At 41.0% G+C, this 143,247-nt stretch overlaps 4 protein-coding genes across 12 annotated transcripts; 2 read left to right on the top strand and 2 right to left on the bottom strand.

Annotated features, from left to right (window-relative positions):
- Positions 1–12,692: 12,692 nt before the first annotated feature.
- ilrun (inflammation and lipid regulator with UBA-like and NBR1-like domains) lies at positions 12,693–19,286 on the bottom strand. The gene is made up of 5 exons (XM_088310105.1): positions 18,959–19,286; positions 17,411–17,565; positions 16,547–16,744; positions 15,868–16,127; positions 12,693–13,834 (listed from the first exon to the last, which is right to left on the bottom strand). The coding sequence occupies exons 1-5, from the start codon at positions 19,114–19,116 to the stop codon at positions 13,799–13,801; spliced, it is 807 nt and encodes a 268-aa protein (XP_088166231.1). The 5' UTR covers positions 19,117–19,286; the 3' UTR covers positions 12,693–13,798.
- A 538-nt stretch (positions 19,287–19,824) lies between these two features.
- On the top strand, positions 19,825–22,169 carry snrpc (small nuclear ribonucleoprotein polypeptide C). Its single transcript, XM_088309218.1, has 6 exons — positions 19,825–19,941; positions 20,632–20,674; positions 20,751–20,859; positions 20,944–21,003; positions 21,563–21,667; positions 21,748–22,169. Exons 1-6 carry the CDS (start codon positions 19,934–19,936, stop codon positions 21,864–21,866), a joined length of 444 nt encoding a protein of 147 aa, XP_088165344.1. The 5' UTR covers positions 19,825–19,933; the 3' UTR covers positions 21,867–22,169.
- A 12,715-nt stretch (positions 22,170–34,884) lies between these two features.
- On the top strand, positions 34,885–84,378 carry anks1ab (ankyrin repeat and sterile alpha motif domain containing 1Ab). 9 transcript variants are annotated; one of them, XM_088308861.1, is made up of 16 exons: positions 34,885–34,903; positions 34,989–35,325; positions 42,819–42,885; positions 51,909–52,024; positions 62,879–62,977; positions 63,492–63,638; positions 67,090–67,197; positions 67,675–67,848; positions 69,437–69,574; positions 72,464–72,535; positions 72,615–72,698; positions 72,818–72,955; positions 74,166–74,342; positions 76,847–76,945; positions 78,715–78,812; positions 84,115–84,378. In XM_088308861.1, exons 2-16 carry the CDS (start codon positions 35,059–35,061, stop codon positions 84,230–84,232), a joined length of 1,902 nt encoding a protein of 633 aa, XP_088164987.1. In that variant the 5' UTR covers positions 34,885–34,903; positions 34,989–35,058; the 3' UTR covers positions 84,233–84,378. The 9 variants fall into 9 exon arrangements, with proteins under 9 accessions (XP_088164987.1, XP_088164989.1, XP_088164990.1 ...); XM_088308863.1 differs by lacking the exon at positions 84,115–84,378 and adding an exon at positions 79,168–81,359; XM_088308864.1 differs by lacking the exon at positions 76,847–76,945.
- A 1,891-nt stretch (positions 84,379–86,269) lies between these two features.
- Positions 86,270–120,426, bottom strand: phc2b (polyhomeotic homolog 2b (Drosophila)). The gene is made up of 17 exons (XM_088309990.1): positions 120,366–120,426; positions 120,136–120,319; positions 105,139–105,487; positions 103,544–103,705; positions 103,382–103,459; positions 101,693–101,854; positions 101,224–101,370; positions 100,209–100,503; positions 96,233–96,307; positions 95,748–96,079; positions 94,485–94,731; positions 91,777–91,994; positions 90,405–90,534; positions 89,959–90,064; positions 89,686–89,800; positions 88,578–88,923; positions 86,270–87,586 (listed from the first exon to the last, which is right to left on the bottom strand). Exons 1-17 carry the CDS (start codon positions 120,424–120,426, stop codon positions 87,432–87,434), a joined length of 3,162 nt encoding a protein of 1,053 aa, XP_088166116.1. The 3' UTR covers positions 86,270–87,431.
- Between the last annotated feature and the right edge of the window lie 22,821 nt (positions 120,427–143,247).

Here is a 143,247-nt window from a genome sequence, read left to right as displayed (position 1 = left end):
CTCCCATTGAGTGTGAAGACGGCTACGGCGTGAGGCCAGCTTTTTGTCGCTGTGCAGGATTAGATTTCTCCTTACAGCGTTTACCTGCTTGATTCAAAATTTATTTGAAGAAAAAAAATGCCCGTGTATGTCCCTGGAAGTGAGAGAGACCGCAGTAGGATAGGCAATCAATGACCAAGCAATGTCACTGCTTTAGAGAATCCTCAGAGGCCTCTTACTGTTGCTGACTCGGAGGGGGCCTCGAGGAACATCTGATATTGTTCATGAGACACAATTAGAACCATAGACGTTGCAATGACATGGGAACATGGGACGGGAATCTCGCCCTAACACCAGGCTTGTGAGTATCCCAGCTAAATTGTCAAGCAGCGAGTTAGCCGGTTCATTCAGTGAATATGGCCAAGGCAGCCTCGCAAAATATCAACCCTAGCTCTCCTTTATTCTTGCCCACTACCTCTCCACTTCTTTCTTAACCATCACGCGATGCTTTTATGTTTTCATAAAAGTGATATAGTAGCATATACCTTAAGTGGAGCCTAGAAACTCAATACAGGGTTGCAGTTTTCCGTCGCAGAGTTTCGGTAGATGCAGTGTGCAGGTGTGAATTGCCAACTGTCATTTTTTTTTTTCTTTTTGCGACGGTCCATTCAAGTCGAGTAAAACTTTGTGAATAAATAGAGAGAGTAAAAGTCAACCGTGATTGTGATCGTGATTATTCACATCTATGGCCTTATTTTAAATAATTGTTTGAGGTGGCATTTAAAAAACTGAGCAGAAAAAAAACATATAGGACATGCAAAGGTATTTTTACAGCTGTTGCGAACGTATTCTGGTAGTGGAGCGGTAGATACTGCCAAGATTTATGCAGACAGCACGGGCTTAATGGCTGGTTAGTACAAAAATACTCATCCATTGCTGGTCCCATATGCCTGAATTTGAAAAAATGGTGGGTTGCATCACGAAGCGTTAAATGTTTGCCAGACAAATCATGCATCAGTGGTGAGCCATGACCGGACAAGTCGGAGGTCGCAGCAACAACATTCAACATCATTAGCTGAGTTAGCTTCTTTTTTTAATAATAATAATATTCCCTTTATTCGTCCCACAATGGGGAAATTCAAGACTCGAACCCAGGCCTCCTGGGGAGACTGGGTGCTGAACGCGGCACCTTAGACCACTCGGCCATCCTGGCAGCCTTTTGTAGTCACCTCACAAATTTAGTGAAGCTATGTAACACGCGTATATAACAGAGAGAAACCACTCTGGGTGTGAGACTTTGTTTTTGCTTTTGCAACTGATCAAAAGGGGCACTGTGTGTTCTTTTACACAAGTATCTGTACATATACTGAAGCCGAGTGTGAGGTTTTTTTTTTGCCACCCTTGGTCACCAGAGGGGGGCCGTGCTGTCGAGAGACTCAATTCATCGAGCTTAAAATTAACCCATTTGGTCATCGTTCATCATCACCGCAAGAGTGCGACAGCCCAGTGTTTAGATGCGAGTTAATGAGTAGGAAATGGCCAAAGAGGAAAGAGGGGACATCTTCCCCAAAGTGACCCAAAAGGCCAACAAACAGTATGTGTGTGTGGACAGCCAGGCGTGGGTGTTTGCTATGTGTGTGTCTTTTTGTCCTGGCATGGAAAGCCATTGACATATGGGTGGTGCTATTGTATTTGGGGCTCACTACATTTGGGCTCAATTGCTTGTAGATGAAATTCGTAGAACCAACTAATCAATTGTTATCATATTTGAAAATATTTTTAATCTCTGAAAGTTAAACATTATGAAGTTGAAAATGCCATTTTAATCATATTTTTATTCATAAAAATACATATCAAATAAAGAAAACAAATATCACTTCATCCAATGAAATTTGAATCTCTGAAAATGGTGCTTACAAAATGTCATATTGTTTAATAGCATCTGATAAAATGTGAAAATATAATCTAAAGATTAGAAAGTGTTGTCCATTCTTCCATTTTCTGAATCACTTATTTTTGTTAATTTTGCATGTTTATGTGATTTGCATTCTAATGACAATAATTAAAAATAAAACAAAATACATTTTTATTAAAATAATACACCATAAAATTAAAAATATATATATTTTTAGTTGCCTCAAAATCGAGTTGTTTTCTCAGGCCACATTGCAGTTATTGGAGCGCTATTATGACGATGAACCTAAATGTATGATCGGCAAATTGAATGATAACTCATTTTTAAATCAAAAGTCCTTAAAAAATGGTTAGTTCTACTATTTTTCAATTTATTTTAAAAGGGGGTTGGTAACAAAAATGCATGCAGATTTATCTCAATGTTATTAAAATTTAAGATATATTTTTTCTTTTTATTTTTTATTATAGCAAGAAAAATTAAGTTGATCGTTTAAAGCGGGCCACATAAAATTATGTGGCAGGCCGGATTTGGCCCCTAGGCCTTGAGTTTGACACTCGTGTTATAAATTAGTCATGGAACAATAAATAAGTTGAAGTGCAATTCATTCTCGCAAATAGTTTTGAACAGCTAATTATTTTAAGGTTAGAAAATATTTTTTGTAAAACATCCTAAAATGAATTAGAAACTATAAATGAAATTAAATTAGTTTTTCTCATTTTGTCCAAATAGTTTTGAATGCATAAATATTAAGGTCATTTTTATTTATTTTTTGGTGTGACATGAAAAAAAAAAAAAAAAAAGGATTTTCATATTAGAAAACAAGTATTACACCAGGGATGATTCACAAAATGCTCAGATTACGATATCATGCAAATTACGTAACTAAACCAAATATTGCTATAATTTTTTGGCCCAAATATTTAACAATCAACGTGAGCGGGGTACCGCTTACCTTGGTTGGGATTCTCCAGCCGATTCCGGTGATAGTCGCAAGGTGAAGTGATGCTCTTGATGGCTTTAAGATGGAATCAAGTGGAAGCACCTGAGGGGATGGCCGGACGCTGCTTTGGGACCGGGGGGCATTGGGAAAATCAAAAAGGGGCGTGGGGGCAATTGCGGCGGCTTCAAGGTATAAATATGATTATATTAATGATGTGGGTTAAGTTGGGAGTGCCAACCTGAAGGCCGACTGCACGCTGGCCTGGAGTCAAAGCACCTGCTTGGGGCCGACACACTGACAAAGCAAAGGAATTCCACCTCCATTGACAGCTATTTGAATTTATAGGGCCGCCTTGTTTACCTATGCACACAAGCTGTCGTGCGTGTATGCATGTGAGTGTGTGTGCGTGTGTGTATGCGTGAGTGTGTGCAGATCAGATCAAGCCTCATCAAACAGTTAGTTGACCCTACTGGATGAAAGTGAAATGAGAGCATCATCAGTTATATTGCAGCATTGTTATAGTACATACAAACAAAAAATGTACAAAAATAAATTGCATACTATGCAAAGCCAAATTCAAGTGCTGTACCATATTAGCTGTACATCTTTATTACATCATCTCAGAACAATAAACCCTCAAGTTACTACTGGAAAATACAAACCAACACTGCTGGAGTGTGATTATTGTGGGCAGAAGTAAATATGTTTTAAGAATTGTTTTTAAAAAAATGGCTGTAAATATGACTGATCTTTAGAACATATTCAAGGATCAGATAACTATTTGAACAATCATTAAATGAAATATTATATTATAGTGTATTAAATATATTTTTCACATTTGGTGACTTTACATAAATTCCAAGATATTAAGTAAACAGCTGTTACAAGCTTCAGAAAAAAATGGTACTTGAAAATGTGATGAATTTCAATAAATTGCGGAATATTTTTCTGAGTAGTTTAAAAATGTAATCGCTTGACAGCACGAATGCACGTGATGCACGTCATCTCGAGTTGGAGCCAAGGTGATTTTTAAGACGAAGCACTGCGTTTGTTTCTGTGGAAATGCTGGATTTTGCAAGAAAGGAGATTGTCCTTCCAATACAGTTGCTGTGTGTATACTTTGCAAATGCTGTGTGAAATATAATGGGATTATCTCAACCGTCGCCATGGCATCACAAACAGCAGCAAACCTGCCATGAATCAACAGCGGCAGCAGCTGTTCATGGTAGTGGCCCAAACCAAAAAGTTGGGCCTGCCTAACTCACTAGAGAATTACCAATTATTGCAGAGTACGCAGACAAGTGTCTTGTTGCCAGACCATGGAGACCAGCTGATATTTTGTAAAAAGTATAATCAAGCCTTTGACAAAATTGCTAACTGTTCCAAAAAGAGCTTTTTCTGATATCAATGTTGTGTTTTTACATTGTGGAATCAGTAAAGCTGAGTTGCTTTTATAATCAAATCCAAAGAAATATAATTCTATTGTGTTTAATTGGACTTCTTTAATTGACATATATATACTGCTCCTTGAATGCTCGGCCTAAGATAGCTTGGGCCACAGCAACATGGACTTTATTTGTATTGTATCCAAGTACATGCGTAGCAGCAGCGATGAGCTTTGTGACGGGATCCTCTCCTCCTTGGTGAAAAATAAACGACCCCTCCAAGAAGTAGTGTTTACACAGAGGAGGCGAACGAGGAGTCGCTAAGTGTGCTAATCGCTAAAATGAAATACAGTGTCAGGAAAGGCCCAAAAAAAGTGCTTCAATTGACTTGACTTTTGACAGACCTTTGACTGGAATCGTGTTTGGGCAAAGAGCCAACAGCTATGAACACAAATGTATTACAATCGATACATATCTTGACATAAAATAGTCATTAATAAATAACATTTGCAGCTTATCAGGGGCTCTAAGACCGGAACACGTAAACGGCTGATGTCAACCATGACGAAGAGCTCCATGTTAAAACGTGTATTAAATATTTATAATCTCATCAATGTCATTTGCAATATTTTGCACAACAAAGTTCTGAGTTTTCAGATCTATATCATAATATGTCTCAAAACTCATTTTTTAATCAATTTAGCTTTGCTAAAGCACAGTTTTTTTATTGACAGCTAAGTTTAATGCGCAAAGAAAATATACACTACCACAAAATGTAAAACATTTTTGGGTTTAAAAAATGTTCATATACACAATTATATGTAAATGTCACTTGAGAAGAAATTCACAAATAAAATCACAATCGCAATACCTGCAAGAAAAATCGCAATACAATTTGCTCCTAAAATCTTTCAACCCCAGGGGACCCATGCATGTGTAAATGTAAACATGAATGCAGGTTGGCCCTCTGTGTAGGGAATTCAAATGAAAAAAGATTGAACAATAAATAGGCAGGTTGTGATTTGCAATCATGGCGAGAAGGAATTCCAGTTCCACCGCATCTATTCAAGTTTAAATTACTATCGCAACGCAAAGCATGCATTTGTTGGATAAATGTTTGTATAAAATATGGCATATTTTGAAGAGAGTTCCAATTGCAATTCATTATGATTAATTAATTTTTAAGATGTGATTAACTCAATTGAAAATTTTATTCTTTTGACAGGCCTTTTTTTTCCATTTTAAATATTATTTTTTATTTTTTTTTTACTTTGTAATTTTTAATAATCTTCAATGAATACTTCCATCTATTAACGATTTCTGATGACAAATTGTGCAAAGTGTGAAATACCGTTGGTCTAATAGCATAGTTTGAATGTTTTGGAAAATAGGAAAAAGAGGAAAAAACAGACTTTTACCAATTATATTTCTACTTTTTACTGACTTGGTAACCGTAAGTTAAAAGTCACGCACCTAGTTATGCTATTAGGCTAACAATGTTTGTTATTCAAGCATGCAGAAAAAAATTAACCATCAAATGCATAATTTTTCCCATTAAACAATAGGTATGAAAGGAAACTGCCACTCATTTGTATTTTTTTAATTCTGCAATTTGTGATGCGTCCAGTAAAAAAAATTAATAATTTTTTTTAAAAAGTTGATTGTTAAGAAATTACATTGAATTGAAATTATGTTTACCGTGTTGTACATTGCTGCGCTTATTTTTCTAAATTGCCGTTTAGGCGCATCTGATTTACAAATTCTGCCTAAAACAGGTAGCTGTGCAGCAACAGATGAGAATTCTGTCTAGAAACAAACACAATTATTATAGCAGGTCTTACATACTAGCTAAAATACCAAAATATATTTCCATGTCGATGTCACCATATTGTGTCACAAAATCGTGGACTTGAATCAAGACGCCAAACTGAGTAAAAAGGCCACGGGATTGGCAAGATAACATATTAGCTTTTGGCTGTAGTCATTTGCATGGCAGTTTCTTCGAGTGGCATGTGAACTTTCCTTTGGACGAGGAACAACATCGTCACGCTTGAGCACCGGTGAGCTAATAGAAGCTAACAGACACGCATGAGTCATGAGCATGAGCAGGTGTACCCTGTGTCAACAAGGGGACGTGACCTCCCGCAAACCCCCCAGCCCAGGGCCGCCCCATCGTAGTCAACAAACAACTCTTTGGCTGGCTGCAATGGTTATTTTGTGAGAGGTCAAAGGTGACGTGATGCTACATTCCACAGCGTTTTTGTTTCCCAATCACAACATCACGGTATCACATGCAGCACCTTACAGGATCACCGTGTGAACATCTTTTGTAAATATGTTGAATATTTGCTAGAAACAAAATAATCAGATTTTATTGAGTATAGATGGAGTTTATTGAGTGGGGGAAAGCAAGGAGAAAGTGGAATATCAGTATTTTAGAAAAAAGAGATGTTTGTTTTTGTAAATTCAAAAAATATTTTTTAGGTAAATACATGAAAAAAGTCATATATTTTCGGGAGAAAATGTCGTGGGTTAAATGTAAAAAGATGTACACTTTCAAGAAAAGCCCCGATCCCTTGCATATTCCGGGGTTCCACAGTATAATTTTTATCACAAAAATATAAAGAACTCTAAAATAAGCCAAACGTTTCCCTCTTTAATTAATGTAAAAATCTGGGTATAATTGATGCCCACTGAAACCCATCAGGAGAAGAAAAAAACTTTTATTAAACAATTTTCCATGAAGAAAATGCAGGCCATGTGCTGTATCGAGGACCCAAAAAAATCAAATGTGAAAAATATTTTAAAAAAGCCCTATATGGTCTATCTTCAATAAAAAGTTGCAGATTTTAAAGAAACAAGCTGTAGAATTTCAAAACAGTTATTTACCTATTTAAAAAAACATTTACGCTAAGCCAAGCAAAAAAAACATGATTTCCATGTTTTCAATTTTAAAAGGTTTACCTTTTTTTTAAGTGAAAGGTCTAATAATATTATGCCAAATGTCATGCTTTTATGACAAAAAGTTATGTTTATTTTTTTTAAATGGAACAAGAGATACAGTAAGTCTCATAATAAGTCTGAGCAGCATTTATTGCTCTCATATTAAAAGGCCTTATAGCTACACGCGTGCGTGTCTCTTGTCGTTTATGATGCCTGTGGCATTCACTTCTTCCTGCATGGTTAATAAAAGCCACATAATCATATTCTTGCGATGCTGCCAGGAGCTCCTCCATCAAGCAGATGGCGCTTCCTTCCTGTCACCTTGACCCCACCGTGCACTCATAGAAATGAATGGCAAACTTTTGATTAAGTTGGCAGAGCAAAAAAAAAAAAAAAAAAAAAACGCACACTGACACAAATGAAATCCAGTACAAGAACTTCATTAATAAAAATAAAATTAATTTCCCATTTTTAGATTTGGCAACACTCATCGGTGTAGATAAGGTAAACTATATACACGTGTGTGTGCGTGTGTGAGCGTGTGTGTCATGTGAGTTGAGATTAATATCAGAGATTTTTAAATAACACATTTCAGTTGGCAGTTCGTGTCCCCCCCAAAACCTCCCTCAGGAGAAACCCGTTTTTCGTGATACTGTCACCACAACACCCCCCACTCCCTTTGTGCCTGCTTGGATATGATCATTTATTGTCAATTGTGATATTTTTGTGTGATGTGCTTTGTGGCGTCTGTTTGACTTGACAGCGGTTGTCAAACAAAACCAGCGTGTTGACTGAGCACCAATGAAAGGTGTGAGGCAGATGAGATATCTCAGAATCTTCTTCTGGTTGAGAAAAAAAAAAGATGTCAATATTTGGACACGCACAAGCACACCTTGAGGGTTGAACACTTTATGAATGGATTGTTTTCCACCGAATACTGTACACACTCATTAGCAACAACCTGTAGAATTAAATGGCATTTGAAGTGCTGTATTCTACGATCATTGTCATTAAGGTGCTAATCATATATTGATTAATGTTGGATTTCAAAAATATATTGTATATGTCAGTGCTCTATGGAATTTGGAATTTAATCGAGAATGACCCACGGCAACTGAAATTTGAATTGCAGGAAATTCATGATGCATAATTAAAAGTGTATTTAACAATAATGACAATAACAATCACAATGACAATGTACAGTACATAAAAAGCATGCATTTCATACAAATATCGTTTATACACAATACTAAATTATTGTAAAGTGTAGTAATTGGGGCACACTCGTGACATACACTCATTCTGACTGATGTGTGATGAAAATGAGTTTATCTGAAATGCAACGAATTCAACCCCACTTCCTAGAATTCAAATGGAAGTCAACATTTTTCAATTCAAATGCAAATGCATGCATTGAAAAGAATTTTGTACAGCCAAGTGTATATGAATAAAAAGTTGTGCAGTTCAGAGAAAAAATGTCATACATTTACAAGAGAAAGTAGTTTCTTTCTGAAATCTTATAGTTTGAAGTCGTCATATTTTTCACAAAAAACAAATACATTGGTGAATTAGAAAATATTAAATTATTTGTATTAAAAGGAACAATTGGAAATTTTGAACATCAGAATAAAAATGTTGTATACAACCTCTGGCAAGAATCATATTACATTTTCAGGATGTTCATCCAGTTATTTATTTATGGGGAAAAACAGCAAATTATGACAAGAAACTGAAGTCATTTAAAATGGCTAATGTTGGACATCAGTAACGAAAACGTGAAATTTCCTTCCATTGCTATGCGGATGACAGTCAGATCTATGTGCTGCTGAGCAAAAAAGATGTCTTCTACTTGAGACCACTTTTGTCCCGTCTGGAGGAAATCAAAATCTGGATGTCACTTTATTTCTTGAATTTCAATAAAAAGAAGACAGACGTTCTGGTGTTCGGTCCCAGTGGCCCTTCTACTTTCAACCTTGTTGACCTTGGCCCCTGGCATTTTATCTAAAGGCAACAGTCTTAAACTTGGGTTTTAAACTGGACAGTGATTTAAAATTAGATTGGCAAATCAGTGCTGTTGTTTGCTCCATCTTCTTTCATCTTAGGCAGCCGGCTAAAGTGAAGCCCTTTCTTTCCCAGCAGCACTTAGAAACAGTAATCCATGCCTTTGTTACATCTCGGCTAGATTATTGGAATGCACTTTACTTTGGAGTCAGCCAGTCCTCCCTCAAGCGCCTCCAACTGGTCCAAAAGGCTGCTGCTCGTCTTTTAACTGGAGCTCGGAAGAAGGATCACAAAAGCCCAATCTTGGCCTCTCTTCACTGGCTCCCAGTTCACTTTAGAGTTCGCTTTAAGATTCTGTTTGTGTTCAAAGCTTTAAATGGCCTCACCCCAGCGTACTTCACTGAGCTCTTCCACCCCTACGCACTTGCCTGCTGCCTCAGGTCTGCGGACCAAATGCTGCTGGAGGTGCCGAGGACTAAGCGCAGCCTCAGGGGGGATCGTGTTTTTTCTGTTGCCGGACCTTCCCCACGGAATGACCTCCCATTAAATGTTAGGCAAGCCCGCTCTCTGTCCACTTTTAAAACTCATTTGAAAACATTTTTATTCTTTAGCTTTCGACTCAACATGAGACTGTCGCTGCTCTGCTGTTCTTCTGGTATCTATTAATTATGTCTTTTAAATTGTGTCCTAATTTCCCACTAATTTATATTACACCATAGTGAAAGCACTTTGTTAAAGCACAAGCTGTTGTGAAATGTGCTACATAAATAAAATTATATTGTATTGTATTGTAAAGGCACTGCCCCGCTAAAAAAACAATCAGCATTGATTCTTTGCTGGTGCAGTTTAAAAGCCGGTTAATGCCGGTTTGTGCAGGTTTAATGTTGGTGTTACTGGTGGACCAGCATTGGATGTGGAATAGTTTGGGATACTGGTAAAACTGATCTACCAACACCGTTGTTCCCCGTGTTGTAGAATGTGTCAGTGTGCGTTATTTACGGTCTGTCCGGTCTGGGGCTATCAAACAATACATGTGTTAGGCTCCTTAAAATTAAGTTTATGGCATGAACAGATGCAGGCATTTTACAAAATTTTGCCAGTTCTTTTTTTTTTTGTCATCCGTCAGCGGGCTCAGTACCTGTCCATCATGTGTCAGTTTTTTCAAGCAGAACTAACCCGTAATCATCGATCAGTCAGTCCGTCATTCAGGTAGTTTGTCAAGTATTTTTAGCATTATTATTAATAATATCATTATTATTATTATTATTAGTGTTGCAACATTGTATAAAGTTCACAAGTTGAGTGGTTTCCTATTCTCTGGAGAGGCTTGAAGACAACAGGGGGGTGGATGGTGGAAGGCGGCAAGAAAGAGGAGAGAAAAAGGAGATTTTACTAGACTGGTTAGCGTTGTGTTGGTTGTCTCGGCGTGGTTATGGCCAACAGTAACCGTTCTTGTTAATAAAGAGTTTGCTGCCTGGATCGCCGCGTGGGCTGATTTCTTATACTACATTATTATTATCTGTCAGAGGTCTGTTGGTCTGCCAGTCCCATCACATACACTTATTCGCCAATCTATTGAACTGGTGGCTGCCTGCAGCTCGTTTAACTCCTAAAACGCAAAAAAATAAAATAAGAAATTTAAAGTTTAAAATGGCTATCCTTAACCACAATCCAGTAACATATTGTGGCCATGGGTAAATAAAATCCAACCAAAGTGGCACACGAGAAATACTGTCTATAAATACTGGACTGCTTCTTCTTCTTGTCAGTTCTTGGACGGTTTACAGCTCTTTGGTGCATACTGCCACCTACTGTACAGGAAGTGAAAAGGGTTTCCTTATATAGTCAATGTTCTGCGATCAAACACACAAGACAGAAATCATTTCACCAGGATTTAACAGCAAACCACAACTAATACGCATAAATTATACATACAATATAACGCTCAAACAAACATTGTAGGTTTGCGTTGTCATAGGAAAGTGAAGTGTCGTACTGTTTCCGCCTCATTGGCCAATCACAGCTGGCCCTATACTTAAGTCATTGGTAGAATCTGCACAGCCCGGAAAGTGCACAGCAATGCGCCTTTTATATCATAAGCACACAGCAGAATATGGCCCTACGATGGGGACACTCATCCCATCAACTGAAAGGACGATTGGGGCTGAGGAAATCATTTTTCAAGAAGATAACGCATCTAGCCAAAGAGAAAATAACTAAAAATATTAAATAAATGGACCTCAATCCAATTGAAATTATTTGGTGGCTGTTTAAGGAAATGGTCCATGACAAGGCTCCAACCTGCAAAGCTGATTTGGCGATATCAATTAGAGAAAGTTGGAGCTAGATTGATAAAGAGTACTGTTTATCTCTCATATCCATGCCCAGAGGCTGCAAGCTGGTAAAAAAAAACAGAGTTGGTGCATCAAGGCATTGCTGTTGTCATCAAAACTGCTTATCCTGGACAGGTTCACGAGTGCTGGAGCCTGTCCCAGCTGACTTTGGGTGAAAGGAGAACGACACCATCAACTGGTTGCCAGTCAGTCGCAGGTGACACACACAGAAACCGTCACTGGGCGGGAACTGAGCCCACGGTGCACTACAACATCAGCAACCCAAAGTACTTGAAGTGTTCTTTTGTATATTGTATGTATATGTGTGTATTTGATATGAGCGATTCCACAATTTCCCCCCTGCTTGGTCTAAACAAATAATGTTACCCACTACCACATTTTCCTGATTTCGAAAGTTGCCATTTAAAGTGACTTCCGTTTTGTGTCATGTCTGTGAGTCGCTTTTTTCTACAAAATTAAATAAACGAACATCCTCAAGACTGGTGATGCCATCATTTTTGCCAAGGGTTGAAGAATAAGTCATACAGAGAAAAAATGTAACAGTAATATTTTATAATAAAAATATAAGTCACACACGTCATTTTTTCTATCATAGTCATTAGCAAAAATGTATATTTTGAGAAACAAGTTATATAGTGCATCTGTATCTATATTTTGATAAATAAAAGCACAAATTGCTGTTCTTTAAAGTATATTTTTAGAGTAAAAACTGTTTAAAATTTCAGGGAAAAATATTTTCACATTTTAAAAGCCACACATTTGAGGGGACAATGTCTCTAAGAAGTTTTATTAATCTATTTCACAGAAACAAGAAGTGCAAAAATGGTCATATGCCTTAAAAAGCAATTCCGAGGTTTTTTAAGCACAGTAGTATATTTATTTTGTATTTATTCAGGAAAAAGTAGTAGTTTATTTAGATAAGTTGTATATTTCAGAGGGGACTTAGTTCGTTTTCAATAATAATGAAACACACAAGAATGAACTAATATTGACCTGATTAAAATAAAAATTAGGCTAAATTTCAATAGATGATTTTTTAGGGGGCACATGTTAATTCTAATCCCCCCCCCCAAAAAAATGACACAAAGCTAATCGTAGCAATGTTTTAAAGGATTTATAATATAAAATGAAACTAAGTAAAAAATGAATGAGACATTCTGGGCAGGGGACAAATATCCTGACAACTTTTCCCATTTTATTCTCCATTCAAAAATACACTTTCAAAGCCTCAGACTGACAGAATGACGATAAAACTTACTTTCGTGAGGACCATTTGGTCCGTGTTAAAACTCCTTAAAGCTGTGAACAACACAAACCTTTTTGGGGGCTGGGTGGGAGGTTGGACGACAGAAGATGATGCGTCATGTTCCACGACAAGCCCCCCCAAAATAATAATAAAAAAAATCACCAATAGCCATTGGAAATCATGTTTGTGCAAACAGCATTACCAGAATATCAGTGCTGAATCTCCCTCAAAGCGGAATCAGCGACACCATTTCCTTGAATTCATTCGAACACACGAACGAACGCACTTGAGATTTGAGTTAGATTTTTAGCACCACCTGGTGACCAAGAGTACAAATAAATAAAGTGGATGATTCATGAGCGGGTTTGGAGCATTCTTCAAAGGTACACAAGCACACACGCGCACGCACTTTTCTTTGTCAGTTGAATGCAACACACACCCAAACACACGCATGCACGCACAAATGCACATACTGAGCAAAAACACACAGACGTGGAAAAATACAACCACTCACCAGGCAAAATAGACTTTTCCCCCCCATGGCTTTTTGAAACCTTTCTCAATACTTCTGCACGCTTTTGAAAGCCCACCCTAAAAACAAACACAGACACATTGTCCCCATGACGTCACAATGTGGCCTCCACCCCGTGACGCCAGATGCACTTTTGTCTTTGGGAGAGTTTGTCTACAAGGGAATTTAAGATGCAATCGACGCCCGGAAAGATGACGGAAGGTAAGCCTTGAAGAAATCGGATATGTGAGCGTGAGGGGAATCCAGGTGGACGTGCGGACTTTTTAAGGCCAACATTTTGTCAGGACGTCCGAGCAATGGCCAGAGTGTGGGGTGAGCAGATGACCCGGATGCTTGAGAGAAAAAGGAAAATCAATCTGAAACAAGCGCTGATGCGTGCGGGCGGGACGTTCGGCCACAGTCGCCGTCCGCGGGCGGAGACGGGGGGGCATTTGTGGAGAGTTGTTAGAAAACAACAGTTCCTCCGCGCTCCCCTTTGAGGACTCCCAGAGGTGAGGGCCACTCTAGCTCTGTCCAAACGGATAAGGTCCATGAAAACCCTAGGAAAACAAACAAACAAACGGAAACATGATTACGACGTACAATTTTGAACATTACGATCATTTCACTGGTTTTGACTGAAGTTTTTGATGTGGATTGTCACCTTTTTTGACTGATTTTTAAAGTTCTATACAATAACTGAGCGGTTGTGTCAACCGCTGCTTGTTGCAAACAAAGTTCTTATTACCACAAAAGCGAAATGACGATACTTCAACCAAATGTACCACACCGAAAAAGAATGCGACCATACCGGTGCTGGTGAGACAGACTGGAAAAGGTTTTCGATTATTTGTTATAATCAATCATTTATCAATGAATTGTCCCACCTCAAAAACATTGCTTTGAGAAAAATTATGTAATGATGCAAGTACAAGAAGTCCTCAATTTACGAGTTCCGTTCTTAAGATGGCGATGTAACCTAAATTTCTGTGTAAGTTGGAATTTACCCTTTAATACTCCCTAAATCTCTAAATAAATATCCAAATTCACGTTTTATACTAGGCATGAGTATGAGCGCGGATGGTTGTTCGTCTCTGTGTGCCCTGCAATTGGCTGGCTACTAGTTCACGGTGTCCCCTGCCTACTGCCCCGAAGACAGCTGGGATAGGCTCCAGCACGCCCCGCAACCCTCGTGAGGAGAAGCGGTACAGCAGATGGATGGATGGATTAATAAAATAAAATTAATTTAAAAAATAAGATACTGTATTTAACACTACTGTGAATTGGGGCCAAGTTTTTTGTGTAAACGTTCACAGTACATTATCAATATGATCTGTCAAAACATTTCATTCCCAAAGTAATCCGCATGCGCAGAAGAGACGACCTCATTCCAGACGTAGCGTTTATGGACGTAAATGTGATCAAGCGTGTCGGAGCATTTCTACAGTGGAGCGATTCGATAGGAAGTACAAATACAGTATTTGAAAGTGAGGCTTATTAAAGTCAAACATAAAGTCAATACAGTTACTCAAAACAACTTTGCAGATTTGATTTTCAGGTGTTAGCACTCTTTCTCTGCTCACACAGAGCGCATTTTGGGCTCCGAATGCGGTCAATGACATCCGCATACATGCGACATGGCCGTTCCGCTGCGGTTACATTCCAAAAAATTGCATATGTATCCAATCGAGGACCGCATATGAAAGTGGACCAAGTTGGCTTGGAAAAAAAAAAATCGTAATTGAGCTGTTCATACAGTCATTAAAAAAAAATAAAATAAAAAAAGATACAGGTCGCATAAAGGCAAAAAAAAATCTGATCTGGGTCGCATTTGCCTGCAGTGTGAACCTAAAATGTCAGACGAGAAACAGCCGTCTAAGTCGAAGCGTCATAATTTGAGGACTTCGTGTACTATCTGAGGGAAAAATATATATATATTATTCAGAAAGAGCTTGGTATTGTAAAAAATGTTGCTGCATTTGTTTTTGTTTTTCCAAAGAAACATATTTTATTATGCAGAAGTTATTTTTTCTTTTTTTCAAGATAACATTTTCTAGAATGTATCTTTTTAAGGAAAAAGACTGTACATGTCTGAGAATTGTTTTTGAATAGTTCTCAGTTCAGCAGAAAAAAGTTATTATTTTTCAAGGCAAATGTGATACATCATTAAAAGCTAACATGAAAGTTACAAGAACCATTTTTTTAACATTGGCCTTTTTTACAATAAAACTTTAGATTTTGACAAGTATATTTTAGCAAAATAAATTGGTTAATTCAGGACAGATATTTATGAAATGTTTTATATTTTGACCCAAAAAATTGATGATTAGATGGAGCATTTTTTTTTAAATTAATATTTTTTTTTTTACAAAAAATGTTTAGCTTTCTCCAGAAATGTTGATATTTTTAAGAAGAAATGTTCACTTTTGAGAATAAAATATTTTTGGAGAAAGAGCAGTATAGTTAAGGGACATTTTTATCTAGAATTGAGAAAAGTCATACAATATTGAGAAAATAGTTGTATACAATATAAAAAATAGAATTAAAAAAAGTAATCTAAGTAGAAAAAAAACAAATGGATTTCAAAGCGTACCTGGCCACGCGTAACCGGCGTCAGATTGGCCTGCAGGCCATTGGACGTCCTGTTGGCAACATTTTGAGTCGCCGTGTTCTCTCCGTTGCCTTCGCCACCGTCGGCGTCTCGCTTGTTCTTCTGTGGCGATGCAAAGGGGTTGAAGTCATCCTGCACGTCGCGCTGAGGCTGCGTGTTGAACTCAGTCTCGAAGGAGGAAAGCTGTTGCGTGACGCCCAGAAGGCCACCCACTTCCACGCTCAGGATCACCCAGATCACATCTGAACACAAACAACGGAACGTGTAGTGTGTGACACTTAACGTGTGACACTTACCATGTCACATTGCTCATTATGCCATCTACATGACTTCAGTATCAGCTATGTTATTACTGAGCACATATTTTAAGTTACTGCTCATGTTACATACAAGATAGCTGGGAAATCTGAAAAATTCAACCTTGAGTTACAAAGACATCCCTTAACTGAAACCCTAACCGAGGCTTGAAAGTCTAAACATAGACCACAAATCTTGGTTGAGAACCTAACTCAAGTTTTCAACCCTAATTTAAAATACTCACCCTTGCTTAAAACCCTAATTTGAAACTCCAATTCCAGTTTGAAAGCCCAAATCTCGATTGAGACTGAAGTGAATCAATAACGCATTCTTTATGTCGAAATGTCTCCCCACAGTGCCGTACCTCCGTAGAACAAGCCGGTGGCGGTGCACATCCGCCACTGGCCCTGGTACATGCCGGGCGAGGCGGGACTCCTCATCTGCACGCTGAGGTCGGCCACTTCCCGTGGCTCTAGTGACTTCACCATCACTGTGTTGACGTGACCGAACTGGTCGCCGCCGATGTACTTGAGGCACACGCCCGGCGGCCATGACTCTGCGCCTATAGCAGTAAGAGGACACATTTCATTTTTCGCCTTACGTTTGCAAACATTAGGTGCCAGGTTACTACAGCAAGTGAGTGACCACCACTGACTTGAACTTGACATGATGACAAAAAATGGTTGTGTTAGGGCCTGCGCTGCCAAAAAAACTAATTCAGTGGAACATGGGTAAGAAGAATAAATTGTAAATAACCCCTGAACCTTGTTTGAAACTCAACCCCTTATGTAAAAATCTAATTTGAAAGCACACTTTAAACACTGACCGTGGCTTAAAAGCCCACTTTGAAACCCCCAAGATTGTCCTGAAGCTGAAATTCTATTGTGTTCATTTCCCCAGCCAGTTAAGTTCACTGCCAAACTAAACATAAAACAAAGATTTATTCATTGTGTTTAAACAAACCACCTTTGTAATACCTTACAAATCTGCTAGATAACACACAAAGCAAAACACCAAAGATGGGCTAAGGAAACTAGCTTTGATGTTACTGTGTTATAACCCTTCACGCAACAGATCATGGAAAAAAAAATATTTTTTATAATATTCACAATTATATATTCTTTATCCCTCGCGAAAACAACTAATATGACAGAACCCTCTTCTTTATGTACCTCCATGAAAAAAACAAAACAGCGTGCCTTGTTAGCATCATGGCATCTTAGCATACCTGAGTTCTGTATCCTCCAGGTCTTTGTAAATGGCGTGTCCGGTGGGACCGACTCGCCTTCTCCAATCGTCACATCTTCCACAAATGACATGGATGGTGTGTTGATGCTGGGACTCTCAAAGTCATAATATGCGCCAATGGCAGCCTGGAGGTTCCTGGTGGGAAAATATGTCAAAGATGACGATGGTGCTGATGCCAGGGGTGATTTGATGCTTAAAAAACACATTTGAAAGTTAGTACACCCTTTTAAGGCTGCCGCTATTGAATAATTTGGTATTCGGCTATCCTACAAAAAATTCTATTGGGTAATCAATCAGGTATTAATTATTAAAAATAAAAATTCTATATTTTTGCTCATAAATACAGAAGAAAAAAAAATTGCACTTTACAATGAGCGACCAACTGATTTTCATTTTTAGATAATCAACATTTAATACTTATATTTAGTCGGTTTAAAGATTTACACAAATCTCTCCCTATATTTTGGTTCTACGAGAAGAAGTGATGTCACAAATCCAGTAGCGATTTTACCGGCTAAAACAACACGCTTGAGTAAGCCTGTTTTTTGTTTTGTTTTTTCCAAAAGAGATCAGCAGAGAGTGACACTGCATCAAAGAGTGCAGAGTCATTTACCCCTAACTTGAAACCATAACTCTGGCTTCAAAATCTTTGTTCAAACAACAACTATGAACTATGATCTACTTTGAAAAACTAATCCTGGCTTGATATCCTAGTTTTAATCCCTAACACTGGAATGAAACATTTACTCTAACGCATGCTTGAAACGTTCATTTGAAACCCTAACCTTGCCCAGAAACCCAACTTTGCCCAAACCCGTCTTGAAATGCTATCCCTGGTATTAAATACAAATCTTAACATAAAAAGCATAAACCTATCTTGGAATCCCACACTGAACTGAAAACCTAACCCATACATGACACACTAACACAGGCTTTACACTATCCCCAACCCTGGTTAAAATCTTAATTTCAAACGCAACCCAGGCTTGAAGCCCTACTTTGATAACCCAACCCTGGCAAATGTCGAGTTTTTGTCGCGTCTTTTCTTTTTCAATATACGGGAATAGTATAAATTGTAGAAAACGTTACATTCGGGACGATACAATGGTGGTCGTTTTTTTTAAGTATTTTGTGTGAGAACGAAAGACTTTTTGGTTTCCGCCAACGCATCACGACCGATGACGTCACCACGCGTAGTGGCGTTGCTGACGTAACGTCGAGTGAGTGGTAGCCTGAGCGCGGGCTAGCTCCAGCTGACGGCTAAACGGGGCTTTAATTAACCTCTTCGGCGGGAAACTTGCGTGTTTTTACCTGTCAAACTTTCCGTTTAACGTGCTCAATGAGCCTCTCGAACGGCATGTACGAGCTGTGAAATAAACCGAAACTAACTTCGCGCTGTGTGTCTCGCCTCCATTTTATTAGCACGTCAACGTGAGCTAACAAGCTAATTTATGCGGCTAACTCCACGTCCCGTGACACAACACAGTACCCGCGGGGCCCTCCTCCTCCGCCTCATCCCCGCACTCACCAGTTGGTCATGTCCAGGAAGAAGGCGCAGCCGGCGGGGTTGAGCTGGAAGCCCAGCAGCCTCTGGAACTCCGTGATGAGGACGTCCTTGTCCGTGGTGCCCATGCAGCTGAACTTCTGCATGAGCTCCGCGTCCACGTCCATGTCCGTGCCCTCCATGAGGGTGGCGGGGGAGGAGGGCGGGGAAGGGGTGGGGTGGGGGGAAGCCTCTCTCAGTCGGGTCCGAGGCCTCGTCTAGCCATAACAAGCTGTTCCGCCGCCACAACAACAAGCGTCAATGCGCATGGCACGACAAGGGGGACGAAGTTTGACGTTGCAACAACCCAGCGCGTCACTCGCGCCAATCACGTCGGGGTGATTACGTCATCTGTTGCTATTTGCAGCGTTCCTCCGATTGGCTCATCGCAGGAGTTCACAAAATCCTCATTTTTTCCGCGGAACGCCTGATACGTGTAAACAGATTCATGCGGTTTAACCTAATATTAAAGCGTTGCAACTATCCCTATTGTCGTTTGTTTTGTGTATTGTGTGTGAAGAAGTTAATAAGTTAGTGCTTCGACCCTTCTCCAACAACCACGCCTAATTTTGTTAAGTGTGGACTTCTGTTTAGAGCTAAATCCAAACGGAAATCGTGTTCATTACGCTTTATTTGAACGATTTCGAAATTTCTCTTGGAAATAGATCTGAAAAGCCGGTAAATTGTGTATTTTTATTATGGTACTATCATGTATGGATTTAAAAAAAAATAAAATATCTGTGATATATATATATATATATATATATATTATATATATATATTATATATATATATATATGTATATATGTATATATTATATAGGGAAGGTCGGAACTTTTTATGTTACGTATTTGCCATAGCTTCCTAGCCGGAACAATTTGTTGGACACGACACATTTCTGGTCGGAACATTTATTAAGAACACTGGAGTAGTGCGTTTGGATGCCGTCTCCCTTGAATCATGCCGAAGTAAGTTGTTATGTTCTTTATTTGGGGTGCTCACAAACGTTTAAACAATGAAACAGACGTTAATATATATTACTAGAGTGGGTTAAGGTGAGAGCACGACCAAACGAATAGACTGGCTTTTTTTGAGACAGTGCGAGCTTCGCTCGGGCTCCGTCTATTTTCTGGAGCGAAACTCGATGCGGAGGGAATTTTTCAATGGTTATTTTGTTGATTCTGATATTATTCAAAAAATATCCAATTTTCCTCAATACATTATCAGTAGCATGCTAGTGCGAGCGTATTTCAAAGCAGGTGGTGCTTGTTGCAGTATCGTTAGCGCTGTGGTTAGACGGGACCACACGCTGGTTACCGTCCTGTGCAGGGGCATCGATTAGAGAAAGGATCGTATCTGAAACACGCCTGTCGAACATACTTGTATTCTAATTGAACTCACGTGTAGCTTGTCAGAGTGGAACAGTATTTTATGCTAAGTCATTAAAGCTAAATTGGTTGAATTAGACAAAGTGCTCCACACTGTGTGCAAGAGTTTTTTCCCAATGTCATATTCTAGCCTAAATGTGTATTTAGAAATCAGGGTTTAAACAATATAAATAGGGTATAACATACGAGGAGTAGTATACCACCCAAAGTGGACACTGGTTAAACTGATTAAAAAGTGAATATTTTTTCTTTTGTAATTTCATTCTACAGGTTTTACTGTGACTACTGCGATACCTATCTGACACACGATTCGGTAAGAACAGCATCACAATTTCCCTAACAAATAAAGATGCGTGAGTCTGTTAAATTTCTCTGCTCTGATTTGTCAGCCATCGGTGAGGAAGACCCACTGTAGTGGGAGAAAACACAAAGAAAATGTGAAGGACTATTACCAGAAATGGATGGAGGAGCAGGCCCAGAGCCTCATTGATAAAACCAGTAAGCAAATTGGGGTTTAAACATTTGTAACAAATGCATAATGAGGTGCTGTTTATTAAAATGGTTTCCCCTCTTTTTTAACAGCGGCTGCTTTTCAACAAGGAAAGATCCCACCAACGCCATTTGCAGGTGCCCCCCCTCCTGGTAAGTATGAATGGACTGAAACTTGTAACATGTTAAGTTTGGTTTATTCAAACCTAGTAACTGTGTGGGGCTTTTTTTCTTTAAAACCAAAAATGGAAGAAGTACAGACTTTGGTGGACGGCCATTGTGGCCAATTGAGCAACACAATGTAACGTTGTTGGTGTTGGTTGTTTTTAGCTGTGCCGTGTTTACGCAACATGGCACACTCACTTTCCCACCACTGCTGCTGCTGCTGCTGTTTCAATGAAGACGTGTCACAAATAAGTACTTAATGAACTCTAGATTAAGTTGTTTGGTCATTTGTTTAACAACTTTAATAAACGGTAAAAAGACAAACATGAGCTTCTGTGGCCACACGACGCCCAGGCTCTTAATGCGGAGACTGACAAACAGCCAAATACACACCGATAGGCCTACACACGCGTCACTCACCGTCAGGCCTTTTAACGGCACACAAATTCAAAGTAAAAAATACTACGGTCTAGAATGTGATGATGGAGACCTCCTCTTGGACAAACGCAAGAAGAAAGTCTAATCAAAATATCTGGGTATGACATAGGTGGTCCTCCACGTCCAGGCATGCTGCCCACACCGCCCATGACTGGTCCTCCCATGATGCCTATGATGGGACCCCCGCCTCACGGAATGATGCCCGGCGGACCCGGTATGACTTTGCAGCTTTGTTAAAGTAAACATGTTTAAATTTGAATGTGTAATTCCTATTGCCGGCATGTCCACATGCAGGAATGCGGCCACCGATGGGAGCACCCATGCAGATGATGCCAGGGCCGCCTCACATGATGCGTCACCCTCGACCCATGATGATGCCGGTCAGGCCGGGCATGATGAGGCCGGACAGATAAGACTGGCGTCACTGATATTTGCTGCTCTTTTTAAGCGTCGTTGCCACAAGGAGGCACTGCAGAGTGATGACACCACAGCGTCTGATTTGATTCAAAGTTTCAACACATACTGTCTGTCATGTATTTATTCCTACTTAATACCAGACACTCAACTTTGATCGATGTTGTTCTTGTACTTGTGGTCTCCTCACTCTTCAGACACACCTGCTAGAACTTTGAACATCAATTCTTGTTTTGAACATTTTTATTTTATTTTTTTTCGTACTTCACTGCTTTGAGAAATAAAGCAGTCGTTTAAAACCAGTGTCTTGCCCTTCTCCTTTTTATCTTCTCTGACCTCAGGTATCATTGCAACTTCCACATTCTATTGCAATCCAATACAGGACATATTTCCAAATAAATATATAAACGTATGCTTTTACAAAGATAATTTTTTGGGGGGAATTTGTTCTCGTTTGCAGTGGTATACAGTCCAATTTATATATTCAGTGTGGTTGAACTCAACTGTTGTCAGGCGCCAGTCTGGCATTTTGGTCGTTTGACTGAAAGCATGGAATTTTTAATTCCCTCATCACATATGTACAACATATTAATGGATAATTAGATTTGAAAAGGTGAATAATAAAAATAGTTCAGTTTCATTAAATTGGTTTGGGAACAAAATTATCTCAACGTTATTACAACTTGCAATTTTCACTTTTGGTACAGATTTTATAAGGTCTCATTATATCACTGTAAGGTCAGATAAATACCGCTAAATAAACACTCCTCTGACTCAATCAAAGATGAGTATTATAAGCAATGTAGTACAAGGCAGCATTTATGACACATGCACTCAGGATATAATCCTATTCTTAATCCTTCCAAATGTATTCTGGGAAAATTTTAAACCCTCCCAGCACCTGAGCAGAATGTAAACTGTTGTCACGTTGGTATATGATGCATAAAAATTGTATAAATCTTGTATTCCTTCAATACTGTTCCATATAATCTATTAGTAATGAAAATATGTACCGACAGATGGCGACAGAGAGTCATAATAGCCTGACTCAATTACATGTGACCAATTTTCTTAACCTATCTAAATTAACGCTGTAGTGAAGTCATAATTAATTACAGTAAACATTCGCATGTGACACACTTTGACGCCATAAATATAAAACATTCCGATGAAAAAGCGGTACAACAGCACTAAGTGAGTGTGCGTACATGTAACGAGGACCCCCAGCACCACATCTGTCAATGTACTCTTGGAGACTGACAGCACATGGACACTGTCACGTGATGGTCACCCACACGTTCTCACATTCATGCACATTTTATGCAAAGTGTCTGTCACGTGACATGAAAAAAACTGTCTTTATGAATATTGAATGTGGAGCTTTTCATACTATGAATATATATATATATTGTCGATTAATCCTATGGAGGAATAAAAGAGTAAGTTAATGCTAATTAAAGTGCTATTGTCCAGAACAAGTGATGTATTACAGTGTAAGGTGGCATCCTCCAAGGTTGACTTTACGTTTTTTTTTTTTTTTTGCATTGCAATGAGATTCTTATGAGGAAGAAATTGATGTGAAGAAATGATAACATGTATTACTGTATGTCTCCTCTAAAACTATGACAAGCTATATATATTATGGTCATATTTGTAAAATTTTTGCATAATCTTTGGATGGCCCTTGTAATTTTGGGAAAAGTCAGCTCTCTGCGTTTGCGTACAGATGCTAACAAATGAATATTTAACACGCTTATTTATAAAAGATGAACCTGCAGCAGCAGCAGGTGAGGGAGGAGAATCACAGTCAGTGTCCACAAGGTGCCCTGTGCTGGTGGGCAGCCCATAAGGGGGCCACAAGGGTGGTTTGTGGTGGGTGGGACACAGGCTGCACTTAGTGAGGCAGAAGGTGGAGGAAGTGGAGCTCACAGTCACGTTTAGGTCTTCATGGAAGATAGGAGAATTGCACTAGGCAGACCGTTTTTACCGAGGCATAAATTTTCCCTTCGACGTACCAGATATATATTTTTAATAAGGTAATTTTAACTTCCGACATACAAGATTATTTCTTTAATAAGATACTTTAAAAAGGATTAAATTGTAATTACATAGACAGATGTGAAACATGTGGTGTCCCTCAAGGCTGACTTTTAGGTCCCATCCATCCATCCATCCATCCATCCATCCATCCATCCATCCATCCATCCATCCATCCATCCATCTTCTGTACCGCTTCTCCTCACTAGGGTCGCGGGGGGTGCTGGAGCCTAACCCAGCTATCTTCGGGCAGTAGGCGGGGGACACTCTGAACTAGTCGACTTTTAGGTCCCCTACTTTTTAATTACCACTGAAAAATTGAAAATTGAATTTTACGAAAACAAAGTCACAATGTTACATGGATTACATTTTCAGAAAAATATATAATTTAATGTAATTCTTTAAATAATTTTTTGTTACAGTAGTAAGTCAATCCTATGAGACATAAAGGGCCCTATTATTATACGGAGCTGCGCGTGCCCTTCTCCGGGAAAGTCTAGTTTACCATGTTTGGCAATTTGGCAGAACGCGCTCCGCCTCGCTGGGTGTTCCGGCACACCGAGGCCATTTTGTATTGCATGCCTGACGATTTGATGTAGATTAAACCTGCTAAATGTAGGTTTCAATTGTGACGCAGGTGGTGGAATGCAATTTTGGTGGATTGGATTAAAGCGCAGACAGATTCTGCGCTCCGCTGATATGCGTGGTGGATGTTGTGGTATTTTATTCGCTAATATTACATCAACGTGTATCAAGCCCTCTAAATCATTGCAGAATTCAATTCATTGTATGTATTATTATTATTTTTGTTCTTATCACCTGTTCCATAACACATGCTGGTATGTGTTGGGTTGTTGTTACACACAGTTTGAAGATTGGGGGGAAAAGGCGTCGCCAAGTGCCCCCTTTACAATCTGCAAGTGGAGATCAACTTTCTGTTCCTTATAAATGTACTTTGCGAGCGCCGATCTGCTGGACGTACTCCAAGCGAGTCCATTTTGCCTCTGCCATTGTTCTCATCTGAGCTCAATTTAAACGGAATGAAATTGAAAACTTCAGGAATAAAGTCAGCTGTGTTCACTCCCACAATAGCGCAAACTCCCCTTTATAACTCCACTCATGCGCAGTTGGACTGACTGCACTTTGTACTGGACTTTTGCTGGGAACGAAAATCGGGCCCAATGTGTTATTTTTCAAGTACTGTAAATCAACAATTTCACAAGAATAGATTGTTTTCTGTCATTTTTCGAGAATAATTTAGGACAATGAATAGTAATTTTCTGAGAATATACTTTTTCTGGATGGTGTTGAAACTACTGCGTGTCATTTTTTTCCTCTTGAAATATTGTCACTTAGTTGTTGTATAATAATTGTATGCATTAAAAAAAATGAGAAAAATAATTGATTTTTCTGTAATATTTTGGACTGTGGCCACTCAACAATAACAATTAGACATTGTAAAACCGTTTATACAATACTGACCATACAATACACCTTTATTTATAGCGCATTTCTCAACAGCTGGAGCTGGTACAAAGTGCTTTTCATATGGTGTAATATAAATTAGCATTTATATTCGATCCTATTATCCAGTTCTATTCAATTCCAACCAAATCACCATATGAATATTAACTGGAATAATATGGTTCAAAGTCACCATCAGAAAACCTTTATTACCTCTACTGGATTTTAGCGCAAATTTTTCACATTCCTGCTTGTCTTACGCAAAACAAAAGTCACACCTCTGACTTTCCTTACACTGAGGTCTTGCGCTATTTGGTTACATTTTGGCCAGATTTCAATTTTCACTGAGTGACGCCCTTTTTGGGGTATATTTGTTTGCCGACGAGGAGCTAAAAGTGGAAAAAGCTTCTCCATTTTTCATGTGGCCTCACCTCTGATGAGAGCACTTGAATGTTTTATCATCACCTCTGACATATGCTGCATCTGGTGCCGAGCGCCAAGGGAAAGCGCTTGCCAATTTGTGTCACTACTTAAAGTGTTCCTGCTCCCACCGGCCACATCTTCACATTATACAGTATATATCCTGTATACAAATCTACAACTCGACAGCATCTGCCTTACACATTCTTTTCGCATCAGCAGCACTTCTTAAACTAGAAGTGATTCATGAAAACACATCTTAAGTTGGGTAATGGGTTTTAAAAAAAATATTTGGGAGAAAAAAAGTGATTATGATTATGCAAGAATTTAAAACAGATCTCATGAGAATGAAATGTACTTTCTGAAAGAAAGGTGTAGTTTTAGCAGGATGAAGTCAATTTTCATAATTTGTCACAAATAAGTCGTGATCAATTGAGATATTCTTTAAAAAAATGACTAAAAAGGGATATTAAATTCATGAGAATAGAGTTGCAGTTTTGAAAAACTAATGTAAAAATCAAGTGAAATGAAGTAATAATTTTCCAACAATAATGTAAAAAAAAAAATTTAAAAAAATAGCTGTGTAAATTCAAACTCAACATCAACAACAACAACAACAACAAAAAAAACTCCAGAGAAAATAAAGTAAGTAATGATTTGAAAATAATTTTTTGGGGGAGGAAAAGTCAAAGTCTATGAGAATTAAGACATACTCTTATAAATTAGAGTAAAAAAATTCAAGTAATGTAATTTTTCACAAATAAAGTGTCCCAATTACACAGAATGTAGCATTTAAAATAGTAAAACAGAATTGCTTTCGAGGAGAACATCGGACTTCTTGAGGAAAAGTTCAAATCCAAAAAGAAGCATAACATTTTTTCAGGAAAAAGTGATCATCTTCTGAACAAAGCATTTTATCTAATATAACAATGCAGCAGTCTTCTAAGTTCAAAGTTACATTGTTTTTCTGGAAAACAAATCTCGAAAGATCCCTGTTTGCGTTTGATTGAGGGATGTCAAGGATCTTGCAGTGCAAATCTCATGCAAGGAAATTTGGACTTCTAATAAAATTCCAAGTGGATGCTTGTAAGCTTTTTCTTGAAAAGGTAAGACTTTTTTCTCCTGTCTAACTCTCTATTCTCATAGAGAATAAAAATGAACTACAAGCTAATGAAGGTGCACAATTAGCAGTTTAATTCATGATGATTGCAGCAGAAAGAAGCTAAGGCGAGAAATGTTTTTCCACCAACCTCACAGGCCTCAATTATTGCTCACGTTTGTCCTTATCTCCTGTGAAGACATTTTCTTTTCTTCCCTCCTGTCAGTCAACAAGTGAAAAACTCATTTAGCATTTAATGGAAGCGCGCCGGTCGTTATCGCGCCGCGTGGCAAACTGCTTAGCACTGCTGTATTTTCTTCAAAGTCAGTGCGCCGTCTTTGTCTTACAACATGAGCGCAGGTTTTATTTTATTGAATTCAAATTCTCATGTGAGAGCATTTGGCAAAAAGACATAAAGCGCCACCAACAATGGTGACATGACTCAGTCGTGTTAAAAAAAAAATGAAATCGTTTCAAAGAGAGTCATTCTGCCTGGTCTCAAGGGGGCGTTATGAAATGAGACAACACGATTCACAAAACTAGCACTAGCTTAAAAATGCAGTAGGCCATCTTGCACTTTAATGAATTCTTAAGCACAAATCTTAAAATACAATGAAAGAGAGGATTTTGCGTTAAAAAACGTTCTGAATTCGTATTTTTGAAGGTTAAGTGAGCTTCCTAATTTTACCATAATAAATTCGAGGTTTTACAAAAATAAATAACTAAACCAAAAAATGTTTTTATATATACATATATGAGTGTATCACAGTACAACGATGCAGAGTTCAATTGCGGCTCCAGCTTTTCTGTGTGGAGTTTGATTTTCTCCCCGTGCCAGCGTGGGTTTTCTCCGGGTAACTTCGGTTTCCTCCCACATTCCAAAAACATACATGGCAGATGAACTGAACACTCAAAATTGTCCCTAAAACAAAGCATGATTTTATTTCTGATATTTCTTCTGGGAAATGCATTCAAAATACAAACAGCTCGAGGGTTAAACAGCTTCTCGACACGTATTCGAATCCTCCCATCACATGTTGAAGTGGATACATTTTCCCTTTCATCCTGCAGGTGGCAGTGACATGCATTTCTAGCTGGATGCCAACCGGCCAACAAATGAAGAAGACACTTGTGCCATTTGTAGACTCAAAAGTCAGGATCATACTAATATCAGAGATGGGCATTCCGGCCCATTTTAAGAAGAATTTTTTTAAAAAAGGACAAAGCCCAAACGAAAGTGTTTTTTTTTCAGGAACTTTAATCCTTCCTAAACAGGGTAAGTATTGCGTGTACAGAATTAAAATATTTTTAGTCGGAGCAGAATGAAATCTTAGAATACTTATAGCGCTTTAAAAGGACGAAGATGGATGGTGACGGAGGACAATTATTTTTATGAATAAAGCCAGAGGGATGTTGACGGAAGGGTGCCCAGGTCGTGGACGTCGGACGGACCGTCGAAAAAAGGGTCAAGTGCTATCACTACCGCCTCAACTAGGACAAAACCGAACACTTTTTTTTCCAATTTGTCCAAGATAAAACATAAAATTCTGAATAGTCATCCAAAACGGAAGGCTGTCCACAGCCATGGTAACAAGCACAGTGAATATTCAAGTGCTTTTGAGTTTTCAACAAGTAAAAAAAAAAAAAAATTCTCCATTCAAAAGTCAAGGCCAGACTCTATTTTAAGAGCCGCTCTTTATGTCCTGAAGATTCTAAGAGAGTTAAAGTTAGAAAGGCTAAAAGGCTAAAAGCCTGAGTGCCAGGTGGACACAGACTAAGACTATTATTAAAACAACAAAGTTTGGCATGTCGGCAGAAAAACAACTCTGCAATAATGACCACACGTAACAATTTAGGATCATAAATGTTAAACAGGTTTAACGTTCATGATTGTCAATCCTTTTCAGGGATGAAAATTCACTCTTAACACATCCCACACCGGAGGCTTATGTTGTCCGGGGCGAAATGCTCAAATTTTGTCCAGAAAGTCAATTTGCATGTATCCAGCTTCAACACATCCCACACCAATGGATAATCGCGGAGGATGATCTTCAAGAGACAGACGATAACACATCCGGCCTTTGCTGAATTTCTTTAGAACAGAGGGAAACTGCTCAGCTGGTTTGTGTGTTGCCCACCTTAACTAATGTCTAAGGTTAATCTTCAAGTCAACCGACAATCGGGCCTTTGCTGACATTGATTGGAGAACATCACAATGATTCAAATTCTTGATATGGATCTTCCACACTTTAGAAAACACAATTCGAGAAGACTTTTGACAGTGCTAAAAATATGATACAAAGAAATAACATTGAATCAACTACTGTGGGTGGAGTTCTCGATTATAACATAGATATAACACATAACATTTTCCTTCCTAAAAATCTTCAATTTTTTGGGGGAATTGGGGGGGGGGGTCAATTCTGAGCCAGCGGCATTAAGATCTGTCAGCGGTTGTTGTCATCATCCTCCTTTGCTGATGGCACAATGGGAAACATGGAACAGTGCCCAGTCCTTTCACTGACACATACACTTATCCGACACACACGTACGCACACGCACACGCACACACTCCACATACATGCACTGTTTATCTCGTCTGATTCTCTACAGTGTGCTAAATTAATCTTCTCACAATCTTCACGCTAACGTGTTGATGTTGTGCAATGCGTTCACTCGTCGTATAAAATTACACGTTTATTTATAGACGCTTGTTTTCCGCCGACAAGCACAAGAGAACGTCTTCCTGTCGGGGGTCTGGGAATGTTATTTTGTGGACAAACAGCACGGCCGCTTTCTTGAGGTCAGCATCAGAGCATTCAGACTCTCTGAGGGGGAAATAAACTCAAGCCAAATTGAAGCACTTTCCCATATGAAAAATGGACACTTGATTAGGTACACCATTACAACACCCAAAAAAGAAAAATCAACATCCAGATCAACTGAAGAACATATAGATGGATTTATTTAATTTCCACACTTTTGTGGTTTAAAAAAAAGCCAAAGAAAAAGCCAAATATTTTTGCTCAGAGAGCTGAAGTCTCATTTGATCACATATCTTTGATCGACTCTCAGGAGCTGTTGCAATTTCGGTTTCTGTATGGCTACTCTCATCAGACTCTTCTTTACCACCACTTTTACACTTCTGCGGTGTCATCACTAAAAATCCAAAGTAAAATCTAAAGAAAAAGCCAAACATACTTGCTCGGTGAGCAGAAGTCCGACATAATATGGCTGCTTTGATTGACTGGCAAGATTATGTACAAAATTGAGTTCTTTAAATCACACTTTTCCTCTTTACCATCTGTACCAAGCGCTTGTGGTGTCAGTCAAAAAAAGTCAAAGAAAAAGCTAAACATACTTGGTAATTCTCACAAGGTTTGTGAGTGTTTCTTAAATGGACTGATGGGATAAATGTAATCTTGTGGGTCTATTGTTCAATTTTCCTCTTTGCCATTGTGAGACACTTCTGTCATCCCTGGAAAGAAACACATACTGAGCATACTTGCTCAGTGAGATGAATCTTCTGCCGACATCTCTCTCGCATGAGTATTTTGGCGTTTGACTTTCCAGGCACATATCGGAAGTTTAAGTTGCACCCTGAAAAATTGTTCAACTTTGCAAGTTTTCCCTTGGCTCGCCTCAACTTGCCTCATTGGCCTGCTTGTCGGCTCCACGTGGGAAATGGATGTCGGCGGATCGTCTATGGGAGTGAGGAAGTTGTTCTTCGCCGCGTCAACCACGCACCAGCGGAGACGAGACAGCGAGGGGGAAGAGGACCCAGGATCCTAAAGATGCGTTCGTGCGCCACAGAGCACACAACCCAGCCGTGCCTCCCGTGTGCATTGTTTGTTGCACTTCCTGTGTCTGTGGCGTGTGTGGCGAATGTTCATGAGTCACGGCTGTCTTTTCCCCTCGAGGATGATCGGCCCGCTCCTTCATGTTTGTACTTACAGTATGTCGCTCGTAACAGGCCGTGAAGACGTGATGCTGTGGAACCAGGGGTATCCAAATTACGGCCCGGGGGCCATTTGCAGTGCGTCGTCCATGATTTAGCAACCCGTAGCAAATACTTGAAAAAACTTTTGAGATATTGCTACTTGCTTCTTTCATGAACTGCTTCTTCCATTTGTTGTCAATGTAAGTGGAAGTCAGTGTCACTTTTTGCTCCATATCAAATGTGGTCCTATTCATGAACATCATGAACTTCAAGTACTGGAATTGCTTTTAAAAAAATGTCTGCTTATTACACTAGTCAACACATTTTTACAAAGTCATTTAATCAGAGATGCAAGTAATCTTTTCTAGATGATTTATTTTTCTGCCCTTTTTTTATTTCTCTCTTGCACATCAGGTTTTTATAATAATGATGATTCTTCACAATAATATATTATGTAATTCAATAATATATTTAGTAAAATTCATGACATGACATATTAGGCAACAAGTGGATTTTAAACTTTCAACCTAATCATCATGATGGAGATATATATTTTATATATATATATATCCGCATCATTGTCACTGAGATCATCAGATGTGCTCGCCTTCACTTGGTTTCATTAGATGTGGCGTTCGTTTTTTGCTTGCTCAACACTATTCGCAGCAACGTGAACCCTCCCCCACTTCGCCCCCACCCACCCTAAGGGAGCGTAGGGGGTCATCTTCTCTGTCACGGCCACCACAGACGCGAGGTGAGCAATTCGGAGGAGCTTGGCTGATTGAGGGCACGGGCGCCCAGGCGTACTGTGCATGGAGATGGCGGCCCGTCATAAGAGCATCAGCGCCAAGAAGAAGAAGAGGAGGTTGTCATGGCGACACTGCTCGGATATCAACACTTCATTGTTATGGTATATGACTTCCTCTTAATTAGCCTAAAAAAACAACATGTATATCACGACAAAGCAGGAAACAAATATACTTGGAGAACCAAGCTTGATTGGAAGTCACAACTCAAGCAATGCAAACACCCCCCACCCTTTCTTCCGTTTTCTCTCCGTGTAGGACATGCGATCACGGTTGACAACGGGGTGCTCTACAGCGACCATACCAGCCTGGAGGCCTCGTCCACACACTGGCTTTCAAGTTCATCCATCCATCCATTATCTGATCCGCTTATCCTCACGAGAGTCACGGGCATGCTGGCGCCTATCGCAGCACTCTTCAGACAGTAGTTGAGGTAAACCATGGACTGGTTGCAAGCCAATCGCAATTTAGAGCGTCCAATCAACCTACCACGCATGTTGCTGGAATACGTGAGGAAACCTGAGTACTGGGAGAAAACTAACGCAGGCATGAAAAAAATAAATACATTTTATTTTAATCCCTACATCTTTGCTATTCCCCCCTTCTCTGCATATTGTTTGGGCACTCGTGCGCTCAACAAGGCACTCTGAAGCAGCCATACTAGTGGAATAGCTGACACAATAATCTTTGTTATTTGATGTGTTTATATGTTTACAGTATCAATCAATCTGAAAGAAAATACATATTTGGGGTGTGAGCAAGTATAGCTAGATAGCCAACATGATGCATTTGTGCCGGATAACCGCCGATGCCAACCAAGGCACTCAAGTTCAACCCAGACTCCAAAGTGCATCACCAGGGCGGCATTTTAGCCACGCTGCCCCAAAACAATCATGAAAACTGAAATGAAAACAGTTTAACGCTAGCTCCACAATTCAGTACCACAAAGCTCACAGTCTATACAACTTTGCAGCACTTAAGTTCATATGTGTAGAATGTATTTAGAAACATATCTCTAAATTCACTTGAAGGTTATTATTGTTTAGAGCAGGGGTGGAGAAACTTTTTTATTGGCGGGCCACAATGGGTTCTAAAATTTGACAGAGGGGCCAGACCAGGAGCAGATGGATGTGATGGAAGTGTTTTGCTAACCTCACCTCATCGGAGGAAAAAAAATACATTTAATTTTAAATAAAAGTGAACAAAAGCATTACAAAAATATTTATGTCTTTGAAAAACCAGAGTATTTAGAAAATAAAACTTTAACAGGTTTATTCATTTAATTTTTTTCAAGTTCGGCGGGCCGGATTAAAACGTTTAACGGGCCACATGTGGCCCCCGGGCCGTATGTTGCCCACACCTGGTTTATTGGTTCGGACAAGTCTTTCTAGGATGTTGCGGACCTCTGTCAAGGCCAAAGTGTTGTAAAATGCTAATTAGTGCTCCTCAATCCGGACGCTTACTAAAATTGAATGTGTTCTTCCATGGCTCATGCACCAAACAGACACTTAGTAACAAATTTGACATCATGTCCGTCCTCTGAAAATGAAGGAGCTCGAGTGTGACTTCCATTTCAAGTGTCTTGGCAAATGATTCATAGAAAGCAAAGTAGGCATCCCGTCCTCAATGTGCACTAGTAACCTGATTACCCGGCTGTCACTCCGAATAAGGACCAGGCTTTTGGGATGCTTCTGGGATTCTCAGTCCATGGCAGAAATCTTGGGGCATTCTTGGCAGAGGCTGCTAACTCACAGCAAGAAAACCTAACGAGGTAAGAGGAAGCACTGATTAAGACGTGATTTACAGTCGCCTTTCACAAAGTTTTGAAGCTGCGCCCCCTTTTAATGTCACAGCATATTTGGCGCACTCCCTCGGGACATAACAAAGCCTGTTTGTTGCCAATCAAGGTGAAATGTTGATTTTACCTTGTAGAAGAAGACAAGCCTTTTGGCAGTCTTGTCAGTGTTTTATGGATATCAGAATAGAAAAAAAGAGGGTTACATTTAACCTTTTTTTAATTTGAGAACAAGTCACATTTTATAGGAAAGAACTATGTAAATCTGTCATTATTACACCAGAAGGCTGACAAGCTCTCATGTTAATGTTAGGTTAAAGATTTGCTTGTGCTATCATTTATTATATCCTGGGAAAAAAATCCTTTGGACATATACATTGCGTGTGCATGATTGAAATGTGTGTGTTAAACTAACATATACCGATGAAAAGAAATAAAAATGTCACTTGACACTATTTTAATCATGCGCAACTGAAATTTTTTAACCCTGCGATTTTAGACAAATAGTTTGGATTGTTCGGAGTAGGGTTTGTGTTGGTAATGTTAGTGCGAGTGGGGTATATTAGGGGCACATTTGGGTTGTGTTTTTTTTTTTTTTGTGATTTGGTGTTATGATTGGTTTGGAAACAGGTTGGTTTTGGTTTAGTTTTGTTAAAGTTAAGATTTAAGTTATTAAGGTTACTGCTGGGTTTCGTATAACAGTATGTTATGGTCTTGTAAATAAATACAAGTGAGGGGAACACAACATGACATTAAAGCCGGTGTGGAAAAGTGAGTGAAGAGAAGTGATTTAAAATGTCACCAATTTCACGTGTCTCAGCTCATCCGGCAGGTCGTTTTGAAGATGAGGCACTGATGAAGAATGCGGAATCTTATCAACTTTGGAAAAATCAGAAGGGTGTGGGGCTGTGCGCTGGCTTGGAGACGGGGCTATTCATGCTTGAAAAATAATCATGAATTTGTAAAAATCAATTCTAAAACAAACTGGGAGATAATTTGGTGATGCAAAAATTGGGGCGACATGATGACTGCTTCAGAAAAGTATTCTGCACCATCTGCAAAAAAGGCAGATTTTTTTTTTATACTGGAGAGGCGCGTGTTTCAGTAAATTAAACTGTAGAAAATTTGTGAAGTCGCGTATTTGTTAGGGATAGGGAAGGGAAGGGTTAGGTTTGGAGTTCAGGATTATCGTTTGCATCGTTTAAGATTGAGGTTTTGGTTGAGTACAATGACAATAAAGGGATTTCTATTCTATTCTATTCTATTAGTGGTCGGGTTATGAGTGGTTAGGGCTAGTCAAAATGGGTTAGAGAAAGAAAAAAAGAGAAAGAAAATTAGTCAAATACTATTCCTGTGAATCCTCTGGGCAGTTTCATAAGAAATGTGGAGCGTTGTGACTGTAAGGACAAAAGTCTATCACTAAAAGGAGTGTGTCAGCCTGACGGAATGGAAAAGAGGGCAACAGGATACGATCAGTGGGTGGACCTTGTTGACTCGCACTTCCACTTCCACTCCCTTTCCCTCCACTTTGCTCCACTTGACTTCATCTTTGTCTTTCAGTCTCAGCGCTCACTGACAGATTCTGCATCTCCCTGTGGAGCTGGAGAAGGAACCATCCTGACATAGAACAATGGCTACGTGCACGCCGGATGTGGATCCCGCCAAAGCCATCCAAAGTGAAGGGAAGGAGCCCGGCGAGTCTTCAGCTGGGTTGATGCCGGCCAACGTCAACTTGAGGCTGACCCGAAGTTTGTCCAAGTCGGACTCGGACTTGTTGGCGCCGCCGCTGGGGGAAGACGACGGAGGTCATGGTGCTCGGAGCGGATCCGTGTCCAAGTGCAAGCAAGGCCAGCCCTCCAAGGAGCGAATGCCTTCCTTCGCCTCTGAGTGGGATGAGGTAATCCACGAGCTGGCTGTGAAATTAGGACGAGAGGCCGATAAACGGGGCGACTCGGGATTAGTGCGGGAAGAGGGCGAGGCGGTGCATTTTGAATAGGGGAGGAAGGAAGTCCTGCAGACGTTGCCATGGTAACACCTGCAGGCCGCCGCTTGTGCGTGCAAGCGTCTCGGTGACAGGCAGCATCCTCCGTGTAGCATCCAGGGCTAATTGGGCCTCTGCTGTTATGACACATCGACTCAGTGTTAAACACATTACCCTATCTCACCAACGAGGGCAGTGGCGAGCATCAATGCTGTCCAACACCGAGAGCAAAAGCAGCAGCCAGGAAATCCACATTTTCATTTGGACAGATGTTTGAATCCTCTGACTGCAATTTAAAAAATAGTTTTTGTAAAAATCAAACTCAGTAAATGTTTTGGAAACATTCAAACATGTTATAATTATGTGAAATAAACCGAGTTGTATTTGTAAAATCATAACATTCATAACATGTATTAACAATACAGTAATTGTTACTATTGCAGTTCAGTAATATATATATATATATATATATGAAATTACACAATAGCAACAATAAAATATAATCTATTATTTTTTTTTGTTTTAACTGTTATATTTAATAACACAAATTATGAGAACTATTATGATTTTGTGAAGAGTTATTGTGTTACTACTTTAAAATAATAATGATGATGATTGTGATTGAACCTATATTTTGTAATATAATGTAACTATACATTGTTGTTATCGCAGCAAATGTGCCAAAAAAAGTAATGAATGACAAAGGTTTTAAAGCGTAAAACTATTATTTAGGTAATTATTTAACAAATTAATTAAAATAATGATGCTGTTATTATTCTTAATACTCTTGCCAATATATACATATTCAATATATGATAACATAGCAACATAAATAAGAGTTATCAGAATATATGGCCTACTTAATATTAACTCTAATAATAACAACAATAATAATAATGAAGTAAAAATATATTTTTGGAGAAGTCATAGTTTAATTCATAATAACAATTATTAAATACATCTATTAATACTGTCTTTATTGATTTATTGCTATTATTCTTAGTATCAAGGATCAACCCTGATGATGATTGTTCAAGCATTCTAAGTCAGAATGATGACACCCACAAAACATTTTTGGTTTCCTTCATTTGTTCTTCTATAATTGGCTTGCCATATTCAAGTGGCTAAAAAGGTGTTAATGCACTCGCACAAAAAAGTGTGATTAAAACAATATATACTAGACTAATAGACACTTGGCGATAACAAGGTCACAGCCAACCTTGACCATCCACTTGGAGTTTGTGTTTGTGGACAAGTCGTCATTGTGTCATCACAGACCCTCGCTTATCCCCGACCCCCCCGGCCCCCACTCTACTTGACACTAGTGTTTATTCAGGCCATGCTGGGTGGGGTGTCCTGTTCTCAAGGGCATCCTGTTGTTGCAGCTGCTCCCCGACTGTCTGATCGTGTGCCCAACTCTTTTGGGTTGTTTGTGCACAAAGCAAAATATTTTGTCCATATTATCACGGGAAGCCATAAGTAAACACACACGCACTCACACCAAATACAAAGTATACACAGTTCTATGGAATAACATGGTGGGAGTCAACTGCCTAAATTCAATAAATACGGGTAAAACAACAAGATTCAAGATTAATTTGTTCTGTGACTAGTGACGGCTCTCGTATCCCAAAACACTTATCGCAAATCAACTTTCCCAATTAAATCAAATGGAAATGCAGTTCATCCGTTCCAGCCTCCACCGAAAAATCCAAGAAAAACGTTTGGGATGTTCTTATTTGTATGGAAAATCGCACGCCATAATATTGTACTTTGTAAAAAAGTATAGTAAGAACACAATACAAAACAATGTCAAAAGTAAAAAGTTTGTGCATCATGATTAATTCATTGTGGCACCTTCTGGTGAGTGTGGTCGGGCTGCATGAGATTGGAAAAACATGCGATATGCAATATAGGTGTTGAATATTTCAATATGGATATTATTGCAATATTTAACATGTTTGTAAAGAAATTACATTTTTGTTTTATTTATACATATACATGTATACATATATCTAATGTAAATTGTATCTTAAAATGTAAATTGCTGCAAGCAGTTGTCCAAAATTGACCACACATGAAACTTAGTTGATTGAATCTCCCACATTGCGATGGGCCTTAAAGGTTGATTCAAGGAGTGTTTCTCTTTGTACCACTTGTCCAAAAAAGACCTAATTGGACTGTTCTATTTTTGCACAAAGTGACAAACCATGTGTGTTGTTCTGGCCGCTTTAATAAGACAAGTAATAAGCTGCGGTCGCCTCATATCCACAGTCATCAGTGCAGATTTGGGCAGCCTAAAAAGCTGACGTGTGAGTGTGCTCGTGGCCGTGCACGAGCACCACACTCGCGGCAGGCTCATTTGATGTAATATTTAGTGTTTGAAAGAGCCCCCTGCACTGGCTGGCTGGTGGCATCAACACTGTGCAAGATGAGCCTTGATTCATTTGGAAGGCAGGCGGGCGGGCACGTGGGACGTGCGGCATACTGCGCCCGAAGCAGCGCAAACCTTATATTCACTCCTTGAATTAACCCACTTACATTCTATAGCACACACACACACACGCATATATATATATATATATAAATATATATATATACATATATGTGTGTGTGTGTGTAGATAACATCACATGTAGCCTAAGTGCGCCTTTATTGGAGTCTGTCATCAAAATGTCATTTCAGTGAGAGGGTGTGATGATTTATTTAAGTGCTTGGCTATGTCATTACGAGGTGCACGTATAGTGCTAAATATTTCACATTAAATACATATTTCCAAACATTAGGGCTTCAGCGAACTCACACTTTAAATTGTTTATTATTATTATTCTGATGACTGGAATGCCTTTTTCGAGTCTTAAAATGTCCCAAAATTCACCAAATTTTGCAAGAGCGTGAATCTTTAGTCTCGTTTCTGTTGTACTGGTGTGGTCACTTTTCTATTCCACTTTTTCGAGGCCATTGCTTAGAACCTTTTGCAATCTGGCTCAAGAACGCACACCGAGAAGGGACGACTGTCATGTGATGGGCCAACAGATGGAGTCGTTTCTGTAAGCAATGCGACAAGTAACTCCACTTAACATGCCTTTTTCCTGCTTTAAGCAAACAAGAAAGTTTCACCTGTGGCCAAGACATAAAAATACAGCATACTCAATGCACATATATTGTGTTTACAATTTTAATGTGCCTCTGGATGAAATAAGTAAAGGCGGTGGGAAAAATGTTCACTAGCCATGCGCACATCACCGGATCCACAAGTTGGTGAGCGTGAGACCCATCTTTCAATAATTGCACTTTTCTCTTTAGGGGTGCTCTAACGCACAGTGTGAGTCAAGGAACACAAAGGGTGTTACAGAACTCGGACGTGGTCTAATTAAGGACAAAAATGGAGATTTATTGAAAGACAGGACTCGCGCTCGTTTAATCGGCCACTCATGAAATCTTATAGCAAAACCCCACAAACTGCAAGTGTGCTGCGGAGGCTCGTACAGTTCAGATGATCCTGCGTTATTGATTGGTGCCTGTTGTCATGGAGAAGCAACGGAGACCAGGCCAAGCCAGGCCAGGCTAGAGCGGAGCTGGGTCATAACCAGTCATTGAAAAGTATCTTTGATATCTGTATTTATATACATTCACAAATTAGCATCAGAGGTGGTTATGTAGTGCTCAGTCACCCCCACCCACCAACCCATTTACCTCATGGATGAACAAGCACATCTGGGCAAGTATTATTATTTTCATGTGCTTACTTATCACACTTCTCTCAGACAGCTGTCCACTGTCCACTCTTTTTTTGCACCACGGACCGCTTTTGCAGACATATTTTGACAGACCAATAATCCGCAACACTGTACAGCCCTCCTGTACGCGTTCGGCCACTGTCTCACGGCAAATGTAGCGGAGGGGAGCCAGCCGAGTCAAGCCATCCGCCACATTGTTCATGGGCTACTATGCAGCACACTGGAAGGGTAAACTTCAGAATTTAAAGCAAAACAAGTAATACTGTATATGGATATCTTTGCCTTACTTAGCTTTTATTTTGAAGTTGTCCCTCAGAAGCAACCATTGTGATGGCTAATTTGACTTCAAATTGAGGCTCGCCTGACCCCACTGCGCAAAACTGCAATGACAGACATTGAAATGGAACGCAATATTAAATTTTCAGTGCACATGCGCACCAGCGCACTTCTTATGTGCACCCCTGTTCATTAAAAATTCACTCAATTGCGTTAATTAAAAAAAGATTAATACCCCAAATTAAGTTTATAAATCAACATGGAATTCAGTGGACATGTCTATCATGGGGCGGCACGGTGGACGACTGGTTAGCACGATGGCCTCACAGTGCAGAGGTTGTGGGTTTGATTACGGCTGTGGCCTTCCTGTGTGGAGTCTGTCCTCCCTGTGCTTATGTGGGTTTCCTCTGGGTACTCCAATTTCATCCCACATTCCAAAAACATGCATAGTAGGTTGAGTGGACACCCTGAATTGCCCCTAGTTGTGTTTGTGAGCGCAGATGGTTGTTCGTCTATGTGTGTCCTGTGATTGGCTGACGACCAGTTCAGGGTGTTCCCCGCCTACTGCCCGAAGATAGGTGGGATCGGCTCCGGAATCCAGAATGGTTGGATGTCTATCATGACAGGATGCAATTGGACAGAAAGTCGACCATTTGGTTTGAAGCAGTTATTTCAAACTTGTTGACAAAAATTGTATTGAAAGTTAGAAAAAAGCCCCAGACACCAGTTTCAAGTAGACAAAAAAAAAAAAAGAGATCCATGGCCAAAATGAATCAGGAAGTCAGCCATTTTGTTTTTAAGTAGCCTTTTGGGATGAATTTCAAACATGTATTTTCACAGACTCGAACTAGGGAATTCACCGAAATGAAACCCAATTGAAGATCCTAGACCAGTGTTTTTCAACCACTGTGCCGCGGCACACCAGTGTGATATTGTGAGATATTGTCAGGTGTGCCATAGGAAATTATCCAATTTGTGTACCTGTGCGGTCTAGCGCCTGCAGAGTAAGTAGTACTCTTCCATACCAGTAGGCGGCGGCGGCAGCAGCAGCAGGTAGCGAATTGCCTTGTGCTTGGAGACAAGTGAATTAGTGACGCGCGGATGCAGCGAGAAGTGGATAGCAGAATAAAAAAAGTGGATAACAGAACGACGGTTAAAGTAATGGATACGTTTTTGAAGAGAAAAAATGATGACTCTGAACTGGACCCTGGACAAAACCCAGACCTAGATGAAGGCCCTAGTATGAGTGGAGGTAAAAAAAAGCAAAGACGACCTGCAAAGTTTCTGCCGCGAGGCAATACAGCGAAAGCTATCTTTCATTTGGATTTACTTTTACCGGAGATGCAACGACACCGACTCCGTTGTGCTTGGTATGTGGTGAAAAGCTCTCCAACGGTGCTATGGTCCCAAGTACGCTTAAACGCCATCTGCAAACGAAACGCCCTTTACTTCAAAACAAAAATGTGGCGTATTTTGTTCGCCTGCGTGAACACACGGAGAAACAAGAAACTTTCATGAGAAAAACCGCAAAGGTAAGCGAGAGAGCCCTTAAAGCTAGCTACCACGTCGCTGAACTTGTGGCTAAATCAAAAAAGTCTCACTCGTGGCAGAGGAATTAATACTTCGATTCATGCCAATATATCAGCTCTGTGTTCATCCAAACAGGCCCAGGTTTCACACTGAGTGAGTATAAATGTGAAAGATTATACAATACTTTATTCTTTGTTTATTTGATTCATATTCAAGACTGGCCATTCTTCAATGTTAAAAAACACTTTTTTTTCCATATTTTCAGCTGGTGGTGTGCCGCGGGATTTTTTTCAATGAAAAAAATGTGCCTTGGCTCAAAAAAAGTTGAAAAACACTGTCCTAGACAGACGGGTGATTCTGTGAATTCTGAAACTGTTTTGTCAATGCCAGCTAATGTGTTACATGCTATTAGAGTTTGATAATCAATTTGAGGACGTACAATGAAATGTTTGTAGCTTTAACTGTGTATTATTCCTTAAAATCCTTGGATTATTGAACCTGAAATTAGTGATTTGATCACCTCAATATACCATAACCACAACAGCAAAATGTATTTTCTTCAAAAAAAAAAAAGACGCCCTAGAACATACTCTGCTTTGATTGACATTGTTCAAGAAAGTTTTATATCACACCGTGTATAAAAATAATCATCATATACTGCATCATTGTGCTGGGATCTGTTCCAAGTATTTATTGTTTTTCCCGTAAAACAAACAGCAATTTGCTTTGATGATTTGCAATGAAAAGCTCGGAGCACAAACCCCCAACCTTGATTAACAATGAATGTTGGAAAAGCTAATACAAATAGAATACATCTGTGAGAGTGCACCACACACACACACACACACACACACACACACACATTCACACTGGCAGACAAATAGCTGGAGAGGCTTATTAACGAATTCACACCATCCATCTCAATCTTATGTAAAGTTTCTAAAATTTGGATTAGTAACAGAGACACACATTTATGAAAGCTTTGAAAGCTCAAGTAATGACTTGAAAACTCCTGTTACGAAATACAAAGATGCACTGAGGGCATACATGTGACATGTACAACCTTTGCCCCAGGGGGTTTATATGGTACATGCTATGTGGCTCACTCAATGCTAATATCCTAAGAAATCAGCATGGATGCTAACCGAGCAGCAGTTTTATCGTAAATTTAAAAAATGCTTTTGTTCCTCATGGACGTCAATCTATGTATTATTCGAAAGGGTCAACGCCATTTTCTTAACAGTTTCTATGAGCTTTACCTCCCATTTAGATTATGTACAGTATCAGATTAGCATGGATGCTAACATAGCAGCAACGATTTATCAAAAGGCCTTTCCTTTCTTATTGATGTGATGCAACATAGCTCCCTTAAGTGTTCTTCAAAGGCGACTGCAGATTTCCAGTTTCCATTGTCACACTCCCACGTGGTTTATATGTCAAATAGATTAGCATCAATGCTAATGTAACAGAAGTTTCATATGAAGAATACAGAAGACTTTTTATTCTTCATGGATCTCCAACACAACTTTAGTCCTTTCAAGTTTCTTCCAAAAGTGCCAAACTCTCTGGTTTGCGTTATAAAAGACAGAGTAGTGAGTCACATTTGACATTACTAGCGCATAATTAGTGCCATTATTGGAGTAATTCTCTGAAGGTGTGTTTTTTTTTTTCAATGTTCTTTTCCCATTGGCCACCCCTTTCCTTTTGCTGTTGAGTGGGGCAGAAGACCCTTCTGCCCCTTGTTGCCAGGGAAACAGGTTTTTTGCACATTCCCGTCCTATGCGCAATGTTTAAAAAATGATTTGAAAGTTGCTGACATTTCCATGAAAATGAAATACCACAAATCATTTCATTTCCCAACAGATTGAGAAGATTGTGGACCTGATCGGCGCCGGCATTGAGACGTCAGACAAGAAACAGGCGAGCTCAGGTAAAAAAAATATATAAATAATTCCCCTCTCCCTTTATGGTCTAGTTTCATTCAAGCGGTGCAGTGATTTTTGTTTCTCCGCCTTCCTACCCCCGGAAGAGAAATGAGCATAATTTATTGGTGTGCTAATAGGAAATGACACGTGGGGGCTTGGGGATTAAGTGAGACTTATTCAGGAAGCGTTTACAGAGCTTGTTGTTGCTCATTGCCGCATTGATGATAGCCTGGTCGGGTTTATGTGCTGGGCATGGCACGCAGCGACCTTGTGACTGATGACATCGTCTTGCATTATTAGCACTTTTTTATATGGGCTGTAAAATAATCAATCACATGAACCTGGAGGAGCTACGCTAGGCTAAAAAGACACTCGGGAAAACATAGAATTCCGCCAAGGACGCACCATTCTCATTTGGAGCTCCACCTAATGTTCGCCATCATGGATGCTAATTAATATTCAAGCATTATTCACAAAGAAATGAAGGAAAATTTATGGAAATGTATGTGAGATATGAAATTGGAAGCAATTTTTCTTGACGCTGCATTGTGTATGATTGAGGGTTTCTTCAGAGTGGCACAAAAATAGCACAAAGTGAATTCTCGAGTCAAAATGTGGCCATGCAATGTGCCCCATCTTCCCTTGACATGTAATAAGTGTCCTGCACTGTGGTTATCTTCACTCTTTTCTCAAAATGCCCCATTTCCTACACATTATTGGTTCTAATAACTACCGGAGCGCCCAAGGTTATTCTGTATTACATAAGCGGAAATATGCAATATGTTTGTTCGTCTTTTCCGCCCCACTACACATACACACACATGATATATAACATAGGTGTGTGTGCGCTATTTATAGGCGAGTGTCCCACATTCAGCTGAGTCACGTTGGCTGCTCCGAAGGTTATTGGGATGCGTTTTTGCTGCCATTATTCAAATGCGCGTGACGCACTAAAGAGCAGACGTTTCAGGAAGAATTATGTAAAAGCTGGAATGCAGAATTGTGAGTAACGATACAATGTGTGGATATCAATAGCCCATCTGATACGTCACTTGGAAAGAAAATAAAATCAGCGGGGTGTTCCGAGGACAACTTGGGCGATGTTGTTGCGTGTAAATGAGCTTAAAGGAGAGCAAGTGCGAGACTGTGAGCACCAACAGTGCAGTTTGTGTACACACACGCGCACACACACTGACTCTGATGTTAAAAAAATCAAATAAATAAAATCCTGTCCTCAGTTTCCCTGAATTAATTCAGCTTTGCCGCTCATTTCTTCGCGTGTTGACAAGGAGCCGCCGCTTCTTCTGATAAAAACAGACGCAGGTTTTAGCCACGTCTCCTCTTAAGTGGCGAGCGACCTAGCTAGCATACTCCAGCGTAGCATTAACAAGCTGTCAAACACGGGAATATACTGTACAGCTTGAAAATCACCTACAATACCATAATATGATGGATACAATGATATTGTCCACATACTGGATGACATGTAACTGAATTAAATCCACATTTTTTAAACATGGTGTTTTTGTTTTGTTCGGATGCAATCACAGGTAATTCATTCATTCATAGCTTATCAGCCCATCTTTCCACCCAGCGAAATGGCAGTATCGGTGGCATCTCGTAGGTCTTCTTCTGAGCACCTTGGGCCTGCTGGGCAGTGTCGAAGCAGATGGTCGAGGGTTTGGATGGAAATTAGTTCAGCCTTTGCAAGGGACATGCCCTCCGCGTTGAAGCTGATAATTTTTAGCTTCGACATCTCAGCAGTCGAGGGTCGATCCTTTTACCACCGCTGGATTTTTGGATGGAGTGAGATTGTAGCAATCGGTCTCCGGTTAAGGATTACGGGGGACACCACGGGAAGGTTTGCTACTTGTCCCCCCGACATGTAATAAGTGTCCTGCACTGTGGTTATCTTCACAGGTAATTGTGATACAGCTATTTATTGGACGAAAACATATACACCGTACATCATGAAATCTATGTGACTTAGGTAAAGTAACATACAAGCATCGCAATTGTCCGAAATAGAATGTCCACATATCTATTCGAATTTTTTGTTTTTTTTTATTCTGAAACACAAAATTGACATGACTTAACATAGCTACTGCTGGGAAAATCCACTTGTTCTGTGACAATAGCACCATAGAATTTTTGGTTTAATAAAACAAATAATACCGTCTGGTCCTCGAGAGTCCCCATCCAGCATGTTTTAGATGTTTCCCTCATTTAAATTGTTCTCAGGCTTCTGTAAAACTTGCTGAAGAGCTGATCATTTCAACCAGGTGTGATAGAGGAGGGAGACACTTAAAATAGGCTGAACATAGGGACTCTCTTTGCCCAGATTTGGGCACCACTGGTGTACAGTATGCCTCAAAATGTTGTTTCCGGATACAGATAGAACATCACAGGGTTGTGTTTTTTTCCGTTGCAGCTTGAGTTGGGCATGAGTCTTGAGAAATTTGAACAAGGACTGATCTTTTAAATGATCCGGAATTGTTTTAATTTTAAAAATTCAGTTCTTAGTTTTGATGTCTTGTCTCGAACACCAACAAAGGAGAACCCATAAGTGTGTGTGTCCAAAAACGTACAGCATCGATCAGAAGTCTGTCTTAACTTTTGTCAAAATAAACAATCAACTTTTTGACTCTGCTTCCTAAAAGAAACCGGAATCTGGAATAAAGCCAGGACATGCCCAAACTAAATTGCACCACCTCGGTAGATATAATATAATACACGGCCCATTACGTGCAATTCTACCTGTACAAAGTCTAGTAAAATAGCAAAAGAAAGAAAACTCCAACCAACAGCATTTTTTTCCCCACAAGAACCATTAGCACGTCGTTTGAAATTCATGGGGAGCTAGTTGTGTCCTCCAAAAGCACGGATATATACAAAGTTGTAGTGTTACAAACACGTATAATGGCTTGGAAATGCAGCTGTTGTGACAGATGGCGCTCTCACAATGATGCAGGGGACGAAACAGGAACGAACTTTACTGCGTTTTACTCCATTGTGTTGATTTAGTTGCGGAATGGTAGTAGAATACAGTATTAAAATCTTTGCGTGCGTTGAATTTTGAGAAAGTGTGCACAAAATGAGTCCTTGCAGTTAATGATGGTTTGCTGTTGAGCGGTTTTGTGCCATCTTTGAATGACCATTTTAATGCAAATTGGCCTTTTACAAAGGGGGGGGGCATCGTTATATGTGATTAGTTTTTGTTTGCTAAAGCCTCTGTACTTGAGGAGTGGATCTCTTTTTTGTCATCATTAAAATATATTAAGATGCTCTTCTGTACATTGGTTGAATTAAAAAAAAGACAAACATATTTTCCTCCTTATTTAAAATGGTATTTTTGTCATACATCTGGTCAGGAAGTGTGCAGTCTTATGTGGGACTGCAGTAGCGCCGACGAACAATTGTGGATTCGTTTCCCATCATTGTCTTTCCTTGTTATATCACAGTAAAACAAAAAAGGTCAATACATATTTCAGTATGAAAGTGATGCCGGTAAGAGATAAGATGCAATATATCATGATTTTGGCCCACTTTTCCCTCCTGGAAGAGCATAATTGTGTCCCCGTTGTTATCCCAGAGCAATGAAAGTCACAGGAAGGGGTGGTTGGTATTTTTAACAGGCTTTGTCTGGATGCGCTGGCGTTCAAAGATCCCTTTAGTCAAGCTGTGGGGGGCTCACGCTGAATTAGAATTAGATCCTTCTTACTCGCTATTAGCATCTTAACTCGCCCATGCACGGCCTCATCTTCCTTCGCCACAGATGAGCATTGGTAGGTCACCACCCGCCCACTCCTCTTGGCCCCGCCTTGGCCTTTTTTTTTTCTTACCTCATCACTCACACATGAAGCAGCATCAGCACGGCCTGCCAATCAAACTCGAAGTCCACTCATTTGGACTTCTTCACTCGCCATCCAGGAGGGTGATTGTGGGCGTCTTGAAAGCCTTTCTAATCCCGCTTCATATAACGCCAACCACTACGGCCGTCGCAGTGAGCAGCAACGAATGTTGGGATATCCGCTGCCTCGACACCTATGTGCCAAGAAGCTCTAACTGGATTTAATAGCAAATTCATTAAAAATCTCCATCAATCCATTTATTTGCAATACACGGCTGGAGCAAATCCTGGAGGACGCCCTGGCCTGATTACCTGTCATTCACAGAATTTATAGTCCTCCGAACATTTTTTTATACTCCGGTACATCAAAGACAAGAGTCTCAAAAAGCATACATGTACATTTTTGGAAAACCGTAAGTTAGTCCTTAGTAAACTTAATGTGCGAGTCTTCGTCAAAATGTAAACGTAATGTAATGTCTGGGTGAACATCAAAGACAGTTGAGAGCTGGTGCGAAATGAGTCTAGAGTATTTTGAGTTCATCAGTTCCAAAAAAATCTCGACGCATTGTGTACACGAAGAAGTCAAGACAACCGGCAGAAAAACGCCACCAATGCAGTGAGAAGAACAACTTCAGAATAAACCTTACTTTACCCAATAATATGTTAGGCACTCTGTCCACTTTTAAAACTCATTTGAAAACATATTTTTATTCTTTAGCTTTCGACTCAGGATGCGACTGTCGCTGTTCTGCTTTTATTCTGATATCTATTGTAAATATGTTTATGTGGTTTAATTTGTGTTCCAGTTTCTTGCTAATTTGTATTGCACCATATGGAAAGCGCTTCGTTACAGATGTTGTGAAACGCGCCATATAAATAAAGTTGTATTGTATAATGAGGACATTCCCCCAAAACGTTTGTACACCCTCCGGCGCTCTTTTTTAATTCTCCTCCCTCCTTGATGGAAGATTTGGTGGGAGGCGCGAGCATGGAAACAGAGGAGCGAGAACCTAGGAAGCCGCAAATACACAAATGAGACGAGTCCGATGTATTTTTCATTGACCCCAACATGATGTCAAAGAACTCAACATTTTCTCGAAAACGTGAAAGGCAATTAAGAGTCAAAGTTTTTAGTAAACAGCAAAAACCATTTGAGCTTCGAAGGCTGCAAGCAACTCTATTTTGTTAACCTCCAAAAATTTGTTAGCAGTGATTCAAACGTACATGATTCTCGAAACATTGAAAACAACAGCCTCTTCAAAGAACCGCACATAAGTTTTGGGTCCGCTTCAAAGGAAATGTAATCACCTTGAATACATCCCCATTCCGCTCTTTATTCTTGCTCACATCCCCGCTTTTTACTTAACTGTCACAAATCTTTTTATGGTTTAATAAAAGTAATAAAGTAAAATATGCTGTATGTGCCTGCCTCAAAAGCCTATGCAGGCTTAACACTTAGCGCCGCAACTTGTCCGTCCAAGAACCAAATCGCTGAATGTACACCTACCAAATTTGACTTGGGGGAGGAGACTGGCGATAATTGTTGGAGATGTTCTTATGTGTGAGGTGTTTTTGGTTAATTTGCGAACACGGGCGAAGATTTATTTTACATCATGTGTGGAGTCTCACATTAAAAAACAAACAACAAAAAACAAAAACAAAAAAAAACGTCAAATCTCATGTTCATGTGTGTACCTTACTTGGACATATTTATGATGCAAGGTTGTATCAAATAACTCCTCGTGCATCCTCTGGGGAGCATAAATCTCATGATGCATAACAGAGAGAACATTTATTTACCTTTGAGGTGATTTAGATTGCATCTGAAATTCTGAATTGACATTTAGAGTCTTGCATTTACTGACTTGCTTTATGCTGCTTCTGTCTTCAGAAAGTTGATCTTGTCTTTGATGTACTCTCCATCAGGTTGCATCCCCACACACACATTTTTGGGGCATGTCCCTCAGTCTTGATGAATTATTTAAGTCTTGACTTGTTTTCTGCTGACCCCTGTTGCGTTTTTCCATTTTCTGCCTGAACCATATAAACAAATCGTGTTTTGATCTGCCAACCTGCATAATCTACGACACAATCTACTTGCTTCTTATACCATATAGCACGTGCAGCAGACCGTTCCATGTTTATTTTTAGATTTGGAGCTACCATAGGAATACTTAATGCTATTAAGATCAAAGTCTCCCCAGACTGTGCGTGTCTTTCTTTTTTTTTTTTTTTACAATAAGATCCAACCTGCGAGCATGTTCTGGAGCGGATGATGTGAAAATGTGGTTCAACATGACAGGGGTTTGACTCTTGCCTGTCATGCAACCTATTCTCACAGTGCAAAAAAAAAAAAAAATCATCTAACATTAAATTGCTTAAAATCAAGGCAGAATATGCTTGCTCTTTGTCAATTAACAAGTATTTCATCTTCCTGGGCAATTTCTGTGGAAGAATATTAATTTTGATTTAAAAATTATAATAAAATACTGTGACATATCAAGAGAAGATTATGGGTTATTTAATCGGTATAGTATAAATTCACTACTTTGAGACATTGGTGATTTTTTAGGTAACTACTGTAAGTTTAAATTAAATAAGACATTTTGCCAAGTCACATTTTTCTGTTCTTTTGGCAGATCATTTAACTTAAATTAAGTATTATGTTCCTCAAATGTATTGGTTTATTTTACGCCTGTTTTTTTGTTTGTACTGCACTCTGACCCTGCACACGTTTGTGTTGTTTGAGGACAAGCTTTTTTGTTCCCACTGCATCATCAATTATCCATTCTGTTAAACACGGAAAATTATTTCAGAGATCTGTTTCTAAATACATTGTTTGAAGATATCTGCTGATAACGTGCAGGGTGTGCATGATCTACAGTTGTGAACTGTGAACTGTTTTTCAGCATTTCAGTCATCCAGATTTCTGAGTGTAATTGAAACAGTGCCTTGATGCACATCGGAATAATAAACTGCCCCAACTTCCTGCGAAATAAAAACTTGAGAGCCTTTGTTTCCAGAACAAACCTGCTACAATGGCAAGTTACTAAGTTATAATTACTAGGCCAATTTCTACCACTACAGCATTCAATTAGTCAACAAACAAAGCATCTTTCCAGGATGCCACAAATTACAAAAGAGATTAGTGAATTATTTTGAGTTATTCAAGCTAGCCACATCTGTAGTGTGAGGCACAGACTGAAGAACGTGTGCTGCTGTGTTTAATAAACAGTTGACTCTGGGTTAAAATGTCTGTTTTGCGGACCTACACGCCGACAACATCAAACAAGGAGAGACTCCAAGAAGAGCGAGCCTCCGGAAGACTGTTAGCTCGCAAGCTAGCTGGGGGCTAGCGTCTCTTGCCGATGACTCGGTGGGATACATTCCAGCCACCAGAGGCTTTAAGCAGATATATTTTTGCTGCTCAAACATGAAGGCATGTGAAGACGTAAGAACGATGATACACTTGGTATTGGGCAGTTGAGCGGAGTGTTGTTCCAAGCGCTGGGGAACACGGATCCAAAGGTTATTCACAATTTTGAAGCCGCACTTTGTATACTTGGCAATTTTTTTTAATCATTCAAACTTGGCACGCTTGTGAACGACACTTTACTATGTAGCGTGAAGACACATTTTTAATTTACCCGGATTTTAATTGAGGTAATTTATTACCACATTACATCACTTTTCCCTTGCTCTTTGAGAACCAGTTTTTGCTGTACCGCTATCACCCCTGTAGACATTTGTGCCGTTTGGTGATGCGCATCTTTCTTCCAGATAACCCCACTGCGTCACCTTAAAACATGACAGTCCATGCAGTGAATTATTTTTTTTTACATTTGTTTCTCTCCACCTGTGATGTCCTTTCTGCACCAGCAAGATCAGAGCGTTTCTGCATGTGCATCTCTAATCAGTTAGAGAGCAAGAGAGAGACAGGAGTGTGCGTTCATGTGAGAGAGAACGCGAACGAGTGAGGAAAGGGTAAGGCGAGGAGGGGTGATTACGTGGAGCAGCACCCCATACGGCAGCCCTGCAGTGCGATCCGGAAAAAGGGGGCTTGGAGCTAGGCTGCGCAGAGAGTGAGAGAGGCGAGGACTGGGAGGGTGTTCAAAAGAGCAGGGATGAGACCCAAGGTATAGAGATACAGAGAGGGGAGCGGAGAGAGGGAGGGGGGGGCATGATCTTTGCTTCCAGTCGTGGGGGAGGACAGCAGTGGCAGTGGCAGCGGCAGTGGCAGTGGCGGCGGCGGGAGATTGAGGCAGGTCGGGAAAGCGGCCGGGCGGGACGGCATGAACCTGTGAGCAGTGAGGCGCTCTGTGTGCCCCCCTCAACCACCATTTGAGCAGGGGCGGGCATGCAGCAAAGCGGCGAAGGAGCCAGGTGGGCTGCGGAGCTCTTCTTCTTCTCCTCCTTCCTGTCAACGTCGCGGACGCTCCGGGGGACGAGCAGCGTCGTGTGAATGCCTCCTCGGACTCCCAAGCTACCCCTCGGGATTATGAAATTGAGGAGTTGAGGAAGCATCCGCTCCTGCAGGATTTTACAAATACGCCCTACTACCTACTTAACCTTTGTGGCTCTCTCACACCCCTGCCGAAAAATGATCACCTTGGTACCTCAAGTGTACTTTAAGAATGCTGCTACCTTGCTCGTACGAGCCGTGCTCTAGCTTTCAAAGCGCTTGACCAATGAAGCCATGGGACTCAGCCAGAGCTTTACAAGTATGTGGTGACCACCCCCCCAACCCGACTTTAGGGATAGAGTGTGTTGCTGTGTGAATACCAATGTTTTTGTGATGTCTTTGGAGCGGCTAGCCTCTCTCATGTTTTCACCCACTCGTCTGCTTAGTGGGCTCAGTTCAGCCCAAATTTGTCAGACGGGTTCCCTGCTCTCCTTCACTCTCGCCTGACCATAACCTGTTAGCCTATCCGGCGTCCTTTCCCCTTCCTCCTGTGTTGTAGAACGCGGGGTGGGAGCTCCGTCGGCCCAACCCCGAACCCCTTGTTTTTTTTTCCCAGCCCCGGACCCTGACTCCCCCAAGCCCGGCCTGGTGCTGCTGCACTCGGCTCTGCCCGCGCTGGCCGAGGATGATGTGGCAGTGCCACGTGTCGTCCTCCGAGTGCCGCTGCTACCGGCTCAACGGCTTCTCGCTGCTCAAGCGCTTCCCTCTCTCGGCAGATGGGGCGTGTGGCAAAGCCCTGGACCAGCCGGTGGGCGAGTGGCTGGAGAGAGCCGGGCTGCCGCAGTACGAGGGAAAGTTCCTGCTCAACGGCTTCGACGACCTGCGCTTCATGGTGAGTCACCTGAAACGAAGTCCCGCTCTCATGGCGTCTGCTTCAGGCTCTTGTCACCCTCTGCTGCCGCCCATCGTCCACGTCAGGGGCGGGCAAAGTTTTGTGCATGAGGATTTTGTTTTTCTGATTTAAAAGGAACTGATGGGACAGGTCATTTGGAGAGGAGTTTCAAAAAAATGCAACAGAAGTTCAAATATTTTGTAAACTTATCACATCAACAAAACAATTATTTATTTATCATTGGAAAATGAAAGGTTTTTATTTGAATAAAATTGTAAAATATTGTGTTTTATTCCCAACGAATAATTTAACCGTTTAAAAATAAAATATTTATTTTGCGTATTTGTAGTTATTTATTTTTAAAAATTATCCATGGTGAACCATAGAACAATAAATACACATTTAAATTGTTTATTTTACTCTATTTAAAACAACTAAAGCAATTATTTAACAAAATAAATAAAAACTCTTCCAATGTGTATGCAAATAAAAAATAATTTGAATATCAACATGTAAAATTGTTTATGTGATATTTTTATTCATTCAATATTATTATTTTCAACACATTAATCAACCAAATTGTTGTTATTTGACTATTTTTATTTATTTTTTTACAATAACAATTTATTATTAATCAATTAACCAGATGAATGAATTTATTAGACATTTTAAGGAACCTATTTAACCAATGGAAAACAGCAGCTAGTCTATTGTTCAAATAAATGCTAAGCCAGCCCATTAGAGGAACAAAGCGGGCCCTACTTTGCCCACCCCTGATCGACCCCCTCCTGACTTTCCACTCACCTCTGTGCAATGCATGACAATGCCAAGATTGATGATGAATAACACCTCCCCATCCTCCTATTCCCAACCAGGAGCATAGGCCGCCATCATTTGCAAGACAAACAGCCATCAAAAGCCATTAACTTTTTCTCCGCCATTAACAATTAGATGAGCTCATTCCACAGTCCTCCAAGCTAAAGTGGAGCTCACTTTTAATGCACTGCAGTTTCTTCCAGATACACTCTGCATGCTCCCATTATGACTGGTGTGAATACCACCCCAGCATAGTCTATTATACTGCGTAAAGACACATATTAAGAAATTCTTATCTCAATTTAAAACAGTATCCAGGTGGCTTAATATCTAGTCTGTGACATGCTTTTATCAAAATAGCCCAAAGATCAAAAATCATTGCGCCCTTAACATGTTTTTAGGGACCTGACTTAGGGCTGGGCGATATGACCTAAAATCAATATCGCGGTAAATTGGGCAATTTTACCTTGATAACGATAAATGCACGATAAATTCCCCCTGAGGACCAAAATCAAAATAAATGCAGGAGATGCATATTAACTGTTTTTTTTAATTGAAAAACTGGTACACATTACTTTCAGTGAAAAATAAAAGTACAAAAACCATTTGTATAAACATTCCAAAAATAGCTTGCTTTGCATGATTTGAACAATGTCACAAAGAACAGGAGAAAAAGGGTACCTCTCACAAAATCTCTTTCTGCAAATAGATTGTGCCGAGATGCTGTAATGCTATTTGCAAAGGCCTAGATTTGTGAAAAGGTATCTTGTAAACAATATAAATAATGCCATGTGCAAAGGAGCTAGTCATCTGTAAACAAAATGCTAAATAGAATGAAAAAATGTCAATGGAATGCCAATGCCAAATAAACAAGTGTGCTTCATCAGGAAAATGTGCAGTCTCGAGTACGCTGGTGCGCGGTCGCCACTTGTCTATGTGTGACGGGCCACTCCTTTTGTGGCGATTTGCAGCACCACGTCGCTGTCGCTCCGATACACCACGGACACTCAGGTGGATTTTGGGATAGTTTCTTTAATTTAATTCTGCAACACAATGTAGCAAGAGCAAGAGTGAAGTCGCAACCAGCTCGAGATAATCACTCTGCAATCCTCGTAGCTCTAACTCACTGACAACACAAACAAATTAAATCTGACTCTATAAAACCAAACAAAGTACTTATTACAAGTGTGATCGTATAGTGTTTTAACTAGAATACAATTACAACCAACTTTCCTGGGAATACAATTCTATGACTTTTTACAGTAAGAAAAGGAAAAAGAAGATATTCGCTCTCATTTACAGAGTGACCCTGAATGCATCACACACAGCAGACACGTAGCAGAACGTGACGACGTCACATCGCCAATGGCGGCAGCGCTTAACTGCAGGCTCGCGCAATTACATTCAAATAAATGAAAAACACGACAATGAAAACAAGATACAATAAAACAGAAAAGAGAATCACATTACCTGCAACACAATGTAGCAAGAGCAAGAGTGAAGTCGCAACCAGCTCGAGATAATCTGCACAACACACGTGTTTACAAATAAATTTAACAGAAGTTGACAAAATGTTACTTTTACAACAGTACAAGAATCGATGTGGGCTCATGACAATCAACTGAACTACTTGAGCGCACCACAGCAACATAAACGAACCAAATCATAATAATAATGTGCATTTGTTGGACGAGCAACGAGATGCGACTTACCACTCTGCAATCCTCGTAGCTCTAACTGACGCTACGCGGGATGCAGGTGCCACATTGTGTGCCATTGCGTCACTTCCGCCATCATTTAACAAGGTATATATTTTACTCCGTTACATATGTACTGCACATTCAGGCTCAAACAGGGATGCATGTTGCGACTCGACCACAAGTCGGATGTGGATGCAAAATGCTTGACATGTCTCCGCTCCCGTCCTGATGTTGTCCATATCGGGAAGTACGGTTTGCAACAAATATTTTCGTACCTCTTGTCGGCTACTTTCATGAGGCGTTTCAATCCTGTGCGCTCCACTGTAACTAGAGGAGCTATATCTTTAGAGCTATGTGCTCGGCTATCGCGTCCACCTCTGAAACGTTCTCTCGTTTGGTGTCGCCTCCGTTATGGGCTGTTGTCACTTGTCCAAACTTGCTCCTCACTTTGAACATTTAGCACAAGCTCCAAGTCAACAGCATGGTTGTGTTGTGGGTGGTGAAAAAGAAAAGGTTGGACGCGCTGTTTTGGGTGCTTACGACGCATTTTGTAGTTCATGTTCTTTTGCTTAAACATTGTCTTTATGGAACCCAAAACATTTCCAAACGACAGATGTCGAATTTCTTTTCGGGACAAGCGCAACAGGAACAATTTCAACTAACGTTACTTCGTCTTCAGATGTGTCAGCCGCTTCTGAATTTGAATCGCCAGCTACGAACACGTCTTGTTTACATTCTTGTTCAGAAGGGTGGAGTCACGTGACGACACACGCAGTAGCCGTCTTAAAGGGGCATGAACATCGCCGCAGACAGAAAAGACTTCTTTTTCTTTCTTTTTTTTTTTTTTTTTTTTTTTTTTAGACACCGAATTTACCGACATGGGCAAAAGGATGTCGGTCATTGTAATACATTTCGGTAACGGTAAATTTTCGGTTTATCGCCCAGCCCTAACCTGACTCATTCCACCCCACTAACTGCTTTGCCAAAGGCGAGCCCGGCTTTTGATATCGCGACGACCGGGGGCGGAGCATAAGGTTTATGACTGTCATCACGCCAGCAAGCTTATGTGTAACAGTGGGCTGCTTGCTTCCCCAGAGTAAAAGGTGGAAGCACCCGTAAATGCAGTAAAACATTTTAACTTGTAGAGGCAACTGACAACATCACCAAGCAATCAGTTATCTGAAGCTAATGCTGTTAGCTCACGACAATGCATTAAATGGGCTGGTTCGAGTACCAGCAATTGTCAGTTTAAGCCTCTAGCGTACTGGGACTTTTCTCTCTTGCACATTGTAATACTTGTTGTAATATTCCTGTGGCTATACTACATTACCCAGTGTGCTCTGGTACGCACTACCTGTCCCATGAGAGACGGTCTCGCGAGTTGGGCACAGTATGTCTGTATATTATATGACTTCGTTGTGGTAAAGACACTCACACAATTAAATGACCAGCACAATGCCCATTTAATTAGCATGTTGTACAAACTTTGTAATTATCTACACGCAATAAAATTATGTAATTACAGTATAGAAAATTCAATGCTGTAGTGTCATCTCTGTTGTTATAGAACACATTTAAAAAAAAATGTGTTAGTGTTTTTTTTTGGAGCACTAGAATAGATCAGTGGTAATTCCATTTCAAAGGGGAAAGATGACTTGAGATAAGAGTGGTTTGTAGTCAAGAAACAAATCAGACTTCTAAGTCAAGACACAACTAGAATCGTGTACAAGCGATTAAAAAGATGGATGGATGAATTTTCCAAATTACGTCCCCTTGAAAATATGAGCCCATAAATTGGTGCATCTGGAAAGCAAGGCTATCCTCAGCACCTCCACCTTGATTACAAATTAATCTGCTGATTTAACTGCACCTCACTGCCCACAGCATGACTAAAAGCATTATCGTGTTTTATTTGATTTTTTTGTTAAATTGTAGAGAAACGCGCCTTGGATGCCGTTCACTCCCCGGGTCAAACGATGGCCGCCGCGCCGTAAATAACGGCGCCCTAAGGGGCTCAGAGCGAGCGTTTGAGCTGCTGTTGGGTTACGTCACCTTGTCACGCCGGAGTTTGGCTCAGCAGCGTGGAGAGGAGCTGCTCCGTGACCTCTTTAGCATACGAGCTGTAGCTTCAACTTGCATGAAGCGGTACAGCTATTTTATACAAAATGATAGTATTCTGTTTTTCATGGTTATATCAAAGTGTGGTCTTCGTGTTGGCCACTTGTTGCTAGGCAGAATTCAAGAAGAACCACCACGGCCCCCCTAAAAAAACAAAAAAACAAAAAAAACATAACAATGGCATTCATACACCAGTCAAGCTGACTCTGCTGCTTCCTTAGTTAGCTGAGCCAAAGAGCCAAGCTGCATCACACAGAAGAGTAAGCACAGAAAAATGCAACAGGAACACAGAAAATAAACAAATGTTTGCACTACAAGCATTTAGAGACGTTTTGTTACGTGCACGCCTTAATGACGATGCCATCTCATCGATTTGGTGGGCACACCACACTTGTGCCATTTTAAAACGTAACAACTAAAATTGGAAATTTTACCTTGCTAGCAAAGCAGATCGTAAGAAGTGTCTTGATTCATGGAAGCACTGTAGCAAGCCAGGCCAAACGGCCTCACACAACAGGGAGAGGCGAAACGAACAAAAGTGAAGAAAGAGAAAGAGAAATATGAAAATAACCATGGATGGTATTAAAATAATAATAGAAAATGGGCTTAAATCCAATTTCTAGAACCAGAACATTTAAATAAGTCTATTTGGATAAATGCATTTAAAATATGAGTCACAACATGCTGGATCTGGAGGGGCACTGGGCCATTTGCCCCATGATATAACTTCTCTACACAAAATCTATTTAGCTTTATGTATTTTACTGTGGAATTGTTTTGACTCAAATATGCTTGGCCACTTGTTGCTGTAGACAATTTAAGGGGCACAACCATAGTTGTCCCCAAAACCCGATTAAAAAAAATAAAAAGTCTGATGTACACAAAGTCATGCTGAATTTGCAGTTTCCATGGCTACGCGAGCGAAAGCATTAAGTTGTGTTAACATTGGACATCGGACATCCTTAGCATGATTCCACAGCAACTTGGGCAAAGGGAACGCTTTCAGTGCTACTTATTTCTCAAAGTCTTTTTGCTAAATAATCACTTCTATATAACAGTGTTATTTGCTGGAATTCATGGAGCACCGTCTCACTTGCCCTATTATGAAAATTCTAACTACAAATTTGATAGTATTACTGCATTGGTTTGAATACGTTCGCAAATGAGTAACTGCGCTACAACAGCGCCATCCGATGGTGGTGGTGGGGCAGTGCCCCGAATTAAAAATCTGCACATATTAAAGATTTTTTTTTCCCTTTAGAAGTCAGTTGTTGATTGGATAGGTATATGTCCAACATTAGTCCAAATAAAGTTTACAGCCCATAAATCCCTTCCATGTATGTTATGGGCTTTAAAAAACAGACTTTTATCAAATCCGGTTTAAATGTGCTGAATGTGAATTTGGAAAAAGTGTCCCGGTGATAAATTGGATGATTCCGTGCAGGAGGGAAGATTTCCCAAACATAATGTGATGCGGACTACGGGTCATTAAGCATTCTGATGTTCATTTGTGTATGACGCCTCATGTGTCTGCTGGACCTGACACATCAGCGAGATAAATGATGGGCTCAGCGAGGCAAACAAGCCGCGCTAAAAGAACGCCGAATTCCACGATTGTAAACAACGGCAAAGGTCAGCCGAGTCGGGTAGACGGGGCGGATGTTTCATCGCGTGCCCTTTTACACGCTTCCAGATTCGTCAATGTTGTGAAGCAAATGTTCTCCAGTAGGGGGCAGCACATTTCAAAATAGCTTTGGTAGCAGTAACAATTGAACATCAGGTTTGCCTCGGTTTTATTTCTAAATACTTTTAAAAATAGCTTCTATTTTTCCCAGATTAGAATATTAGTATATATATATATATATATATATATATATATATATATATATATAAATATATATATATATAAAAAGAACATAACAAAGAGGAAGTTATTCATTATTTTTTTAATGTATTTTTTATTTTTTACATTGTAAGAATATTTACTGAACTTGCAAACCATTTCTCCCAAAACTTAAAAGGACTGTAAATTTAAAATCAACAAAATACGTTTCATCCGAACTTGTTTCTACATTTAAAACCACACAAATCTGGATTTTATGGCAATATTTGACCCACAATTTACATTTCTAAAATTGTCCTCTTGGCACTGCATGTGAGCTTGAAGGAAAAGCAATTTCGAAGCTCTTTTTGAGGATTTGTGGCGGGCAAAGTCACAGCCGAGACGTCCGGCTCCGCATGAGAAGTTTCCCCTAGCGGCCGGGTCGGCGGAACAAAGCGAGCGCATGAGTGGTGAGGCTCTCCGCCGCCCGTGACGACTGCGCCGAGAGGCAGCTTTTGAGGGATCATGAATTATGAACAGATGTGTGCCCATTCTCATAATTTTTACACGACGATTAGCATTTTCTGCTGCAAGTGGGTCGCCCGTCATCGCTCCCTTCTTCGGGGGTCAACATTTTTTTTTAATTCTATTTCTTAGTATGCTAACACTTTGTTGCTTCGATGTCCAAGCTAATGCGGGAAATCGTCCACTGAGAATCGCGCGTGTCGCGTACTTGTCTCGTATCTGTTCCCCATAATTATTGCATGCGATTGTGCTGCTTTCAACAAAAACACTCCATTGTGGACGTGAACAGGCTGAAGCTTTTATGGTGTCCTAAGAAGAATTTTATTTCGAACAAAATTTGTATCTTATTCGCTGGGGGAGTGCAGGACTCCACTTGAAGATGATTGGATATGTATGCATCTCAACAAATGGCTACGGTATGATTCAAGGTTGGATTCAGTTTGATTCAGTGGGATTATGATTCGATTTTGAATAGACTGTATCATAAGTTTCTTGTTGTCATTTACATTTATACAGGTATATAGAGTGGGTGCAATATGATATTCAAGGTTAGTGCATTTGAAAGATTTGATTCGATTAAGTTCAGTTACATTTTTAAAATCTAAACAGATTTTTTTCTGATTTTTTTGTTATAATCCAATTATTTACAATACATCAATTAACCAGATTTATTCATTACAAATTAAAATGAAAAAAAAAGGTGGCCGATTAAAGGTCCTCCCCCCATTTCAACATAGTTCTCTGGCAGCAATATGTTACAAAATTGCAATGCAATACTTTTGTATTTAACTCATTCAATCCATAAAACATAAATATACCTTTTCAAAAACGTAGTCCCCACCTCCCAAAGACGGATTTATACGTCTTAACGTTTTTTTTTTTTTTTTGCGTCATAGCTCCGTGTTTCTATAGCATTAGAACAGAATATTCTGTTGGCCTTGCAAAATCAAACGCTGGGATTGAGGCGTTTTGTCTAGTGAAAATGATTGGGATTAAATGAGTTAACAGGGATTTATCTTGAATGAAAAATGCAGTTTTAAAGCTTTTCATTAATATGCAGGGAATGCTGTATGTCATTTCGTCTGTCTTAAAAAAAAATAAAAAATTCCTCACGCTTTTTGGGAGCCCCCTTGTGGCCAGGGGGTCGCAAGCAGCCACTTAGTTGGCACATGCCTTTGGGCCAGCTCTGGACGGGAACACACAAAGCGTAACACATGCCTTAGCGTCCCAGTGCCTGCGGAGCTCTTTCAAAAAATAGAAATAAAGACAATTTGGCGTACGGGTCAAGAGAGCGATGCTAATTTAGCGAGCGCACGCAGCGAGACGGAGGAGCGCTAGCACGGCCTCATCATCATCATCATCATCGGCAAGTCGCCGCGCATCACGTCAATAGTGGCGTGCGGCTCATTAGCTATGCAAGTACTCAAGCGTACATTTTCCCGTCACGTGACGTCAAAGCCGATGAGCGAGAGCCTCCCGAGGCGTCGTCGAACCATGGAGAATCTATTTCAGGCGCCTATCCTGGATTTATGGCGACCTTTTATTAATCGGGCTGCAGTGGGGCTTTGAGGCCGAGCCAGCGGCATGGAGCAAAGACAGAACATTTTAACATTCTTGGCCGGGAACAATCAATATGCAGCAGTATGCACCGGGGAGGGGAAAACGCTTAGATGCACATTTTCCGGGCTCGCTCTATGGCTGCGTTCAAAATCACTCCCTATTCACCATGCACAGTAGCTGTCTGGTATAAAGTAAAGTAGCTAAATGAAAGCACTACTTACTCACTGAAGTACAAGTATCTTCACAGAAAATAACATTGCTATAAGAAAAAGTTACCTCGTAGAATCTTCCTTGAGTAAAAGTCTACAAGTGTCTTGACATTGGATGTCCTTCAGTAACAAAAGTTATTTGGTCTTAAATTCAATGGATATGCGTTGCTCCTTCTGGTGTGTGTGCGCTTGTCCACCTGAGGTCAGTATAAGAGACATATGGATATACTTGGAGACGTGCATGGCTCCCCAGTTCACTGTAGAATTAATCTTTCTTCAAAGAGGATGGAGAACATATGTAAATGAGTATTGTGAAATTACCTGTCTACATAAACTGCTGCACCATTTGTGTTAATTAAACTAAGCAAGCTTTTTATCAATTACATCCAGTGTATTTTTGAAGTACAATTCAGTTGTATTTCACTATTTCGCCCAGAACAGTAGGTTTGCATTTGATCATTTAGAACAGATTTTTTTTTTTAAAACATTTATGTACATTTTGTAAATGACTATTTCTGTATGTGGAATACATATTAATTTCATCAATTTCTTCAGTGTTTTTATTCCCTACATTTCATTTGACTGCATAACTACATATTCTACTATATAAAAATCCCAATGTAGTGATTATGGAAGAGTGGATACGTGAATAAAAATGAATGCAGCGTTCTGAATCATTCACTCATTTTCGAATCACTCCATAAAGATTTTTTTGTCTGTATGTAGTCCAATATTTAAAAACCGAGATACATCTTTCCGGTCAAGGATCTGCTTTAGGAACCACAAAATGTTTCTTCCCCCGTTTCATTGAAAGCAGCGCGTACGGACGCATCCACCAAGGCTTTCTTTGTTCCCGTCGCACCGCATCACATTGATCTCGCAGCGCCATGCACAATTTATTTGACTTCATTGTCCTCCCACTCGTCTCGTGTCAGGCGTGCACTAAACACTCTGGTGTCGCATCCCGAGCCATGTTTGCACCCAGTGATACACTTGAAAGTGAAATTACAGGCGTGTAACAGTTCTGTATGTATTTGTATTTCATTTGGTCAGGAAGGGACATTCGATGATCTGTCAGCCTCTGATAAGGGGACGTCATGGCCTTTTTTGGGCTGGCGACCAGTCCATGGGTGTCTCCAGCCTCTTACCCAAAGACAACTGGGATAGGCTCCAGGTCACACGCAATGTAACCCTAATGGGGACAAAGCAATCTATTTTCCCAACCCACTCACTGGGTTGCTGAGGATTTTGAGCAGATTGGGTTATTTTTACCGAGGGTTTGGTTTGAAGGTTGGATTTGGATAGGCTGAAGAAGAACACCTCTGACTTTGGATTCAAAATCGTGTTTCCAATCCTGGTCTGAGCAAACGGTAATTGGGCTTTTGGTACCATGCTGATTACAAGACAATGCCTTAGCCAAGTCAGGATAAAAATGGGTGAGTTGTGTCATGAAGGCAATCAGGTGGAAAAACTGTGCCAAATACATGCGACTGACTTGCAGTGGCGAGCCCTGATGGGAGCAAATCAGAGCTATTCAGATAACCTGGTCACCCATTTCCTGGTAGCTTCAACTCATCGGTTTGGGTAGTTTTTCCGCTTTGATGGATAAAAATCTTAACCCAATGTGCTGGGTCAAATCCTCAACCCAATCCACTGGGTAAAAATAACCCAGTATTGGATCAATCCCGTTTCAATTTAGCACTGGGTTTGATAGTTCATCCAATTTGGGTTACATTTAATCTGGCAGTTTTTAAAGCATTAGAAATTGGATGCATGGCTGGATGGACGGATGGAAAGTTTAATTGATGGATTCTCGGTCGACAAATAGCAACACTTAGTCCACCACTTTGGTACACTATCACTATGGCTTGGAGTCCAACAGAAGGGTGGCAGGAAGTCGTATGGCTCAGCTAGTTCACCAAATTTGAATGCCGTTTGGTGGAATGAATCAAGACTTGACATTCGGCGTGTCACATTTCATGTAACATTTCACTTCTTTACTACAATTAATGTCTTCTGTGGTCATGATTTGCGTGTGTGTGCATGTGTGCCTGGGCGTGCTTATGTTCAATTGTATGCATCTCCTATGTTTGCGCACATGCAGGGAAGTAACGTGATGGAGGACCAGGATCTCCGAGACATCGGCATCACCGACCCAGGACACAGGAAGAAAATCTTGCATGCGGCACGCGGATTGCCCAAGGTACTCTTATTGGCAGCAAATAAACATATATTGTGTTCAGGATTAAAGGTACCCCGTTTCTGAGTTATGCTCGGATGTATTTTGATGAGATTTATGGTGCCCACAGGACGCATGAGGAGCCAGTCATTTGACACTACTGTGCATTATAAATGTGGAAGGCGGGCTGAGCACATACAGATGATTTGAACAAATTTGTTCGCAAGAGAGGGAAAAAAGCTCAAAGTCACAAAAGAGCCAATTGATGAATGTGTGTAAAAGATTATCCTGAGCTTGTTGCGTGGGGTGTGCTCAGAGTGATTTTTCTGAATTGCTGGGAAAATGACAGGTCGGGAGTGGCTGCTGGAGGAATTAATACTTCCAATCTGAAATCACATTTACAAGAACGCCACTCATCACTCACATTTCAGTGACATCCCATAATCAACTGTTGGCTGACTGATTGTTATATGTGCACCCCACTTAAGTTTGGCTAGATGAAGCCAAAAGAAGCTCACCTCTGATGTTGCCGCTGCAGGTCAAAGCTCTGGGCTGTGATGGTAGCACATCTCTGGCCTCGTGGCTAGATGGCCTGGGCCTGCACGAGTATCTGCCCAACTTCCTGTCCAGTGGCTACCGCACGCTGGAGTGCGTCAAGAACTTGTGGGAGCTGGAGATCATCAATGTAAGTAAGCACCGTCAGGCACCAGTGAACGACACCTCGCTGTTTCAAAACTACTGCATGCCTGGCTCGCATAGAAGTTGAAGCCGCGATCAGATGAGGCTTCTATGTGATGAGAAGTGAAGTCTTTAGACTTGGTGAAGCAGCATGGGGTTCATTGTCCAAAGTTTCCATCTGGATTGGTTCCACGCACACAGTGCATTCAGAAAGTAGTCACATCCACTTTTGCTGTTTCATAATTGAATCTGTTTGTTTTTGGGGGAAATTATAATTCAACCTTATGATACATAATTTTTCCCATATATTAGAACGAAAGAACCAAGAAATCCCATTCAAGTTCTCTTTTCTTAATACACCTTTGACCGCAACTACATTGTCTAGCTGTAGTTTGGAATATAATGCCACAAACTGTGCACATTTTTCGACAGTCTGTCCCTCAACCAATTAATTTAATCCAATTTGGAATAAGGCTGTAACAACAAATTGCGGGAAAAGGGAAGCACTGAGAATACTTTGCGTATTTCCTTAGAATCAGGTTTCGCCTGTGAGCACTTATTAAATTATATAAATGAGTTAGGGGTATAACCAACCAACTTGAAAAGCATCCAGCTGTCGATGGGTGCTAAGCAAACTACTGTGAGGCTGAGAAAACTGAAACGTTTGTCTTGTCTGACCTGGCCTGGGGTTGTGACACCACCTGTTATTTGGGAGGCACATGAAAATCAGTGAACGTTAAAGTAAATAGAAATGCAGACACGGCCACGTAAACAAAGGTAAACTGAGGACACCCTGCACTCCGCTCTCACAACTGGGTCTTTGCCCTTTTTCAAAATCCCTCCAAAGATGTTTTGCTCTGTGACTCATTTCGGCTCGGGCTATCATAAATAATTTACTATAGCATAATTTGTCGAGGAAGTCACAATCATCCATTGTGGCAAAAATACCACAATCATGAAGTCTCTATTCGTGTTTTCTTCAGTTAGCGTGGTTACAGCTGAGCAGAGGTTGAGCACACCAGCGTGTTGCCATGGTTACGTTCCACAGACTTTCTTTAGGCGTCCTATCTTTTTTTTTTCTTTTTCTTCTTACATCGCCGCCATGCTCTGCAGCATCTCACGGCAAATCGAGCATCGCCGTGACCTACAAACCGCTTTACATTCCCGCACGCCATCTTAAGTGCTTTATTATTAGGATTTACACAATCTCTAACCCCAGTGGGAATGCCAGACTTCCAGACAAGTCCTTCCCTGAGACGGGATGAATGATTAAAGGCTTCAGACAAAAAGAAATACACACGACGGCGACGTCTGTTGCGGAGCATCTCGGAGTTAAAGCTAATTGCACACGCAACGTTAATAACGGACGCAAGTGCGCTAATAGTCAATTATGCAAATTTATACGATAGAAAAGAGTTTTGACTCCATAAAACTAACAACCTCTGACGAGTATAATCACAGTTTAACAGGGAGGAACATGCTTTGAGAAGGTGAGCGTCTTAAAATACACTAAAAGAGGATTGAACTAGTGTATGGAGTGGTTTATTCACTCAAAAGTAGACGAGGGAGGCGACTAATCAAACAACGCGTGAAACTGGAGTTTTAAAGTTTTGAATCAATGACATAGGCGATTAAATGTTAAATCTGTTTTTTGTGGTATCTCGTAAAAAAGTGACGAGTGCCTCGGCTAAGCATGGCTGTTTCGTTAGCAACGAATATAAAAAGATTTTTTCTGTTAACAATTTGCTTGCCTGTGTGGACAATGGCAACTAAAGCCATTAATTAGTTTGACAGTTAGTTAAGAGTCAGTGAAAATTAAATTAAATATGCTGACTCTAACCAAGGAACCGAACACTGAACCACAATAACATTCAGACCCACTTGAACCATTTTACTTTCTTTTCTTCAGTCAATTGAGCTTTAACGAGGCATTTTGGAGTTGACCCACGGCTGTTGTGATTTTGGTGTGGCCGTGCCACACGTGATTGATCTGCAAAACAAATGATTGAATGTTTTCACGTCCCGCTGCAATGTGATTACGTACCACTAGGGGTACCCATACCCCTGGTTGGTAAACATTGCCTTAGAGCCACTAAAAGCAGGTCTCAGTTGTGGCGCAAGTGCTGTAACGCATTTTGATGGACTTGATCCAGGCACAGGCAGACAGATTTTGTTATTGTATTTTATTTATAAGCTCAAACCCTCTTAATCAACGTAAAAATTAACGACTTATCATCATCATCTTTTTTCTATTTATTAAAACATCCCCATGGGCCGCAGCAGTTATTCAGGTGCGTGGGGGAACCCACAAACAGACAAACGATTAGTGCCCACTTCACAGCGGTGATTTGTGACCACCTGGCCAACTTCATATCATCCGCAAGTGGAGGTCTGCTTGCAGTTCCTCATAAACAAAATTTTGCGTGTTTCGATTTTCTGCAAGGACTCCCGCGAGTCAGTTTCTGTTTGCACAATGTCTCTGAATTGAAAGTGAATGAGTGGAGCTGCTTTCACTGGCCAGAAAGTGAGTCAGCTGTGTTCACTCCACCAACAGTGCAAACACCCCTTTTTGCCCCCATCTACGAAAATACCCCAAAAATAAAACTCCGCCCTTGCACACAGTTAGACTGCATTTTGCGCTACACTTGCGCTGCGTACAAAAATAGGGTCCAGTGAGTTAGTCAGTCGGCGGTCAATACTCAGTCGCTCAGTTGATTGGTCAGTTTATCATTCAGTTATGGCATTTATTAGTACGTTATTAGTGAGCAAGTATTAGTCAGTCAGTGATGTACTGTGGTTACTCATTCAGTCAGTGAGGTAGTCAGTTTGTTAGCCAGTAAGTCAGACAGTTTGTTGGTTTTCAATCAATAATTCAGTCACTTGTTAGGCTGGTCAGTCAGTCAAGCTGACAGTTTGTCAGTTACTGTGGTTATTCTTTTAGTATGTTTGTGGGCTACTCAGTAAGTGGGTTAGTTAGCTTCCAGTCAGTCAGTTACTCAACTAGTATGTCATTTAGTTCCTGTAGTTACTCAGTTAGTCAGGCAGTAAGTAAGTTTTGAGTCAGTCGATTTATGAGTCAGTTATTTTATGAGTTTCCAGTCGTTCACTCGGTTGGTGGATTAGTCAATCAGTCAGTCAGTTAGTTTGTCAGTCAATGTCTATTTGTGGTACGGCCTCTGTTTATGGAAATATCGTGTTTCTTATTTTGAGAGCGCAATGGGCTCACTGTGTTATTTAAGCACGATGCACAAAGATGCTTCGTGAATTATGGAGCATTCCCGGGAAAGAGACAGTAGCGTACTCTAAACTGATGGTAGAACAGATTGAGGCTGAATTATTGATGGGCAGTCAAGGGGGCGTGTGCCGCCGACTCAGTGGATTTTATAGGCCACTCTTATTAGTTTGTGGTTGCAAATGGCTGCTCGGAATGCCTTGTTGGATGCTCTTTGCTGCCGTAGGTCATCAGGGTGGGTCCGCTGGGCCACAGGAAGCGGATCATCGCTTCTCTGGCCGAGAGACCCTACGAGGAGGCGCCCTCCAAGTCCAGACGTCTGTCTCCTATCATGGTGAGGACCATGATACTACTTCATTGCTCTCTGCTCTTTCCTTTCCTCCTGTCCCAGACAACTTGCCCCCTGTGCCATGTCTTTTTGCAGGTTAAAATTTGAATACTTGTGATTCACCTTGCTTCTATATTGTTAAAACGAGCAATAGTTTTTCTCAAGAAAAAGTATTTCACTCAAATTTGAATATCAACCGTAACGTAGTAATTTAACACTGATTTTGGTTGCGTTTCAATCAGTTGAAAAGCCAAGAAGTCAATTTCAGTTATTGTAGTTTCATCACTTGGTAGAAACAGGACTATGTAAGACCAAGAAGACAGCCAATAGAAAGTTTGCTTTGTAACCCTCGTGAAGAATCTTTGTTCCATTGTTGAGGATGAATGTTGGATCGGTATCAGAAAAGCTGAGGGCGACTTGGCTGTCTAAACATTGTATCATCATACGATGTGTTTTGTCTGTGTGCCTTTTTATGCCTCTCAGTTCCACGACCTCTTGTCCCAGACCACTTGCCCCCTGGGCCAAATGGACCCCTACACCAGTCGCTCCATGGACATGTTGCTGCCCCTGGCCGAGGCCGACCGGCGGCGTCGAGGAGGACTGGATCAGGACTGTAGTGTCTCTCTGCGTTCCTACTGTGAGCGGCCGCGCTCTGTCGTGAGTTCCTCATTTGTCTTCGTTTCTTCGTAGAGTTTTACAACAACTTAGAACTTTACAACTTGAGCACACTCATATTCAAATGCCAAGCGTCTGTTATTTAAAAAAAAACATTTCAAAACCTTTTCCTCTATTATTGTGACATATCACTGGTGGAACAATTCATTTTAAGGGACTTGCCTCAGAAAGAACGAAATCCATTTTATTCATGTTAAAATGAAATCAGCACAAACTTGCTACATTTAAAGTGTCTCCAATTACTCCTCAATAAAGTTCGGATGTTCTAGTAGCCTTTCCCTGCTATTTTTGTCATCACATCTTATAGGACAAGCCATGATCCATCGAGAGATTCCACAGCATCAGGGGGATCAATCTATTGCTCAAAGGTGTTGATCAGAAGGACTGTTCCAAATTGATTTAGAATAGGATTTGTGATTAATTTAATTAATTCTTAAATCCACTCAGTAATTAATGAATAATTATTGTCTAATTCACTCTGATTGAAAAGTGTACTTGTCAAGAACATTTTTCAACGGAGATGTGTGGAGGGGAGTCTGATGCTGCGCCACTTTAAATTTTAAGCTTATAAATAACTTTATTGATGCACAACCACCAGTAGATGGCAGCGATCCACCATTTTAAAAATGAGCTCAGCTCAGTTTGTGAGTCCATGTGAAGAAACAGCTGCATTTCCTTAACCTACCTATGTTCTACTAATGATAATGATAGAACCAAAAAAGGGACAAAATAAAAAGTTTTCCTTACCAAGAGAAAGATTTGATTCTTTCATTTGGTGGATTTGGTATATATTCTCTATTTTTATAATTTTTCACATTTGACTAATTGTGTGTATTCAGGAAAACAATATATAGTTTTTTCTAACTCATATTTATTCTCATTGAATATTATTATAAATAATCCTCGATTTTTTCATGTTTTATTTGAAAATGTGTAATAAAATCATTACGTACATATAGTTAAAAACATAACGTGTACTATTACAATAACCAAACATTAGAGACATAAAAATAAACAGTAATAGTAATAATTTAATGAAAAATAAAAAGCAAAGATAGGATTTGTATTATGTTGATGTCAGTGAATGAATTAAATTTTGCTAGGATGCAGTCTTTTGAGGTTTTAACAACGCAAAGATGAAACCGTTGGAGCCGCACAACAAACCAAGCCAAGCTTGCGTCCTCACAGATGTGTCACATGTGTCAGCAAAGTCCTCGCTAGCGAGTTGACTTAACACGTGAACCCAGCCAACATCTGGGTCCCGCTGTCATGAACTCTCACAGCTCTTACGTGACGGCTCGCAATGTCCTCAGGTGAAAGCGCTAAGAATAACTCCACACCCACCGTCAAATGTTAGCATTGGCTAAAGGTCACAAACCGCCGCACAAACTCAAACAGTCACACGTGCGCAACCCCACGGGAAATCTTACTCCACTACGATCGCTGATAGGAAACTTTCATTGTCTAGAGCGCTAGTCCTCTATTAGATGGGCTGAAGTACCCAAAGACTGCAGAGTGCCAGAGATATCAAACATTCAGAGTTTATTCATAAACATCTGTGTCACCGCAGGACCGACACAGTGAGCGACACAAAGAATCTCGCGTGAACCTGCGGCCGCCGAGCCACTCTGCTACCTATGCCACCGTGTCTGCTTGGCATCACCAACCTGAGAAGCTCATTCTAGACGCCTGCGGGTATGAGGCAACTGTAAGTGGCTTTTGCCAAAGACTTTTAACCACTGTGATCAATATGCTGTACTCTCACTGGACATTTCAATAGTTTCACCTGCTCAGTCTAATGAGATCCAATACAAGCACTTTCTTTGCAATCAATAAAGACCATTGTATGACACGGGGACCAGGCACAGCGCCAGGATTTCTTTTCTCTCCAGGGGCTAATGGGGGGCAATGACTGAATCATAGTGGTGCTGAGAAAATATTTTATAAATATATTTTAGGATATTAAATAACATCAGGTGTTTAAAAAGAGGCTACACAGATATCTGATGGTGGTATTGCCCCTCCTAGCCCTTGTTTAATGTCATCCCCAACTGGGACAATCGATTTACTATTCATTAATCTCAAATTCTGGACTTTTTTTTGTCTTTTATTTTATTTACATTTTTTTTTTTTTTTTTTTGTTAATGAATTTGTAAGGGCGACACTGACTTTTTAGGGCGCCCGCCTCACAATGCCGAAGTGCAGGGTTCGATTCCGGCTCCAGTCTTCCTGTGTGGAGTTTGCATGTTCTCCCCGTGCCTATGTGGGTTTTGGGTGGTGCGGTTTCCTTCCACATTCCAAAAACATGCATTTTAGGTTGTAGTGATTGAAAACTCAAAATTGGCCCTCCGTGAGATTGTGAGTGCGATTGGTTGTTTGTCTCTGCCTGCTGCCCAAGGATAGCTGAGATAGGGTCCAGCATGCCTGCGACCCTCGTGAGTTCTACTAATATTATAATAAACTGTAACTGAAACTGTAATTTACCAATGTCCACAGTAGGTAGTGCAATAACACATATTTCAGTTTGATTTATAAAATCCATTCATTTTCCGAACCCTTTGTCCTCACAGGGGTCGGCAGGCATGCTTGTGCTTAAGCCAGCTGTCTTCGGGTGAGAGGTGGGGTCCATGAAAAAGTAATTTACCAAGATCCTGAAAAGATAAAACAACAACACCGATCCTGAGACCAAAACAAATTTGCAAGAATAATCTAAATATTCAGTTCAATTCAAGTGTAAAATAGTTTTATCAATCGGTAGAACAATCACACAGCTCCCCAGAGCCTTAAACGGGAAGTCAAAAATGTTCCTTACAATATGTTCTATGTGTCCCTACTTGTCTGTACACGGCATTCTGAATAATATTGTGTTTTGGAATATTAATTAAGCAGCAAAATCAATCCGTTTTCATCCATCTTATATGACATTTTGACACTTGCTGTTGACTGAAAATAACATTACAGTTACTTATATATGACTGGTGTAAGAATGCTGCTTTCTCACTGTCAGGAGAAATGAAGCATCGGTGGCCACCTTACGCTTCAATTTGCTAAGCCCATCTAACTTGGATGCATTGATTTCTCTGCGGCGTCCGAAAAGGCCGTGTCAGTCGAAGTATATCTCTGACTACTGCACAAAGATTCATCTGTATCATATTGTTAGAATCGTCCATCCATCATCTGTACCGCTTCTCCTCATAAGGGCCGCGGGGGGTGCCGGAGCCTATCCCAGCTATCTTAGGGATGCAGGCGGGGGACACCCTGAACAGGGTGCCATCCAATCGCAGGGCACACAGAGACAAACAACCATCTGCGCTCACACTCACACCTAGGGGAAATTTAGCATGTCCAATCAATCTGCCATGCATGTTTTTGGAATGTGGGAGGAAACCGGAGGAAGTCCACATAGCCACGGGGAGAACATGCAAACGCTGGAATCGATCACACGACCTCTGCACTGTGAGGCCATCGTGCTAACCAGTCGTCCACCGTTGTTAGAATCATCAACAATGAAGTTAAAGTAAAGCCCATCAGGTACAAAAAAAATAACTGCAAAATGTAAATCTAACCTCTGTGAGTCACAATTCATGCTGCTAAGATAATATACTCTGAATTATCGATACAAACAGTGAAGTTGGTTCTTTGAGAGACTATCATTACACCACAAAGGGATCCTAGGTAAAACATGCGCTGATAAATGTTTTTCGCGAAAACAAAACAGAAGTGGTGACGCAAGATGGCTGCCGTCTGGCTTCAGCTGGGAGGGGCCTATTGCTAAAGAAGAAGTCTGTTGCCAAATGTTGCATTCGAGGACTGTGGGAAGTTGGGTCTTTTACAACCTTCAACCTCTTTGAACTGGGTGGTCCAAGTCGGACCCCAACTTTACCAAATGGCTTCAATTTGACGAGATTCTCAACATATATGTATCCGTCTTTATTCATTATTACATGAATTTAGTTATTTGATTTAACTTCATGTAACACAACATGATTTGCACTGACTGTGTGAAAATTTGCCGTTATCTCCCGGCATAAAGTTATTTGGTGAAATTAATTATATGCTTTGAAGACAAGATATTCTTTTGTTTGGATAAATAAAATGAATTATGAAGAAGGTTTGCTAGGGGTTAAAATTGATTGTGATGAATCAGAACAACAAATAATTTACAGGAATCAAACACCTTTGTTGTTCACATTCGCCTTGAATGCTTTGAGGTCAGAACTGGGGCAATCCAAGTGGGATAAATACGACTTCCCATCTTAGTCGAATGCAGCATAATGTTGCCGTGGCGCGGAGGGGTTTTGACACACATTATGTTCTGTTACTTTAAGTACTTATATTTACGAGTTTGTGAATGCACCACTGTGAGAGAGAGAGAGAGAGAGAGAGACAGAGAGACTGAGAGAGAGAGAGAGAATGAGTGAGAGAGAATGAGAGAGAGAGAGTGTGTTTTATTGGCCAGAATGAGGCCCCCTTAAAATGCAATTCATTCGGAGGACCCAGACAATAGACATTGTCAATCAAAAATTTAATATTCTCTTATTGTATATTTTATTACAGTTTCAATAACACTGTCCGGTCCGATGTGTTTTAATGGCAGTACTTAGGTTCAATGATAATCAGGGATCTACGGGGGATCGAGTCCACACAAGATGCCTGCGCTAAAATTAGAGCAAGTATTCCTCACAACATATAAAGTATATCTTTAATCATTTTTTTTTTTTACATAAAGACACGTTTTTTCTTTGCAGAAATCAAAAGATTCCAGAAAGGGTCCTGTTGTTATTCTCTCCATTACCTACAGGGGGGTCAAGTTTATTGACGCAGCCTCAAAGGTAACTAAAAGGAATGTGCAGGACAGCCAATCGCTCATTTGTTGTGTTTATTTAGAAACAGTCTAATTAGACAAAAAAAAACTGCATATTTATTGATTCTGTTTCATCTCCTCCGTCAGACCATAGTTGCAGAGCACGAGATCCGGAACATCTCCTGTGCCGCCCAGGACCCGGACGACCTGTGCACGTTCGCCTACATCACCAAGGACCTGAAGAGCGGCCACCATTTCTGTCATGTCTTCAGCACGGTGGAGGTGGTAAGTCCTAGCAAACTAGAATTTTTTGAAAATGCCGCCACAGAGACATTTTTACGAAGTAAATAAAATGTGATTTGGTGGACAAATCTATCATACGTATACAGAGCAAAAAAAAAAGATTCAATAAGAAATGTTCAGATCTGTTTGCAGCTTTTACTAAAATTATTTCCAAGGCCCCACTGTGAAAGAAGCCTGAAGCTTCCTTCCTTCCTTTGATTGGCTTGTTGAACAGCTTGATTAAATTGTCTTGCCTGAAAAGCTTGACATTTACATGTACACCAGAAGCTCAGCTGTGGAGACATCTTGATTAGTCGCAAATCTCCATTTAACTCCACCTCAGGCTTGAGCTATTAAGAGTTGGCGTGTTAATGATGAGTCATCAAACTTTGCTGCCATGCTTCACCCACAGCAGTGGCGGGGCAGTGATGAAAACTAAATTGCTCACCTCTCCATGCGCCACGAACATGAACCGTTTAATTTTTTTTTTTCTGAAATTTAGCGTCACTCATCAGTCGAGTGTGTTGTACATGATTGTAATTTGGTTGCATTCATTTTAAGAAGATCAGGAAGTTTACTTATGAAGGACGATAAAATCACTCTCAACTGGCTGCTTTAAACCAAAATCGAAGTTCGTGTCTTATCAGCCATGGGTTTATGACACTTTTTGTGGGTCTAATAGTGTACTCATGATAAACATTCTCCTCACGAGGGTGCTGGAGCCTATCCCAGCTATCTTCTGGCAGTAGGTGTGGAACACCCTGAACTGGTTGCCAGCCAATCGCAGGTCACATAAAGACAAACAACCACCATGCGGCTCCCATCAGCAAGAGCAAACAAAAAATATTCTTGTAGTTTACTGTTTCCCCATGTGTGCTGTATAATATACATGGTTCAAAATTGGAAACAATCATACTAAATGATATAATACTGCAAACCAAAATGTCAGACTTTGTTTATCTTCCAAGGAATTGGTCTTTGAGACTTTTTATTGACTCGACGCATGTCAACCAAAACTCACATTGCAAAGTGAAAGTGACTTCAGATGCTGAATTTTGCCAAAATTCTCTGAGACAATTTAATTTTTTTTTAACATGGAAAGGCCCTCAAAAAGGTAAATTATTTGGCCTAAGAATAATCCCAAAGAAGAATTGAAGCAACTTCAACCTTCAGGTTCAATGCAGTACAACCAATACATAATTTCCTTACACAGACGCAGACGTACGAGATCATCCTAACTCTGGGCCAGGCCTTCGAGGTGGCCTACCAGATGACCGTGCAGTCCAGGCAGAGACACTTCATCCCCCACTCGTCGCTGGGCTCTGAGGTCGTCGAGACCAAGAGTAATCGGCCCGTGTCGCAGGCGTGGAGCAGCATGAGGAGATCAGCAGTGAGTAGCGCCCCGCCAACCAAGAGAGCGTTAGAGGCACGATCGTAACTCAAAAGGAGGTCACAAGGGATTATTGCTAACAAATTGATTTAGGTACCGCCCATTCATAAAGTAAGTAACACGTTTGGGTTTTTTTTTGTTCCTCAATATCTTATATTGTATTTACCTAACAGCTGGTAGGCGAAAGACTGAGTTTGTTGAAGTCATCCTCCTGCGTCACAATGGAATTTGTTCAAGTTGTTGCCCACGCTTGTTGACTCGTTGCAATTTTCAGCCAAGTTGGCCTGCCAAGCGCTGCCCTTCCCTCAGCTCATTTTTATTGTTCTAAAGGGGACATATTACGGAAAATAAACTTTGTAATGGCTTGTATACAAACAGTTGGTACTCTAGAGGGCCTGCCCACCCATCCATTGTGAAATCTCACAAACAAGCAAACCTTTTGTGAGCTGTCTAGTTCTGAAAATGTAACAAAGCGATTTGAATTGTAACTATACAGAACATCACAAAGCCAAAGTGTGAGCAGAGCTGAACCGTTGTGGAATGCACATATTCATGTTAGCTACGAGCACGACGACTTCACCTGTTGTGAAGGGGCGGTTATTTGTCGCACACCGATTGAAAAATGTAATTAGGCGGCTTAATGATGAAGTGATGCCTCCACGAGCGAAAACCCAATCCATGTTTTTACTGTCTTTATGGTGGCTAGCGTGTGATTCGCACTTGCATTTCTAGACATGGGTGCTGCCTCCATGAGTGAAAATCCAGACTATGTTTTTACAATTTTTATTGAATGCTATCTTTTTCCTTTTTACCCTGGACCGTCGCTTCCTCATTGAGCGGTCGCTTGCCCCGTTGTCACTCACCAGCTCCGCCCAGCAGTAGAGGGGAATGTTTGGAGCAGTCTAAAAACACTGTCTAATTTCAGAAGATTCGAAATAGGGTAGGAGATACGTTAATTAGACACACTGGAATGGTTTTAAATTCAAAAGTAAAGAAAATATATAATCAGAATGGCCTTTATCGTCATTATACTCAGTGTACAACGGGATTGGAGAGCTCCCCTTCCCAGTGCAAATATAGATATTGTAAAAATAAATATAAATTATATATATATATATATATATATATATATATATATATATATATATATATATATATATATATATATATATAATGTGTCTCTTTTAAAAAATATGAGATAGGTGACATATTACAGGAGCATTTCTTTGGGCTCAGTTCTGCATGACTGTACACAAGTAATATGTTATGGTCATAAAGGGACAAATTGCCTTGTGTTTGGAAACCACTCCATTATAAAAGCTGGAAGAAGTAAAGCAAGGTACACACATACTGATATTTTGCCTCCCGTTATCGGATGTTTACAATGCGTAATTCGTAATCGGATTCGTAATAGTAAATGTTAAAACTGTTCACAATCCATGATGATGATCCTTTTTGCGCGCGTGCGTTGGCGTGTGCGTGTGTGCGTGTGTGTGTGTGCGCGTGTGTACGTGTGGACAACACAAGGGTTGCTGAGCAACAGACTTCATAATTGTGACCTAAAAGGCAATGAGAGCCAATCAGGAAGCTCATACTGTTGCCGGACACGGAGGAGCAACTGGTTGTGCTGAGTGTTTGTATTAGAGGTCTCACATAATAATAATAATAATAATAAGAATAATAAGAATAATAAGAATAAGAAGAAGAATAACAAAAAAAGTTTGCCCCCTCAAAACTTACTCCAGCTAACAGTTAGCTTCACTTCTTCTTTCCCCATTGAAACGAATGATAATGACATTAACTTTCTTCAGATCCCCCCCAAAAAACAAAAAAAATCTGGACCGTTTTTCAATGAAAAAAAATCCCTCTATAAATTACCACTTCATAGAAACACCAAGTAATGACATCATTAAATTGAATTAAGGAGAATATAAAACTTTGTATCACAATATCTCCTGCAATGTACATTATGCTGCTCTTCTGATATGCGTGCCTTAGCCACCTGGGGGCAGTATAAGAAAGACATATCGGCATGTTGACTCAGCTCCAATCTCGGTTTCTCAGTGCGGCAGTAAAATTAGACTTTCTACGCGGAGGATGAAGAATATATGCCTGAGTATTGTTATATGGTCAGTATTGTTGCACCACTTGTATTCCGCTATCCGTTGGTGTTTCCCATTTCATGCTAGCAGGGGCTATGCGATTGTTTCAACAATAAAATGTGTAATTCTTTTTCTTCAGTTTGACAGTACCTTCAGCTGAGAATGCAAAAGTCACTTGCCACCATACAGCTGTGTACCCCACTTTACACGACTTGGCTTCTACTTGACCCCAAAACTACCACTTTTCCCACAAACGCTTCCCAATGCTACTTGACTTGAACGTTCTGATCCCCAAATCCTTGCGCGCAGTTCGGGAAGCATGTCACGTTGTCTCACTGCTCCTGTCTGTCTTTTAACCTGTCCTTGTCTTCTTGTCTTCTTGGTGCTGCCGCTGCCCCCCAGGGTGCCCCCGTGCTCGAATGCCGCTGCTGTCACTGTCACACGTGCACCACCCACCGTCCTACCTTCCTCCCGTTGCACTCTGTTAGCCCCGGAGTCCAGGTCCTTCTCTTTCCTTGCCTCTACTCACCGCCTCTCTACCATCGCACACCCGCTCAAACACCCCCACCCCCGCCGCCACGTTCATCTTCTTCCTTTCCCACTACCGCAGATTCCATCTCCCTTTCTCACCCGCCATCGCCATCTTTCCTCATGGACGCCGTGAGCGCAAGTGTCGCAGTTTAGCCGAACGAAAGGGTTCCCGGTTGTGTTTGGTGGATGGTTTCTTACGTCTGAATCGGAAGGTGATTGAGTGTAACCTGTGGGATGTGTGGTCAGCGTGTTTTTTGTAATAAATCCAGTTGTGGGTCTGGTGTGTGATCACCACAGGATTCCAAAGGACCAAAGAGTTGTGCTAAAAACGATTCCACTTCCCATAAAAACATTTTTTTTTAAAAACCTCGAGCTTCACTTAAAAAAGGAACTAGCCATCCATCCATTTTCTATGGTGCTGTTGTTGTGGTGATGGTTCATTGCATTTGTGCTCTACTGGGTCAACATTCTGCTCAAAAGGTTGAATCTAAATGTACTTTTTAGTCAATCAGTGCCCACACCAAATCCATGAAAACAAATTAGGAATGTGTGAGCTCAGCTTTTTTTTTAAAGTTCTTCTTCTGAGGATTTATTTGATATTATCAGACTGAATCAAATACTCTGGTGGGGCATATATGGCCCACGGGCTGTATGTTGCCCACAGCAGCAAATACTCCATTACACCGAGGATTGCCCATGTTCATCGATCCATTATTTATCGTGATTATCCTCGTTGAGGTCAGGAGTTAGCTCGAGCCGATCTCAGCCCAGACTGGCTGCCCGCTATCTTTACAAAACACAATTAAAACCTATTAACAATTTGGCGTATTCAGTGAACCCTACATGTTTTGGGAATGTATGCGGAAGCTTGAGTACCTGGAGAAAACCCGCGCAAGCACAGGATGAACAGGAAAATTTCACACATCCACTGTTAAGATTTCAAAATAAATAGCAGAATCTTTATATTAACTCGACAGAGGTTTCACTTTTAACCAGTTGGAGACATAAAGGAGGACTGGCTGACTCCAAAGTAAAGTGCATAACAATAATCGATCTAATATGTGATGACAGCATGGGTTACTGTTTGCAAGTGCTGCTGTGTAGGAAAAGGCTTCACCTCCGCAAGGTGCCTGAGGTGACAAAAGCGGGACTTACGTAGTGCAGCAATTTGCCGATCCAATTTGAAATCGCTGCCCAATGTAAGGCCAAAGTTTGAAAAAGGCTGGCACATAACGCTTATCCTCATTAGGGTCACAGATGAGCTGTGGCCTATCCCAGCTAACTAAGTGTGGCACAACCTGAACTGGTCGCCAGCCGACCACTCACACTGACACAAATGGACAGTCAAAGTAACGAAATGTTTTGGGAATTTGGGAGGAAGTCGAATTGAAAAAAAAAAAAACGTGCAAACTCCGCACAGCAAGGCCTGAGCTGAGATTCAGACCCAGAACCTCAAAAATGTGAGGCAGATGTGCTAACCACTTACACTTTTTGGTCGAAACAATTGTTGCCAATGTCCTGCTTGAGTTGTGGCATTGTGCCTGGGGTGTTAGCTCACGGCGGCGGCCCGCGGAGTCCGTCAATCATCCATGTGGTGGATTGAGCACCCGGGTCGCGGCGGGAAGCCTCCTCCGCTGACGCCCGTCTCACGCAATCCCTCTCGTCCCCTCCTCCCTACCTCCCTCCCCTTCCCGAAACCCTCTTCCTCCTCCTCCTCCTCCTCCTCCTCCACCCGGCAGATCGACCCCCTGGAGATGGACGCCGACATGCACTCCCTGGGCAGCACCTCCTGGCTCTTGGACCAGCGCGACGCCAACAGGCGGCCCGTCAGCACCAAGTACGAGACAACCATATTCTGAGGCGCCCCCTCTCTCTCTCCTCCGAATCCCACTCCCACATCCCGTGCCCTGTCCCACCTTGCATCCAGTTCGCAATCCACGCACAGTTTCGAGCCCCGTGCCTTCTCACTGTGACGGTGTAGCCACCCCTCAGGGCTGCCTCCTCCTGCACTTCCACCTTTTAGTCTTTTTGCCCAGCAAACTCCTACGAGGATCCTCCCGGACTGAGCTCATTTTTTCCTTGCATTTCCAACCCCCTGATAGCTCCCAGAGGTTGCTTATTTGTATACTGTGTCAAAAAAATGGATATTTCTTTTTCAATTTTGGACTTTTTTTTTCTTTGTCCGTGTGTAGCCTCTCTTGTCTTACCAGGCATCTACCACTGTGAGACTCTGTGAGGAGGGAGAGGATGCCAAACCAATGAGCAGTTTTCTTTTTGTTGTTGTTTTCTATGCATTTGTACAAAAAAAAAAAACACGCTGGATGGGTCACTAACACACTTTGCTGCACTTTGAGGAGGCCGGCAGTCCGATGTCATGTCATGGCCCCCCCCGTGAATACCACCCAATGACTGCACGCTGTTTCTCCAACACACTTGACTGAGAGACTGAGGGAGTGCGAGGGGGTTGTTGGGGGTCTCTGCTCTGGCCTTGTAACTGCCCTGTGCCTCTCAGCATCACGGTAGCACCGAGAGACAAAAGAAACTTAAATACAAAAAAAAAACAAACACTGTGTTGACACATGGCACTATCCCTTTGAATATCTCAGCCGGGGCGTCCGTTTTGTGATGCTTTTTTGATAGGCTGTGACATCATTTGAGACAATATTTTGTAAATGGAATCCAAACATGCCCCGATTATATTATATTTGACTATATTAAAAAAAGAAAAAAAAAAATGAGGAGGGCCCGAGCATGCGTTTTCCCCCAACTTAGCATCTCATTATCACGCTTAAATGTCTCGCACGCTAAGTGTGTGTCATGTCGCATTTAAAAAGAAACCAAATATTTTATTTTTTTTTGGTGTTGTGGTAACAACGAATGGATTTGCTATGCTGAAAGCACGATGCGCACACACACCGTGTTTCATTTTGTTTGTTTGAAGGATGTTGTTGTGGCGTCAACACACTTTTTTCCAACACTTGGCCACTGTCAGTGTGTGCGTGTATGTGTGCGTGTTGGCAGACTGTTAAACATGTGACTCGTGCGTGTTTGTGTAGCACCGTAGTAACAGCAGCATTCTGACTGTTAGTTTCCACTGGTGATGCATGATTGCAGTGTTTTGTCGTGTGTTTTGGTACCTGTGCCAAGCCGGGCCACGCCAGGCCGGTCCGTGTGTGTGTGTATGTGTGTGTGGCGTCTCCCATCCAGTCCCATCCGTCCATCCATCGCCTCCGTTGGAACATCACCAGTCAGTCAGTCGCCCCCATCCGACCGTCCGCCCATCTTCATCCCGCCGTCATGACGTCACGCATCTTCTCCCGTCTCGTGTGTCACCATGGCAACGTGCTCGTATGGCTGCAAAGCAACGACGGGTAAAGTCAAGAGATTTATTTCGGCCTGAAGTTCAGATCTAACCCTCTTCGAATTCAAGCTTAACCTTAACCCAAATACGGCTCCCAGGGTATCGAAGTCGAGAACGTGCATTTATTGACACGTTCATTTTGCAAGATTGGTGGAAGCTCACTCCCTTCACCTTCCATCAGGCTGGGTTTTAGTTCTGAGAAACTCTTCTTTTCTTCCAAGGCAGTCCGTTTAGGCCCCATCTAGTTGGGCTGCCTGGCGGCTATCTAGTACAGTGATGCCTTGAGATACTATTTTAGCCCCCAGTTGAGTAAACACATACGTTAATGACATCATTGACAATTTTTTTTTGTCACGTTCACCTGGGGGCAGCATCAGAAACATACAGACTGTACTGGAGGTTCAGCTCTTCTTTCAACTTCTCAGTACGGCAGTAATATTAGTCTTTCATAAGCCAGGATAAATCGTTTATGTCTGAATATTGTTATAGATATCCGTTGTTTAAAGGAGACTCAAGTCACTAACATTCTTTGCAATAATGTGTTCAATGTGAAGCCACTAGTCACAGCGCACCTATTTTTGTTTTCGTTTGGTCATGTGACGTTAGCAATGTGAGCCCGAGGGCACATTGACGTCAGTTTCTGGCGACAGTACGGGGTGTTGCAGGATAAAATGTCTGCTCCCTCAGATAGATGAAAATGGGTGGATTCATTTGCTCACTTCTAATTCCACAAATGGATATTCATCGGAATATTATGTTTGGACTAGTGGAGGCAAAAAGAAAATTTGATTGGAAAGAACATTTTTGACTTGCATTCCCCTTTAAAGGGTAAATACAGAGCCACATAGGTGCTAATTGTTAGCCCCTGTGGCTATGGAATTTCTCCATTTTATGTTAGCATTATGGTAGCAGAGGCTATGTGGTTGTATTAAATACACAACGTGCAATTTGCTTGCTTGTTTTATGTTTGATTTGACAGTAAGCTTCAGCGGAGAGTGGAAATAAACAGCTTGAAGCCTCGTTTTTCAAGAATATTTACTAAGTATATTCGCCACACTGCTGTCAAAACAAAACAAAAAAAACATCAGATCCAAGACTGGTAACTTGAAAAACAGAAGTTGCTTGACGGGTATCTCAAGGCACCATGGTATTGAAAACCTTTACACTTTTTGCAGCGGAACCACAAAAAGTCGAAGATGTGCAAAATGTATGCCCATGAGCATGTAATGGATTAAACTAGTTTTGTCTTTTCTTGTGCTGTTTTAATGTCACCACAGAAAAGATGTTCCAAATGTTTCCTAATTCAATTTGGTCCCCATGCTGATTTAGGCTGAACTATGGTTGGTTTTAACTTAATTAATTTTTTTTTTTTGTTGTTCCTCAAAATGGTATTTTACAAATCTTACGTTAGCCAGTTAAGACAGCAAACTAGTCGGGCCTGATTTCACTGTGCACTCTGTTGGTGGCTGTCCAGTAATGAAATCATGCCTCGACAGTGGATCCTAGTTGATCGACCAAAATTGTTGTGCGTAACAAGTGATACCTCGATGTGAAACCTCAGCTCAGTGAGCATCTAAAGTATTAACTCACAGTTTTGCTTTTACTTTGCCTTTTGGTTTTGTGACATCACTACTACTGAAAGAATAACAGAATAAACAAACAACCAATTAAAATATGTTCTAAATGGTTTCTAATTTGATTTGGTTCCTGTTTAGGCAGCACGATAGCTTGGCCTGACTTAACTGAAGCAAATGCTGTTTCCTGGATTAAAACACATTACACTTCAACCGTAATGGATTTTTTTTATATTTTTAAAATGAACACTAAAAATGTTTTGTTTGATTTTTACCATACAATATAACTTCTCCCCCGTTGGTAGCAGTCCAGAACTAAAACTATGCCTCAACAAGAGGAACTTTTAAACTTCATCCCTACGCTTGGACGACGCAATCCAGAAGTCTAAACCAGAGTTTGCCAAACTTTATTGATTTAAGGCACATAGTTTACATTTACAAATCTCACAGTACAACATTTACCAAAATGTACATTGAAATAACATAAGAATATCTCCATGTATGTACAAACATAGATTGAGTGAAATCTAATATTCTGAATGGCAATAAGTGGATACACGGATGAATAGTACCTCCTTGCTGGATAGAGATTCTCGAGGACTGGACTTGGGCACCTCTGCTGTAGATGAAGAAAAATGAGTTTTTTAGGTTAACAAAAAAATATATATATATATATATCCATCCATCCATCCATCATCTGTACCGCTTCTCCTCACTAGGTTCGCAGGGGGTGCTGGAGCCTATCCCAGCTATCTTCGGGCAGTAGGCGGGGGACACCCTGAACTGGTTGCCAGCCAATTGCAGGGCACACAGAGACGCACAACCATCCACGCTCACACTCATACCTAGGGGCAATTTCGAGTGTTCAATCGGCCTGCCATGCATGTTTTTGGAATGTGGGAGGAAACCGGAGTACCCGGAGGAAACCCCACGCAGGCACGGGGAGAACATGCAAACTCCACACAGGATGGCCGGAGACGGGATCGAACCCATATATATATATATATATAATATATATATATATATATATATATAATATATATATATATATATATATATAATATATATAATATATATATATATATATATATATATATATATATATATATATATATATATATATATATATATATATATATATATATATATATATATATATATATATATATATATATATATATATATATATATATATATATATATATATATATATATATATATATAGAGGGGCGGCACGGTGGCTGACTGGTTAGCACGATGGCCTCACAGTGAGAGACAGCAGCAGGCGTGGGTACAATCCCAGCTCCGGCCATCCTGTGTGGAGTTTGCATGTTCTCCCCGTGCTTGCGTGGGTTTCCTCCGGGTACTCCGGTTTCCTCCCACATTCCCAAAACATGCATTGTAGGCCGATTGAACACTCTAAATTGCCCCTAGGTATGAGTGTGAGCGCGGATGGTTGTTCGTCTCTGTGTGCCCTGCAATTGGCTGGCAACCAGTTCAGGGTGTCCCCTGCCTACTGCCCGAAGATAGCTGGGATAGGCTCTAGCACCCCCCGTGACCCTACTGAGGAGAAACGGTACGGAAGATGGATGGATGGATATATATATATGTGTGTATATGTATATGTATATATGTATATATATATATATATATATATATATATATATATTCAGATCAAAACAAATGCCGGTAAATGGAAAATAAATGTGCTGTAAACAGAACACACTCCAAAGAAGACAACCCAAACTAATTCAAGCGATCAAAAATTTTTTTTAAAAAGTAATAAAAAATGGGGCAAGGTCTGGTCTGCACTCGCAAATGCAGTGGGCAAGCCCACTGAATGGGAAATATCTGCCTACACACCTGGACATGTTTCAGCTGTGAAAACATATCTGCTTAAAGTCTCAGGTGGCTGGAATTTATCCCACTGGGTCGCTACAGGGCTTTCCATGTTGTGATGAGAGGCGTTAACCACCAACTAGCATGTAAGCTAATAGGTTTGGATCGAGTGATGACATCATGTAGCCAAGAAATTCAATTCTTTTCAGTTTACTTTCAAGTTAAATTTCTAAGTTACTAGTTGGGCCTGACTGCAGCAACAAGCAGCAGCAGCTATATGAAGCAAGTTGCGCGAGCGTGACGCAGGAGACACAGAGCGCATGGTCTTTTTGGGTCTGTTAACATTTGGTGTTTTCCATGTGTAGCTCGCCCCGGCGTTCAAGTTCCCGGACACCAAGCTGTGAGTTGGCGAGCGAGCGGGCGGGCTCTTGCGAGGTAAAGCGGGGAAGAGGTAGATGGCGCAAATCCACTCTTGACATTTAGATCTTGCTGCGTACGCCCTTCCTCCCTCTCACGCTACCTATACACGCAGATGAAAGGTAAACCTGTCCGACATGGCCAACTAAACAGGACTTTGAGCACCGCTTCCGTTTTCACAAAAAGGTCAGCTAGAAAGGTCACGTCTACTTCCTGGCCTATGTGAAACTCCCTTTGTTATGTAGGTACGCTGATGGGTTTAGAGCGCTGTATAGACGAGCATGTCAATTGATCCAGGTCTAACAGAGACGCATAAAAAATGTCAAGAAAACAACACATTTGAAAGAAAAAAAAACTGTACCAGCAATCAAAGCTTTGCCCATGTTTGTGGCCAGAGTTTGGGTTTGGCAATGAAAATGTGATACTGTTTCCGACATTTCAAAAAGCAATATTATATTCATGATATTAAATGATACAATGAGAAAAGAATCCCACAAGTCTCATGTCTGCATTGTTTCGGTCCATTTATGTCAAAATGATGTTGACCCAAGACTCAGAACAGTCTCAGGTGAAAGTTTCCCGAAGAAGGAGGATTCTAGTTGCACACAGTTCCGATTGCGGGTGAGCTGGAGCCTATCCCAGCTGGCTTTTGGCAACATGGCAGGCAAATTCGCCAAATTGTTTGACAGAGATGCAAACCATTAGCCAACTATATTGCCCCAACTTAAATGATAAACCGCTGGCGTTGGGCGAAAACCTTGCAGCTCTAAAACCGCCACTTTTCTAAGCCCAAAAAAACGACGTTTGTGAATTGTTGAAGTGGAAGAAGTAAAAAATTTTCTTTGCAATAATATGGCCTCAGTAGTCTAAACGGGGTATTCTGAATAATAATGCATTTGTGGAATAAGTATAATAATCCACCCGATTTCAGGTATCCAAGTAGGCTGACATTATTAACAGCACCACCCTCTGCTGTTGACAGAATATGACGTCAAAGCGCCCACGGGTTTGAACTCCAAACGTCACGGCTCAACTGATTTCTGGGTTTGGACCCGTGCCATTCTGAAACGGGTGCTTGAGTAATTCGGGGACCTCGGAATGCAAGAAACACTTTTTTCTGCCCCAGGTACTCTCTGATTTACGTGTACGCTGTCAGGAAGAAGTCAAGCTAACCACCACAATACTTGTTCATGCTCTACATGACAGTAACACGCTGCAAACTTCCAAATAAACCTTTATGACTAAAAGATATGGATATCAATGCTAAGATAAGACTTTATTTTCATGCTCCCGTCAGCGTGTTGCGGCATAGCGGCTAATTTGACTCGTTTCCCAGACTGTGTTTGGGTTGTGTTTATTGCAGTCACAAACTGTTGCTTCCAACGGCAACCAGAAATAATGTAAACATGTATTTGTGTATTTTCATCCAAATACTCGATTGTTTCTGCAAATACAAAAATATCCTACAGCTGCCGCGGTAGTGCCAGTGGCCACTTTAACATCAATGTCAGTTGACAGCAGGGGGCTGTGCTACAACACGAGCCTCTATGGATGGCTGGAAACGGGTGGATTATTTTCTTAATTCTTCTACCACAAACACAATATTGTTGATCATGAAGTCAAGCTGGGCTCACACTAGCCAAACTCCTACAAGGGAATCTGCCAATCTGAAGCAGCTATCCAAGGCTTGAAACATGTAATGAGGGTCGAGGATGTTGTCAAAGATCACACGGATGAACTGTCACGCAAAAATGAGGTGCGAGGGCTCATCCATTGTTGCTTGCAACTTCAATCAACCTCAAACCTAAAATCTGTGTTATTTGGCCTAAATACATTCACCACTAAGCACTTGCATCAGGAATAGGCATCTACTATATAAATTATTTTGTACCAGTCACATGATTTTTAGGATCTGTCAATATTGAGTCACAATATGATACCTTGGCAATGCCAAATGGTCTTTTTTGGGGGGGTAACTATCCCAAAAAGACACCTTTCATATTGCTAGTGGAGCAGTGGTTCAGCGCCCCCCCCTCCCAGTAAACAAGAGGATTCTTTCTGCAACAAATGTCCACACAGTACATTCAGGCCTAGTTTTACACAGATCAGGGCTTCTCCTGCTAATGAAGACGTCATTAGTACCTCGCGGCAATTGAAAAGGACCAAAGTGAAGGTGAAATCATTTATAGCTGCAAAACAGACGCGTACCAAACGGTGCCGTTAAACACAAGCATTTAAAAAAAAAAAAAAACATGGCCAAGAACAGTCCGCCACGGCCACTAAACACACAGATGACATAATTTACAAAAACAAATAGAAAAACTCAAATGTCTTTTTTTTTTAATACATTTGCATATTTCCAAAAATATTTTGCATCATTTGTGTATTCAAATAAGGTTAAATTAACTGCACGTTTCAGTCAGTCTGGATGCCATTTACACAAAATACTGCAACCCCAAAGTTCATGTTTAAGGTGAAGGCAAAACAACAAAGACGATAAGTGCCATATTAGTGAAACAAAAGGACACAATTGTGCAGGAAAACTTGGCAGCAACATTACTGCTGATCATTAATACAATCTTCTGTTCCCAAACACAAAACTGCTTGTTTTGCCATTTCCTAGGCTGACAAAACTACAAAAACATGTCTTATAAACCTTTTTATATAAAAAATAATAATAAAATAAAAAACACTTCATGGCAGTACTATTTTGACTCTCTCAGCCCTTCATTGTTAGTCACTAATGTTTCCAGGTCCATCTCAATAAATTAGAATATTGTGGACTAGTTTTTTCTTTTTTTAATTCAGTAGTTCGAAAAAAAACGCCAAAATGATGTTATATTGTTTCACTACAAAGTGAAATATTTTGTGAATGTTTTTGCAATTTTGATGATTACAAGCTAACAAACCCCAAATTTGCCATTTCAAGAATAACAACCAAAATGATTTTTTAAAATATATTAATTAAATTAGACTTAGCCTTATGTAAAGTGGTTTCTTTTATGTGTAATGACTCACTTATTGAACTACTCATAATGAACTTTTCTGGAATATTCCACTTTCTGGAGCTGAACCCACAAAAGAAACTCTCTCTTGCTTAACACTTAGAGACACTTTTAATTTCTGTCAGTTCTCCGTATAACAGCCAATATGGGGACAAAAGCATGTTCTTCAGTCAGCAGGTGACGCCGCCATCAAGTGCAGGAGGCCGTGAAGATGAGATGGTGAGGTCATAGCGCAGTCCGAGACATGCACACATCCGTCGCTACGAGTCTTTGAGCATGTTGATGCGTGCAAAGATCTTTAGCGCCGGTCCCAGTTTGATGTTCATGGTGCTCATCAGGTGATCTTCCTTCAACAGGAGCAAAGCTTGGCCATCAATTTCTTGGGAGCGGAACTCGTCGGCGATCTCCTGACAACCTGTGAGAGCAACAGAAAATGATTAGTCTTGCAATGTACCACCGCCAAAATAAATTCAAAATGAGCAAATACGACACCACTTATTTAGGTACACTTTCTAATTTAATGAGAGCCAGTACACAAACTTGATTGCAAATTCTGCTAAATTGATTGACACCGTTAGAGAGGAGTTAATTTAAGACGGAGTTGATCATTGTGGGGTGCACTATACTGACAAGATGTAATAAAGAAGTGGTCCTTTCTAGGGCTAAGTCGTTCACAATGTTTGCATTTTTTTAACTGAATGTGATTTGCCTCCACAGAAACCCTGTACAGTAAATGAATCATAGTGAAACCAAACAAATTGTACTTTCCTTCTGAGTATACAATTTGTTCCATTTTTAAAATAAAAACATATAAATGAGGCAGTTCACCTTCTTAGATTAAAATGTGCATACCAAAGGGCTAAAAAAAAACAAACAAACACATGCTATAAAATGTAATTGCTCTTCTAAATTTGTTTGAAGAAAAAAAGGAAAAAAAATATCCTTCCATCCATTTCTATACGAACTACGCTCATTAGGCCTGCCAGTGTGTTGGCCAACTGACTTCAAGCAAGAAGCAAAGTGCAATGCACTGGTCACCGGCCAATCACATGGCACAAATGGACATGCAACTGTTTACACAGATAGAAAGTCATCAATTAAACTAAACATGCATGTTTTGCAAATGTGAGAAGAAACCGGCGAAAACCCAGACAAGAACAGGGAGAACATGCAAACTTCACACAGGAAGGCTGGAGCCGGAAACGGCTTAACTGTGAGGTCGATATGCTACAAGAGATTTCTGAGTTTTAAAATATGAAATCTCAAGCTATTTCACAAAGGTCAATAACTCTTAAACAGTATAATATGATCTATTTTGAAACCACTCTTAAATTAGCTCTCAAGTGTAGTTAATGTCCTATGTTGCTCAAAGAAGACATTGCACATCATTAAATTATCTTTCTGACCTGGTAACGAACAGATGAACTCGTACACTTCCTCCACGTTCCACTTGGTGGGGTCGTTGGGAAAGAATGGCTGACACAAAGCGGCCGAGGCGTCTCTGCCAGCGAGGGTCTCCGGCTCTGATGACGTCCTGCTCGCCTGCCGCTGAGCTGGTACTGGGGCCGGCGGCGGAACTGGGGGCGGGGCTGGGGGTGCCGGGGGTCCCGAGCTGGCTGCCGACAGTGGCGAAGGCGGCTCCTCGTAGCTGGACATCTCCGAACATGGGCTGGACTCCTCCTGGCTGGGCTGGGAGGGATGCGGTGAGGACACTGAGCCGCCCTGAGTCTGCTGTGCCGATGGGGACATCTTCTGAGAGGGTTGATGAATGAATAAATGAATGAATGGAATTAACATTAATCCGTTCAGGAACATGCTGGGGCCCTCTAACCACTAATGGAATAGAATAATTTCACAACTAATTGAATCCGTAGGATGCAGTAATATTTGTTTATTGAGGAGGTAACAACGCAACATCTATGCTATCCGTTAGCTTGTTGATGGCGTTTTGGGTTAGCATTAAGATAGCAAATTCTATTAAGGCAAAGACACGAGATTGTTTTGAATACACAATGTAACTCTTTCAACTAGCAGCAACAGACAACTTGAAGGATTTTTTTTAGATTTTAATCATCACTATTGGTTAAAATGCCAGCTCGTTGTGAAGAGAGTTCGCTGCCACAATCTAGTGCAAATATCACAAATTCTTGCTCACAAGTCAATGCAAAAAATAAAATGAACTAATTAAAAAATTGCATCTCAAAAAATGCATAGGCCGGGTCATTTTTAAGTGGAGTTACCACTGCAGTAGCTGAAGGGGTCAGGAAAGTCACTAAGTTGGCAACTCTTACTAACCAGGGTCAACTTGATAACAAAACCACACTCTGCAATTATGAAACAGAACTCTCACCCCCAAACTGAGTGATTCTGAACCAGTGTGACGAGTGGATGTACTCTAAGATGTGCTGTAATTTTTGTCAGAAACGTTTCAGACTTTTGCAAACTGTTTCAAATTGTGGATTAAAAATGCCTAACATTTCAGAACCACCAGGCTAGCTTGAATGTTTTACGTACCCGCTTCTTTGCTTCGATACTTGAGCGGCCCGGACTTCTTCTACGCCAGCGATTTGCTTGTTTGGTTTTCTCTGGACGGAACATTCTCATGCGCTTCGTGCAGCCCACATTGTACCTGTACAAAAAAAAAATTGTATATAGATTGAAAAAAACGTATAAAAAAAACCACTCAATTGATCATCCAACAAATGGAAACTACATTTATTTTCTTACATTTTGCATCCAAAAATTATGTCATTTAACCGAAAGTCCAAGTCTTAAACATTAACTTGCCTTTTAGCACAAACCATGGAGCAGAAGCGCTTAGAACGCTTGAACGTGTCGGCAAAGTCCACCCAGCCGCAGTATTCACATGTCAGCTTGGGCTCTTGATCCTTTTCTGTTCAGACAGAAAATTGTGGCTTCCTCCGTTACTTTGTGTTAGCAGGTAATACCAAACGTGAAGTTAAACAATCAAGTACATTTTGGTCATCTACCCAGTTATAAAACTGTGGCAGTGAGAAAGCCCTTCTGTACTGCCTTTTCGATGTACATAATAACCACCCCCATATTGCGTTTCTCTCCCTTATGACTTATCAACTAGGCAGGCCCATGAGTCACTTTAACGTGATGGCCACGCTAAAATGTTAAAATGTATACTTTGAAAGAAAAAAATCTGCACACGGTTTTCAGCATGGGTTGGACAAACGGAATATTCCCAAAGCTTTTTGCAAGTTCACCTGTCTGATTCAAGTCTTCCAGCTCCGAGTCGGAGTTTGCCGCATTGCTGACGGGTGTTTTGTCCGGGTCGGAGGAGAGCTGACTGTCCAGTTTCTTGGGACTGTTGATGAGGATGGGGAGACGCTCCACCTGTTGACACACAAGTATTCAAATTATTACCATATGAACAGATGACAATAATTGGTGAATGAAAAGAAAAAGAGGTTGATACAATATAAACTGAGTTGAACACATATTCGATGATGCCCTCTGGCAGGCGCTACAGATGCATCAAATCGAGGACCAATAGACTGAGAAACAGTTTCTTTCCGAGAGCCATCTCCATTCTGAACTCTCACACACACACGAGAACACCCGTACCTTGCAGAACAGCATTGTGATGTGTTTTTATATACACTATTCAGTACTAAATTCCATTGCACTCTCTTATTTATTTATCTAATTTATATATTTGTCTGTATTATTGTTGTATTGCACTGGAGAGGGGAGCCCTCTAATCTCGTTGCACACTTGAGTACAATGACAATAAAGGGATTTCTAATTCTAATTCTAATGTCTAATCAAACAAAGCAAGTTCGCGGTATCTAAAAAAAGACATTTCATAACCACCAATTTCATTATGAAGAATGAAATATTAATCAGTGGTGATGATAATGATAAATACAATGATTTAAAAACTGTAATCCATATTTTCTTTAATTTTGTATGTGAATTGGGGACAATAATGGTTAATACAGTTACCTTCTGCAGACATGCATTATTCTTTGCCTTTGTTTCCAAATGCTTGCTCATGTGGGGTTCAGTAAGCTTTCTTATATACATGCGGTATATAATGTATCAGCGTTGTGGGTCTTAATCTGCTCAATGTGTTAAATGCCTCGAGTTAACATCTGTTGTGAATTGGTGCTGTATAGATAACATGAAGCTTAATGAACTGTATTGCTGCAGTTGTTTTGAGATGCCAGACAAATCCTTTTCTACGTGGCGGTATGTTCCATTTCTGGTTCTGTAGCGTTTCGTTTTCATCCCTTTTCCTTATCCATCTGTGTTAGGTGACCGGTGTCACACGTCCAAGAGCGAATTGCAGTTGTTTGAATTTTGAGGCAATTGTTCAACTTGTAAGAGGTTCAACTGCTTAAGAGAGTTAAAATTGATGAAGGAGAGATGCTCATCACACTATGTGTATTCCATTCAGCAAATGTGCAATGTGTCCATAATTAAAGACAGCATCACAGACAAGTTGGGAGCTGCCAGCTCACATACAGAGTTTGTGTGTGTTTGCCGGCTGACAGCTTCCCTGCAGGCGAGAGAGTGCGACAGCTTGGGGCTGGTCTACTCGAGTCTGGCTGTCGTCGAGGGGGTGCCACTTACACACACTGGGAACGGCTCGGCGCCCTCCTGGATGACAAAGCCCTCGATGACATGCGTGAGGACCTGCGGCTTGACGATGGCCTGGGGCGGCTTGCTCTCGCCGTTGTGGGACGCAACAGCGGCCACGTCGGGCCCCTCGCTGTCATTTCCAGAGGTCATGGGCGGAGGCGGAGGCGGAGTCCCGGGTGCAGGAACGGGCCTCTTGGTTGCACTCCCTCCTGACCGGGAAATGACAACAAAAACATTGTTACAAAAGAGAAAAAAACTGTTTGAGGAGAGCGCCTATGGACACGTGTTTGAACGCTGTACAAGGTGTGCCTCAAGACTGGCCATGCAAAATTTACAAAAATCTAGCATTCACGTAAAAATGTTTGCATTAAATGTCGGAAATCTATTTGTTAATATTACAATGCTATTTGTTGAAAATCTAATTTCTTGAAATTGTTCAAACTAGGAGCATCCAGTATAACATTCCAGAAAAGTGATCAAATTGTTTGTAAAAAAAAAAATAATCAAGAAAAACGACTTAAGACTGCATTGTTCTCGCTCTCACAACACACTCTCTCTCTAACACACATATTCACTTTCTCACACTCTCTCTGGAACACACCCACTCTCTCACAAACACTCACACACTCACCATCCCCTTTCTCTCCCTCTTCTTCTCCATCTCCCTCTCTCCCTCAAAGTGATTAAAATGCTGGTAAAAACATTTAATCAGAAAAACATAACAAAACACTATGGTTTTATTCTCTCTCACTCACATGCGCACACACGCACGCACAAACACACACACAGCTGTCTGTCTGTCTTAAGCGCCAGCGCCGCAGTAGGCTATGCGTGCGTGCCGGTTCCGCCCACTCAGCCGAGTTGGAGCTGGTAAACAGAAGACCAGCGCTGAAGATGGAAGACGCCATGCGTGAAACAAGCAGACTCGCATCGAAAATGTTGCCCTGCCATTTAAAGCCCTGTCTTATGCCATTTTGATTTCAAATAGAAATCATCATCATCAGCTCTAATTCTTGAGACTTCATCCAGCCATTATCTGAGCCGCTGTCCTCACAAGGGTTGCGGGACTGCTGGAGCCTATCCCAGCTGTCTTCGGGCAGAAGGCAGGCTACACCCTGGACTGGTTTCAAACTGGTTCCATACATAGTCAATGTAGTTAGAGCAGTCAGGGAAGCATGTGGTAAATATTTTGCTGTGTAGCCGAGTTGCTGCTCAACTTTGTCACAAGCGAGCAGCTCAGCCGCTGCCAGTGACAGCAACATGGAGAGGCGGTCGAGTGAATGAGAGCCACTGTGCGGCACACATGAACATTTTTACCACAAGCTTCTCTGTTTGGTACATCTAAAATTGGAAATATGGCTAAGTATTGTTGTATATACTGTATTTTTATGCCTTGGTGGCGGGCGACTGTGCCTCTCTCGCTTGAACTCATTAAGTGTTTTTTCAGCTGCGTGAAAGCTTTTGTGCATTTAAGGGGCTGTAATTTCTAATATTGACACATTATGCAATTGCGATTCATATTTTAAATTGCTGCAAAAACAGTGGCCAAAACTTTCCGATCATGAAATCTTATGTCAGAACGCCGCATGCAGCAAGTGTGCACTTTGCAGTCGAGGCTTGCACAGGTCAGTTGATCCCTCCCCAATCTCGCCTCAATTGACTAGCGGAAAACGGAAAAGCAACGGAAGCTATGTCGTTCCAAGCGAGGCCAGTGAAATGCGGTTTCAAGCCGTTCCGGAACAAGTAATGAAAAAAGCGGCTAGAGCGTCGCAGGAAGTTACATAAGTGGCTGTCCGTGGAAATGTTAATGGATCAATCACCTGTTGCATATGTTGTCATTTAATTCCTAGTTGGAATATGTTAAATTGTGTAAAAAGTTCAGTTGGATATGTGATTTCAAGGTCAATTAAAGTTCAACAATTGATGCACATAAAGGTTGGTTAGTTGAATTTTCGGTTCACCAGAAATTTTACCCAGAAGCAGAATATCGCAAGCTTTTTGTGAGTGGTGTAAATCACAAGCAAATCATAATTAATGACATCATAGCACAACACACCCTTGACTCACAACTACCCTCCGATAGACACCTATATCCATTACAAACATTCTTTACGACTTATTTGTAATCAACAGATGGCTCCAGGGTCGCATTTAATAAAGATAGATGCATATCTACCTATCATACCTTGACAAAGATTTTCAGACACTGCAAAACTGTAGCTTAAGTGTTGACACGAAAGAAGTCAAGCATGGCAACAGCGGCCAGGCTGAGTCCTGAGTAGCGCTGGGTAATTCTTGGAATTTCATTTTCCAAGTTGTTCGGACTTTACAGTAATTTGTGACTAAACCAAGAATTTCCAAAAAAAAAAAGAAGGTTGGCTCTTGAGGAGTTTGTGTGGATGGTTAGCATTACTTCAGTAACTCAAATCTGGGGTACAATGAAGCTTTGGATTTGTCTGTGCTTAAATGAACTGGGGCCACTCGAGGGACGCGCAATTAGGGTACTGAAATGCTCTCACGTTAGAAGATCTATTTTACATGAATGTCTGCATATGATGAAACAAAAAGTCTACATTTATGCTTGAATATGATACCATTTATTTAGATTAACCTAATTCCAGTTAAATCCCATGGATAGTTTCCAATATGAACATTTGCTAAATTCCAGAGCTTCCATTCTCATGGAAATGTTCCTTTACCTTGTGGTTGACCTTGTGGCACTGTGTCAGCTTTGGGATGTTCTACAGGCTTCCTAGGTTGCGATGGCAAACTTTGCTGCTGTGGTGGTTGTGGCATTGGTGCTGGCAGGGATGGCTTTTGTTGCTGTTGTTGTTGTTGTTGTTGCTGCTGCTGTTGCTGTTGCTGTGGGGTGGAGCCTGCACACGTCTCTCTCACCACCAGTGATGTTGGCTTATCTTTACACTCCTGAACCAATGTTCGAGAGGCCTGCAGTTTCAAAGGGAAACAAAGCGTTCCTGAAGGAGAGGATATATATTTTCCTTGATAGTTGAAAGGCCTTCCCCATTTATTATATTATTCTGAATGGCTAAAACAACCATACAGTTGAGGGGATATCGCACCACCAGTTAGCTGTCAAGTATATAGATATGCACATTTTAGTCAACAAAAACTAACAAAATAACTACAATAAAAATTGAAAAAAAACATTTAACATCAATTAAATAAAATAAACTACATTTTACATTTACAAAACTAAAATGGCAATTAATTTAATACACAAGCCTCTGGGGTTGATTTTAAATGCATTTATTTTGATATTAACAGCATGACCGCTTGCTGGAAGAAGTCAAACAGTCATCAGGGAGTTGTAGTCCTCTTAATGTATGTTGCACAGAAATGACATCATCAAGTAGCTGCCCCAAAAATAAAAAACAAAACAAGAGCCAGCTTGTGATGTCCCTGCTAGGAGAGGAGTTTGTTTGTGGCTATTGGCTGGTCTTTTGTCAACTGACTGTAGTCTCAAACCTTCACCAAGAGAGGGTGCTAACACTCTGTGTACTCATCTGTCTTCTTGACTAGGCGATAATTATATGGCGTCCTGTCCATTTTGGAGAAAATTTAGGACTTTCAGGTGTGCCTTATGGTCGTGAACGTATGGTACATAATTTTGACCAAAAGTTTACTTTTGGGCTCTTATGTCACACTTCTGGACCAAACTTTCTGAGGATGACACGCACACTACCTTTGGACAAAGGAATCATAACGAGACTACGTGCTGATGGTTGGCCACTCATGAAAACTAAATGCACTTGTGAAAAGTAGTTCAGAACCCGTCAAAAAACTGTCGCTTGGATGGCAGGCCTAAAAAGTAAAGATAGCTGAATGCTGTTCATTTTGTGGGTTTCCTGTATAAATGGGCCATTTTTAGACATGTAGTGACCAGGTGTATGCGTGGACATAGCTTTAAATTAGCAAACTTTTGGGCAACTTGCAGCACATACCGTGGGATGTATTTGTAGGTTGATGGCGGTGAGCTGCACAGGCTGAGCTTTGGCCTGACTGGTCAGCGTGGAAGAAGCCGCTGATGAGGTGGCAGGCAGAAGCGTGTGGGGGCTTATGGTGGAGTGGAAGATGGTGGCGTGCTGGCCAGGAGCAGCGGTCTGGTGTGGCGCTGGCTTGGGCAGAACGGGGATGTGGTGTGGCGACGGCTGGATGGAGGCCGTTTGCAGCAGCTGACCGGGGGTCCTCTGGGAATTTTGGCTGTGATGGACCACAAACTGCTGCTGCTGCTTGTGTTGCTGTACCAGTGAGTGGGGTTGAATCTGTGTGTAGGCTGCAAGCAAAGCAGATTTTTTTTCCATGTTCAAATTGAGGAATTAACAGCACTATGCAGGTCACAGTCACCATCAAGTTAATTCGAGGACAGAAACAGACGGCTGTTAAAAGCCCGTCTGTGCACGCTTGGGTATGAAGGGGTATTGCGAACCATTTGTTAGCTGGCTACTTGTCCCGATCCAAACGACATCCGTCGAAGAGTGATAGACAATACAAGGACTTTGGCCTGCAAGGAATAGTTATGGAAAGCATTCTTTAGTTGGTTCAATATGTCAGAGCTGGTTAATCAATGTCTTAAACCCAAACAGAGAGCCTAAAAAGTATCAGTGACAAGTAATCGATTGACACCAGCTTTCTAATGCTTGGCTGGCAACTGCTATTCATTTGGTCCTAAAAGAACATCACACTTCCAAGTGTCCAATTCAGATTTATTGCCTATATCCATAATAACCACGCCACGCATTCAAGTAACGGTTTAGTGCGCAGATTTCCCTAATTATGGATTTGATAAAACCACTTTCAGTTATGTATATAGATATTTTTTCCTTTTGAAATGAATTATTTCCAATAATGTCTGGTCGGTTACGGTTTCGTTCGTCTGGACACGTGACTGATCTATATGATTGAAGATATAAACACATTGACTACAAGATATAAAAATAAATCATCAATAGATGTCATAGTTCAGCGCAGTTGTTCAAATGGTGTATTGGAAGAAATATAAAAAAATATCTAGTTCTACTTCATTATATCATATTAATACATGAGTATTGAGTAGGTTATTCACATTCAGTAATGTATCCCAAAAAGACATGCACAGATAATTTTATGGATGTATAAGTGTGGCCAATTAACCCTTATCCAATATACACAAATACCTTTATAAGAAAAGCAAAAAAAAGCCCTGACATAATCTTAGCAATTAATTATTCTTGAACTTGTACACTTGCAGCTAAATTGCATGTGAATAACTCAATACAAAAGTAAACAATCGTAATACAAACATCAAACATCAAACTGTGTTTAGTTGGCCGAGGCTGACACCCCACCAACTCTAATGCAGTATATTTAGACTGATTGACTGCGCATTAGCTGTACTTTAGATTTATTGCTGGATTTTTAAAGAGTTTATTTATGCTGATTGGGAAGATGAAGGTGTGTATTCATCACCAGTGTGTTTCAATGATGGCGAGCATGCATTACATTTTCTTAACTGCGTCACTCCAAATATACGTTCTAAATACAGTGATATTGTTTCAAGGTGGCCTGTCAATGCCTATCAGTGCATCACTTCCTGCTAGCCTACTAAGTTACCCTGAAGCCACACAGCATCAAGTGTGCCTTGTAGGAAGTGTTCAGACAAGAGCAACGTCGCAGAAATGATGCCCGGCCAGCCAAATGTGTCAGAGGGTCACGGCCGCATTCTGCTCAACTCCTGCGACGTTTTCCCCGATGAACAATCACAACTAAGACTTTATTCCTGGAATTTACTGACAAAATGGCTGAGGTGTGTTTGCTCATGTGAATAAAAGGCCCCATCAAGACACGCATGAGGACCTGCCAAGAACTTCAGCGTTCGTCTCCGATTCTGCCCGCTATCCTATCCCCCCACTTGTGCCTTCATTGAAAGCTTGTTTGGGATAAACTCCATTTGCTCTCTACCTTTCCCGGTGAGCCATTCACACCGGCCTGTTCCCTGCTGCGGAAAAAGTTTGGTATTTTGTTTCTGGGATGTTTTGCGGTTCAGTTCAGTGTGGCAATGACGGTTCTGAAAATTGTACAAGAAAAGCGTTTTTAAAAGTCTGCCATTCTTGTTTTTTAAGTTCTAATCAGTGCTATGTAGTACTCAAGGTGTGCTACTGAATTCCAGTCACAGTTGTCATGTTCCGACCAGTATCAGCTCTACCCCAGCCAACCTCCTCCCGTCCCCTCGTGGCAGGCTGCCATGGCAACTCAAAGTAAATTGTTACTGACGGCATGCAGACACGACTCTCGGCTCGTCTTCTCAATTTTGTTTGTGTGCATCAATTAGTGTGACAAAGCCAGATGCAGTTGTGTATTTACGCATGCACTCCAAAGTACACGGTATAGACACATGCACTACTCAAACTGGGGTTCAGGCCACACACACATTACACGGACACCTTAAAAGTCAAACCCAATGCATTCTGGTTGACTTCCACATTGTTCAAAATGGAATTTCCCATTTGAAATAATATGAACTGAATTCATTTGTTCCAGGCTCATCAACATACAACCATTAACTGTACAGGTGAAGTGAAGCATTAACATTCTTAACTGTCAAACAACTTGAACAAAAAGTTAACCACTGTATAATAAAAGTAAAAGCAAAATACGGTACACCTACTCACCCTTTATATACCCTGGCAGAAATGAATGCAATCAAAACGGAATGGTGTTTGAAGAGCAATACTGTCATCTAGTGGTATTATTTACGAATTAAGTGCTGTGGCGCCGTTTAACTGTACAGTATTTATATTGTTAAAATATTGTTCATGTTGTTTAAAGCAGCCATTCCACTCCAGGTATTATTGTTATCACATTTTCTTTGCCATGACTTTTACCTGCCTTAAGCGGAATGGATTATATACAACAGTGTGGTGTGACACAATTCTGGTAAAATATCATATCGCATCCATAGCCCTTTCAGGTAATGTCAGGCGCCAGTGGTTTGAAGCCATTTTACATCAAATAATTTGTAATAATTGGCAAAGGTTTGGGTTATTTTTTCATGGTTGTTTGCATGTGTGCGCTTGTGTGTATTCATCATGACATTGAAGAAGAGGAGAGAAGACATCGACCTATCTCTGCTGTGTGCCTGCCCAGATAGGTTTTTCCGTTTGCTGAGCAGTGGGTTGTTAACATTTACAAGGATTTTTTTTTTGTGTGTGTGTTGTCGATAGCAACCCCTCAAGGGTGGCATTTGTTAAACACTAAACTCCAAGAGCCGTCATTTTGACGCTTCTCAACCTTTGATGTGTTGTTTACATAAATGAATCAAGTTCCTGGCCTTTTAACTTTGCCGGTGCTGTATAGGAGGCGTTACATGTTTCAAAACATTGACGAGGCTAAGCCTAAGGACGATTGTGACAGTGAGTCCTAGCAAGAGTGCCCTCCCTGTCGGATGAAGAGGAGAAGACATGATGCCCACTTGCCTGGAAGAGGCAAAATAGTTCAAGGTATTATTAGCTTATAGTAAAATAATGTCTGTTATGACATTTTTGGCTGTACGGGCCAGAAAGTTAGCCCGGGCTCTGTCTGAAGCTCCAACACCTAACCCTCACCCATCTGCTTTAGAGGGGGAAGGATGGTACTGGGTGGACGCTGGTGGTCTCGGGAGAGGAGCTAATTAACATTAAAAGACACTCACAAAAGAATTTTTAGCTACTCAAACAGCAAGTAGTAATCATTCACTTAACATGAGACTTTCACTGTTCTGGCGTTCTTCTGCTATCTATTTTATATGCGTTTGTTAGTTTTAATTTGTGTTTTAATTTACCGCAAATTTATATTGCACCATCTGTAAAGCACTTTGTTACAGCGCCGGTTGTTGTGAAATGTGCTATATAAATAAAGTTGTATTGTACTGTATCGCATTTTAGGCGGTGATGTCGTTGCCAGAGTGCATGCCGTCGAAATGAGTTTTTGAATTCCAGTAGTTCTACTGTTAAACAAAGGAGTGGTTCCTGTTCTCTTTGATTGGGTCAGGGACTTAAGGTTAGGTTTACATTACATCACCCCGCTAAAGTCTCACCCGCACCAGCGGTTCCGGTGCCTAATGACATTGAATGCTCAAGTGCTGCGTGCAAACAGTTCATACAAAACATGTAAAAAGCCAAAGAAAAAGGAAAACCAGGTGACCAGGGACGATCCATTCAGCGATTCAAATGTATGGGACTAAAAAGTCAACCTTGGGGGATGCCACGTTTCACTTGGGAGAGTAATCCCTGATGTGCATTCACTAATTTGTCAATCTATGGTTGTTTACAGTAGAGGCATAAAAGTAGATAACTGGGGTAAAACTTGTGGCGTAAAAACTGACAAAATCATGAAAGGAAAGTGTAAAACAAGCATTACAACAATGAAGTTTCACAGATACCACTCACCTGGCGCGATGAGCGGCTGCGCGCTGACTGTTGTGACATTGCGGCTCATGTTGATGGCCCGGGCCTCTGTGACCGCCGCGGCATCCCCCTTCTTTGATGCCTCGGAGGAGCTCTCAGATGAGCCGGGCTTGATTCCGACAGACGCTTGCACTCCCTGGCTGGAGTTCTTGACAAGTGATGCAGGCTGAATGGGCACAGGGCTCTGCTTCAGACTGAGAGCTTGTAGCGTCTGAGTCTGGGAGGTGGATGTGGTCGCTCCCTGCTGGCTGCGTATTGCCAGATTTTGGACCTGATTCTAAAACAAAAAAAAGCTAAGGTGATTTTGTGGAGTGGAGCCTATTATAGTATTATTTGCATGAATAAATGAACATTCAATGGAGGAAAAGTTAAGTGCATTATACTGCAATATCCATGCAGTCTCTAAAACACTTATCCTCACGAGCACGGGCGGGGTCGCCTTCAGGAATGTCAGGAAAATATATAAATTCTCCCCAACGGCTAATGTATTTCCACGTCGGTCCTGGCTATCAAGGCTGCCGGCAGCCGTCCTTCAACAAACACCCCCAACCTGTCAGGGATTACGTTAGTAAGTGCGACGATCACACCCTATCACAACTTTGCTTCTGCACATGATGGTCAGTCAATGACAACTTTTGCAAATGCTGCACAACAACCGGCCCAACATCCATTTCTCTGGGTACTGCGACTTACTCCCGCGTAAAAAAAAATTGCATGTTGAGTTCAATTAAGAATTCCAAATTTCTCCAAATCTAACTTCATATTTTTCATACATTTAAATGTGAGTAACAATGGTTGTGTGTCTACAATATGTGACCATTACGATGAATGATGACTTCTATTCAAAATGCATGCCACTGATCTTTAAGCAGTGTCACTTTGTGACCCATTTTCGGGTATCTCACGGGTGTAAAATAAACTGATCGTACTTTTCCATACATTTAAGTTGACAACAGTCTATGCCACTAGGAGAAATAAACAGCGACAACCAGCATACCTGCGCAGAGTTGTCCGACTGCATTGCCGTCACGGTGGCCGTCGGTGTGAAAATTAGCTGAGGTGACAGTGGGACGGCCCGGCCCAAACTCCTAGCCACTTGCACCAAGTTGCTCTGCTGCGCCTGGAAAACGTTGCTCTGTTGGGCCTGGAAAACACCACACACAAATACACGCACACACAAATACACGCACACACACATACGCGCATACTGTATATACTAGTCAAGAATGCATCAGCATAAGTGCCAATAGAATGTCAAGGTAATGCAAAGCTTCAGTGCTCTAGCCTCTGGCAGAGTAAAAAAACCTCAGTTAAAAAAGGGCCTCAAACTTGTCCCATCAGCAACACATTGCACTGATTTTTTTGAAAGCAGCACAACATTCAGTATCCACGTGAAGTCACCAGAAGAAAACATCTGCTAACTTGAAAGGACTAGAAAGGATTTTTTTCTTGGGCTATGTTCCTACCATCTGCGCACGCAGGTACATCTGCGCCTGGCTGGCAGTTAGGGTGGGGCTAGACGGGCTGCCCAACAGAACAGCCTGCTGGGAAATACTGGTGGGAGCCGACGTGATGCTCTGGGCGCGGCTGATCAGCTGTGCAGTTGCCGGCGAGGCGGTCAGGTTGATCTATAAGGGGGGAGATGACTGTCAGAACGTCTTTCGAAAAAAAAAAAAATAAATACGATTACATAGTACAGTTCAAGACACCTGCTTCAGATTTGGACTCGTTTGAGCAAATTCCATGATAGGAGCTCGCAAAAGTAGGAGTGCTGGAATTAACGCGAAGTGGCTGCTTCACCATGCTGTTCAATTTTGGGCAAGAGACGTAGAGACTTTTTAGTGCTTCATGTTAAGTCTCTACGTTGTTTATAAAATGCTTATAAATAAAGTTGCCAACTATGGAAATTTCAAGTCGACAAGCATAAGAGGCTTTGGGGGCTAAATTTGAACTTTTCAGGGGATTCTTCCGAGTGAATTTGTTGGGGTCTTCTTAGTGCCACTAAACTACATACAGTCTCACACGGTTTGAAAAATTTAATCATAAACAATTAGGAGAACGGAGACGGCATCCACCTGGCGCTTGGGCCCATATTATTATGTGAAATATGCATGTAAAAAGACAAAAGTGAAATTGAAATGTTCTAATCCTGTCAAAATTGTGCTGGCAGCTAATTTTTCAGGGGCACTACAGAGTCAGTTATGATTTGTTTTTTTTAAAGTACAGTGGTATCTCAACTTACAAACTCAATTGGTTCCGTTACCATGTTTGAAAATCAAAAAGTTCCTTAATCGAGGTAAATCTTCCCATTGAAATGAAAGTAAATGCACTTAATCCTTTCCAGCTCCAAATTTGTTATATTTACATTTTATGATATACATATATATATATATATATATATATATATTATTTGTAATTACTGTGGGGTTGTAAATAAACACAGTACAATATAAAAAGACAAAATATACTTCACTCTCTGTATAGATATACCACAGCCAAACAGCTTTGGAAATGTGCTTACTTCGTTACATACATGGCAGGTAAAAAGTTGACAAACAATGTAGGACAAATTAATCATGGGGCATCTGTCTGTGGGCATCGGGACTTAATAATAATAATAATAATAATAATATTCCCTTTATTAGTCCCACAATGGGGAAATTCGAGATTCGAACCCAGGCCTCCTGGGGAGACTGGGTCCTGAACGCGGCGCCTTAGACCACTCGGCCATCCTGGCACAACATAGACAGCTTCTAATGAGCCAAAAAGGAGCAGGCATAGGTTGCTTGGTGTAGCTGCTAAGTACCTAAGTGTATGGACTTATTCAAGACAGTTGAACCAATATAACAATAGTTTTAGCAAAAGCCCTGTCCACCTGAAGGACTTGAAATGTTCATGGATTTGTTTGTCATTCATGTCAGAGATGTTGTCGTAACATTACATGTTATATTTAATGTTTACCAGCATCTATAAATCGAATTTTACTACACTGTGGTTAAATATCTGTTGCATGTGAAAATAAATGATTCATGAAGGACAAATGCAGGCATGTACAGGAGGTGGGTGTCTAATTTGTATAATTCAATCCGAACATCCTACGCTGAGGTCTGAGCTCAAAACTAAGTGTCATCCCAACGACTGCAGAGTGTTCTTACTGTTGTTTGAGTTGATCCTGTTTGCTGAGATGTTGTGCCATTCTGGGAGGAGTTCTGGCGACCAGCTGCGATACTGGCCTGGGAAAAGGTGGGCAAGAGGGTGGAGATATGTTACCGAATAGCATAAAAAAAAAAGGGGGTGCTCGTGATGGGTGTTATCACCTGTTGCACAGCAGCAAGGCTTTGCAGCTGAGCCGTGCTGAGGCTGTGCTGTTGTTGGAGCGCTGCCGTCTGTAACATGAGATGCTGCTGCTGGGCCGCATACATCTGCTGTAGGTACTGCGCTGCCGTGTTGGGCTGCCTGTGGAGCGCTTGCTGGATCACCTGCACAACAGAGCATTTTTGACCTGAAAATAGCAAAATACAAACTGCACTGACCACAACAGTGGAAGCAAACAAGACTCTCATAGACAGTATTTGCTTCTTGAAACGAGACTTTACACAGATCTGATTGAGTAGCTTAGGCCGATTGATATTTTGCATTTTTTTTTTTATTTTGCTTAATATTTTAAACACATTTTTTGATTGTCCGTAATGTCTTTATTTCGGTCAACGATGTCAATGATCAGCGCCGCAAAAAATATTTCAGTAGTAGTGTTTACCACAGATCTACCTGTGGTGAGCCCCACAAATTTATTCTGGCTGCTACTAAAAGATTTGGGCACTACCTGCCAATATGTACTTTTTGTAACAACTCTCACTGCTGCATAAAAAAAAACTGCTCTGCTGTGTGTGTGGTCCTTATGCAAGTCTGCTCATCGATACCAGTACTGATTTCCTTTGTGGTACAATGCTGCATAGAGCCTCAAATGACTTAAGTATTGACCGTATCGAATTTTAAAGTTTGGGAATTGCTTTTAGTGGTACAGCTCAAACAGTATCCATCCGCCTCGCAACATCAGCAAGCATAATGGCCATTTCGTCACTTTCACAGGATACTTGGTGCTCCTTTTGTTGTCTCTGTGTGTACTTTGGCTGACCACTCCGTGGGGCAAAGCCTACGTACAGTCATTAGGGTTTAACTCTGAGCTTTGGATTATGCTGATGAGCACAGTAAGTGATTTTATTTTTTCCCCATGCCACACAAACCCATTTTCAAAGAGCATAACTCCGTTAACCTGAAGGCTATATTTGGCATTAACTCAGAGGGAACACCATGATAAGGCGCATCAAGTCCGATAGGCTCCACAATGTCACATACGCCGACACCATGCGCATTCCCTTTGGCCACAATTACAAAGTTTTCATGTTGTTTACGTTACTTTTGTGAAACTAAGATCTATATGTGCTGTCAAGCTCTAACTCAAGTGGTTCCCAAAAGAGAAAAAATGCGGCAACCTGATTAGGCACTAGCCATTCATTTTCTATAGCGGTTATCCCCATTCGGGTCAAAGGTGAGCTGAAGCCAATCTCGTCTGATTTAGTAACCGTAGTGGAAAAAGGGGTGGCCAGGGACAGCGAAGCTTCCAGCCATCTTAAAATGAGTGGAAGCAAAGGCCGCTCCTCCATGGTACTAAACGACCAATTCTCCTTTATACTGCTTGGAAACAATGCCGTGAGTCTGAATGGAGACAAACCTGTCATTAAAAGTCAAGCGCAGCTTCATTCAACCAGATTGGAGGCTAATCCTCGGGGTCACGATGTCAAGAGCACTAAAGTGCAAAGAGCATTGCTCCCGCCGATTGTTTTTTAAAGACCTGAAGGAACATACACATCTCTTATTTCAGTCACATTAGCACAGCTACGGAAGTAATCACCTGCACAGTTTGCCTGTCGGGTATCCCGCCATAAACTGAAATCTGAGGGACTGCCTGTCTGGCTGCAGTAGTAGTAGTAGTGGTACTATTAGTGCTGCTACTAGTAGTGCTACTACTACAACTGCTGCTGCTGGCATTAGTACTGCTAGCAGAAGCAGTAGTGGCTGCTGTGTTACTGCTGACGCCTGTGGTAGAGCTGGACGACGGGGTCGTGGTGGCGGTGATAGTTGCAGAGCTGCCGCCCGTAGAGGTGGCAGCGGCGGGAGCAGTGGGGGGCCCTGGCTCGCTCATGGTGCCCTCTGCTCTTCTCACCTTTGACCCCCGGCTCTTCTGAATGGCCCGCCTGTGCCTGCAACACAACACAGAAAGTGCCGCGTGTGAGAAAGGAAACACCACAACCACAAAGCAAAACGTAACCGTTGAAGACATGAACATCAGCGCTCGCAGTTTTTCCGTTGCAGTGAGTTGGTACAGTATGTGTGCGAGGGTCAATTGGTGAGCGTGCGGGGTGAGTTGGTGACTGTGATTTCGCCGCAAAGTTGCGGTCAGGTATGGTAAGGTAAGTTACGTACCTGCTACGCAAATTCAGCCAATCACAGATGCAACCGGCCAGCACGTATGTTGTTTGAACAAACGCGGAAATAGGTTAGTTGACAAGTCGCATTAAACATTTAAGTTAAGATGAACGGCAAGAATAAGAAAAAATGTGCTGGTGGAGAACTGTTACCAATAGCAGTAATCACAAGTTGTTCCTCAAATAAGGGTTAATAATGGAGTGAAACTCAAGCCATGTTCAACAAAAGGTGCGTTTTGGGTCATACTTGAGCATAAAACGCATTTTCAACACAGTGACAAGAAGTAATGACATTATCAAGCATCTGAAATCGGTATTGGCATTTACCAAGCTTATTTTAGTTTTAAAAAAAATAATAATAATAACTAATGAAATAACTAAAACTAAAATTTGAAAAACAATTTTGCTAACGGAATAAAAAAGCTATGTAAAAAAACAATAAAGAAATCTATATTTTACACTTACAGAACAAATGAAAACGAGCTAATTATACAGAAAAATGTCCTTTATTTTCATCTTTGTCAATTTATTTAACTAGTCTAGCTAAATTCGTCTTCAGTGTTGAATTGAAATGTATTGATTACAAGATTTCAGCATGGCAATTAGATCAAACAGTTGTCTGGAAGTTGAAGTCCGTTTGCACTTTTGAAGTTGTCAACTTTGCAAACGACTGAAAGTGAGATTATTCAAGCTTTATTTGAAGATGTTAGTAGGTTTGTGATGCATGGAACTGCAAAAGCAGTATTACGCACTGCACTTATCTCAAAATCTGCAGACATACAGTACCTCTTAATTTGATCTAGAATGATTGTCCATTCATCCATTATCTGTAACGCTTCTCCTCACAAGGGTTTGTAAAATGTTTGGGTTGAATCTTTACTACACGATACTTGCATGATGTGCTTTTTATCTTGCACAAGAAATACGCAAAATTAATATCAAGTGAAATAAAATCTAAACTAAAACTAAGCATTAAAAAAAATGTATAAAAACTAACAAACACTCTGAAAACTAATTAAAACTAACTAAAAGTAAACAACAAAACTCAAAGAAAAAAAACTATTGAAAATCACAAAACTACATTTAATCTGGCTAGTACTGAAATCTAAGTACGTGTACCCTTCCTCGGGAAAAAAAAGTTCATCAAAACTAGTTCATCCCTAAAAACAATTGAAGAAATCAAACATCCACCTGGAAGTCCCATAGGTCCACTGTATAATGTAAAGAAAAAAACCAAACATTTTTAAGAAATAAATCACAAGGGAAGTGTAAATGACAACGCCAGCTCCCTGACACCAATGCAGACATTAGTGTCAGCAGGGAACTTGATTCTGTTGAAGAGCACATTCAAGAACAAATTAATAATGAAAATGGGCACATTTAACTGCATGTAAATAAAAGGCCCTGCCACTGAAGTTTGATTAAAGACAAGACTTGGCACCACAAAAAAATCCCGAATGTGAGCGTCAAAGCACAACAACACAAACATAAAAAAAATAAATAAAACAATTTGGTTTCTCTAATGACATTGAGAAAATTTTGCATAGAAAGGGAAGTTGGCTGACATTAGGGGACACTAAATTATATAACACAGAACACACAAAACCAAACTTTAGACATTCTGTCTTTCACAAACTCTTTCGTGCTGGCTCGACATCAGCATGCCAACCTAATTGTACATGGAATGATGCATATGACTGCTGATTGGCTGAGGCTGAAAGCACTCCTAGAATGCTTTGCAAGCACTTGAGATATGAATGGCATGAGAGGTATATGTTTTGTGTTAATTGTACTTGTTCCTGTTTTGGCTGTTTCGTTGTTTGCTAATATGCAGTTCAGTTAATGTTGGGTGATCGTTTTGGTTTTGATGCAACACCGTGACCGTACATAGTGTGTTGTACAAGTGACTTGCCTACATTGGCATTGTGTTATCAAGCGACTGTAATGCTAATGTATGCTAAGGTGTATTGACATGCCTGTGCCAATAATAGTGTGCCTTATGTATGCGTTAAATACAGAAATAGAACCCGCACCAGACTGTGCCTTTTAATATGGTGCACCCTTTAATACTGTGCGCCCTTTAGTATGGAGCGCCCAATGTTTGTGAAAATATGGTAATTATTCATCGTTATTTTTTTTTCCTGCCATCGGCCTCAAAAAACCCTTATCAAATCCCAAATTTTTTATTATTGAAGTATTTATCAAATGGTTGCTGCCCTATGATAAAGATGAGATAAGATGTCCCCTCATTATTCCCACAATGGGTAACACCAGGCAATGACAACATGCAAGTAAATAAAGATGCATACATGTAACACAAATATCAAATTTTGCATAGCATTACTTTGGTCCCCTATTAAATTAAACCTCACATTACTCCGATGGGTCCCGTCTGGAATTAATTTGCTTATTAAAGGAAGGACACACCACTAATGTAGCAGATTGTGACTATACAATTTTTTTTGCTAACATGATGCTTTCAAATTGATAGTGGTTGTCTTTTGATGCTTTTATTGTTCTGTTTGGGGACACAAATAGGCAGATATCTGATATACATCTGGAAAAGACCTGCTTCCGAGTTAAGACATCAGATTCCATGCATATCTTATTGCATCTTTTTTTTTTTTAATTCTATTCACGCCGATTGTGCTACTTGAGCTCAAATAAAAAATTACAAAAAAAAACTGAATTAAGTAAATCCCGCCTTTGAGCCTAAAGAAGAGGAAGTTAAGATGCCACAGAGGAAAAGGGGTCACCAGCTGATGGGGGTGGAAAAAAAAAGCTTGAAGAGGGAAGGATAGAATTTCAAGCCTCGGGGTTAGAGGTGTATGCATGTAATTAAACAGCAAAATGAGGGGTGAAGGTTGAGAAAGGGGCTTGAGGATTTTAAACAGCGTGAGGAGGTTTTGATGGAAGTAATTAAATCAGGACCTACACTGCTGCCACAACCGCTATTCTAAAGCCATTACCGCCTCCTCCTCCTCATTACTATTTAGAGAGGATTAGGGGCCCGAGCCCAGATGTACAGCTTGCTTATTTTGCAGACCTCTAACTAAATGAAAACCCTTTAAATACCATATGCCATTCCATTAACTTGAGAGCATAGAGAGTATACAAACAAAAAAAAAACTATCATGGGCTGAAAGTTTGCACTTGGGCAAAAAGTAAAGACAAAAAGCAGGACTCTTACATCTCATTAAGGACTCATTAGCATTGAAAATGTTGGTGTGATTGACGGAACTGAAATCCAATCAGACAACGTGAGCGCTCAGGGTTGTACACAAAGCAGCCGCTGCAATAGCACCACATTCACAGAGAAAGGGCAGAGAATCCCCCTCTGGAAATGATGCTTTTGGCCCCCGCAGTGTCTCCATGAGGAGAAAATCACCCATCCATCAGTGACAGGATGATGGAAAACACCCCCAAACACAATAATGTCCCCCAATGCCACATTTTACATCTGCATCTCGAAAGAAAAATGCTAATTTTTCCTTACCAAGTTCCCAATTCCTATTGAGGTGGAGTTTTCCCATTCTTATCATTTCTCAACATCTCATATCACTGTGTTTATATTTCATCATCATTGGGCGGAAACGTTCTATGTCCAAATTTGGTCAATATTTTTTCCCAAATCGAACCGAAAGAATAGTCCCCATGTGGGTGTGTTTTTTTTTTTCACCACACATTACTGCCCTATTTAAAGCATCACGTCAACTGTCTGAGAAGTGTCCGAGCTCAACCTCGTGGTATATTGTCTCCTCAAAATTGAAAATTACAACGAGTAACAAAAGCTCAATAGACAATGATGGGTGAACACAGATAGACGCATTTCACTAGGCGTGTTCAAAACTTTGATGCTTCGGTGCACAGGGAATCTTGTGAGAGACTCGAAGGTCGCAAGTTTTATTTATCTCCACCTATTAGACAGCCTAGTCAGCTCACCATTTCTTTGCTTACACCTTTAAAATAGAAGTGATGAAGATCTGCTGTATGTAACTGTAGTCACTTTGGTTGACTATTAAAACATTTTAAAATGGATCAACTTTAATGAACCATCCAGCAGCAGTGACGTTTGTGTCCGTACCACTTAGATCAAGACATTGGAAAAAATTAGTTGCCCCCCCCACCCTCCCACATTTAAATTAGCGATATACATGATTTGGGGAAATGCAAGTACTGTAAGAAATTTAAGGCATCATACCAACTTTAAAAATACACTTTTTAATAACTCAAAAAACATGTGGTTATCTTAACCTCCGGAAAAATAATGGCTTTGTAGATGCGCGGATGGTCCTGTAAAAGGAATGACTTAATGAACACGGAGATGCAGAAGCCCAAAATACAAGTTAACAGTGACAAACATAAATAAATAAATAAATGATCCAAACATGAGATGGTCTGGACGAGTGGATGTGTTCATCTCGTATGTTTCAAAGCGGGCAATCTAAGCATTTTGTGATTGTTTCCTATTTAATGGTCTATGTTCCCCTGTAGCTGCAATGCACTGTGGGGGGGGTCTTGTTTGAGGTAGACGCACATGTGGATACACCATTGATCATCATAATTTAATGACGTCGGGCTTACGTGGACAGGATATATGCTATTCTGTTTTTCGGGATTGTGTCACTTGAAACTTGCAGTGTGAATGCAACTGAAGTGTACTCCCAACAACTACCGCACATCAAGTGGACTGCAGTTCTCCACACCCCTAGAGCGGATGTAATGTTTTCACGTGGACCGACAGACTTGCGTCTGGAGGATTTGTGAAGTCAAGAGGAAGGCGCGAGCCATTAAGAGGCTGTCAGGCAGACAAGACAAACAGACAGGCTGGCTCCAACACAACGCACGGATGGCAACGAGCCTCCGTCAAGCCCCTACGTATAAACCCCACAAATTAATATGTAATGGTGGCTACTGCAAATGTTTGTGCGCGTGTGAGGAAGGGTGCTGAGACAAAGCACCGCAACCGCGGCTCTCCTACCTCCTGTGGCCCCCCCAACGCGATGCAGGGGTATGGTGCCCCATCCCCCGGGAGTGTGCTGTCCTACTTCAGGATGATGCTCTTCTTTGTCTGCCTCCCCTCGAGCGCTTGCTTGGCTGACTGATTGACTGAGCGACTGACTGACTGACTGACTAAAAGCGTTTGTGCGAGTGTGCTATATCGGCCCAGCCCCCTGCGCCCCCACCAACTCCTCCAACACCTCCACCTACCCCCTAACGCACGGCGGGCTTGTCGTCCCGGCATCGACACCCCACTCCGCCAACCAGGCCACAGCCTGCCTCCTGATTATGTGGTATCCTAGCGACAGCCAACGGGGTGACGGCGGAATCCCCGAGCAGTGCAGCATGCTGATTGGTTAGCAGGATTCTCTCTAATGAAGATGATGGTAATGATTGTCTGGACCCTCCCCCTATGTTACCCCATTTTTTTGCATGCATAGTTGCTCTGACATGACATACATTATTATTAGTGCTTCTGCTGTTGTGAAAACGTCATTAGAAAAGCAGCGTCTGTGACTGCATATTTCCATCCGCTTAAATATAAACAGCTGAGAAAACAACCATCGCCCTTGCTCCGCAATCAAATTCCATTTATCCAGCCGTTATCCAAACCGCCTATCCTTTCATTCGTTTGAATTTTGAACAAATTACCAGCAGCTATGACAAGACCACTTTGGTGTCAGTCAGTCAAGGAGATCACTAACAAGAGAGTAATTCACATCCATTTGGCAAGGCGACTGACAGCATGCTATTTCGGTCCATATATAGTGTGCACGTGCGTGTGTGTGCGCGGCTGGGGATGTTTATTTACTCAACTGCAGGGAGTACCAGGTGTCCACCAGAAGCTTGACACTGCTCTCTATTGATTGGCTAACAGAAGTGGTCCTTTTTCTATCCATGTCCTGTTATTCGTGGGCTCTATCAATAATGCATTGCAGTTATGGCATTACTAATAACTCTCCACTTGGTATAGGTGCTTTCAAATTATTTGCTAATAAATGTTATGTATGGTACAGAGATACGACAAGTTCCCAAGCGATATGCTTTTGGCAATACGTCAAACTTATTTAAAAATGGCATCAGGCGAACCTGCATGTCAGAGCAGCAAAAACTAAATTGGTGAAAACTCATCGGCAGGCATTTTAACAAAAGACATTGGTAGAGTGGTCGTTTTCCAACCGAGAGGTGACAGGATTGATCCATTGTGACCATGTCAACGTGTCCTTGAGCAAGATATTGAACCCTCAGTTGCTCGCTCCTGATGGTATGTCATCAGCAGGTAGATGTGACAGCATTGTGAAGCGCTTTGATGGCCTTAATAGGTGGAAGGGCGCTATACAAGTTAAAGGCCACCCTTTATTGGGGGATTATCCTGATTATAATTTTAGTGTATACAATATTTTAAGATATGTCATTAATTGGAGAATATCCAATCAATTTGCATTATAAATCTATATTTATAAATAGTTTCCAATTTTGACAAAAGATGCACATTTTGTTCGCTTGCAGTACCTCATGTAAACCAAACCGTAAAATTAAAGCCCTTGAGGTAGATGTTCCATCGCTGCTTCTTTGGTTCCATCACATACGCCTTTTTTTTTTTTTTTACAGACATCTCGCAAAATAGGTGAAACAAATTCCTCAAAAAGAGATTTTTGTTCAGTTACCGCTGTACTTAATGTTTTAAAATAAATATTTGCTTTGATTATGACTTGACTACTCCGACAGAATGCGTCCCTGCACATTCCGATTTATTTAAAAATTTGGATTAGATTGCCGCCTTAAGTACGGGACTTGGTCGTTACCCAGCACTCCCTGAACACTGTTAGTGCGTTCAAACTGCATATAATTGCATCACAATTACATATATTCATGGCCTAGAAGTACTTTTCATACAAATATTTACTATAACTATCAATTTACTACCATGCTAGCATAGTATCATGATAGAATATGGCGCGCGTTCCAACTTAGGTAAAAATTTGTACAAAGTCACCACAGACAAAAAGGAACCAGAGTACTTACTGAGTTCTGATAATAAGCCTAAATTGTCACACAGATGACAAGTCATGGAAACAAATCTATAATAAAACAGCAATAAGTGCTCCAATGACTGAACTGACTTTTGACTTTTGGAATTCAAAGCTCCCCCGGATGGAAACACTATTCATTCATGTGCACTCTGAGTAGATGGAATCAGAGGATAATGGCATGCTTATGGTCTACCCCGTCACATTAAGACGGCACCCGCACGTCTGGCTCGGTGAAATGTAGCCGTGCCACTGAAATGTTGTATTGATTGGGGCCGACCATGCATGAAGCTCATTGATTATCAACTTCTCATTAGCATATAGATTAGCCGGAGGTGCGGCCACGGATGCTGGCCTCCAGTCTTGCACTTGTGAGGCAGAGAGGGTAGGTGGGAGGTCAACTAAAAAGAGGAAAGGGACAATGATAGGATGGCTGCTTGATGATGAACTTCGGGGTACGAAAGATGGGATCCGTAAAGTGTCATGAAACACTAGACAGAATGCTTTTTAATGAAGCAAGCAAAGGGTTTTGAAAAGCAAACAGTCCACGTTTTGTTCAAAAGGGAAATCAAGTCTCATAATTATTCACAACAACAATGTAGATAAAAGCTTACAAGCTTTAACAAGAGGGTTAAAAAAAAAGGTCTGCTCTCCATGTGAGCCATATGCATGATTTCTATATCAAAAACACTGCACTAAAATATAATGCTTGCGCCACTTTTGCATAGCCACTCCTCGAAATGCTCAACAAAATTTGAGGCTATCGCGCCATGCTTCGCCCATATTATGCACTTATGCAAACAAGCTTGGCAATTTACAGTCAGCTATGTAGCTACTATACCTGCATCCGCTTGGGGCTCATTTCAGCTGATTACTTTGTAGCAGTTTGTCAACATATGAGCTATGTATTTTATCCAAAATGGCTGCGTGAAAGCAAAATGTCCGACTTCACCCATAGCCTTTCCACACGGTTTATGTTTCTCGTGGTGTTCACCGCAGGGCGTCTGCTTCAAAGGGTGGTGCGCGGACGACGGCAGCCTGGAACGAGCGTATTCATATTTGGAACTGATTACTAAGCTACCGAACAGATAGTAGCCAAGTGCGTTTTGCCCACCAGTTTGGACGCAAAATTGTTTTACTTAAAATAAGCAGGGGGAGGAGACCCTCTACAAGGAAAGCATGTGTGGCTATGCTACATTTCATTTTAAGTAGGGGTGTTATGATCAGGGATTTATGCTGCTGTAAATTATGGGTTGGTTTCACCCAAATCACCTATTTTGTTCCCAAGAAAAATGAAGAAAAAAAAGCTTTGATCAAAAGATACAATATATGCACTTTGATGTTAATTTTTGCTTTAGTAATGCCTCAAACTATTGTCTCAACCCGGGGTGACCCAGTCCGGTCCAACAGATACCCTAGCCAGCGGGTTTTACATGTCTCCTTCGTCCAACACAACTTTTTCAAAATATCAGGGTTATTATCAGGCTTCTGTACAACTTGATCATGAGCTGATCATTGGAATCAGGTGTGTTGGAGGAGAGCGACATTTAAAAAAAATAAAAAGTTTGCATAGGTGTTCTCGAGGACCAGATTTGGGCACCTCTGATCTAAACAGTCATTTTCTTCTATAAAATACCAACAGCTACTGTGACAATGTATTTACAAATATCAAAAGTGTAACAATTTTACGTTTGAAAAACTTTACACACTATTCGGTAGTAGTAGTCATATTTAGTAATAGGCGCATTGTGCCAATTGGAAACACCCATTAATTCATTGGGGGTTTTTTTCATTACATTAACAATTAGTGAATTGTACAAAAATACACTAAAGTAATTAACATTAAAAATAAATATTGGTGGAACTATTTGGCAAACAAAAATCCTGTTACTCGAAACAATGTTTTATAATTTAGATTCTTCAAAGTACGCTAAGCACCTTTTGCTCAGATAACAGCTTTGGACATCTTGCTATTTTCTCAGGAAACTTGTGGATGTGATGTGATGTGGATGCTTTATGAACCGTAATGACTTTCGGTTCACAGCTGTGCATTGTTACGGTATGTGCTTTAGCTTGAACTTGGTGACCTCTAAATGTTTTCAAACATTTGAAAGGTACTACGTGTGCGGGCATGCTTTAAGTCATCACTTCAACTTGTAAATGTTTTATCAGTTCTGTGACACTCTTTGTAGTAGATGTAATGTGACAAACACTTTGATCAAACAGCTGCTTATAACAATCAAATTTCTAGAGATTCTCCGTTTATCGTTTTTTTTTTTTTTTAAATACCATCTCATCCAAAAGAGACCCAGGGCTGCCACCCAGTGGCCATGATTACTGTTTTTTTTTTGTTTGTTTTTTTAACTTTCCCAGCCAAATAATCAAACCAGAGTTGGTCACAACAAAATGTTATATGCCCATCACCCCCCCCCCCCCAAAAAAAGAAAACATTTACAGCAATTGATGTCGATGGCAATCCTCTTTCACGTTCCCGCTGACGGCATTTAAAGAGTTAAGAAAAGGATGACGATGCTACACGGCACACAAGCTGGTCTCTAAGGGAATTGTTTTTTTTTTATAGTTAATAAAAGTTGAAAAAGCACAAACCTCTGCATCTCCCCAGGGGGGGTGCTTCGCTGTGAAGTGTGCGGCAATATCATAAAGAAGAAGAAGAGGAGACAAAGGCAAGTTGTGTCCCCTTTACCCTCTACTGACTGCTTACAAAGCAACAATCTACTCCCTTTCAACCCTTTCACGTCTAGAATAGCTTTGAAATCAGTAACATGTAAAACGGCTTTGTCTCCCTAATGCTCGGTTCACACAAAATCCGTTTGCGAGCGTTTGCGGCGACACGATTTAATTGAAATCAATGGAGTTTGCGCGAACAGGGGCGGTGGCGTGCCTTGCGACACATATGATGCATTCGGAGCGGTGGGACGCAGAGTGAAGCACCAAAAATTCTCCCTTTCGGTGTGGTTAAAAAAAGCTTTTTTAACTTTCTTCACGTGTCGCTTCGCGGCAGCCAATCAGCTCCGGGACGTACTACGTCACACTCGGCGTCACGTAAACTTGGCGGGTTCATTTGAAGGGTTCATTTGAAAAGAAAATTATCGTTGCCGTCTGTGAACTTGCAAAGCTTTACAACATGGGCAGCTTCCACTACAGGGACAAAAAAATGTGACCAGGCTTGGAGACAATTGCGCGATGAACTTGGCGTTTTACTTTTTAATTCTTTTTTTAGCAACTGTTGAACTTTGCCAAGACGGCAATAGTGTTCACATTAGCTTTAAGACAGTGTCGGCAACTTGAATGCGATGTTGAAACCTTTTTTCTTTGTTAGCTACTGGAAATGCTGTCATCGTCCCAAAGTGAAGCCCGCCCCTTGAGCGCGAATGATTGGCTTCGTTGTGAACACCTGAGGTGTGAAACGCCAGAGAATTAAGCGAAGCGGAATGCTCAAAAGTATTTGGGGTAAACGAAGCATGACAAGTACATGACCCCGCGTGAATGTCTCTCTCCCTTTTGCACTTTTTTTTTTCTTGCAGTGACTTACTTCTCTCTGCCCCACATGTGCATCAACTATTGTTGCCAAATCAGTTTTCTCCACAAATATGGCCGTCCTGACACATTTGTAGCTCCCTGCTGTCCTCTCGTTAAAATGACTAATTGTTGTAAATCAGGTTGAAGCGATGGTCATTTCTGGCCTTTGCTTCACAGCAGACAAAGTCGTATGAGAAGGCGAATGGGGGGGAAGCAGAGTTGACATTATTCATATCTTGAACCTGCGTCAACAACTTTTCCCTGAATATAGTACAACAAAGCCTAAACAAGCGCTTTTACCCCTGTAATTGAAACGCCAGAATGCAATGGCCTCCCGTCACACAGCTGAGTAGAGAAGCACAAAGACGCCCTGGCGGCTTTCCAGGACAAGTGTGCCTAATTTGGAAGTGTCAATCCGTCGCTTCATCCATAGAGACTCTTAAGCATTTTTATCACTCTGCTTTTGTTCCACAATTCAATCCACAAATGTAATAGGCTGTTAAATTACCTCCACAAGGCGCAGATGCTGAGGGAGCAGTGGTGGCCTGAAAAATCAAATATGCCTTGTAACCTATAAAATAAATCCCATGCAGTGAAATACTTCTGGCAAAGAACACCAATTCCGGAGACATTGAAGGAGAGCCACTGATAAATCAATCTCATGGGTGCCATGTTAATCAGGTATAAAATGGGTCAGGTACGAGGCGGCATTGAAACACAGGGAAAGAGAACCAGTTTAGTTGGGGATGAGGAACTTTCAGGATATAGCTTAAATCTGTCCATCATAGACCTTCAAACATCGGCCAACATAATCAGCCAAAAAGCCAATGGGTGAATGTTTTTACCTTTCCCCATTTACAGCAGTTGTGCACAAGCAACATCAGTCTCATGATTTATTACACACAAATACCGTAACATAGTATCCTTAAATATATATAATTTTTTTTGATAAGGTCATTCAAAATAAAGCATATCTTAATTTTCGCAAGCGATGCTTAAGTGAGTAATGTAAGTGGTGCAATTAATTGACCTTGATGTCACGGTTTTACGCGCAACCTAATGGCACAGTTTGTTTAAAAAAAATTACATAAAAACATAGTGCAACATAAATGTGCTAGAAATGACACATTCAACTACTGGTAACATAAACGCACAATGACAAGCATTAATGTCCTTATAACTTCACAAAAAAATGCACTGCACCACCGCAATGCATGCTAAGAAGTGAAAAGGAAAGTTTGATTTTTAACAATATATTTACAGTTGACTCCCATTATTTGCGGAGAAAAGGGACCAGGCCAGTACACAAATAGTGAAAAGCTGCATATAATTAATGGCAATTGAAATGCATTGGAAGTGAAAAAAAATGCATTTAATGCATTCTAAAAAAAAAATATTAATCAACATATTTTATTTTATTTTTACCAAATATCTGCATCGGCCTTAAAAAACCCTCATAGGACGGGTACTAATTGCTGGTGGGATGTTTTTATTTGTTGTCTTTTTAATAGATATTGTGGCAGGGTTAAAGAATCTAAACGACATGACGTGAGACGCAATACACAAATGATAAAATTACCATCAAATGTATTTTGAAGTTCAAATAAACTTTTGTAGAAAAATATTAAAACAATTTGGGAGTGCCACCTGCAACCTTGAGTTCCTAAAGGCTCTGAATGAAGCTATCTTGGTTGACACGCCTCCACAATATTGCATGGACATAAGTGACAGAGCCTCTAGATTGGCAGACCGGGGTGGTGATTCCCCCTTTTAAGAAGGATGACTGGAGGGTGTGTTCCAGCGACAGAGGAAACACACTGCTCAGCCGCACTGATAAAGGCTATTCAGGGGTGCTGGAGAGGAGTGTCCATCTGGAGCTTGATGCTCAGATTCAGGAGAAGCAGTGTGGTTTTTGTCCTGGCCGTGGAGCAGTGGACCAGCTCTACACCTCAGCAGGGTCCTCAAGTTTGCCCAACCAGTCTACACGTGTTTTATGGATTTGGAGAAGGCGTTCGACCGTGTCCCTGGGTGAGTTCTGTGGAGTGTGCTTTGGGGGTACTGGGTACCGTGCCACCTAATACGGGCTCTGTTCAGGCCCTGTAACCACCGATATCAGAGTTTGGTCCGCATTGCCGGCAGTAAGTCAGATTCGTTTCCAGTGACAGTTGGACTCAGCCAAAAGCTGCCCTTTGTCACCGATTCTGTTCAGAACTTTTAAGGACAGACTTTCTAGGTGCAGCTGAGGCAATGAGGGGGTCCAGTTTGGTGTTTTCAGTATTACAATGCTGCCTTTTGTAGACGTGGTACCATTTGGCTTTTTCAAGCCGTTATCCTCAACTCTCACAGGAGCGGTTTGCAGCCGAGTGTGAAGCAGTTGGGATGGAAATATGCACCTGCAAATCTGAGACCATGGTCCTCAGTAGAAAAATGGTGTAATGCCCTCTGCAGGTCTAGTATAAGATCCTGACCCAAGTGGAGGAGCTAAATAAAGTATTTTGGGGTCTTGTTCACGAGTGAGGGGAGGCTGTAGCGTGAGATTGACAGGCGGATCGGTGCGGCATCTGCTGTGATGTGGACTCAGTATCGGTCTGTCGTGGTGAGAAACTGAGCCAAATGGAGAGACTCGATTTACCAGTTGATCTATGTTTCTACTCTCACCTACGGTCACTACCTGCGGGTCGTGACAGAAGGAATAATATCCCGGATATAAGCGACTGAAATAAAAATTAAAATTAGTTTAAGCCGCAAGGTGTCCAGGCTTTCCCTTAAAGATAAGGTGAGAATCTGCTGTTAAGGGGCCCTGGAGCCATCTCAAGAGGTGCAGGGGTGCCACAACCGGGCATGCAAACCAGGTAATTGGGTGGGCCCCTGAGCTGACGAGGACCCGGAGAGATGATGAACATTTGCTCATCTCAATGACAAATCACTGCACCAAAAATCCGTCACGCAAATAGGGTAGCTAAGTAGCTGTTGCTGGCTCTTAGGGGGCTTAAGAGGTAACCACTATGGGCCATGATCAACGCCACAACTGGAAGCCCTCCCAGACGCTGGAAAAAAATATATAAAGGCCTAATCATCCTAATGGGGGCCACTGGTCACAGGCTTGCCCAAGAAAAAAAAAAACACCAACAAAAAATATTTGTTTTTTGAACCTGCATGTCCTGATTTTGATCATTGCCTTTCTCAAGGATAGTTAGTCCAGAAGGAGATAGTTGGAGCATTCCTCCAACAGGTTGTCAATTTACTAATCAAAGCAAGACTTGAACAACAACTCTGCAGTTCAAAAGCACCAGTCCTTAAATATGATTAATGTTCCCCTTTAACGGCAAAAATGTGGCTATAGCCTCAATGTTGTGGCCTGCGTGTGCCACTTTCCACTCAACTTCCCACTGCAGCCACGTGGTTGACCTACATGTGTTTAGCAAATGTAAACCGAGATGGGAGTTCAACGTGGGGTTAGTGGTGGGCCTCGGTCACGATGCTATGACAACACGCTTGTCAAAATAGCTCCTGTGACGTCACGCATCATGTCAATAACGGGGCTTGTCGGCGCAACCGAACTTAACAGCCCCCTTTAAATGTTATCCCTCATGCGTTTGTTTTCATTCGAGGCATACGTGGTGAATTCCATCACACTACTTCGCTAAAGCGTTCTCAAGAAACTGGAGTGTCGATCACAACGAACATGTATTATATGGACTTTAATGAATTAACGACATCAAGATATTAGTGTTTAAACGGGGGCGCATGGTTTAGCTAGCGAGCCAACCTCCCGCGTTCCAGCACACAAGCGAGCGAACAAGCTAGTAGCGGGGGGAATAGGCGATTTTTCAAATAAACTAAATAACTTACCGTTGTCGTAAGACTCTATAGATCACCCTTCCTTCTGGTTGTCGTGTCCCCTTGCCTATTCTAGAACGTAGTCCATTTCTGGCCCGCCGAAGCAACGCTAAGACAGCAGAAGGACAGCAATTGCAGGGCAACTTTTTTTTGCATTTACATTCCACACTTATCACGTGACGCCAAAGCGACCATTAAACGGAGAGCATGAGAAGGTGGAGTTCCGCCCCCTTCTCACTCACTTCTGGTCTCCAGTTTCATGGCGACAGAGCGCCTGTCAACTAGCGCCGTTTTTGTCTCCATAGCTACCGTGAAGCCATTAACCCTTAACATGTGTGGCGTGCTTTGGGAAATTGGTTGTTTTAGCCATGGGTGTCAAATTCATTTTAGCTCAGGAGCCTAGGTAAAATCATGATCTACAGCATAAAACAATTGGCGTCAACATTAAGAAGATTATCGCTATTTGAATGCTGTCCTGATGTTACCAGTTGTTGAATGTGTCATATTTAACACATTTAAGTCGAACTGTTTTTTTTCCAAAACCATGATTCAAGGTTGTGTTTTAAATAGTCACATCCAGGCTAATTCCTTATTCAACTTGCTCTAATCATCCGAGCATTGCTTGAAAATATCAAGAATAACACTTTGAATGAAAAGTTTACGGATTAACCGCCGCATTGAATTTTCCTATAAATATTAAAAGATATGAGGTTACGGTGTTCATCCATTGAATTAAGATTACAGCTGTATCCTATTTGTGTGCAACTATCATCGGTCATTTGGTGAATTTTGGGGCGGCTGTTTATCCAGTTGGGCCGTATTTATTACAAATCTTCTCGCGGGCCGTATTAAAACCTGTACAGTAGGCGGCTGTATGCACTAAAAGAGCTGTAATCCGCCAATAAATAAATATAATAATAATAATAATAATAATAGTAGTAGTAGAGTGGTTGTTTCCCAACCTAGAGGTTGTGGATTGTGGGTTTGATCTCCGACCATTGTGAAATTGTGTCCAAATATCATTGAGCAAGATAATGTACCCCCATTTGCTCCTGATGGTATGTCATCGGTCGGTAAATGAGGTAATATTGCAAAGCGCTTTGAGTATTGTAGGGAGAAAAGCGCTAGACAAGTGACAGCCCATTTACCATTTACCAAGATGTCGAAGAGGAAGCATTGATCGTGATGTCAACTTGGTTTCCACGAGGATTTATGAAGCACATTAACCCTCCAGAATTGTACTTTTGGCTACACTGAATTCTGGTTAAAGCCTTTTGAATTAAATTAACCCCTTTTGGGCATTTTAAGAATTAAAATAGTGGCAGACACGCCACCAGCGTACTCCCGCTGTACTCAACAGTTCAGTAATACGAAAAGTATGAGGCTGTGTAAAGATCTTTGAGCAGACAATTAATTAATTGATATATAATGCACTCCATGTGTTATTTTATCAATCAAATTTTATTTATATAGCACTTTTAACACATAAAATGCAGCTCAAAGATTAAGTTGGATATTTCATCTATTGGATGAAAACAGTTTTTGGGTGACGGACTGACACACTGACGATTGTCAGACTTTTGGACCGATGAAATTTCTTGACTGAAGCAATTACAGAAGAGCTGTTAAAATAATGACGGTCTGACGTTCAGCGTTTGGTTCGACTTGAAAATAATGACGGACTGACATTGACGGATGAGTGCCCAGGCTGCTGACAAATGACAAATGACGGACTGGCAATATGAACTGAAGAACCCAGCTCTGATCATTGGACTGAATGGGGTCAGCTGGGCATACACAACTCGTGAGCAGGTTTGTATACAGTGGTGTTCCTACAAATTCACATATACATGGGATTTATTATAAAATGTAATTCAAGCAGAGTGAAAAGAAAAGTAATGGAAATAAGTTTGACTTAATTGCTTGGACCAAAACATGCTAAATAGCGTGTTAATGACCCAGATTGGCCATGTAGGACATGTGACCATGGACGTCACAATAAATACAACTGTGATTGGCCATGTGGTCCATGTGACCGCCATATTTTAAAGTACTGTGAAATTTAATTTTAATTATTGGTGAATTAATGAAACAGAAAAAAATGTTTTCTTTAAGCCATCATGTGAGAGTTTTTCTTACCTTGGGCATACTTTGAATTATTACATAAGAATGTCATTTCTATTTCAAATAGACACCAATCAGGGTCGAATCCAGGTGACACCCCATTTTAACAAAATATGAATGTTCCATCTTCGACTACACATTTATTACTGAATGGTTTTAATGCAATGCTTCCATTCTTTATTTTAACACTCTCCCCAAACTTTTAACACTGGCTGATTTGCAGCGTAAGATTCATTCCCACAATGCTAATAAAACAGACTATTTGTTTAAGAAGGCACCGTACTTTCACCTTGCAACATGAGAAAGGGGAAGAGTAGAAGGAGGGTGGGGGTTGCAGTCATCTGCTTACAAACCCTGAATAATTCATCAGATTATGACTTATTTGGTTGGTCTTAATTATATGCTCAGTCATAGCTCCCTTGATGAAACATGAACACTGTACTCATCTGACCCCTTAGGAGCCCTACAGCATACAGGGTTTTAGCTCTGTATGTTGTAGTCCCAATAATACAGGGCGTCCTTACTCCTCACTTTACCGTTCAGGAATTAATGGTGCTCATATAAAGATGTATTAAAGGGGAAGTCAACCCCCAAAACTTATTTACACCAAAATCGTCAATACCTTCACTAGTCTAAACATGGCATCTGATTAATATTGTGTTTGTGGAATATAAGTTAAGCAGCAAACCTGTTTTAGCCATTTTGTCACTTCTGTCAACTGAAAATGACATCACCATTGCTCTGGTCTTAAGTAACGACCAATCTCGACTCACCTATTTTCTGAAGGTTGGTTGTTAATAAAAACGTGTAGATTTTGCTACTTAACTTGTGTTCTCTATGTACCAGAATCCTGTGTTTCAACTTCAATTATCAATGATCAATCGGCAAGTTGTGACATTACAACCGATCACCGTTTGCATAAAATACTGAATAGTGGCCAATCTGAGTTGATCAGATGTGTTTAGTGTCAATATAACATGAAGCAACTAAAATTTAGCCGCGATTAGAACAGATTTAATTAACAATAATATAAATATTGTCGGTGGCACGGTGGCCAACTGGTTAGCACGATGGCCTCACAGTGAGAGACACTATCGGGCGTGGGTTCGATCCCGGCTCCAGCAATCCTGTGCGGAGTTTGCATGTTCTCCCCGTGCTTGCGTGGGTTTTCTCCGGGTACTCCGGTTTCCTACCACATTCCAAAAACATGCATGGCAGGCCGATTGAACACTCTAAATTACCCCTGGGTATGAGTGTGAGCGCGGATGGTTGTTTGTTTCTGTGTGCCCTGCAATTGGCTGGCAACCAGTTCAGGGTGTCCCCCGCCTACTGCCCGAAGATAGCTGGGATAGGCTCCCCCCCGCAACCCTAGTGAGGACAAGCGGAAGATGGATGGATGGATGGATAAATATTGTCAGTTCTATTGTATAATCATTTAAATATCATTTCCATGATAAATAATTTAAATTATAAAAATTCCACAATTTGAGTTTGAAAACACCATATAGCGTTTGTAAGTTGATAAATAAAATGCTACAAGAATGGTCCTCAATAAGAATATGTGGCGAATGGTAATAACGAAATAAAATGCACTGCAATATTGAAACAGTAATACAAACAATGCAGAAAGAAATAAACATTACAATTCTATAAAATTGAAAACTAAAATGCAAACAAATAAAAAAAATAAAATAAAATAAAAATAGAAGTCCACATTTTGAGCTCATTGCGCCGTTCATTTGGCAGTGATGCTGTTGTATAAGAATACCACAAGGGGGCGACATTGTCTAAACAGTTTATAAAACATGACCACGTTCGACCAACTCACACCAGTCCAAACATGTTGAGGAATCATGTTTGCCAAAATTGAATATACCGATTTTTAGCTTTAAAAATGTTTTCTAAATGTTGTATTGACAGTTTGCTTTCGGGTTTAACCCATAATCTCATCTCTCTGTTTGGTCCAGTGTGTTTAAAATGTCCAATGTCATCTCCCAGGGTTGGTGAATTGTTTAAAATAGCAACCAGGAATGAACACAATCGTTTTCCCGAGACAATGAACATTCCCGCTGTCAAAGGCTGCCCTTCCTCGGCCGGCTTCCTCTTTTGTGTATGCGTTTTGTCCTCGTCTACGATTATTGTAAACAAAAACTGGCCCGCCACCTTGATGCCTGTTTGAACCGTGTCATCAAAGTTTGCTTATTAGTTCAGGAACGGCTTGCATATTCGCCCCTCATCATGTTTGCACAGCGTCGATGACTATTGTGAAAAAGGATATTTAGTCTGATTGAACCACATCCTCTCCCTAGCACAACTTCAGATGGACTTAAATAATATAAATAAATTAAAGCGGTCACTTGTTAACCACAGCTCCCTTTTTACAAATTCAAACCTTTTCATTTATTTGCTCTGCCTCCCTTCATGCTGAAAAATTCACTTATTTGCATTTATGCTGCTCTTTTTGAAATGCCTAAAGATGCCACAAGTGGCCTCCAAAGCCCAGTCAAAACCACAGAGTTCTGGATTAATTGGTGTCATAGAGGAATTTTGAACTTTCACTTTAGAGAGACATTTTTATTTTTAGGGATAAACAAAGTTTTGCCTGGGTAGTGAATGCGCATGTAATTATCCATTTCTGGTGCATTTTACAGAAATCAAATCACATGTAAGCCATTTTTCATGGTAAGGTAAGATGTGTTGGTTACTTTTGGGATCATAGTTTGTGATACATCTGCTCTTTATCCTTCTAATATTGAGAATTCTAAACATTTGCATATGTGGACGGTTTACTGAATCATGAAGTTTGCGGCAGGAATCTGGCCCTATTCTTGGTGCAGGTATCCCGACATTCAGAGCAAATTTGAGCAATTCTCCTAGACACCGACTGGCACGTTTGAGTCATTGGGACGTGACATTTCATTCTGGAAGCATCACAGTGATGTTGACCACACTGATTTGCCCTCTTAAATTCAGGCTAATTATAAGTATGTGCAATTTGTTGTTTTAATTCCCATTTTGTGGAGTCATTATGATATTGTACAACAGGAAATAGGATGTATACAACCTTTCAATTTCTGGATTAAAGCGTGATTTCAGGAATTTACATTCAGTTTTAGTCACAATGGCTTCAATGGAAGCGTCAATTCCTCTCATCATACTAACATCCTTCTGTTCATCATTAAACAGGATGGAGGTGACATTCTGGTTCTGGATTATCATTGTAGCAGGCTAGCTAAAACAACTCCACAGTAATAATGATGGCCAAAAGTGAGCACACACTCTATAATTTGGCAAATGTAGTGCCTGATTCCTCTCTTTAGATCAAAGTTGGCAAAGCCCTGCCATGTTAATGTCTCTAAAAGATTATCATGTGATTTTGGGTGCATTGAGTGATTCCCCCCCCCCCCCCCCTTCCTTTGAAACTGGTCAGGCCGACAATCGCACACGTTAATCTGCTGATATCTTAATGTTTTAAAATGCAGAATTAACAGTTTTTACACTTGCATGATGGCAATTGTAAAAAGTGTGAGACTTGCACACCAACAGTAATTTATATTTCCATTATTTTCATTGGGGCAAATGAGTTATGAAAGAGGGATGAAACAGCACAAGCTCAAAGCGTCCCCTCACATGCGCCCGGCCCATCATGCACTCATTACTTCAATTCCCTCACAGCCGATCAAAATAGGAAGTTACAACGTGTCCTGTAGTGTGCGCTGATGTGTGTGCAGAGATGAACAAGGCTGCAGTGTTTTCGTTGCTTTTGGTGTGGGTGCGGTAATTGGCAATCAAAGGCCCACCAAAGTGTTTGCTTACAGTCGAAGGCCCGTGCCTGTTTGGATTTTTGGCTTGGCTCTCATCTATTTCCTCACTCATCAGCAAGAAAAGTTGCCAGTGCTGTCCTCCTTCAAAGTTGACAAATAGATTTTTTTTTTTTTTTTTGTAACATGTGATTTTGTTTTTGGAGAACCTATTTTTGTAAACACCAAAGACAATTTTGGAACTTTGAAGATCTGAAATGCCTTTTGTAATGACACTTTCGTGTTATCACCAAACCCAAAGTGTATTTTTGTAAGCATCTAAGACAATTTTGTATCTTCCCATCATCTTACCACCCACAAATTATTTTTTAAACTAGTCTTGCTAGCCGTGTTGAATGTAATTTTTAGTAAATGCCATGGGCCGGTGAAAAATGGATGGTGTGCCGCAAATGGCCCCTTAGCCGCAGGTTGGGCACCACTGTCCTAATAGAATCTTCACGTTTTAATAACCTCAAAGAAAATGAGTAAACATTGAAAACAATTTAGTCTTCCATTAACCTGATAAACATGTTTATTGGGTTAATTAATTAGACAATTCAACAACTGTCAACAACTAAACAAAGACGGAGTATGTTGATGGCTTTTATCCTTTTGAATGGAGGATCCTTTTTTTTTAAAGTTATTATATTATTTATTTTTTTATAACGTTTTATGGTGTAAATTCAACTGAATTACTTAATCTGCGCATTTTATTGCACGACTTTATATTTATAATCAAGGTTTTAGTTCTTCTTCCCAACTCCACATAATATTTTAATATTTTTACATTTGTACATATTACTCTATTGTTTTTTTTTTGTTTAGAAAAATAAAATATCTACACCAGTAAAAATAGAAAATACTTTTAAAATATTTTTTGTTGTTGTTCCCTAGCAATCAATGAGTGTTAATTATAAATGCAAAATGAATTGCATTAATCTGTTCTGGAAATGTTATGAAAATTAGAAAGGAATTTCCAACAAATGTAGCCGGACTTTTTGCTACTCTCGTCAATTTTCAACCATCATAGGTTTACAAATTCAGCATGTACTTCCCAAAAATTCTTGGGCCGATATTCCCCCCCCCCATAACTTGCACACGTGAATAACAATGCCTGTCATTTCCTGTATCGCACTTCTTCATTCCGCAAACGGGATGGATAAGTAGTATGGTAATTTGAAACGGCCCCAATTGGTTTGTTTGTTTTACTAAACCTGTTCACCTAGGAAAGAAATGCTGTGCTGTCTCTTGTGTGTGCGTGTGTGTGTGCGCGTGAGGGGGTGTGCGGGTGCGTGCGTGTGTGTGGGTGTGCGTGGGGGTGTGTTTGCGTGTGTGCGTGTGGGTGCGTGTGCGTGTGTGGAATTTTCGATTCCTCTAGATATTAAAATCTGGACATTAACTGCCATGAATCAAAAATAGGACTTCAAGGAAGGGACCATTTGAGAATAAGAATATTGCTGAGTAAAATGACACTAACCAGTTGATGTACTATTTTATAGTTTTGCATGCAGGATTTCTGGATGTGAGCTCACAATTCATTCTACTCTACGGCTATTCCATTTTATGGCGGTTCCTCTTCCTCCTCCCATCAAGTGTGTTTCAGGGGAGGGTAGCTAAGGTGACTGCATAGCAAGGCGTCACTGAAATATCATTAATGTTTTCTTCTCTGAAACAGTGCAGAACTGGTCGCTCTGAGGAAGTGGTTTATGTTAGACGATAAACTCGCGCTGAAAAAAAATAGCACCTAAGTAAAAATATTGACAGTTGGCTATATTTTTTCAAGCCTAATTATGCCCAAAACTGTGAACCCAAAACATAGGAATATAATTTCAAACTGACTTTGCAACATTAAACTTAAATGTAAATGGTGTAGATTTGATTTATAAGTAAGGTTTTGGTGTGTATGCCTCAATTTTGTTATTCGTAAATACAGTATATCAATTTGTGATCCCGCATCGTCATAATTAACAGATCCAGATTTGTTAAGAGGAACTATCGAATGTTTTTTCGCTAAAAAATACCTATTCTGTGTTTGTGCTAAGTTTGGGAGTCATTTTGAAGCATCTTAGTGCTGAAAAACTACATTGAAGTTGAACTGATGCGTTTCATTTCGAAAATAAAGTAGTTCTTTGCTGCCATCTTCTGGCTTCCAGAAGCATTTTTGCAACTTTTTTCGTGTGACGTCATTTACTTAGATTTTTGCTATTGTGAACATTGTACTACTTTCCAGTAGCCAGTTGGCTTACGCTATGGCGACTTTGTATGTGAGTGTCTGGGTATGAGCTGTGGTTGACAGCAGCTCCCGACTGTGCTCATTGTGTTTGTGTTTTATTGTTCTCCACGGCCATTGGCTTCTTTACCACATGTGAACGCAGATTTGGCCAATTTAGCAAGTAGATCGACTCCATCCCAAAATCTGCAATGTGGCCGGGCCATAGTAGGGAAAAGTATTTGTAGGTAGAGTAAATATGGGGACGTCACTTGAGACTCCAGCAGGCCCACTCACGTATGTTCTATTTGCAGCGAGTGGGACAGCCGAGGAGCCGAAGTGTTTGTCCGTCTGGTGTTCGTCATTGACTCATGGGGGATGACGATGAGTTGTCGTCAGACAACGAGCACGTCCACTATGAACGCCCACTTGAGAAAAAGGAGGGAGATGTGACAACACAATACACAATAACAAGGAAGTAAACTTTGGAGTGATTAAGCAACTGGTTGTGTAAATCCCCTCGCAAATTATGTGTTTTTGAGTGGAGACAGCACAGTTTAGGATGAGGAAATTATATGTAATGCAAGAACAAATTGTCAAAAGCTTACATACATACACAATGATCAAAAGAAGACGTTTTTTGTCTTCAGTGCCTATTTTGTAAACAAAGACAAGTCTTCAAAGACAATTAAGGCTTCAGTGAACTTAGTACAATATGTGCAATCTTAATCATAATGACCAATTATGGCTCAACTTCAGAAAGATGATGAGCTGTGATTGGTCCTTGCCGGAGCCGTGAGCACTGTGATGCAATTATCAGTCGAAAGAAGGGACAAAATGTCCGCCCCTTGAGATGGTTAAAAATGGGTCGGGGGGTTGCGAGAGATGTCGCAAAGAACATTTTATCGCAAATACATTTTTGGGGGTTGACTTCCCTTTCAATTAGTGTATAACTCGAGGCCCAGGAGGCACATCCAACCCACCACATCCTTTTAAATGGTCTGGAAAAGCAAATCATGTGTGTCAACTGCTATGATCCCAATATCTGTACCAAAATTTCACTCACATGTAATAAATACAACCAATTCAGGGTGTCCCCCGCCTACTGCCCGAAAATAGCTGGGATAGGCTCCAGCACCCGCCGTGACCCTAGTGAGGAGAAGCCGTATAGATAATGGATGTAATAAATACTCAGATTTATTTTAGATTTTGTAAAAATCTTTGTGGGCGACACGATGGATGATTGGTTAGCTTGCAGCCTCACCGATCAGAGGTGCAGGGTTTGATTCCAGCACCAGTATTCCTCAGTTGAGTTTGCATATTCTCCCTGTGCCTGCGTGGGTTTTCTCCGGATTATCCGGTTTCCATCTGCATTCCAAAAAGATGAATGGTAGGTTAATTGGGCACTCTGAATTCCCCCTGGGTGTGTTTGTGAGCACGGATGGATGTTCATCTTTGTGTGCGCTGCGATTGGCTGGCAACCGCCTCAGGGTGTACCCCACCTCATGCCCGAAGACAGCCGGGATAGGCTCCAGCACGCCCGCGACCCTTGTGAGGAGAAGCGGCTCGGATAATGGATGGATGGAATAATTTTTGTGTTTCCCTTTTACCAGTCACTTGAATAAATATTTGAACAAACTATTATCCTTGGCTTCCAAACTAGCAAATTTGGCATTTTTTTGTGTATTTGTACGAATACAATGAGACAATTAAACATTTATTTGATTCCACAGTCCTCACGGCGCTCTGAGTCAAGCCGTGATGTTTGACACCCCTAGTTTAAGGGATCAAAGAAATGTGACAAATTAACTATCATAAATCAACCTTCATTTTTTTAATACTGTACTTGCAAATGAAATCATTTGTCGTTAATTACAGCCTGCAGTCTGGAACGCAGCACACAGATTTCATCCCTGCGGTTACTCTCCTGCTGCCCTTGTCAGCGGCCACATCATCAATAAATGCAAGGCAACGCAGTTTTTCCGGCTCATTTTCCATTCTTTATAGAACTGATCAGATGTGTATTCACACTATATACAATTTAATTTTCGGACAGAATATTTGTTAAGATGCTCGCAAAAATAAAAATGAATTAAGAAGAGCGGTGTCAAACTTTTGCGACCCGCGGGATGATATTTTATGGCCCCTTACTTCACTTCAAAGTTTAATGTTAATGCAGCCCGGAACTTTTTTTTTCCCTGTGTCATTGCCTAGGTTGTTTTTAAAACAAACACAAGAAAAACCTAATCTATACTAATGTTCTGATAAAATGCTAAAAATGGCTTGACAACAAATGCAGGAGGTTAAAATGTTAACCTGCTTGGAAATGAACTGGATGTTTCTTATCGTTTTGGTGGTGTGTTGACGTGCGAGTGCAATGGTATACGACAGCAATATAAGGTATAATACAACTTGAACAAAGTGCTGTCAGAGTAGCTCAAGCAAATCGGTGTTTTACTTATTTATTTAATTCCTAAAAAGTTGTTGACAATAAGAGGAATCCGCCGACGGCAGCGTTTAAAAGTCGCACCTCAGCATAAATCACAGGACCAGCGAAACTATAAAAAAGTGTGACTTATGTTAAGAAGAATACAGTCATCATTCCTCCCTGATGATAAACTCATCATGAGATTCATAACTCAGGGTGCAGTGAGAGTCCTAATTGGACAACAAAGAGTCTAATGAGAGGACAGCAGGTTTGCATGTCCTCCCCCGGTTGCTTCATCCCAAGCTTACCTCAATCAGCTCAGCCCGCACGGTCCGGTGAGCTTGACCAAACAGCTAATGCCGTGTGACAGTCTGTTTTTTGCCGAGGTAGTGGGCGGGAGTGACATGTTTCCAAATGGACATAATGATGAGGAGAGGGGTGTGGTGCGGGGAGGAGGTGTGCTGCGATGATCTCTCTTTGTCATGGACAACGTGTGCAAGTTTTTAACTCTTTTCTTCACCCCTTCTGCGTTTTCCTGGAAAAGAAAAGTCACATCAGATTACCAGCAAGAGTAGACAGCATAATTATAATTATTTAGCACAAAGTGTTATAAAGGGAGAAGTTTAGTTTATATTAATTATTTTAATTCTTAAATCATACAAACTTCAACATCTAATTTCTACTACTATAATACAACTTGTCCCAAAAGTCGCTATACACTTTCTATCTTTTATTTCATTTCAGGTACTGCATCATTCAGACAGACACGAGGCCATAAGCATTTGACCGCCACTTGACATTGAAGCACCTCTGCAAAAGTGCCGCATTGCAAGATTTTCTTTCCTCAACTGTATCGTAACACCGGTTTGAGAAGCTTTATGGGTGTCACACTGTTCCGACACCTAGTACAATTTATGCTACTAATGGTATTTTTTTTTTTTATAAATGACACAACGGAAGTCCTGTTATTACCACCGCAGATGAAAACACTGAACTCCTAGTGGGGTGAATGCTGAAGAATCTTTGGTTTCAAGCTCTCGGCTCACTTGACAATTCCAAACTGAAATGTGCCAGGCAATAACTTTGGCCAGTTTCGGCCCCAACAATGACAGGAGGGTCATGGGAAAGGTTAAAGGCAACGTTTACATTAATGTGCAATTTTTTTCTGGCCTGTTTCGTGACTTTCATCTTCTGTAGGAATGCACCTCTCACTGTCCCAGTACGGGGGAGGGTGAACTTTTTTAGGGACCCTCATGTCCGACGGAGGGCCCCGTGGAGAAAAGAAGGGAGCGTGTCAGCAATTTAGCCGGCAGAGTTACGGCCACATTTTGGCCTCTTGCCTGCTGCCCGCTCAGCTGAGTCGGGCAACGGGAGGTGCTTGCAGTGAATTGAGACCTTGTTGGCTTTGGTGGGACAAGGAGAATGGGCATTAAGCTCCCCGTTGTGTGATTCTGCCGGTTCTTGCACCAACCAGCTGGTTCTGGTTTGGTCTTTGGTTGCACTCAAGAGCCAAAAAGCTGGAAGACATTAATCTCCCAATAATGAGTCATTGGCAGCTGCAAAATATTGACATTGATTTTCTGAATCAACATGGCTTGATGAAATCTGCGAGGAGTTAGCATGACCATTCGTTGACTTGGATTCTTTAGCTTATGACCATGAAAATCACTGGGAAAATAGCAAACACAACTTGGAATCGTGCCTATTTGGCTTCTTGTGCAGAAAGAGTTGCCGGAAACCCCAAATCATTTTTGCAAGATTGCAATATATGATGATTTTGTAGTGGAAATGTATATACAGTACTCCTAGAAAGTTCTAACTTAACCACAATCAGCTTTTTTTTTTTTTTTTTTTAATTTTTTGCAAATGTGGACATCCTGGTGAAAATGTGTGTATTTTAACTACATTGACAAACTCCCTACAGGTAGAGCTGGGCACTTGAGCCTTTTTGGCCGGTCAGTCGCCCGCCTTCCAGCTAAGATCTCTGTATTGTTCCGGCTTCGACCCATTGGCCTTATTCATAAAAATTGCTGGACCCCCGACCCTTCCCCAAAAAAGTGTCCATGCATGACGCTGCCGCGGGAGAGATGATAATGGCAGAGGTTTATTTAAACATCATTAGCTGCCTAATTTACTATTCAACACCGTTTACCTATAATGGTCTTATTCGTCTCCTTTGTCTCATTCTTCTTCTCCACGAACATTCTCAATGCAAGTAAGTACACACTGTGGGTGTTATAGGGATTGTGGTATTAACATTTTGTTATGATCTGCTTCTTCAAAAACACAACAAAAGAAGACAAAGAGCAAGAAAAACAGCAAGCTCTTGTAGTTTTGACAATATACCTGATAATGATCAGATTTTGCATGACTAAGATTACCATCTTTGCTTTCACTTTTTTCCTTGTTTGAAAGTTGCTTTGGTTGATTGCAACCAAATATCCATTGCACACCAGAAAGATGGCCCTGTGTCATCAAAAGTTAAAAAAACAATTATTTCACAGTATCTGCAATGGAAAGGTATGCTGCACACAAACACAAACAAATAAAACTAAATCATTATGTTATTTAAAAATTATATAACTGTAACTCACCATTACACTGAATTAAGTTTTTGTTGTAATTAGAGAGAGCCCTGCACTTGTTTCTCTTTGAGTCAGTCCCATTTTTTGGGAATGAAACAATGACACTTGAAGTCTGATACTCATTTCAATTCTGTGCCATAACTTTGTTTGGTCTGTATTCTAAAGAAAATGAAAGTACTGTATTCAGCGCTTTTTTAGGGGCAGGCTTCAATTGACTCATTAGCAGGCCTGTCACCACTTATTATGCAGAACGGGTTTGGTGTGTGAAAATCTCCCGTAGTTTTTAACACATATTTTAAGTAGGCCTGCTGATAATTGTCTCTTAAATGCAGCTTTTCTTTATTGCAAATGGTAGGATTTTATTGTATTTAAGCATTTGGCCTTCTTACCTTTCCGAAGAAGCAATCCCAAAAGGCTTTTTTTTTTAACCCATTCTTTGCTATCTTGTGGGTATTTTACAATGGTGGCGGTCAAGGCCTTCTCTGCTGGCCTATTATAATAAATCGTGATCCAATTCTTCACATTGATGTCATATTATATCCTAATGTTGAGTTTTTCGACTTTTTATCCTATCAGAATTCAGCTAGCTCGTGTTGCCAGGCACATTTCATAATAGCAATAGCACGCGCTATTTGTCCAAGGCCTTCAGATTCAATTGTTCTGTGTGAGTGAAGGGGGCTTTTACAATTAATAGACAGTTGCGCTAGCCAATCAGATCACAAGTTGATGACAGTAAGGCCTGCCAAAAGGCCTTACGTTGAACGTGAGGAAGGCGTCTTATGATTGGATACTCACTTGTGAGGGGGCAGCGCTATCCGGAAACAACATATTAGAAAGTCGTAACAGGCGACCGTTTGAAAATCTAAAATATATTCTTGCTTTTTTAAACCACAATGGCCGAAGAAGGGAAAAGTGCAGATTTAATTGCAGATACACTTGCAAAGGCCATTTGCAAGACGGACCTTTCAAGATAAGCTTGGTCGTCCAATACTCACTCAGTAGTGCGTAAGTCTGTTTCTGTATATTATTTCTCCAGCCGTGGTGACATAAATGAGGTAATATGAGGGGGATTAATTCAAGTCAGACTAAGTAGGACTTCACTGAAGGCTTACGAGTGAACTCCCCGCCACTGGCTTTCTATTACCATATCAAGTGACCGAGGCGAATGATCTTACAGTGTACTGTACATGTGTACAGAGGAAACAGTGGAGGCACCTGATTTGCAAATTAAAGTTTCTTTCAGACTCTGATGATCAACATATTTTCAGTCTCTCTATAGACTCCAGTACTAAATAGCCCACTGACCACCCCAAAGGCTGCAAAGAACTGATATGAGGACAAAACCCGAACGACACGATTGAGAAAGGCCAATGGCGCACAGATTTCGACTTTAAGACACACATGACCTTTTGTTGGACCCCGTGCTTTATCTCCTTGTTTCACAAGCGGGTCGAAGAAGAAGCAGAAGAAGAATGGGCTTGAGAAAGCGTCGGTGAGCCTGCTGAACGTGCCAGCTGTCTAAAAAGGGCCTCGTTGAGACACTCTCCGGTGGCTGTTGCCTTGGCGATAGAAAGTCACCCCACACCAAGTCACCTCTTGAGTTCATGAAACTTGTTTCAAGGCATGTGGATACATAACACAAATGTTTAAACTGCTTCAAATACCACATTGAAATATGTATTTTTACATTTGCAGTGTTTTTTGAGTTGGATTTGCATTACAGGTCCAAAAGCATAATTCCGATTGAATGCCGAGATCAGACTTTTTTTTGTCATTATGCTTGGTCCAGCGGCACGGTGGCCGACTGGTTAGCACGATGGCCGCACAGTGAGAGACAGCAGCAGGCGTGGGTTCAATCCCAGCTCCGGCCATCCTGTGTGGAGTTTGCATGTTCTCCCCTTGCCTGCGTGGGTTTCCTCCGAGTACTCCGGTTTCCTCCCACGTTCCAAAAACATGCATGGCAGGTCGATTGAACACTCTAAATTACCCCTGGGTATGAGTGTGAGCGTGAATGATTGTTTGTTTCTGTGTGCCCTGCAATTGGCTGGCAACCAGTTCAGGGTGCCCCCCGCCTACTGCCTGAAGATAGCTGGGATAGGCTCCAGCACCCCCCGCGACCCGAGTGAGGAGAAGCGGTACAGAAGATGCATGGATGGATGTTTGGTCTATTTTGCTGCACATTTCCAGTGACACATATCTAATTTACACTGTTTACACCAACTGAAAGATCTTCTAATGTTGCACATTTAGAACATATTTATTTGTCTATGCGTCGGCACAGTGGACGACTGGTTAGCACGATGGCCTCACAGTGCAAAGGTCGTGGGTTCGATTCCGTCCTTCCTGAGTGGAGTTTGCATGTTCTCTCCGTCTCTGTGTGGGTTTCCTCCAAGTACTCCGGTTTCCTCCCACATTCCAAAAACATGCATGGCAGGCCGATTGGACACTCTAAATTGCCCCTAGGTATGAGTGTGAGCGTGGATAGTCTCTGTGTACCCTGCAATTGGCTGGCAACCAGTCCAAGGTGTCCCCCGCCTACTGCCCAAAGATAGCTGGGATGGGCTCCAGCACCCCCCACAACCCTTGTGAGGAGAAGCGGTACAGATAATGGATGGATGGATGTTTGTCAAATGCTTTCGCTGTAGTTTAAATTCACAGCAGATGTTTATTTGTGTTGTTGTCTAAATGCAGGGAATCTCTATGATACTTGCTGATGTGTTTCCATAACGAGGAAGCTAATCTTAACAGAGTGTATCCGAGCTGTGCATTTATGCTGCACTTGCGGTGGCAGATATCCGATAAATATTGGATCTTTGTCAACATTTAGAAGAGGTCTGAGTCTGATCTGAAGGTATACAATTCCATGCTTTTTTTTTCCAACTTGCACATGCAGTTTAGATCGAGCATTGGAGTGTTGCCGCAAGACTTTGAGGTGAAGTATGCATGCCCCTATGGAGCAAAATAGCTTCTTTTCAACAACATTGTTCTTAAAATGCAAATGAAAGCATCTTAGAGTTACAATTAATTAGTTCCTTGTTTGTAAGTGGAAGTTCTAGATTCCTTTGGCTCCATTACAAGCTGCCGGGCAAAATGCGGAGATATTATGCAGTTATTCAAAAACTTAACACGTTTGAGCACAACAACTTTCTTTGTGAGGCTGAAATGCGAGCTTAGCCAATGGGGAGTAAACAAATCCTGAAACAATGCACGTGTTCCCAACAGTCTAGTCCAACCTTGCCCTTGAACAGGCATCCACAAAGAATAATTATTTCATCAAGGTAATCATTCTGAATATTAGTTTAAAACTAAATAATGACTATTTTAGCTAATGACAAGAGCAGAGGCAAACTACGTAAACCTGAGGCATGTAGACGTCCGTCATGTAAACATGCTGCATATTGGAATCGTTAAAAATGTTCTTCCACATAACGCGAAAATGTCTTTAATCCTTGTAATCGGTTTCCACATTTAATTTATTCTGGGAGATGAGCGTTATATGTGCTTCAGTGGAGCTGTTGTTTAGGTTCCCAAGTTGACAGCACTGAAGTGTTTAAAGGGGAAGCTAAGTCGTACATTTTCATTACAATAATATCAGAATAGCATAAGAATGCTGCCAGAATCAAAACAACCTGGTTATCACATTGTGTCATTGTCAATTTATTGACTTAAAAACATTATAAAACTCAACTCACTTGCGTCAGATTTAAAGTGGCTGGGAAAGGCTTTCTGGAAGAGGGCCAAAGTCATAAGCAGCTGAGAGGGATTCAGATTCGGGCAGCTTTAGAGGGTCACAACAGAGGTGCAATTGTGTGGCCGTCCTGAGAAGAGGGAAGGATTCATAAGGGGAGAGCGTTCTCCTGTTCTTTGTTATTTCATGGCACACATGAACATGTGCAAACATCGTCGGTGCAGAGGTCAGTGGGTGAGGGGTTATCAAAAACCCCCCGCGGATCAGATTGTAAAAATAATTAGGCAGGCACACCCTGACTTTTGTAGTTCAGTATAGCCTCAGTGACCAGCTGATGAAGTAGTTTATGAAAGTTAGGAGCTTAGTTGCGTCATGGAGAGCTGACGAGGAATTCCAAATGTCCTTTAAAAAGAGTCATGGTCCAAAAAAAAAGTAAAAGCTACAATCCTATCCATACTCTTATCATTGTCTTCTTTTTCTCTGAAAGACACATTTTAGGGGGGAATAAAAATTGACATTCTTTTTGTTGATTTTGGATGAAGAAAACCCCCCACAAATATGGGACATGCATGCTTTTTGGCCTCAAAATCCTACACTTGGGCTTCATATCACGGGTTTGGCTCTGCTTGCTGTGTGGATTTTGGGTGTTCTCCCTGTGCTTGATTGGGTTTTCGCCAGGTATTTTGACATCTTTTGATAAGTTTTTATACACTAATTGCATTCATGATTGCACACGCACACACACCTACATTTTTGCTCTCGAGTTAAGTTTCTGTTGTCTTATCTAACTTTCGTTATGAGTTAAGTTTCTGTTTCCTTGCTTTCGTTGTAAGCCATGATGAGCTAGTTTCTGTTTCGTTATGAGTCTGCTTCAAGCTCTAATAAAAGCGGAGGCGGCGGGGCGGGAAGACAGGGAGTCCTGCGGAGCATCTGCGAGCAGGTCACCTGCTTGCTCCCTCTCTGTGCCTCCCTCCCTGCCGTGGCCGGTAAAAATGAACAACCTTGCCTGGTTCCTTCTGGCCTTGGCTTTTTCAGTAAACTATCCCAAAAGGCGTCAGGGCATTTAAACCTGACATCTTTCCACATCCCGGAGTCACGACTCATGTTAGTGAGTTCATTGGCTGGCAATCGCTCCAGGGTAATACACCCTGCATCTCTCGCCAAAAGTCAACTTGGATAGGCTCGTACCGGTAGAAAATGCATACATGGATATTTTTTTTTGTTGGACAGTGACAATGAGATTCAAGTGTTTACATACGTAGAAATTGGTGAAATTTTAAAAACTTTACTTAATCAAATAGTCTACGCTGTGTTAAATGATGCACATAAATCAAATAAGTGCCTGACCCAAAATTGAAGCCAACAAATCAAAACAGGTAACTGTAAATGCAACGAGTACAAATATTTACAAGAATATTTACTCTAATTTAATTTACAAATAAAGTTTTAAGTCTCCATAGATGCTACAGTTCACAAACGTACATTAATTAGTGAGCTCATCTATTGCTAGCTAATACAGCAGTAGAGTTTTCTCATATCAAAGTGTGGAGTCTTACTGATTGCCACATGGATGTAAATAAGATGATCTGATGTAATTTGGAGACTAGGGCTGAATAATGAATTGCATTTTCAATATAATCTTTGATAAAATTATATTTGTTAGCCATAAAGGCTGCAATTTCACTGGTCATGGGGAGTGGGAGTTGTTCAAGGTAGGCAGAGATGGCAACGCTAATTCAATTTTGCCACGCTAGTTGCCCATAAAGGCGGCACGGTGGCCGACTGGTTAGCACGATGGCCTCACAGTGAGAGACAGCATCGGGCGTGGGTTCAATCATCGCCATCCTATGTGGAGTTTGCATGTTCTCCCCGTGCTTGTGTGGGTTTTCTCTGGGTACTCCGGTTTCCTCCCACATTCCAAAAACATGCATGGCAGGCCGATTGAACACTCTAAATTGCCCCTAGGTATGAGTGTGAGTGCGGATGGTTGTTCGTCTCTGTGTGCCCTGCGATTGGCTGGCAAGCAGTTCAGGGTGTCCCCCGCCTACTGCCCGAAGATAGCTGGGATAGGCTCCAGCACCTCCATGACCCTAGTGAGGAGAAGCGGTACAGAAGATGGATAGATAGTTGCCCATAAACTTTGGTTCGGAAGTCAACTGTGGAAGTCCATTTTCCAAAATCAATTAGCCCTGGTAGAAACTGTGTCAATTTACCTTTGTGCTTTAGTACTCATGAAAACTGAATCCATCTTGCAGAGACTCTCAATTTCAAAGTCTTGTCTGAGAAGAGCAACATTTAAAACAGCAGGAGACCCGCGTCAAGGTTGAAAACACCTGGGACGCATTCCTAATGGGGCTGCGTTATTCACGAAGAGATTCATAGGTCAGCAACCTCTCCGTTCATGTTGCCGCTGGCTGTTCTTTACAATCCAACCTCGACCCCATAAAACAATCGTGGACAGCTCAATGACACCGCAAACCTTACAATATAAATTTCTGCTGAGGTTAGAAAAAGGCCTAAAAAAGTACGCTCCCATTCAAGGTGCAGGTTTATCTGCAATAGATATAGACACTGAAGGGGAAATAAGTGAAGTGTTTGCAAATATATAGTTGAAGCTATCAGTATCTACTGATAGGAACAGCGCAGCAGCAATTAGCCAAACAGATGGCCCCAATTTTAGACAGCTGGTTGGTGCTCCACTTCCAGGTGGAGGTGGAAGGCAAGGGAGTTTAGGGCCATGGGGTGTCAATTGAATGACCCAAAAGAGGCAACACAGCAACCAGTTTAGCTATTTACATGCTAACTAGCACCAAACAGTCCTTAAAGTGCACATTAAAAGCCACAAACTCCACAAAGCAACTGACGAACACCCTGACAACACATCTGTGTAACAATTGTGATACATTCCTTGAGACTTGTTTCCATGCTACCAATGTTAGGGCGGTCTTGCTTAGTGGTAGAGAGGTATTTTCCCAACCCGGAGGTTGTGGGTTTGATCCCCAGCCATTGTGACCATGTCGAAATATACGGAATCCCCAGTAGTTTCTGATGTACCGTCATCAGTGGGTAGATGTAATAGTCAGTCTGAAACGCTTTGATTGCCTCAGTAGGTGGAAAAGCACGATACAAGTTAAAGACCATTTCCCATTGTCATTGGTCCCGCAACCCTCAAGTGGACTCAAATCGATGTGAGACAACTTTCAATTGAAAACCAATGAGAACTTCAAGTATGCTTATTTGCCAGTAGAAAGCCCCGGATTAGTGACACAGAAAACAAGTTTGTTCTCCTGTTTTAAACACCACTGATGCAAAATAGTGGGATGATGACCTCGCAATCTTTCAGCATCAGAGGTAATATCAGAACTGCAAAAGAGGAGGGTTGCCATGTCTACAATATTCAGCAATTTCATGACGGAAGTGTTTCATAAAGTCAAAGGGGCAGCCAAAAAAATGCCTGATTTGGATCCGGAAAATTTGTGGTATTTCGGTGTGGAAAAAAAAAAACGTGAATTGTCTCCCATTCACAGTCAATTACTAAACCTGATCATGGTGCTGTTTGGAAAGCTGGGATACTCTGGAATCCATCCAGAATGCATAGTACATTTCCTCAAATGTTCCGTATCCATGGTTTTGTGAGAAATTGCTCCGCCTAGCCAGGACCCAGTCATCTTGTCCACTCCCATTCAGAGCGTGGCCATTAGTCAGCGCTTTAACAGCCAGTGGTGGGCATGGCTTGGCACGAGCTCCTGCCAGCCGATTACAGCCCAAATGTTTGGGAAGATGAATGACAGGACACCCTGCGACCTTGCCCGACCAGACATGCAAGCAGGGAGCCAAGGGAAAAGTCGGGACAAAGAGGCAGAGTCCATAACTCTTTGCTGGAGACGTTGGACGAGGTCTACTGCACGACCTCACAAAGCCTGTGTTCCCAATAATCGGATTTTTAGGAATCCCTCACACCTGAGCCTGGTGAAAAAGTATTCAGTACCATGCCATAGAATATAAAAATTGATTGTTGATACAATGGATTTTGTAAGACCTTGACTGGGTTTAACACTGCAGTTTGCCCAATTAAATTCTAATGCCTGTATCTGAGATAAGCTGATTGTCTATATCTGTTTACCAACAATGTTGAATTTTTGCAGTAACAGGGTATGTTCTTTGCGTTCCGACTGCACTCTCAGTTCTGACACATTTTACATTTTCACGCACATTTGGAATAGCGTCTGATTCAGATTTGCGTGTATCCAATTCCATGTGTTTTCCTGTCCATCAAGCATATCCTAAATGGGCCACTTAACAAAGAAATCCCGCTTGTGAACGATATATCATAGATGCAGCAATTGCGCCCTTATTACTGACAGGCACTACTGTTTGTGATGTACTGTAGTGACCCCTTGATGAAAGGATACCTTTGATGCGTTTGTGTTTGGCGGGAGCCAAGCTGTGCAGAAAGAGGAAACAAACCTGTTTTTCTTGGATCAGCCCAAGACCAGAATCTTGGGAGTGTGCAGGTTACGTATGCCGTGTTTAGTTTTTTTGCTGAAAAGCGCCAGCCAGGAAGCAAAGAGCATTCAACAGGTGGATGGCGTAGCTGTGCTTCCTGTTGTCGCATTCCCTCTCATATATCGAAGTCATCATCTTTGAGGATTGAAAGGGAGCAAACGTGAATGGCGCGGTCAAGTGGGGTCAAGTTTACGGACAGACCTAAACAACGATATTACTTAGCCATCAACAACATACAGTATGATTTAGCTCTGGACAACCACGGTCTCTTTTCCAGGACCAGCTGTCCTTGACAGCAGTGATTCTCAACTGGTGGGTCGTAACCCCAAAGTGGGTGGAAGAGCCATTTTGGTTGGGTCACGGACAGGTAGGAAACATTTGGAGTGTTTCCTCAGGTTACAATGACACAGACAAAAAATGACATATTAACAACATTTAGAATACATTTTGTATTGATAGTTGTCTTGTTCATTATCTGTTTTTGTAATAAGATGCTCTGAAAGGCACTCTAAACAGGTAGCCTGAGCATGGAAAGTTAAAATACGATACACGCACATATTTAAAATACGTGAAGTTTCCCGAATGGCCATTCTATTTCTGGGCCAGTGCTGGCCATCATGCTAGCTATCAGCCAAACTCCCACCCCACCCTCTATCAACAATTCAACGCGTGACGACCCGCCAACGACTACTTTTCATTTCATGACAGCCACACGGAAGTTGTTCTCTGCCTGTCAGTGTAATCATCACTAACTGGGTCAAGTAAGAGTAAAAAGCGTAAGAATACATTGTCAATTGGCACTAGAGGACACAGGCTGTAATTTCTCATTTTATTTGATGATTTTGTTTACATGGCCTAGAAGTGTCTTTCCATTGATATATTAACTAAAGTCTAAACATAAATTAGAGAGATTATGTGGACTTTCAAGTTTTTGTAGTACAAATTCTGGTAAAATCATTTCCATAGGTAAAGAACTACATAGCAAGCCAATTACCTGTAACTGTTGTTTCATCGATACTAATGGCAATGTTCTGGATTGTGCAGGAGGATAACGAAAAGACAGCAGTTGAGGTGACAATTTCATGACTTCAGCACCACACCTCTAAAAACGTTCATAGTAGCTCTAGTATTGTATATTTGAAAAGTCCAGGCGTTAATCATGAAGCTGATGGCCAACTCATTGGACCAGTAAGGACAGCATGTGAAATCTCCCACAAAGGAGAGAGTGAGGGGGTGTTTGCGGGACTCTGAGCTCCCCCCTTCATTGTGAAGTGAGCTCTCAGAAGAGTATTATCAACACAAAGGCCAATGATGGACACTGACTGGCGAGAGTCACATAGCCGGGGAGATTACGTGAAAGACTGCACGGGGCTCAGCTTCTATTGTGAGCAGGTGAATGTCAGCAGTCTGTTGACTCAGCTGAACAGTGGCCAGAGTATTGCTTCCATTTGTGCTTTACTTTTTCTTTATTGGAAATTCACGAAACATAGCGAATGATCTTACTGCGCGGTTCAATATGAACAACGCCACTCAAACAAGAATGCTTGTTGCACACTGGACTACAAATATGCTGGTGTTCATTCAACACTTAGGGGGTTAAATTTAACTCGGGCAAAAGTGTCTATGCATCCACAGTACTCGGTGTTAAAGTAACATTTCCAAAAGTGTTAAATGCTCAACACCCAAAAGTGTGCCACAGCAACAAAATGTAGTGTTGCCAGTGCAGTAATAAGGACACTTCTGAGTGTTTAGATTAACACTATTGAGTGTTCATGCCAGCACTA

This window comes from Idiotropiscis lumnitzeri, chromosome 11 (genome assembly GCF_059441095.1).
Source record: "Idiotropiscis lumnitzeri isolate Australia: NSW breed Sydney's pygmy pipehorse chromosome 11, RoL_Ilum_1.0, whole genome shotgun sequence".
In the NCBI taxonomy this organism is placed as follows: Eukaryota; Metazoa; Chordata; class Actinopteri; order Syngnathiformes; family Syngnathidae; genus Idiotropiscis; species Idiotropiscis lumnitzeri.
This window is presented reverse-complemented; position numbering and strand designations above follow the sequence as displayed.

Excerpts from the sequence above, each read along its gene's own strand:
- anks1ab (XM_088308861.1), top strand. The coding sequence starts at position 35,059 with ATGGCTACGTGCACGCCGGATGTGGATCCCGCCAAAGCCATCCAAAGT. Across the intron at positions 72,956-74,165 it reads TCTTCAGCACGGTGGAGGTG|ACGCAGACGTACGAGATCAT; the intron begins GTAAGTCCTAGC and ends TTCCTTACACAG. Across the intron at positions 76,946-78,714 it reads CTGTTAGCCCCGGAGTCCAG|ATCGACCCCCTGGAGATGGA; the intron begins GTCCTTCTCTTT and ends TCCACCCGGCAG.
- ilrun (XM_088310105.1), bottom strand. The coding sequence starts at position 19,116 with ATGGAGGGCACGGACATGGACGTGGACGCGGAGCTCATGCAGAAGTTC. Across the intron at positions 17,566-18,958 it reads TTCCTGGACATGACCAACTG|GAACCTCCAGGCTGCCATTG; the intron begins GTGAGTGCGGGG and ends TTTTCCCACCAG. Across the intron at positions 13,835-15,867 it reads CGCCGGTTACGCGTGGCCAG|GGTTTTCATGGACCTTATCC; the intron begins GTACGCTTTGAA and ends TTGTTTTCCTAG.
- phc2b (XM_088309990.1), bottom strand. The coding sequence starts at position 120,426 with ATGGAGACAAAAACGGCGCTAGTTGACAGGCGCTCTGTCGCCATGAAA. Across the intron at positions 120,320-120,365 it reads CATGAAACTGGAGACCAGAA|AATGGTCGCTTTGGCGTCAC; the intron begins GTGAGTGAGAAG and ends TGCTCTCCGTTT. Across the intron at positions 96,308-100,208 it reads GCAGCCGCTCATCGCGCCAG|GCCAAAGTCCTTGTATTGTC; the intron begins GTGAGTGGTATC and ends TATTCCTTGCAG.
- snrpc (XM_088309218.1), top strand. Across the intron at positions 21,004-21,562 it reads TGCAGGTGCCCCCCCTCCTG|GTGGTCCTCCACGTCCAGGC; the intron begins GTAAGTATGAAT and ends GGTATGACATAG. Across the intron at positions 21,668-21,747 it reads AATGATGCCCGGCGGACCCG|GAATGCGGCCACCGATGGGA; the intron begins GTATGACTTTGC and ends GTCCACATGCAG.